General features: G+C 41.9%; 2 protein-coding genes and 1 pseudogene across 5 annotated transcripts; 2 read left to right on the forward strand and 1 right to left on the reverse strand.

Moving 5' to 3' along the window:
• The first annotated feature begins 6,317 nt into the window (after window positions 1-6,317).
• MKRN2 (makorin ring finger protein 2) lies at window positions 6,318-37,758 on the forward strand. The gene is made up of 8 exons (XM_075550054.1): window positions 6,318-6,450; window positions 17,567-17,695; window positions 19,563-19,744; window positions 21,978-22,282; window positions 23,567-23,781; window positions 25,721-25,831; window positions 31,411-31,555; window positions 31,740-37,758. The coding sequence occupies exons 1-8, from the start codon at window positions 6,425-6,427 to the stop codon at window positions 31,875-31,877; spliced, it is 1,251 nt and encodes a 416-aa protein (XP_075406169.1). The 5' UTR covers window positions 6,318-6,424; the 3' UTR covers window positions 31,878-37,758.
• On the reverse strand, window positions 33,095-118,735 carry RAF1 (Raf-1 proto-oncogene, serine/threonine kinase). Of its 4 annotated transcripts, none has more exons than XM_075550052.1 (17): window positions 118,383-118,735; window positions 69,342-69,556; window positions 57,966-58,078; window positions 55,529-55,631; window positions 54,949-55,106; window positions 53,328-53,426; window positions 51,495-51,648; window positions 48,454-48,481; window positions 48,219-48,346; window positions 47,589-47,706; window positions 39,547-39,631; window positions 38,788-38,964; window positions 36,270-36,316; window positions 35,004-35,122; window positions 34,514-34,645; window positions 34,247-34,381; window positions 33,095-34,029 (listed from the first exon to the last, which is right to left on the reverse strand). In XM_075550052.1, the coding sequence occupies exons 2-17, from the start codon at window positions 69,546-69,548 to the stop codon at window positions 33,886-33,888; spliced, it is 1,947 nt and encodes a 648-aa protein (XP_075406167.1). In that variant the 5' UTR covers window positions 69,549-69,556; window positions 118,383-118,735; the 3' UTR covers window positions 33,095-33,885. The 4 variants fall into 4 exon arrangements, with proteins under 4 accessions (XP_075406167.1, XP_075406165.1, XP_075406166.1 ...); XM_075550050.1 differs by having other exon boundaries at window positions 69,342-69,574; XM_075550051.1 differs by lacking the exon at window positions 118,383-118,735 and adding an exon at window positions 117,329-117,401 and having other exon boundaries at window positions 69,342-69,574.
• On the forward strand, window positions 70,680-75,005 carry LOC142449278 (ATP-dependent RNA helicase DDX18-like; annotated as a pseudogene).
• Window positions 118,736-144,179: the final 25,444 nt, after the last annotated feature.

Genomic DNA, 144,179 nt, shown 5'->3' on the forward strand with positions numbered 1-144,179 from the left:
CTTCTTCCTTGTGGACTTAGTTGATATCTCACTTAAATGACTGCTTGTTTGAAGACAAGCCTTTAAGACCCCAGACGCTATTTTATCTGATAGCTGGGCACCATCTAAATTCTTCTTTAAAAAATTTTTTTTAATCATTTTATTTGGGGCTCGTATAACTTTTTAACACAATCCATCCATCCATCCATTGTGTCAAGCATATTAGTACATTTGTTACCATCATCATTTTCAAAATATTTTCTTCCTACTTGAGCCCTTGGTATCAGCTCATTTTTCCTTCCCTCATGAACCCTTAATAATTTATAAATTATTATTTTTTCATGTCTTACGCTGACTGACTGATGTCTCCCTTCACCCACTTTTTTGTTGTCTGTCCCCCTGGGAGGGGGTTATATGATCATTGTGATCAGTTCCTCCTTTCTCCCCCCACCTTCCTCTCCCCTCCTGGTATCACAACCCTCATTATTGGTCCTGAGGGGTTTATCTGTCCTGGATTCCCTGTGTTTCCAACTCTTATCTGCACCCTTGTATATGCTCTGGTCTAGCCAGATTTATAAGGTAGAATTGGGGTCATGATAGTGGGGGGAGAAAGCATTAAAGAACTAGAGGAAAGTTGTATGTTTCAACAGTGCTATACCGCACCCTGACTAGCTTGTCTCTTCCTTGTGACCCTTCTGTAAGGAGATGTCCAGATGCTTACAGATGGACTTTGGCTCTGTACTGTGCACTACCCCTCATTCACAATGATAAGAATTTTTGTTCTGGGTCTTTGATGCCTGCTACCTGATCCCATCGACACCTCATGATCACACAGGCTAGTGTGCTTCTTCCATGTTCTAAATTCTTCACATGTGCTATAGCACCCATGTCTTCTGTGTTCCCTTCCTGAGGGTCAGTATTGATCAGGGCCACAAAGTAAGAACTAATTGTTCTTACGTTGGTGCTAGGATTTAGTAGGAGCACTGAACCTATTCCTGGATCTATGCTTTTTAAAAAAATTAATTTGCTGTAATATTTTAGTTAATATAGATGTCATATCATGTTAAAGTTCAATTGCATCAAACAGAATCGTACATTTGCTTCCATAATCAGTCTCCACACATGCTTTTCCTTCCTGGACTTGTTGACATCATCTCCCTCTATTTCCCAGCCCTCTCTACCCTTTCCTACCCCCACCCGGAAACCCTTGTTAGATTTGCTTTCCCTATAGGCTCAGTGTCCCTGGGTTTCACTGACTGAAAACCAGAGAAGCAACGCAGCTTCAGAGAGTGATGTCCGGTGGCAATGCTCCTCGGAAATCCACCCCATAGGAGCAAGCCTGAGCAAACACGACAGAGCTGCTGGAACAGCACACAGCTCAGCACAGCATAAAGGATGTGGACGCAGCAAGACTTTGTCTGCCCACTGACAGGACACTGCTCTTGATGCCGCTGTCTTCTGCTCGTGTAGTCTTTCATTTTCTAAAAGTTTATTTTAAATCCTTTTATTGGGGGCTCGTACAACTCTTACCACAATCCACACATACATCCATTGTGTAAAGCACATTTGTGCATTAGTTACCCTGTTCATTCTCAAAACATTTGCTCTCCACACAAGCACCTGGCATCAGCTCCTCATTTTAACCCCCTCCCTTCCGCTCCCCCTTCCCTCATGAACCTTTGATGATTTATAAATTATGATTTTGTCATATCTTACACTGACATCTCCCTTCGCCCATTTTTCTGTTGTCCATCCCCCAGGGAGGAAGTTATATGTAGATCCCTGAAATTGGTTCCCCCTGTTATTCTTTAATTTAAAAAAAATTAAGCAACTGCATAAAAATATACCAAAAAGGTAAAATGGCTGTTTTCTTCCATGTAATTTCCTCACCCACCAAAGAAGTGTATGAAGAAAAAGAAATGGAAAGATAATGGCATTTTTTTTCAGGGATTTAAAAAAAAAATCCCTCCTCTTTGACCACTAAGCTAGCATTTCCACACAATTCCTTAAGACCCCAATGCTACACTGTATACTGTTGCAAAATGTGTGTGTTTTTCTCTCTCCTCTTGGAAACTTTCCCCAAAGTACTGTTAATATAGGTCCAGCTCGTGCTTTCAGATGACTGCACGTTTAGTTATTTCACAATTTAATGAACCAATCTCCCAAATTCTGAAGATAAGCAACAGTAAAGCAGAGTGTACACATAAGGGGCCTCACAGCAGGAAACATACTTTAAAAAATGTTCAGACCTTAAGTCCTAAATGGGACAAGGACAAGATGATGGGGACTATTTGCCAGACGTCATAATGTGCAGAGGTTTTCTGAGACACGGAGCTTTAGAAAGGCCATGAGAGGTGCATTAGAGCTCACATTCTGAACCCCCTGGTTTGCAAAAGCCTCTAGATGACTGTGACAAGCCCCAGATCCCTTTGCAGAGTCCCCAGAGAGGGAACCGCCACTGAATTCTCTGTGATCCTTAACCAGGGGTGGAGATAATCTGGGCCTCGGGCAGCGTGCACTGGAAATAGATGACCTCCAGCCCTCTCCAGCCAGCCCAGGGAAGGACGAGCTCTCTAGGGGCTTTCCTGGATGTGTGCGTGATGGAGATCACCAGACAGGATAGTACGGGGGGCGGGGGGTGTATCAGTTGCACCCTGACTGAACTGGTCACAGGGCCCTGGACCAATTTTATAAGCCCTTCTCTCTACCATAATGTGTTTACCCCAATCATGGCCCTGTTCCTGCTCCTGCCATCTCACCTGTAACTCTGATGTATTGATCAGCTTCCCATATTGAATTTGTGACAATTTCCTTTGTCCCATGCCTTATTTAAATAGTGCCCTGACTTGAATCCTTGAATGTCATTTTGACCTCATGACTACTGGCCTCCCTCATCCGGATGTGTCTGTGCATTTGTCCCTTTTAAGACTTTATAAATATTCTCCTTATATTTTGAGATTGATATCTGTTGTTTTTTTAAAATCATTTTCTTAGGGGCTCATACAACTCTTATCATAATCCATACATACATCAATTGTGTCCAGCACATTCGTACATATGTTGCCATCAACATTCTCAAAACACCTGCTTTCTACTTGAGTCTTTGGTATCAGCTCATTTTTCCCCTCCCTCTCTGCTCCCCCTCCCCCCTGAACCCTTGATAATTTATAAATTATTATAGTTTTGTCATATCTTATACCATCCGACGTCTCTCACCCACTTCTCCACTGTCCCCCAGGGAGGAGGTTATATGTAGACCTTGTAATCTGTTTCCTTTCTCACTCACCTTCCCTCCACCCTCCCGGTATCGCCACTCTCAGCACTGGTCCTGAGGGGTTCATATGTCCTGGATTCCCTGTGTTTCTAGTTCCTATCTGTGCCAGTGTACATCCTCCGGTCCAGCCGGATATGTAAGGTAGAATTGGGATCATGATAGTGGGTGGGGGAGGAAGCATTCAAGAACTAGAGGAAAATTGTATATTTCATTGTTGCTACCTTGCACCCTGACTGGCTGGTCTCCTCCCCACAGCCCTTCTTCAAGGGGATGTCTAATTTCCCACAGATGAGCCCTGGGTCCCCACTCTGCACTCCCCCTCATTCACAATGCTATGAGTTTTTTGGTTTTTTTGGTCTTTGATGCCTGATCCCTAATCCCTTCGACACCTTGTGATCTCTCAGGCTGGTGTGCTTCTTCCTTCTTCCATGTGAGCGTTGTTGTTTCTCAGTTAGATGGCCCCTTGTTTATTTTCCAACCTATAGGACCCCAGATTCTATATCTTTTGACAGCGGGCACCATCAGCTTTCTTCACCACATTTGCCTATGCACCCACTTTGTCTTCAGCATTCCTGTCGGGGTAGGCTGGTGTGCTTCTTCTATGTGGGCTTTGTTTTTTCTTATCTAGATGGCAGCCTGTTTATCTTAAAGCCTTTAAGACCCCAGCCGCTATATCATTTGATAGCAGGCACTATCAGCTTTCTTGAGATTGAGATCTCTTTGGTACTCTAAAACAGGTCAGAGAAAACTGTCACACATAGTTGTCAGCAGATCAACTGCATCCTAGTTCCTGGTAGAACTCCAGAAGTGAGATTGGGGGACATGATTGGGACAAATATATTATATGAGACAGAAGATCTAATAATACTGGTCCAGGGGCTTCCTGAGGCACTCAGGGCCTGATTCAAGGACTATGCGAGATAGAAAAAGACAGTCTGAAACGTGGGTGTCAAGTAAGAGGCCTGACCGGAAAGCGCAGCATGCCGGACTGCTCCAGGATGGGAAGAGTAGCTGCAACACAAAGGAAGGCATAGACAAATATACCCTCTTGGGTGGAGACTTGAGGCTGGGGTTGGGAGAACACCGTGTAGTTCCCTGATCAGCAAGTTTGACTGAAGGTGGTGACATGGCCTTTGACACACATGGGAGGCTTTTGGCGCACACTGGATAGTGTTGAATGAAGAGAGTCTGTGGGCAAGAGCATGGGAAGGAAACACTTGGAATTGCCAGGGGCAGTTTTATCTTTATCTGAACTCATGATTCCTGCCTTTGGTTACAGGGAATAGGATGGACGGTCTCATCTTCTATAACTGCTTCCTGCTGGACAGGAGTGATCTCCGTGGGGTCCGGTGAGCGTGTTGGGGGTGGGAACCCAGCCATATCCAGCTCTGTATAGGTTGGATTGGTGAAGGCAAAAAGTTTTGAGAACCTCGGGACACACAAAGCCCAAAGCATAGAGTTACACATATTAAACTGAGAGGTCCTAGGCGTAGTAGGAACCATGGGGCCCAAGTTCCCAAGAGCCAAAGATACTTTCCCATGTTGCCTAACTCCTTTAGAGGGTGTTGGATTCGTTCTTTGGTTGTCTTACCTTTTTTTTTTTTAAAAAACATTTTATTAGGGGCTCATACAACTCTTATCACAATCAATACATATACATACATCAATTGTATAAAGCACATCTGCACATTCCCTGCCCCAATCATTCTCAAAGCATTTGCTCTCCACTTAAGCCCTTTGCATCAGGTCCTCTTTTTTTTTTTTTTCAGTTGTCTTACCTTTTATGTAACTATGGCTGATGATTCATGTTAGTCCAGGTAGACTACAGAAACAAAATCATAGACACTCATAGGTATATAAGAAAGAGACTTATATAAAGAATAATTATACATTAAGATAACATCCCAGCCCAGTCCAGATCAAGTCCATATGTCCAATACCAGTCTATAAAGTCCTTTTCAGACTCATGAAATACCAAATACCAATGAACCAAATGCTTAAAAATCACAGGCTAGTGGTGGGAAGTCTTGTGGATTCAGTGGCATTGTAAGCATCTCAGTGCTGGCAGGGGTCTCCGCTGGTTTCTCCCGCTCCAGAGGTCTGGCTCCATCAGCCTCTCTCCATGTGTCACTTCTTGGGGGGCGGATGGGGGGGGGGTGTCTGGGGGAAACAGTTGAGATAGGATCTATGAAGAACCAGATTAGGTATGGTGAGTAAACTGGGAATAAAAAGTTCCTCTTGTTTAAATTGATGCCCCATTGGACAGATAAATTCGTTACAAAAAATAGCCTCCGTATTCCCTACTACACTTCTCTAGGTAAGAAGCTGATAAATTCTCATGGAGATCTTTCTTTCAGGAGCAAGTAGCTGGTGTGCTCCATTGAGGTTTATTAGAGGTTATTTCAGAGGCAACTGTCCAGAACCTGACCTGAGACATGACCCTGTTGCCCTACCGATCCCAGAAAGGGCCCAAGGCCACACCTGCGCCCAGACTTAGCCCAGCCCCTCATGATAATGTGTAACTTCCCCCCAGATATTGCATGAGTAGGTATACTTTCTTTGTTCTCATCTTTCCTATAAAAACTCCCTTCTCAGCACTCTTGGAGAAGCAGTCTTTCTTTTCTTTTTACTCAAGACGAAATTCTCCCTGCCTCCATTTAGCACGAAATAAATCTGCCTGCGTGTGCCTTTGATAAGCTGCGGGCGGTGGCGGCGGTGAAGGCGGCAAAGGAGACCCTCCCGCCAGAGAAGCGGCGGACGGAGTGCAAACGCGGCGCGGTGGGAGTCCTGGGAATTAAAGTGCCTGGGAAGAGGCGGGCGTTGTCCCTGGAAAAAGTGTCCGGAGACTCAGGGCCAAGAGATAGCCCTAAGGACTCGCACTGGAGACGGGGGATCCAGGAAAAGCCTGGACGGAACGAGAGCACCAGCCAACCTCCGGGAAGCTACGCAGGATGGAGCGGGAGGACGGGCACGGGAGCACCAGAGCAACCCCACCCCGGGCGGAACCATTGTGACGGCGGCTAGGTTTCCGGCCGGCGCCTCCGGGGGACGCACGCAGGGGGCGGAGCGCGCCGCCGTGACGCGGCGCGCAGATGGGCAGGGCCGACGCCGAGGCGGCTGTGGTGAGAGCGAGAGGCAGTGGCGGGACGGCTGCCTTTGAACCCAGCCACCATGAGCACCAAGCAGGTCACTTGCAGGTCGGTGCGCGGGCCCGTGGCACTGGCCGCACTTTGAACCCGGGCGTGGGGTGGGGGTGACAACCAGTACATTCCCCCAGGCGCTGCCGGATCCGGGAGCGCCAGGCCCCGTCGGGCCCCTTCCCCAGGCCCTGCAAGGCTGCACTGCCGTGGTCTTGCCTCTCGGGACCGTGCGGTCGCGGCCGAGTCACCTCGTGGAAAGTTACCTCCGTTGTCCGTCGTCGAGCGTCTAGTAGCGGAGCCAGCGCCGCGGGCGGAGCGGGAACTGGGTGGGTGCGTGGCCGTGGGTCGGGGCCCAGTCGCGGAGCCGCGGGACACCCCCCCCCCCGGGCTGCACGGGAGGCAGGGATGCGGGCCGCGCCGAGTGGGCGCTGGTGGGGTCCCGGGGACCAGGCCCCTTGCAGCCTACCGTTTCGCTGGGAACGATCTGGAACATCTCAGCGATAGGCTGCTTGTTTACAAGCGAAGGTACCACGCAGCCTTAGCTTGTTAACTGGCTGAAAGTAGCCGGGCACCGAAAGCCCCGCGCTTCTCATCCGCTAGCTAAAGCGTTCGGAGAACCCGGATGTACCCTAAACCTTAGCCACCGAGTTCGTAAGAATCGTGCGGAAAATAACACAGGTAGTAGTTACCGAGAACCTGTTAAGCGCCCCGCATGGTCCCAAGCCCTTGAGACCTCACAACGAAGCGAATTTGGTCCCATGATCAGTGACTGAAACAATCCAAGAGATTTAGTGATGTACTTACCTCACTGAAACCATGTACTTGGAGAAATGCTCACAACGGCCTGTGGCTTACCAATATCGGAACCCTGCTGCATTGGAAAGTAGAAATCTGTTTCAATAATTGAGGTTAGCAAAACATTTTGAAAGTGTCTGAAAAAGAGTTGCTTAAGTTGGTTTCGTAATAGTCTATTTAAATACAATATATTATGACCTCTTCATTAATATGAATAATTGAAAGGTGACTATTTAAAAGCTTTAGTGTGTATTATTTAAATATTTATATAAGGCCCGAGTGGCTTGTGCTATGGCAATTTCAGACGTTTGATACATTTCCTGTCCGTAGAAAAGACTTTTACGAGGATGTTTTTTGGATACCTTGGTGTGTATGTAGAGAACTTTGGTGGCATACTGGTTTCACTTTCTGCTACTAGCCAGTAAGGTTCACAGTTGGAAGTCAGCAGCAGCTTTGCCAGGAGCGAGACTGGGCTTTCTATTCCTATAAACAGTTACAGTCTTGGAAACTTAGGGGCGAGTTGGGGTCGCTATGAGGCAGCATTGGCTTGAGGCAGTGAGTTTGGTTTGGTGTGTATATAATTCTTACTTCCTGCTAGAGAAAATATTTCAAGTCTTCACGAACAAAAGCAACTAACAACATAAAATTTTTATCTGTTTCTCCTTTTGCATGCACTTAAGATGCCTACATAATACTACACACTTATTTTTAGTTTAATCAAAACAACTCTTTGTAATATCTAATTTTACAGCCAAACTTTATGCCTGGAAGTATTTGAGATTTAAGATCTGTCCACAATTTTACATAAAAGTGCAGAATCATCTTGGGGTTTTTTTGTTTTCCACCTGAGTCAGGAGATGGCCTGTCTTGGAAACTTTATTTCTGTTTTTCCTAAACGGGGGCATTCTATGGAATGTAGCAGGGAATCTTATAGATGCTCTTACATAAGCTAAGACTAGGTTGGACTATTGGGAGAGGATCAGCTTCTGTTTAAGGACCAGTGATGTATGTTTGGGCTGAGTTCTATTTTAAGTGCTCTATCCAGCCATATCTCATGCAGTTCCTGGAACCCACACTATTCCACAGATTGTGGAATCACATGCAAAGTGGTAGTGGTCTGACATCAAAGTCCGTGCTCCCATGAACTATATGGCTTTCAGGTAAGTTTGAGAAACACTAAAGTGTTTTAATGGCACCACTTTTCTAAACTTTGAATATGTGAAAGGAAAACAAAGTTTTAGAAAGGAGGACGTTTACTTGCAAAGGAGTACAGGGGAAGGCAGGCTTCAGAAGCACTTTGTCAAATTAAGAAATAAGCTCCTGTGGATTTAGTCCTTGGTGAATCCCCTTTGACCATGAACCAGGGATGTGAACAGCCTTGCTTTCATGCAGAATGATTGGAATTTTCATTGTTGCAGGTGCAGTTAGGTTAAAATTTAGCACTCTTATCATTTGATCTCTCCTAAAATCCATTTATATTTTTGTAGTTTTCAATATTTTCTTTTTGTTTGGAATTTTTGTCTGTTTTACTTTGTTATTCTTGTTAGTTTTCTTGTGATTTGAAAGAAAAAATTGACTCACTCACCCTCCCACTAACTCCCTAACTCACTCACTCACTCACTCCCACTAACTCACTCACGCTCCCACTAACTCCCTATCTCACTCACTCACTCTTTCACTAAAAAAAAAAACAAAACAAAAAAAGAAAAATGTTTTTCTGTATATGAAATCTACAGTCACTGGACTGAAGGTATGGCACAAGAGATTAGGGGAAAATGGGGAGCTAATAATGATGAATATAAGAATAAAGAAAATGTTCTAAAACTGTACAGCTTGATGTGATTGAACTATGGAATTAATATGATATGTGAATTATGTGCCAATAAAACTGTTGGGAAAAAAGAAGCCTACTATTTCAAAAACAACAACAAACTTATAGGACTACCAAAACTAAGCATTGTTGTTTCTTTGTATCTTATTGTTTTAGGTGAAAATTTACATAGTAAATTAGGTTCCCATCCAACAATTTTTAGACAGATTGTCCCATAGGATTGGTTATATTTTTCTACAATGTGTCAAGAGTTCTTATTTCCATTCTTTGTTTACTAATACAGCTTCCCTGCCCCTCCTTACCTTTCCACCTTTGCATTAGGGTAAACATTGACCATTTAGTGTCATATAGTGCATTGTGGAAGTACAGTATTCACAAATGATATTGTGTATTTTATAAGCCATCTATTTCTTGGGTGAAAAAAGGTGGAGTATTTTAAAATGTGTTACTCTACATGAGCAGATGTCCCAACTGCTTCCTTTAAGTCTGTGTTGTAAGACTCTGATAAGCAAGCAAATACATGGAACGGGCACACACACAGGGGTCTTCACTCCAGTCCCAGTGCCATGCTTATTCATTGCTCTCAGCTCTGCAAGGGCAACCTGTCTGCCTCCTTCACAGATAAGGGTTTTTAATATAACCCGTAAGTGGAACTCTACAGTCATAATACTAGTTTTGGCATGATGGTAGATTTGAGTGTGATATATTCTAATGAATACAAATGGGGTGATATTAAGTAGGTAGTAAGTTAGCCTTGGGAGTTTCTTTTTTTTTTTATAATTGCAGCAATTTGTCAACAAGTGCTTGGCTTATCCTTGTCTGTCTTTTTTCTATCTATAATACCTATAAAGCTCAGCACATGTTGACTACAAAATATTTATTTCTACAACAGACAACCCTGCTTAGAAAAGTTGTCTGTGCACCGTAGTTGACATTGATGCTCTGCAGTATTTATAGCCATGTGTTCACATTGCCGATGGGCATTCTAGGACATTTACTGTGCTCGTGCAGAACCTGCACATAGACCAAAAGGCATTGGAACAAGAGGATGCTGCATGGTATAAATCCGGAAAGATGTGTGGTAGGGCTGTATCCTTTTACCATACTTCTTCCATCTGTGTGCGAAGCAAATAATCTGAGAGGCCGGACTGTGGAGGAAGAATATGGCAATAAGGCTTGGGGGAAGACTCAATCACCATTAATATGCAGATGACACAACATTGCTTGCTGAAGTGAAGAGGACTTTGAACGATCTCACAAACTAGACCAATAGTCAACTTCACAATAAAATGAGAAGAAATGGAAGTTGTCAGGGATTTCATTTACTTAGATTCACAATCCACACCCACGGAAACAGCAGCTAAATGACATCGTGCAACGGGCAAATAAGAGCAAGGGGGGAAAATGTCCACTTCTGTGTCAAAAATGTTCCAAAGCAAATGCTCTCCATAAAGAGCATAAAGGTGGTATTGCCCGAGCCATGGTATTTTTGATGGCCTTACATGCATGTGCAGCTGACGACGGAAGAGCTGATGCCTTTTAATTAGGTCCATGTGAAGAATATTGACTGTACCATGGCTGCCAGCACACTGAAGAGGTCTGTTTGATGAAGCATGCATGTTGGGAGTGCATGGTCACGAAGGACATGTTATCAGGAGGGACTAGTCCCTGGAAAACAACATGGTGCTGCTTAGGTCAGTGAAAAAGAAGCCTCCCAAGGAGGTGATTGACACAGTGGCTGCAGTGACGGCCCAAGCACAGCAATGCTTGTGAAGATGGCACAGAGCGACGGTGGTATGCTTTCTTGTATATCGAGTTTCTTTGAATTGGAACCAACCTGAAAGCACCTAATAATACCAGTAACTATAATAGTAAAACCTTAGAAACAACCCAAAACAAGGGAATCAAGTTTACATTAATGTGTTAATAGTAAAAAGCTTTTCTCATTGATTATCTTCACAGAAATCCTTTTATCTACTGATGACTCATATATCATACCTACAGGACTTGTTTAAGATATTTATTTTGGAGGACCTGATGCTGGGGCTTAAGTGGAGAGCAAATGTTTTGAGAATGTTGAGGGCAACAAATGTGTTTTACACAATTGATGTATGTGTGGATTGTGAAAAGAGTTGTATGAGCCCCAATAAAATGATTTTTTTAAAGATATTTATTTGGGGAACCAGATCTAAAATGAGGGCTTGATTATATTTCAGTTTTCTCAGCACAAAGTGCTGTTTGTGTATTCCAAATGGCAAGGTGTCAGTTTTGCTTCCATTCTAATGTACATTATATCTTTCCAATGAGTGGATGTAGAATACTCAGATTTCTAGATTTAATGGCAAAGACACACCATACAGTTATTACCTGGAATGACAAGGATGGCTGCTAACCCAGTTTTGCGAACATTCTACTTTGCCGATTCTTTTTCCTAACCATATTCTTAAAATGTATGAGCTTTATATTAGAAAGTATTTATAAATCAAGAATGCATTCGGCCCAATCCAATTCAATAAATCGAATACTATAAATCCATAAATCAGATAGGAAATGGAAACAAAGTCCATAAATCCAACACTAGTCCATAAGTCCCTCTTCAGAGTCACGTAGCTACAGGCTGGTGATGCAGAAAAGTGAAGCCGGAAGCAGAAAGATTACAGGCCAGTGGGTGCGGAGTCCTGTGGACAGTAACGTTCTACTGTAGGCTCTTGTTAGACTTAGTAATAGTCCCCCCCAACCCCACCCGCCCCCGATCCTCATGTGCTAGAAGTCTCTTTATTTCATATTCATTAGTAGAAGTTCCACAATTTCAATTTTCCAAATGCCAATTCTGGAGTATTGATTTTTTGTGTGTGTGAGAGTCACAAAACATGGCATTTTGTGGGTGACAAAATGCCAGGAAGAGCACCTGTCCCTGGAGTTGGCCTAAAGTCTCTTCTCTTGCACCACATGTGCCACATTGGGTTTGTCTAGAAGATTACGTCATGACAACAAACCATCTCTGAGCATTTACCATGTGTTAGGCGCTGAGGTAGAAGCAGTCATTCTAACCATGTTAGTGATGGGGAAACTGACACTTGGGAATTTAAGTAATTTGCTAAGGCAACATAGTAAGTAGTGTGACTTTAGAATCATAATCATTTAATTTAGATGTCTTTAATTACTACTGACCCAACCCACTGCCATCAAATTAATTCTGACTCAGAGTTTCTAAGACTGTAAATCTTCATGAGAGGAGACTCGCTGTCTTTCTCCCGAGGAACACCTGGTAGATAAACTGCCGACCTCCGGGGATCAGTCCACTACTTACCAGCACTGCCACCAGGACTCCTCTCAATCACTGTACAATCAAGTCCAATGCTGTACTTGCTTTCATCCTCATCTCAAGTCTCAAACAGTTTCTTTCACACCTACTGTGGTACGTGCTGTTGGCTCCCTCTCCCTCAAAGGACCTCTTGTCAGAGCACTGAAGCCATAGGAAGCATGCAGGGGGTATAAAGGAAGTAGCATGGATGATCCAAATTACTCATTTGATTAGAAATGATTTTCAACATGCTTTATGAGAGAGAGATAGCATTGAAAGGCCTGGCAGGAAACCAGACTGAGTCGTGTGGTTCCTCAGCTGCAGCTAGAGTGGCTGACAGTTCTGCATGGATAGTAAGGAACCGGTTTCTCTTTGGAACTTGCTGTAGCTGTACTGTCCACAGTCTGGAAGTCACCAGGAAAGCAGACCCTTTCAGCTTGTCCCTAAGAAAGAGCCTGTGTTGGGCCTCTACTCAAGCACTCCCTCAATGCATGAATACTTTCGTTTATTAAATTGGAACTCTATGATGCTCACTCTCCCGACACAACGGCTGGAGCCAAAGTGGGTGAACAAGTAAATGTGGTGAAGAAAGCTGATGGTGCCCGGCTATCAAAAGAGATAGTGACTGGGGTCTTAAAGGCTTGAAGATAAACAAGCGGCCATCTAGCTCAGAAGCAACAAAGTCCACATGGAAGAACACACCAGCCTGTGTGATTGAGTGGTCCCGAAGGGATCAGTTATCAGGCATCAAAGAACAAAAAATCATATCATTGACTGCACATCTCCATGATAGGATCGCTGAAGACAAATGGGTGCATAAGCAAATGTGGTGAAGAAAGCTGATGGTGCCCGGCTATCAAAAGAGATAGTGTCTGGGGTCTTAAAGGCTTGAAGGTGAACAAACGGTCATCTAGCTCAGAAGCAAAAAAGCCCACATGGAAGAAGCACACCGGCCAGTGCGATCACGAGGTGCCAAAGGGACCAGGTATAAAGGCATCATGCAAAAAAAAAGATATATGTGTGTATATGTATATATATGTGTGTCTATATATTTATATGTTTTTATATATATATAGACACACACCATATTGAATGAAGGGGGAAGTGCAAAGTGGAGACCCAAGGCCCAAGTGTCGGCCAATGGAGATCCCCTCACAGAGGGGTTCAGGAGAGGAGATGGGTCAGTGAGGGTGCGAGGTAGTACCGATGAAGAACACAGCTTTCCCCCGGGTCCTGGATGCTTCCTCCCCCCAGCTACCATGATCCGAATTCTACCTTGCAGGGCTGGATAGGGCAGAGGTTGTACACTGGTGCATATAGGGGCTGGAGGTACAGGGAATCCAGGGTGGATGATACCTTCAGGACCAGGGGTGAGAGGGGCGATGCTGGGAGAGTGGAAGGCGAGTGGGTTGGAAAGGGGGAACTGATTACAGGGGTCCACCTGTGACCTCCTCCCTGGGAGAGGGACGGCAGAGAAAGGGGGGAGGGAGACTCCGGATAGGGCAAGATATGACAAAATAACGATGTATAAATTACCAAGGGCACATTGGGAGGGGAGAGCGGGGAGGGAGGGGGGAAAAAAAAGACCTGATGCAAAGGGCTTAAGTGGAGAGCAAATGCTTTGAGAATGATTGGGGTGGGGAATGTACAGATGTGCTTTATACAATTGATGTATGTATATGTATGGATTGTGATAAGAGTTGTGTGAGCCCCTAATAAAATGTTTTTTTTTTAAAAGAAAGAGCCTGTGTTGCCCACTCTCTTCCATTTCATGCTTGTCTTTTCACTTGGGTGACATGAAAGGTAATTGGAGGAACGGTGGGAATGTGTCACAAGGTACAACACGAGACACGCCTGAGTGGCACATGTGTAACACAGGCAGAGAGAATTGGCTGTTAGATGCTAGAGAAGTCTCACGGGTTAGGTAGAATGTGTTCAGGGTGGTTGTGTGTTTGTCTCTGGGGAGTGGAAATGGTGACAGAAATAGGACCGGGCTATCTTTGCCTCTTGTATGACACTTGCTTCATCCTCATCTGTCTTGACTGCAGTGATGGTAGTTTGGAAGTTGGTTTTTTTTTTAATCATTGGACGCTCATACAACTCTTAGCACAATCCATATATCCAACCATTGTGTCAAGCATATTAGTACATTTGTTGCCCATCATCCTCAAAATATTTGCTTTCTACTTGAGCCCTTGGTATCAGTTCCTCATTTTTCTCCACCTACTCTCTCTCATGAACCCTTGATAATTTATAAATTATTTTGTCATGTCTGACGTCTCCCTTCACCCACTTTTCTGTTGTCCGTCCCCCAGGGAGGGGGTTATATATAGATCCTTGTAATCAGTTCCCCCTTTCTACCCCACCTTCCCTCCACCCTCCCGGTATTTCCACTCTCACCACTGGTCCTGAGGGGTTCATCTGTCCTGGATTCCCTTTGTTTCCATTTCCTATCTGTACCAGTGTATATCCTCTGGTCCAGCCGGATTTGTAAGGTAGAATTAGGATCATGATAGTGGGGGATGGGGAGGAAGCATTAAAGAACTAGAGGAAAGTTGTGTGCTACATCATTGCTACACTGCACCCTGACTGGCTCATCTCCTCCCCGAGACCCTTCTGTAAAGGTATATCCAGTTGCCTACAGATGGGCTTTGGTTCTCCACTCCGCACTCCCCCTCATTCACGATGGTAAGGTTTTTTCTGTTTGTTCTATGATACCTGATACCTCATCCCATCGATACCTCGTGATCACACAGGCTGGTGTCCTTCTTCCATGTGGGCTTTGTTGCTTCTGAGCTAGGTGGCTGCTTGTTTATCTTCAAGTCTTTAAGTCTTCAAGTCTTTTGATAGCCGGGCACCATCAGCTTTCTTCACATTTGCTTATGCACCACTTTGTCTTCAGTGATCATGTCAGGAGGGTGAATGTCATGGAATGCCAGTTTAATAGAACAAAGTGTTCTTGCATTGAGGGAGTACTTGAGTGGAGGCCCAATGTCCATCTGCTACCTTAATACTGAATCTATAAATATATGCACATAGATCTATTCCCCATCATCATATATAAATATATTTACATATGCACATGCCTGTATTTAGACCTCTATAAATGCCCTTTGCCTCCTCGTTCTTTCCTCTAGTTCCTGTTACTTTCCTCTTGTCCCACTGTCATGCTCAGCCTTCATTTGGGTTTTAGTAATTCCTCTCGGTTACATGGCCCTTGATCAAGCCCCCTACCAGGCCTCTTAACACCCTCCTCACCACCGATTTTGGATCACTTGTTGTTCCCTTGTCCCTGGGTTTGTTAAAACCACGTACTGTCCCCCACTCCCATGTCCCCCCCACAACAGTCGGTCCCGTTGTTTTCTCCTCCAGGTTTTTATCCTGCCTATCTTATCTAGTCTTGCATAAGCAAACAAGACAGAGTAAAACAAAGCAACAAAAAAAACAAAAACAAAAAGCCAATCGCCAAAAAAAGAGAAAAGCCTGTAAATAACTCAAGGTCTGTTTGTTGGCCTTTAGGAGTGTTTTCTGGTGGAGTCTGATGGGGTGTCAAGTCCTGGCCCCAAAGTCTATTTTTGGTATTTCCTCAGGACTTCCTTGGCTCTGCTCCCCATGCTGTTCTGTTGCACGCCTCTAGTGTTTTGCCCGGTATGATGGGATCAGATTGGGCGGAATTCTTGCACTGTGTCTCCAGTGTGTGTCCCCCCACGCCCCCCAACCCCTAGGGTCATGGATCAGTGAGGCATGTGTCTTGTAATGGGGCAGGCCATATGGTCCTCTCTGTGCATTGGCTGCTCTGCGCGGGGATATTGTCCTCAAGGCTTGGTGGGCCAGGAAACCCCTGGCCTTGTGATTAGCAGTTCAGTTTGTGGCCCACTCCTAACTGTTTGAGGGGCTGCTAACAGCAGTCAGCAGTGCGAACCACCAGCCAGTGTGTGGGAGAAGACGAGGCTTTCTGTTCTGGTAACTCATGACACTCTTGGAAACCCACAGGGGCAGTCCTACCCTGCCGTATAAGGCCCCTGTGAGTTGACATTGACTCAGTGGCAGTGACTATAAGCTTCATTAGAGCAGATCTCAAGTACTTTTTAATTGAGTCATGTTCTTTCTGGAGTCTGAGTCTGAAGTGTCTATTTTGGCTAGACAGAATTAGAATGTTTGCCAGTTAGTCTGTAGCAGTTAGTCCTTACGGATCAGAAGTGGAACCATCTTTCATATATATTATATGCTGTAATATCTCATTTGTTCCCACCATAAACCAGTGAAGTAGGTAGTAAAATCTGTCTTTTTAGATGTGAAGGTAATGAGGTTCATGGAGTTCGTTTATGTGACTTGCTTTTAGATAACCGGGCTGGGTTTTGAGCCAAGACTCACTTTCCATATTTAACCATAACCTTTAAAAGCACCATAAACACAGAGAAAGCCATTTTTATAGAGTATATTTTCAATTGAGGCTTATAATTTACATATTAAACAAAGTTGATCCTCATCATTATTCACAAGCTCACTTGTAACCCTGAAGTCAATACTTTAGTGGTCACGCCCAGACACCACACAGCACAGAAATTCGAGGTGCCCAACACGTGTTCCCAGCTGTGCTGGAGTAAGCTGACTGCCCGTGCCTTTCCCTGTAAAAGGTGCCCCTTTTAGCTCCTCGGTTTTTGTATGTGTGTAGCTCTGTGCTTTTTGTTGGTAGGTTTAGCGTTTTAAAATGGCCCCCATTTTTAAAACAGTGCTGAAGTGCACAAGAAAGCTTCAGTGTGCCTGACAGCGGAAATAGCACTTGTGCGGAGACTTCCTTCAGGCATGAGTTACAGTGAGTTAATGTGAGTTCACCGACTATATTAAATAAGCGATCTTTAAACAAACCCGCAAGACAAGATATGTTGATTGGTTGAAAATGTTATGACCAGAAATTAGCAGTAAACTAACGCTATGTTCTAGGAACAGTATATTCAACAATTTAATTATCTGTGGCACCTTTATAGAACAAAAATCACCACAGATAAAGAGAACATGAGAAATGGATGTTCTATCAACATTTGAAATGAGTCAGATGTAGTGAACCTAAAATTTACTGTCTTAAAATTTTATCAATCCGTATGCCTTCCATGCCTAGTAGAGCCTGTTGACACATAATGTGTACTTAATAACTATCTTGTATGCTAGGCGATTTTATGACTGATGGTTTTGTAAAACAAAGTGTGCTTATAAAAGTTTCACACCTTTGCTGGTCTCTGCAGGTATTTTATGCATGGCGTGTGTCGGGAAGGAAATCAGTGCCTGTTCTCCCACGACTTGGCCAACAGCAAGCCCTCCACCATCTGCAAGTACTACCAGAAGGGTTACTGCGCCTATGGAGCTCGCTGCAGGCAAGAACCTCAGCCCTGCCTCCCCATGCGCCCCAAGTTCCAGACCAGAAAGGATTCCTAGTCGTCGTGGGAACATGAGATTTGCTGAGGGGGATAAAAATCACTCAAAAGTAACATGAAAGTATTACCAAGAGTATGGCAAATGATTTTCTAAACCTAGTTTCAGAACCATAATAAGACTAAGCTTTATAAAATTGCAGCATGGAACATACAGAAGATTTTATGTCATGCTCTTTTCTCCCTTTAACATGTTAAAAACTGCTTCTTACTGTACTTTTTATGTTTCATAATGTTGATGTGTCATTTTTTTAACTATTGCTTGGGGAGATACTCAAATGGCTTCTAGATTCTTTTTTTTCCTAGCAAAAATCACATGTAGTGAACACTTACATGCATGTAGTCTATAAACCAAAATCCACTGGCATTGAATTTCTTCCTATCCGTAGCACTTTATTGGACAGAGTAGAACTGCCTCTTTGGGTTTCTAAGGCAGAAAGTCTCGTTTTCACCAGGGCTGAGGCTGTCGTCTGTGTTGTTGACAGGTGCTGATTAGTTAGTTCTGCCTCACAGCAACACTGTAACAACAGTGTCAGATGTGGGTAGCATGTGCCAGTCCAGCTCACTGAGGGCCTTCCTCTTGGTCGCTGCCCCTCCACTGCACCAAGCAGGCTGTCCTTCTCCAGGGGCTGCTCTCTCCTGACAACACGTCCAAAGGACATGAACTGAAATCTCACCATTCTTGCCTCTAGGGAACAGTTTGGCTGTACTTTTTCCAAGACAGGATCTGTTCTTTCTTTTGACAGTCCATGGTACTTTTCAATATTCTTCACCAGCACCATGCCTTAATTCGTATGCATTGATTCTTCTTTGGTTTTTCCTTATTCACCGTCCAACTTCCACACGACATGAGGCGATTGGAAATGCCATGTTGGGTCAGACACTTTAGTCCTCAAAGTGACATCCTTGCATTTCAACACTTGCAAGAGGTTTTGTGCAGCAGATTTACCCAATGCAATGTGTCTTTTGATCTCTTGACTGCTGTTTCCATGACTTGCCAGTGGATGCAAGCAAGATGAAATTCTTGACAATTTCATTCTTTTTTTGGGGGGGGGGTGTTATTTATTTTTATTATTTTTTTTACATTTTATTAGGGGCTCATAAAACTCATCACAATCCATACATATACATACATCAATTATATAAAGCACAGCCGTATAATTTCATTCTTTTCTCCATTTATCATGAGGTGTTAAGCACTGTTTTATTATTCTAGATAAGAAAAAATTCCAAAAGCCCATTCCAGTGTTTTTGAGATGCTATCCTAAATGAACATACAATCGATCTCATCAAATATGATTCCTCTTGAAGCCACTAGGCAGTCTGATATGAGAAGGGGCTTGTCACAGGGTGATTTAGGCCAGCATACGCCCTGTCCTTCCCTAGACTGCAGGCTCCCTTCACTTCCTCACTGTGCGTGGGGGAAACCATAGTAGTTGGATCACAGGCAAGGAGAGGCCCAGTTCCCAGCTCCACCTTTGGCCACCATAAACCCTGGCTTGGGAGTCAGGAAATGTCAGTTGAACGTCTCTCTGGAATGTCCATACTCTCTGAGGCATCCTACTTTGGCTCTCTAGGGACCAGAGATGGACCTCTTACTCTGTTGGGCTGAGAGTCTCTACCAATAGACGAACCATTTGTAGATGGAAATACTGACAGTGGGTACCTCATTGTCCCCCTCAGTAAATGGGGCAGGTGTGGTGTTTCATGTCTGGGAAAGTGTGTGTGTCAGTGTCAGTTGTGTTGCTTCCTGTCTGGGAAAGGAGGACATATGCGTGTGTTCACTAACAACTGGATGTGTTTTGTTTAGGTATGATCATACGAGGCCCTCTGCTGCAGCAGGTGGTGCCTCGGGAATTGGGCCCCACAGCACGCCCTCCCCGGCTTTCCACAGTCCTCAAGCTTCTTCGGACCTCTCTGCAGCTGTTAGGAAAACTAGCTTACATGAGCCTGGAAAGCGGGAAAAGAGGACATTGATACTTAGAGACCGAAGTGAGTAAGCAAAACCTTCCCATTGCTTGTTTTTGAAAATCAGATTTTTCCTCCCACCTGACTTATTTTCGATGCTTGTGACCTTCTCTTGTCAAGAGGACTCTTAACTGAATACCCTTCTAACTGTAGAGGCGTCAAGTCTGTTATGAGAAAGGCTCATGGGGTGGCAGTGTTTGGATGCTGCACCTGCCTCGTGTCTGAAGCTCAGCTGAGCCTCTAGTTTGTTCAAGGAAGGTATAAAAAGAGAGCCTTTGGTCAGTGTGTGGTTGACCAGTTGATGATGATGTACTATCCTGAAGCTCAAGTATTAGCAGAGAGCACATTTCACCATTTAATTTTTAAGTCAGTTCCCACTTAGTCTTTAGGGTTTTGAGACTCCACCCCAGGAAAATAGACCAACACGTTGGAATTTGGGATATGGTTTGTACTGTAGAACGGGACTTGAGGGGGAAGAAGGCTGTAAATTGGTATGGTTGTTTTTATTGGCCAGTCTTCGCCAAGTTGAAGGGGTTCCTTGTTGGAATAGTGCAGGGTAAGCATATAAACGCTGAAGACGGATGTGTGCATAAGGAAGTGTGAAGAAAGCTGATGGTGCCCAGTTATCGAGAGATATAGCGTCTTGGGTCTTAAAGGCTTGAAAGTAAAGCAGCCATCTAGCCCAGAAGCAACAAAGCCCACATGGAAGAAGCACACCAGCCTGTGTGATCACAAAGGGTCGAGGGGACCAGGTATCAAGCACCAAAGATGGGAGAGGAATCATACCATCATGAATGAGGGGAGCATGTGATGCGGACCCAGTGCCCATCTGTAGACAACTGGACATCACTAACAGAGGGGTAGTGGGGAGGAGATGAGTCACTCGGTTCAGTGTAACATTAATGAAACAACCTTCTTCTAGTTCTTAAACGCTTCCTCAACCCAACTATCATGATCCCAATTCTACCTTGCAAACCTGGTTAGACCAGAAGATTCACAGTGGTAGAGATGGGAACTGGAAACACAGAGAATCCAGGACAGTACCAGTGGTGAGAGTGGTGATACCGGGAGGGAAGGTGTGGGAGACAGGGGGAACTAATTACAAGGATCTACATATAACCTCCTCCCTGGGGGATGGGCAACAGAAAAGGGGGTGAAGGGAGAGGCCGGGCAGTGTAAGATATGATAAAACAATAATTTATAAATTATCAAGGGTTCACGAGGGAGGGGGGTAAGAAAAATGAGCTGATACCAGAAGCCCAAGCAGAAACCGAGAATTTTGAGAATGATGAGGGCAACGAATGTATAAGTGTGCTTTACACAATTGATGTATGTGTGGATTGTAATAAGAGTTGTATGAGCCCCAATAAAATGATTTTTAAAAAGGAATAGTGCAGGGTAAGATAGGCAAGTTCCATCCTCAGCGTACAAAGCTCAGTGCTGGCTCATCTGTTGCCTTCCATAAGGCTTGGGAATGTGTGTATGGGCTATGGCCTCTGGCATGCAAAGGGGGTGGCCCAGGACAATTTAACCCTGGCTTTGGAACCCAGGTTTTCATCCTAGTTCACTTAAAAAAGAAACACCAGGAATTGCTGATAGAAAGGAAACCACTGGGTTCTATCGTCCTCATTCTACATTCCCTCTTGACTTATCCTGTGCTTTTTTACTTGACCTTGCAGCGGTAGAATAGAGTGGAGAGAATTTAGGCCTTAGAAACAGGTAAACCGTCTGCGAACTTGGGTTTGTGTACTTCCTTTGTTTACTCCAGCCCTGTAGCATAAGGATAGCATCTCTACCTTACAGGATTATTAAGAGGTTGAAGTGCATTGCACTCTTGTAGTATGCTGAATGCCTAACCCAGGACCCAGCAGAGTAAACATTCTGAGATTAGTTACCTTCCTCCATTCTTTCATGCTCAGTATGCCTGGTTTGTTAACTGGTCCATGTGTTGGCATTCCTATACTTGGATTTTAAAACATCTACTTTAATTTTCTATATAAATATATTATGGCATGTTTTGCTATTTTCCTACCTGTACATGTGTGCTTTTTGTTTTTATTATTGTAAGTAATGCTATTATGAATATTTTATACTATTCCCTTTATTTTTCCTGCTTGACCTGTTTTTTTCTTAAGTTTCATTTTGTTATATAGTACCAAGAGTAACCTTCAGGGTTGGTTAAGTCTGTTTGGGCTCACTGCTTACTGTGTGAAGGTTGGGCCAGTGTTCACATGTGTATTCACTGTGTTTGCTTTAGATCTCTGTGGCCTGGCTGAAGACAGGCCTCAGGTTCGTGTGGTGAGCAACTCTGGGGTCTACAGCAACCCCCAGAACAGTCTGGAGATGAAGCCGCATTCCTACTTGGAAGCAATCAGGAGTGGCCTTGATGATTTGGAAGCCAGTAGCTCCTACGGCAGCGAGCAGCAGCTGTGTCCCTATGCGGCCGCTGGGGAGTGCCACTTTGGAGATGCTTGTGTCTACCTGCATGGGGAGATGTGTGACATCTGCAGGCTACAGGTCCTGCACCCCTTCGATCCGGAGCAAAGAAAAGCCCACGAAAAGGTGAAGGTGCAAACCTCTGGGTGGCTCTCTTCATGGCATGGCTGCTGCACTGGGTGACAGTGTGGGCCGCTCTGGGGGCGTGTGTTGGCTGACAGTGGTGTTCGCATTACCCACCTGGTGCCTTTACACCCAGGGTTTAAGTTCTCTTCTGTTGTCAGTTTGCCCAAAAAACCCTCTTGACTCTGTTACATAGACTAAAGAAAAGAGGCATCAAAAACCTCAAGCCAGTGCAGAATTCAGAGAACAAATCTAGCTCAGGCATGGGGGGGCGAGGGGGTATTGGTGGTGGTGTGTGCGCACGCGCACTCTCACACTTGAGTGCCTGTCACATGGGAACAGACATAAACACATAGGTATGACTCACATTGGTATGACTGGGAGCTTGCTGCAGAGCCAGTTTGAGGCAGAATCTTTAGAGGCAATTATTGATGAAGTGTGTGTTGAGGCTGCCCCGTGCTCAGTGGGGTGCTAGGAAATAGGCTGCAAAGTGAGAGAGAGATTTCATTTTAGGGCTAGACACAAATGAGGGGCAAGCAGTGCAGAGGGCTTGCTAGGCAGGGCCCCTCTCTAGGCATGCTTCTGATGCTGTCTCCAGAGACAGCACCCTCCTGGGTCACTGAGACTGTAAACCTGACTGGTCGTGATAGCCAGGAGCTGCTGAGGGAGGCGGAGTCTGAGTCCATCGCTCTCCATGCCTGTGGTTAGAGCAGCACTCCTCTGTGCCCAGCCTGGGTCTTCATCTTGTGTGTGTTGGCTTGTCAATCCTCTGTGCACGTAGTGCCTCAGCCCAGGGCTAAGGTCTGAGGAAGCTGGCCCACCGTGCTAGCACCCAGCAGGGATATGGGACACTTAGGGAATGAGGGAATGAATTCAGCAAGCTGGAGGTTTGCTTGAAGTGAGGTGATGCTGCTTACCTGTGACCCTGGACTGTCAGCCTACTGTCTCAGGTCAAGGACCAGTTGGCTTTGCTGCTGTTGGCCTGGCTCAGAGGGGGGAAGGGCACTTGCCAGAGCACAGGAGACCAGGGTTTTAGGCCATCTGAACATTGAACTTAGTGCAAGCCCATAGCAGTCTCCTGAGTTGGGTGGCCTTCTGTGTTTGTGGGTCTGAAATGGAGGTGACTGTCATACTAGGAAAGCAAAGGACTAGCCCCAGTGCTGATTAGAAGCCCTTTGTCTGATCCATGGAAATTCGGGGCCCCTGCCTGAAGTGGCTGCTGCCTGAGCTCACTGGACTCCTGTGGCCCAGCATCTGAGAACCCATTCCTCCCCATCTGTGCTTCAGATCTGCATGGCGACGTTTGAGCATGAGATGGAAAAGGCCTTTGCCTTCCAGGCAAGTCAGGACAAAGTGTGCAGCATCTGCATGGAGGTGATCCTGGAGAAAGCATCTGCTTCCGAGAGGCGATTCGGGATTCTCTCCAACTGCAATCATACGTACTGCTTGTCTTGTATCCGGCAGTGGAGGTGTGCCAAGCAGTTTGAGAACCCCATTATTAAGTAAGTACAGCAGGGGCCTTCCCAGAGAGGGTTGGCCTGGGACTTTCCTCGCCCTCCCTTGGCCCTCCCAAAGTCTTTTAGTTTAAAAGGTCACTGGGTGAGTCTGGACTTCACCCCAGCCAGTCTTTGTGAAGATCTTGGGCAAATGGCTTTCCCTTCGTGAATCCTGAGTGACTTTCCTGTAAAATAATGGTAACAAATCCTGCCTGCCTTCCCAGGGGGCTGGGAGGGTACTCGGTGGAGGAGTCCACGTGAAAAGGTGTGAGTGTTATGGCCTGGTCCTCATCTCACAGGCCTGAGTGAGTCCAGTGCTAACTTCTTGGTGGTATGACCATAGACAAAGTGCTTGTTAACCTTTGTGTTACTTTTCCATTTGTAAAATAGGACTATTTGAGAATTAAGTGGCATTAAGTTAATGTCAGGCATTCTACATGCAGCCTACAGAGGACTTCTGCTGACAGATGGGATGAGATAACATGTGCTGAGCACTTCCCACATGGCTGTGTGTGGGCTCTTCACATTTATCTCTCCTGTCCTCAGAGACCCTCATTTCACAGATAAGAAAAAGAGTCTTCTATCTATGTGGTAAAAGATTAGCTTTATTGTGATAAAAGTGTCCACTGCTTTTAGTATACTCATATTTTGTAACTTATTACAGTCTAACTTTGGATAATTTTTAATCACCTCCAAAAGAAACCTCCATTGTCAGTGCCCATTCCCCTCTTCTTTTTGGCCCCTGGCAACTATTCATCTACTTTGTGCCAATATAGATTTACTTTTTTGGACATTCCATATAGATGGAATTCTGCCAATATGCAGTCTTTCTACTCGCATAGTGTTTTCAAGGTTGTACACGCAGTGTACATTTTAAATTGTTCTATTTTTTTATAAGCACATGTTTTTAATAGGGGCACTGTGGGTTAGCATGTTGAGCTGCCAATCACAAGCCCTCCAGCCTCTCCTCTGGAGAACAAGAAGGCTCTCTGAATTTTGTTTAGCCCTGACTCAGGTGACACACTTTGGGTTGTTTCCACTTTTGCCTCTATCAGTCCTGCTGCTGTGGTCATTGCTCTAGGAGGTAAGTTTTCTTTTCTCTTCGGTATAGACCTAGAAGGCAGATCGTTGGATCACATGGTAATTGTTTCAGATTTTGAGGAGCCAGTGAACTGTTCCACAACGGCTGCACAATTTTAAATCCCTACCAGGTTCCAACTTTTCTGCATCCTCTCCAACATTTGTTACTGTTGGTATTTCTGATTCTAGTTAGCCCTGTGGATATGAAAGGAGCCCTGGTGGCACAGTGGTTAAGCACTAGACTGCTAACCGAAAGGTGGGCAGTTCAAACCCAGCAGTTGCTTGGTGAGAGGACAATGTGGCATAGAGATTTACCACCTTGGGAGACCCTGAGAAGTTGGTTCCTACAGTGTCGCTGTGCATCAGAATGGCAGTGGATTTGGGTTGGGCTTTAGTGGCTATGAAAGTGGTATGTTACTGGTTTTGATTTGCATTTTCTTAATCACTAATGATGGTGTGTGTGTGTGTGTGTGTGTGTGTAACCATTTAGGAGTAAGGCTTATTCAAGTCCTAGGCTCATTTTAAATTGTTCTATTTTTTATAAGCACATGTTTTTAATAGGGGCACTGTGGGTTAGCGTGTTGAGCTGCCAATCATAAGCCCTCCAGCCTCTCCTCTGGAGAACAAGAAGGCTCTCTGCTCCCATAAAGATTCTTAGCCTGGGAACCCCACGGAGTCATTCTCCTCTATCTCACAGGATCACTGTGCATACAAATGGACTTGACGGTGGTAGATTTTGGAGTTTTAAGGTTCTTAAAGTCCCATGTGTCTGAGGAATTTTTGGTTAAGATAATGGCTGTGCATTTGATCTGAGCAAGGGGTTTGTAACTTAATCTCATCCTCATTCACCTGCTGCCTGTTCCAGGTCTTGCCCAGAATGCCGTGTGATCTCAGAGTTTGTCATTCCAAGTGTGTACTGGGTAGAAGATCAGAGTAAGAAGAATGAACTGATTGAAGCTTTCAAACAGGGCATGGGGTAAGTGACCCGAGCACCTGCAGCCTTCAAACAGGGCATGGGGTAAGTGACCCGAGCACCTGCAGCTTTCAAACAGGGCATGGGGTAAGTGACCCGAGCACCTGCAGCTTTCAAACAGGGCATGGGGTAAGTGACCCGAGCACCTGCAGCCTTCAAACAGGGCATGGGGTAAGTGACCCGAGCACCTGCAGCCTTCAAACAGGGCATGGGGTAAGTGACCCGAGCACCTGCAGCTTTCAAACAGGGCATGGGGTAAGTGACCCGAGCACCTGCAGCCTTCAAACAGGGCATGGGGTAAGTGACTCGAGAACCTGCAGCTTTCAAACAGGGCATGGGGTAAGTGACCCGAGCACCTGCAGCTTTCAAACAGGGCATGGGGTAAGTGACCCGAGCACCTGCAGCTTTCAAACAGGGCATGGGGTAAGTGACCCGAGCACCTGCAGACCCTGGTTTCCGTCCTTGTCATCGCCGGCATCACTTTCATTCTTTCGGCCAGTGTCAAGGGAGGAGCTAGCTATACGACAGACTTTTCTACTTGCTCAGGAGTCAACACTGAATACAGCAGAAACCCCAGCCCTCATGCAACTTATATAATAAACCAGCTAAATTGTGAAAATGATCGGGGCAAGGAAGAGAAGTCAGGGTGGAAGATACAGGGCAAGGGCAATTATCTGAGCATGAGAGACCAGAGAGCGTCTCAGTGAGGTGACATCTGAGCAGAGACGTGGAGGAGGTGAAGCCTTCCAGATGAAGGAATAGAACAGTCAGTGCAGAGACCAGGGCAGGGATTTGGCTGGCTTGTTTGTTGCAGCAAAGAATAGCTAGAGGATCCTGCACAGAGAGGATACTGAAGATGAGGTCAGCAGTAAATGGGCAAATTGTGTAGCGCTTTGTAGTTATTGTAGGAGCTGTGGTGGGCACCTCTGAGGGGACATGGTGAGGTGGTTTTTATTGAGATATGCAGTCTTGGAATCCCTAGGGAACAGTACTCCTCTCCTCTAGGGTCACTGAGCCAGAATTGGCTTGCTAGCAGTAGGTTGGTAATCATTTTGGGGGTTAGACATTTTATTCTGAATTAGATGGGAAGCTGTCACTTATGATCAGAGGAGTACTGTGATCTGATTTATATTCTAAAAGAATTGCTCTGGCTGGTCTAAGAATATAATGAAAGAGGAGGCAGAGATGGAGAGACTGGTTAGACCGTAACAGCCACATCTTGACAGTGACTTGGACAAGGCTAGTAGGAGTCGACGAGGTAGTGAGAAGTGGTCGCATTTCTGGGTATTTTGAAAGTACAGCTAGAACTCACTGATGTGAGTAGGCTATGCTTATGAGAGCAGTGGGGGCGAAGATTCCAGTTACACTTCCATTTCTTTGCAATATGTTTTCTCTGTGTTGTTGGTTTCTACATCAATATCCCATTTTTGTAAACTGTAGTGCAGTGGTTTACAACCTTCCTAATGCCGCAACCCTTTGATACAGTTCCTCATGTTGTGGTGACTCCCCCCCCCAACCATAAAATTATTTTCGTTGCTACCTCATCACTGTAATTTTGCTATTGTTATGAATCGGGCAACCCCCATGAAAGGGTCGTCTCACACACACACACACACACACACACACACACACACACACACACACACACATATACACCCCACCCCCAAGGGTGTTGCGACCCACAGGTTGAGAACCACTGGTGTAGTGGCTCTCTCACGAGTGGACTGCACAGTTGCACACATTGCTTGCTCCTTTGTCTACTGAAGAGCAGGTGCAGTGAACAGTTACTGATACTCTGGCAGAAGTGACCTGGTCTTTCAGGATCACACAGCCATCTCTTACTTACGTGGTGACTGTGGATTGAAGAGCCAATTGCTATTTATCTGTACTTTAGGTACTGTGGTAATTGAATTTGTACTCTGTTGAGAAACAAGTGTTTAAACTGGTATCAGTTTCCTCGATGTGCCGTAACAGATAAGTAGAAACTTGGTGGTTTCACATTGCAGATATTCTCACTTGGGGAGATTAGAAGTCTGAAATCAATGTGTCAGCCTAGTTTGGCTCCTTTTGGAGGCTCTGAGGGAGAATCCATTCCATAGCTTGGCAGGTCTTGGCATTCCCCACTTGTAGCAGTAGTCAGTCACTCCGTCCTCTGGCTTCCTCACATGGCCTTTTCCCATGTGTCTTTTCACTCCCCTATCTTATTAGAGGATCCCTGGTGGCCCTGTTTATGTTAGGTAGGCATCCGACTGCTGACCACAAGGTTGGTGTTTTATACCCACGAAAAGGATAAGTTATAGCTCATAAGATGTTCTGTCTGGGAAACCCTATATAGATAGGGCTGTGACTGGACGGCAGAGCGTTCGGTTCTTGGGGTTTGGTTTGTTGTAAAGAAAAGTGTCATTAGATTTAGTACTCAGCAGTATCTTGAAATCCCTACGTAAATATACGAAGACCCATTTCCCAAATACTTTTATATAATAAGTCCGTGTGCATTAAATAGGCATCCATCATAAATCCCACAATAAGAAATTTTTGCCTTTAAGATAAACTTGTATTTGTTTTTAAGAAGGGGGGAAAGTTTGTCTGTAATTGTTTTGTTTTTTATAAAAATATCCAGATCTATTTCCAATGCTCTTTATTCCTTCCATATCACTGAATGTCCTTTCAGCCTAAAGAGCTGCCTTTAAGAGCATTATCTGCTTTACCTGTTTCAGTAGCTAGCAATGAATTCTCTTGGCTTTACTTCATCCTCAAAGATTATGTTCATTGTTTTAAATAGTCTGCTTATTGTCACTTTTCAACAAATAGAATTCTGAGTTGTTTGCTTTCTTGGAGCACTTTGCAAATGCTGTGCCATTATAATCTTGTCTCTCATTTCTTAGGACAGGCCAGTGGTATCTCAATTTTTGTCTTGGGCTGCTCTCAAATTTTTCTCTCTGTTCTGATTTTTGGCATTCTGGTATTTTGTCAGATTATACTGCTTTTCAGATTATACTGCTCGGTATTCTGAGTGTCTACATTTCTGTTCCTAAAATTTTTTTTGCCTTTTGTTTAACTTTCTGAGGTTCTAATCACATGCCGTATACTTTGATATTGCCCTACAATTCTCTAGCATTTATTTTTTCCTGATTTTCAAGATTAGATGGTTTCTATTTATACACAGGGGCTCAAAAAGCTGTGGAGTTCCTAAAATCACTAAGTCTTCTTTCATATTTAGTCTACTTTTAAGTTTATCAGTGACTTTCCCCAGATATTTTTCAAGCTTTGCCTATGGCCCTTTTTTCTCATTTCTATTTCTCCTCAGTGATTTCTTAACTTCTCATTCATTGAATATTTATCTCTCATGCCTTTGAACATATCCCTAGCAGCTGCTTTAAAATCTTGAAATTGATCTCCGGGTCGCCTTTTTATAAATGGGTCCTCTTTGGCTACTTCATGTATTTTACATTGTGCTCTAGACATTATATGGTAGGTTCTTCAGTTCAGTGTTCACATTTCCATTTTAGCAGTTGAATTGTTTGGACCCAAACTCTTGGGGAGTTGAAGTCAGCTTGGCTGAGTAGCCTAGTTGCATTGAGCCTGTCACATTCACGCGTGATCCTAGCTTAGGCGGAGAGCTGGGTAGAGTTAAGACACGGTATTTGGAGCACTCTCCTCCTGCAGGCCCATTTCTTTGGAGGATCTCTTCACTTTCCAGTGGGCGTGGTCACATCTTTCCATTCATTCAAAGACTGAATGTTCCATTCCATTTTAGCCACTGCACATAGCATGCTCTAGGCTAACAGCTATTCAGTTAAAAGCTAATTCCCCTGACAACTGTTTTTCATGTGCCCACCATTTACCGAGCACCCAATATGGACCACACACCATCAAGCTAAGCACCGATGGAGTGGTTGGGAAAAAGGAGATTAGTAAAATAATTTCCTATGAAATTACAAAGAAACAGTTAACAATATTATCTTTCTAAAGTCCCAACCACAAAAGCACTTGGATGTACCTCACAGTGTAGGGAAAGCAGTCCAAGGACCTGGTTCCCTGAAGCAAGGGTAGCTTGTCGCATGGAGAGCTAAAACATGAAGTACGTAGAAAGATGTGTTGGGAACTGTAGGGCCACAGACAGAAGACAGATTGAAGTCAAAGTCTCAAGAGGGCCTTGAATACCAGCCTGCCAGTGATTTTTTTTTTTAAGGTATTGTTTTGGGACACTCTTAATTATTTTGGGAGTAGTGTGACAGGACTAGGGTTTAAGTTTTTGGACCTAATGAGTTTATACAGCCAAGTGGCCTGGGGTATCCCAGTGTTGAAGTCTACTTGACACTGGACATGGTGCCTCCCTTTTGCTCAAAGTTTAGGGTTTTGCTCAGAATCTTGACATAAGAGGAGACCATGGCAGATGCCTGGCTCAAGTACCCGCTTGCTTGGACACACTCCCCAGCTACCTGTGCTGGAGTCAAACCTAAGGAGGAAGTGCCAGGCAAGCCCCTACTGAGTACTGCTCTGGATTTGGCCTCAGCCGACTTCACCAGTGAGCACTGCTCCTCCCATGTCTGAGCAAGCGGAAAAGGGTGCACACTGCCACCGTTGCACACCAGCTGCCTCGGCAGCAGCAGGACTTTTCCAGGTGACCTGGTTTTATCTTTGCAACATCTTCCTGCTCAGTATTCCCAGGTAGCTCTCTAGCTTTTTTCAATTTGGGATAATTTATGATTTTATGAGCTAAATTTCATTTGAACAAGAAGAAATAGGAAGTCTATATTTGGTGGTCGAGTTTCCTTTGGAGTAGGGTCCCTGGATACAATTTAGATAGGCAAATTTAAATTTACACTTTTTGACAAACCCACTCCTATCTAGTCGATGTCAGCCCATAGTGATCCTACAGGATAGGGTAGAGCTGTCCCTATGTTTCAGGGACAGTAACTTTTTAGGAGTAGAAAGCTGACCTTTCTGTTCGAAGTGAAGGCATAACCACAGCACGCCACCAGGGACAGATAGCATACACTTAATCCTGCATTATGGCTACATAATACAAAAGTTTTTAATTACCAGAGGGCTTTGAGTAACTTATTTTCTGAAAATGGGGTGGCAGGACACATACTGTTTGGGAACCTGTGAACTGGATGGTGCCCAGCTACCATTACCAGTTGTTCTGGAAGGACCTTGGAGAGACAGAAAATAATGTGGAGTAAAACTCCCCCTGGCTGCTGGAAGCCTGAAAAGCACAGTTGCCGCATGGAGAGTCCCAAGTGTCCTGGAAGGCTTAGCACTGTAGACTTGGAACATAATCTACTCGCCACGTAGGCTCAAGTTCTCAGAAGCAGCCTGTTAAGAGTGGGAATATTACCCAGCTTGGAAATTAGGATGCCAACTGATTGAGACTTCAAGATGTTCATAGAGAAATTTGATTATATGTTAATCCCACCTTCTTAGAAATCTGACTAGATAAGCCCCGCAGCCTCTCTGTGCCTCTTCCTCTGTCATGTCAAGCTTTCTTAATTGTGGCATCATAGTGGGCATGAAAGGTGTTCACATGGGCCCCAGATTCTCTCACCATCCTCTTTAGTGTCGTCTTTCTGTTGTAGGAAAAAAGCCTGTAAATACTTCGAGCAAGGCAAGGGGACCTGCCCGTTTGGAAGCAAATGCCTTTACCGCCATGCTTACCCTGATGGGAGGCTTGCAGAACCCGAGAAACCCCGGAAACAGCTCAGCTCTGAAGGCACTGTGAGGGTAAGGGCCTGGCTTTTTTGTTGTTGTTCAGGAGCACTTAGCTGTGGACATTTCCGATACCTTTCCTGGATACTCCTGATTAAGTGGCTCTGGCAGTCGGGATGGGGTAAACCAAAGAAGAGGCACCAGAGCCTTCACGTCGCTTTCGGCAATAACCAAGCGTGTTTTCTGGATGTTGTTGCAGCTCTTTAACTCCGTGCGGCTCTGGGATTTCATTGAGAACCGAGAAAGCCAGCACGTTCCCAGCACTGAAGACGTCGACATGAACGAGCTTGGGGATATCTTCATGCACCTCTCTGGAGTAGATTTTTCAGAACCCTAAGGAGTAAATGGTTGCCCCAATGCGACTTGGGACTGAGTCTCCCAAGTGAGGGCCTGTAGCTCCCTATCTGCAGCACTAGGAGGCGCGCGTGTCACTTGGGTTTGAGTGGGTTCGTCTTAGCTTCGGCCTTCTCTAGGAGTATAGCCTCGACACAGTGAAGGATATAAGATTGACCTGACGAGTGTATGGCCGACTGTCTTCCGGTCGTCGTAGATGCACTTCAAACTCCTACTGGCCAGGTTCTGACTGATAGCTTTACAACAAACCTGGTTCCTCTGCTTCTTGCTTTCCCAGAAGCAGTGAACTTGCAGTTGTCTGTAGCACAGCTGATTCCTTTTTCTTACCAAAGGATTGCTCTGTAGTGAATTGCCCTAGTGTAGGTAAATAGTGTATGGTCAAAAAAAACCCAGACTAGATGTAAAGTGGGCCCTTCACACCTATAGTGTAAGACTGTAATAGTCAAAGCTCTTCACTTTAAGTTCTGGCAGTCCAAGACCAGTTGTTAGTTTCAGGGAAAAGCCTTCCAGTCACCATGAGAGTTGTGTGTATATGGCAAAGCAGGAGAATGAGAGGCTGTGTTGTAAAATCTTCTTGCCTGTGTTCACTAAGCAGTATGCAGGTAGACATCTTTTGCCCTGTAAGGGTGGCTTTTAGAAGTGGGAGGCAGTCCTGGGAGGCAACGTGGAAGTACAGTCCCCTGGGCTTGCAGTACTTCCACCCCTTTGAGGGACTAGCCCCAACTCCTGCCTCAGCTTTTTGGATGCAGGCTGGGGAGGTGGCTTTTTTGGAGGTCTCCACACACACGTGCTCTTCTGTGGTAGGGGGTTAATACTCGAGCCATTTATTCCCACCCACACAGCCTGACTTTGATTTGAGAGTTTATATAGAACCAAAGAAGGCTTAAAACTTTTAGCTCAGCAGATCAATTGGGACTGTAATTGAACACTAGTATACACGGGATCTATTTTTCTAACAAGCCATAGATACCAATGTTTTTTAAAGTGTGGGTAGAAAAAGATCTACTTTTACCCTCGAGCTTAGTGCTTTCTATTTAGTTTGTAAGACAAAGGCTGAAGTCAAGCTGCTCCGGGTTCTCTGCTCCAGAAGGTAGCACTGATGGACAGTCCATCCCTTTCCTGCGGGAGTGGACAGTGGAGCAAGGGTGTCAAGCCATGAGTGCAGTGATACTTAACTACCTTCAAAGGAGATAGCAGCCATTAAACCTAAATTTAATTTATTTTTATTAAAATAACATAATTGAAGAACCATAGTATAGTAACTGTATTTTGTCAGGCACAATAAAAACAAAATTAAAACCCAAATCATCAAGAAAACCTGTATTCTTGGCTTCCTTGCACACATGACTACACCCCATAGGGGCAGCTCCTGGAAGACTGCTCCCTGAGAGGGTAGAGACTGCGAGGGCAGGTCAGTCATCTCACCTGGAGACTCAGGCTGGGTAAAAGAAGTGTCCCCAAAGTGAAGTTCCATCGTACCACAGCAGGCTCCTTCAGTCTCGACAGTCCTGATCTGTTTCGTGCATTATGTGCAAAACTACTTGTTTGGTGCCTTGCCTCTATCCCTTTTGAGAAGTCCTTCCTCTGTTAAGCATTCCTCATAGGAGCTTACTTCCAAAATCCACGTGTCCTCACATCAGGGCGGCTAGATTGCCTGCTACCTTCATTCACCTGCCCCCACCCCCTTTGGTGGTCTTGAGGGCCCCAGGTGATGTACTGCCAACAGCATCCACTTGTGCATCTGGGCAGGCCTGGCTCAGAGCAAGGGAGAAGGGAGCAGGACAAACCAGCATGGTGAATGGCTTTTCCCAGGGCCAGAAAGGGTAGAAAAGAAGGCAACATGAAGTTAAGGCCCTGTGAGTTGTCTAGAAGGTCCTTAGCAGCAGCTTCTCTGAAAACAAGTTTTGTCCCCATAGAAAAAGGAGATTAATGCCTGCTGACTTGACTTTCCTTCCTTCCCTGGTGGCTGGGGGTGCAGGGGCAAAATCCAACTAGAAGACAGGCAGCCGAGGGGAGGTGGTCAATGTGCAGGCATTGATATCCTCAGTGTGGGCTGCCCGGTGCAGAGATGGCTCAGAAGCGCTCCGATTGATTTTCGGGAGAGAGTGCTGGAGCAGCTCAATGGAAGACAGGATCTGAAACAATGCCACAGGCGATCTTGGTTAGGTAGGCTTGCTGTCTCAGCAACAGTTTTAAATATGGTCCAAAGACCCAGTCTATTCCTGGTCCCAAGCGTAGAACAACTTGTGACAGTTTCTTGCCACAAAACCATACCCCGCACACCTGCTCCCACTGTATTTCTGTCATGAACTGCTTTAGTGTAGTTGCCAGCCCCTTTGAGCCAAGTCTTACCTGGGGGAAGAGAGGTCTTTCCTCTTTAACTTTCTTCACACAGTCAGCTACAAGCCTTTTCATTGCTTTCGGGCAGTTCTTGTATAACTTACTAAGATCTGGGGAGGCATACCCTCTGCCCACCATGAAGATGATCTAAGGGAGAAAGAGGAGCAGAAAGGACTGCTAGATGAACACCATGGAAAGCAAGCGCCTCTTTGAGCCCTCTTGCTGCTTAAACTGGAGGAAGACCTGGGAGTTCCCACTCAGCAGGTGGCATGCACTTACCTGATCCCGGTTGTTGATATGAGAGTAAGGAAGCTCCCCTGTCATCAGTTCATACAGTACAATGCCATAGGAGTAGACATCAGACTGGAAGCTGAATGGGTTATTGTCCTGCATCCGGATCACCTCTGGGGCCTACCAGAACAAAGTATCATCATTGTCTGGGGCCCACAGTCATCCAAGGGCACTGGACTGGTCTTGTCATTAGTAAAAGTCTAGCTCTCAACCCCTCCATGGTTAGTCATTCCCCAAAGGCTCTGGCTCAAGGGGTCCCACCAGTATTTGCTGTCACCCCATCTGTGAACAATGCTGCACTCTTCAGCCTCTCCTAGTCCAAACTGGCCCCACTTGATCCAGGAAGTGAACACAATAACCTGTGGTCATGTGCACTTTGTCTTTGGAGAAAAGACAGAAACCCTCACGTTTATCGACCTCCAGGGCCTTCCTCCTAGCCTGCAGGGGAAGACAGCTAGTGAGAGCCTCGGTTCCTCACCATCCACAGGATAGAGCCGGTAGGTTGTTCAACCTGCTGAGAACCACTCCAGCGTGACTTCACTGTTGCCAAACCAAAGTCTCCAATTTTCACTGTTAGGCCTTCATGGAGAAATATATCTCAATGCTTGTTAAGGGCTCTGGCTTCAGAAATAATGGTTGACATTTCGAAAATCTTCCCAGCAATCGCTCCACCTCACATCTGCTCAGCCATACACTGCACTGAATTTGCTAAGGGGTTTGAAGTTTTAAAAACGACTTCTGAAATCCTCTTATCTTCCAGATGATGTGACCAGAAACCAGCCAAACTTTTCCCCCTTTGCTCCATGTACATCTCTAGTTGCCTCGTGACATTACCGCATAATAAGGTGTCTTTAGCCCAAGGCCAAACCACCACTTGGTTCTTTGAAGTGCCTGGCATGGGCCACTGGCTGCTGACAATTCTATCTGCCTGCACAATGCCCTCAGGAGAATGAACTGAAACTCAAGTGGATAAGGAAACAGCAAGTAAAAAAACAAGTCCTTGAAAGTTCTAAGAAACCTCATTTGGGGGTTGTTGGAGGGGGGGTGGGGTTCACTTGAACTAGGTACCAGTTGGAAACTGTGATCAAAAGCAGTCAACTTACTCTGAGAAAGTCAAGTTTAAGGCAGACTTGGAGATCTGCCCAGTGATTAAAACACCTCCAAATCAATGGTGTCTGCTTTCCTGACAATGTTGTGCCTCCCCTCCCCCTACCAAGTTGTGTCCCATGTCTCAGGCAAAACCCAAAGTAGACTGCATTCCACGATCCAACTTAACATACTACATCTGTGCATCATGCTAGCCAGGAAGTACAGTCTAGCTGTACGGCCACATTATGCCCAAATGGAAAGACAGAAGCGGCAGCTCAAAAAATTTTCCCCTGTTTTAATTGTATGCTTTACAGCATGAAAAAAATACCACTCAAGTCTTAGAAAGGGAAAAGAGCTGTCGCTAGTAGTGACCTTTTAAGGAAGTCAGTAGAAAAGGCTAGTGACAAAGCCACCTTTGCTCAGATAAGTTGTTTTGTTTTTAAAGGAAAAGGCCCATTCATACCATTCACATCACAATTTGGGTAGAAACAAGACACCAATTTTTTTTTCTTTCACAAACCTAAATTTCTGGTTTACTTATCTTTTGCTGCCTCCTAGAAAGGTTTCTTCTGGCACCAAGAAACACAACTGAGAAGTCTTCCTTCTCTTTTCCTAAATTTAGATCTAAGCAATCAATTCAACAACTAAAGGATACTGTTGGATTTCATGTCTCTGTGGATGATGTTCTTAGCATGCAAATAGCTGTGGAAGTAAAAAAAAAAATCTATTAGAACCATTTGAAAGGCATGGATAAGCAAGCAGGTTTTTTAAAAATCATTTTATTGGGGGCTCATATAACTCATCACAGTCCATACATACATCCACTGTGTCAAGCACTTTTGTACATTTGTTTCCCTCATCCTCAAAACATTTGCTTTCTACTTGAGCCCTTGGTATCAGGGAGCAAGCAGTTCTTGACTACAGTTTAAAACCCAAAATGCTGCATACATAATTTTGCAACAGCAATCACCCCCCCAAAAAATGTGGTTATATAAGAATTTATAAGAATATACATGTCAAAAAAAGAATATACATGGCACTATATGCACGTGCGTGTTTGTTCATATGGAAAATGCATGTAAGAGTAGTTATGGATACTTTTTAGAACTAAACACTGCAGGACTGCTTTTCTGAGTGTGAAGCCTTTAGGGCCATACTGAGAGTTGGGTCAGTTAGAATAATGATAAAGTTTATGTTCTACATCCCACTTTGGTGAGTAGCGTTCAATCAAAGCATGCAAGCAGTCCTCAGAGATACAGTTATTAGTCTCATCTTGTCCAGAGCAAAAGGGGAGGAAAGGGTATCAGTGATTCAATGAATAGATGAGTTTACAGGAGTAATAAATCTCTCTGGATCAGAAGAACTAGGTGGTGTCCGGCTATCACTAATGACTGTTCTGATCAAGGTTATACTAGATAAACCCCGATTTAGAATGGCAGAAAAATGTGAAACAAATTAAGAAGGCTGATGATTCCCCGTCTCCAAGAGTGAGATTATAAACTTGGAACTGAAACTATCTTCCTCCCAAGGTCACCTTTAGTTAAACACACAAAAATTTTTACCACTGCACTTTTAAAAGTTCATCTCTATGAGACCAAATGACCAGCAATCACTCTGTAATGAAGATTAAAGGGCAAACAAAGCATCCAGAAGAGCATGAGACTATTAAAGCATTGTGGAAAAATGTAACCAATTTCTGTGAACATTTTGAATAGTAATTGTTAAATGGGAAGCTAATGTGAAGTGTAAACTTTCACTGGAAATACAAAGAGGTATTTTCACCAGACACAAAGACACCTGAAGACTGCTCCCACAGATGCAATACCTGAAGGGCTTGGGCAGGAGTTCATCCAACTCAACTAAGCCACAGCATACCTAGGATGATACCTTTTCATCGGTTGCACTCAATTTATTCAAAAGCAATTCTGACAACTGATTAATGGATTAACAATTGATATATCCATGTAACTGAGCATCAGTCAACCACAGAAAGGAATAAAAAAGATCCATGATTAAATATTAAGTGAAAAATACTGTTTTTAAAAAACTACATATTGTATGATTCCATTATAGAAAATGTCTAAAGATGGATCTTCAAAAAGTTCGTGGAAAGATGGAATTAAAAGATGAAAAATATATAAACTTTATTTTGCAAATTGATGTGGATGGTGTGCTGCTGTGTGTTTCATCTTCAACACGGTCTTATCCCTTCTTAGAACAATGCTGTCCATTTGTAAACTGATTTCCTTGAGCTATTGTTCCCATAAACATTCTGCAAAGTATCAATGATTTTACTATTTTCCCACCTAAGCGTCATCATAAATGTATGCTTGCTCTTGCTTCAATTTTAGCAGAATTCATGTTTCGCTGATAAGAGCTCTTTTTCTTTTCAAACTGGTTATTTTTATCCTTCTTAGTGCTTCAAGCTAGATCCTGTTCACACATAACAAGTTAGTACAAGTTTATTTCTGATGCAAACTAATTTTGAAATCCATGCATGGTTTTTCAGTATAGGCATTTCCTATGAACTTTTGGAAGACCCATCATAGACAAATTCATAAAGCTACAAAGTAGATTGGTGCTAGCCAGGGGATGGGGAAAGGGCAATAGTGTGACTACTAAGGGTGATGAACATGTTCTGGAATTAAGATTTTTATGGCTTTATGATTTTGTGGACATGCTAAAAATCACCTAATACTATACATTTAATAGTGTAAATCCTATGCAAATTATCAAAATTCTAAAGTCATTTTGACTAGTTATTTAAGATACACAGAATACAATCACCACTCAGATATTAAAGACAGAATACACAATTGTATTTACACTCCTGAGCACTGTAGTTTTTCCCCAAGACATCTGGGGATGTGAAGTTCTATGAAAAGCTGAAGGTGGCTACCACACTCTGTTCCCTGGGTTCTGGTGGGGTCTTTCAGGTAACAGTAACAGTTGGAACTGAATTGTAGCTCAGAAGGGAAAGAGTGAGCAACCAGACTATTTCATTCTTGGTAGCTGGTCCCTCCAACCCACTTAAGCGGTTCAATTTCAGCTGTGCAAACCTACCACAGAAATCCCTAAACCCGAGGTGGTTTTCCCCCTAAGTTTGGTCCTATATTAGGGATGTCAGTGTCAATGCTTAGACACAGGAAATAGTCATAATGTCCTCTACTCACTCCATTCCCTGAGCCGTCTGCCGAGCAATATCAATCAACTGGAACATCTGGAACTTGGTCTCCTGGACATGCAGGTGTTTGTAAAGACTGCTGCCTTCACACCACTGGGTCACAATTGCCAGATTGTCCTTCGTCATGTATCCCATGAAAAGCAAGATGTTCACGTGCCGTGTTTTACTGGAGAGGGGAGGGAGAGAAAAGGCTCTAAACCTTCAGTTACTTCAGAACAGGGAGAGGGGTTCTGCTTGCCTTTGTGTTCTGGTCACCATCATGCTCAGACTTGAGGCAGCTGGCAAAGCAAACTAGAGAAATCTAATTCTGGTGTTCTGAGCAAACCAAGGGTTGTCACTAGTCCAACTGGTCTTGTTCATCAAGACGTCAGTCTTTCTTGTCAGTGTATAACTACGTCTCTCCTCACAGGCTCATAGGACCCCTTAGTTGTGCAATCCAGCACGAGTCCACTCATTCCTAAAAGTCCAAAGGAGGCAACCTGAATTTCTCTCTACTTCAAACCTGTACTGAGCCCACACAACTAAAACTATTAGAAGAGTATTTTTCTCATGAAAAAGATGCTAAAAATAAAGGTTTGCTACATAAACTGAACACTCTCTTAAGAGAGGTGCTTCTGACAATAGGAACTCCAGTCAGCCTGAACAACTACCCACCCACCCCGATAGCTGCATCATCTTCGCTGCTCCCTTCGCCTCACCCCCAACCACGTTAGGGGTTGGCCAGAACTGGCTAGATAGTTCTACTCACCGCAAGACAGCCACCTCATTCCTAAAGGCTTGGAACTGCTCAGGCGTTGGGTCAACGACCTTGAGGATCTTTACAGCAACATCTCCTGCAAATTATTTTGTAGTCAAAGCAATCAGTTAACCTTTTATTTTTCAAACACCCTAGTTTGGTGGAAGAAAAAAGTCACTTGTTCAAACTCGTACGCTTAAAACAGATGCAAATCTGAAGTAATTGAACTGCCTAAAAAGTTAAGTAGATCATACTACTGTCCTTAAAATACCATGCCAAGCCTGTTAACAGGATTGCTTATAACCATTCATTTCAACTCTGACACACCCAGAGTGATATCGGGTAATGTAGGTAGGGTCAATTGCCTCCACCTGTGTGCAAAGCGCATCCAGAGTTCTAGGAGACTTGAGATGGACCCTTGTATAAATGCAAAAGCTAAAAACCCAAACCCACTACTATCAAGTCGATTCTGACTCAGTGACCCTACTTAGGGTTTACAAGGCTGTGCTATCTTGACAGGAGTGGGCAACCTCATCTTTCTCCCTCAGAGTAGTTGGTGGGTTTGAACCCAACCACCTTATGGTTAACAGCCCAATGCTTTACCCAAGAGAGACACCAAGACTCCTAACAAACTCAAGACACAAAAAATTCAGGCTTCGGACTGGTTCATTCTGGTTCTACTGAATATCAGCTGGGGAATATGATTAAAATGTAGATTCTGATTCAGTACAATCCGAAGTGAAAATGCAAACGGAGTGGAGGCTACGCCATGAACTGGAATGAACCATGAAGCCCTGATTAAAGCTGGGCTACTCTGTCTTCAATGGCACCACAAATAGCCCTAATAGTGACTGCTCACTCCATCCTGGCACTGCGTGTGCTTTGAAAGAATGAGCTCCTTTCATCCTCAGCTGCCACGTTACGTAAACACCAGCAGAGTTTCAGCACTTGCCCATGGTCACACAGCTCAACCCCCACTCCCACTCAAAAAGTGCTGGAACCAAGATTAGAAGCCCCACAGCCTGACTTTTCTAACCACAACACTGTCAACCAATGGGAGTAAAACTAGCCTCGTTATGTAAGTTAGCAATATCTGGCTTTAAGTCCACTTTATGCAGCAGTTTTAGGAAGCACTTTCAATAGTTGTTATATGAATATATGTATAATAGCAATGAAAGCTTATCAGGACCTCAAACTTCCATGACAAATGAACTGACTAAGAAACATGGCCTTATAAATGAATTAGATGAATGGAAGCTTGCAGGTAACTAAGTTCAGCCCCTAAAGTAACAAGAATCCTGCAGCACGGCCCCTGCTGCTTTGGCGCAGTGCTCATTTCACTTTTGGGTATCACCAACTTCAAGGAGCTTTTTTTCATGATAGGTCGCAAACAGTTTACCCATGTTCTCTCCTTAACCAAGCAGCCTCCAAATTGGCTCTCTCAGTTTACCAGCACAACTTTTTGCTTAGGACCCTGGGCCGCCTATGTACCTGCTTTTGACTTTGAGCTGGAGAGATGTTAGCTACATCCTGAAATGTCCTCTAAGGAAGAAAGATCCAGTAGAATTATGTGGGACAGACAAGTACAACAGCCTTAACCTCGTTATTTACCATTGCGTAAAATGTCAGAATGTCTGCGTAATGCTCACTCCGGTGGAGTCTGAGCCATGGCAGGATCCTTAGAGGGCAGGGTTTCTAAGAGGAGAAAGTATATCTCCTTGTAGAGAAGTAGAAAAGTTTTGGGAGATACACCAAATGGGAGAGAAGATGGTTCAGAATGGGTACGAAAGTGCCAAAGCCATGGTAAGGGGGAGAAGAGAAACATGAGCGGGGCTTGTGAAACACGAGAGCGGTGGCTCTCAACTTGCTGCGACCCTTTCATACGGTTCCTCATATGGTGGTGAACCCCCAGCCATAAACTTATTTTCGTTGCTACTTCATCACAAATTTTCAAAATTTGCTACTAGTATGACTTGGGCGGCCCCTGTGAATGGGTCCTTTGACCCCCCCACAAAGGGGTCGCGACGCATAGGTTGAGAACCGCTGCCCTAGAGGGTGATTTGGGCACAAGCAGCCAGAAAAAGGGAACCTGGGAGGCGATAGCCCAGGGCAGAAGCAAGCTCAGTGGGGACTATGGAAACAGAATGGAGGTGATGAGGAAAGGAGCTCTGTAAGGTGAACTCACTCAACCCGGCAATCAGCAGTAGCAGGCCAAGAAAAGGTTGAAGGGCTGCAAAAAGGCAGTTGGAGGGGGTGCCGGGTATGACCCCCTCAGGAGAGGCTGTTGTGCAGAACTTCCCCCTCATGGCCCAGTTTTGTAATCCCCAGGGCCCTCCTTGGGCATGCTCTGATGTCACTGCACACAACCCCCAGGGCACTCGTCCCGGGCCGTTTCAAAGGGATGCCCCGCACAGGGCCGGACTCTGACCTGTCAGCTGCACATCCTCCAAATCCCCACACTATCTGCCTCGAGCTTCAACGAACATAGTTCAGCCCTGTTCTTTTCTGTTGATTCATCACAGCCACTTAGTCTTCTCACCTTCCCAAAGTCTAAGCATTACCGACGGAGGCACTCCACATCTCATTTAAGCCATCCACAATACCCAGGTCTTTATCCAAGTCAATGATGGGAAAACGGAACAGGTCCACTCCCTCAGGGACCCTTCTGCCACCCAGTTCATTTTTAATTTACAGTAACGATAAGCAATGTCTTACTGAAATCTAGCTTTATTTTATAACTACAGCATTCTCGTTGGCCTGCCCGAAGACTTTGTTACGAAAGGGCACGTTATTAGCCAGGTGCGCCACCTTTCCAGTCCATATTGGCTCTTCTTTCCAAGCAAGAGCTCACAAGCCATCTCACAACTGGCTCTCAGAATCTGGTCCAGGATCAACTTCTAATCTCTTCATTTTCTGAAAAGTATGTGTGGTTGACCTTGTAGAACTCCCCAGAGCTGTTGAGCAATCTTATCTGCAAATTCCAAGGTCCAGCTAGGTCAGGGCCCTGGCCTTTGCCCTTGCAACCATCTGGGCCACACCCATCCCATTCTCACCCATCCACATTTGCTTAGCCCTTTGCATGGACACATTCAACTACAGCAAAGATGACAAGGTGGTTGCATTTCTTCTAATAGCACAGGCATCTCCACTGAGATCCAGGCTCTCCCATCCTTCCCCTATTCCAAGGCATGGACCCTTCTCCAAGTTTCTACTGTAAGCCTCTGCCTTTTCCTACTGTCCTCACTAATCAGTGAGTACGGATGAATTCCTCCTGGGGACCCCCATTTTGTGTTTGTTTTCACTGAGGCTTCTCCCTATCACGCTAATTTGGGGTGCGGTCTGGCCAAACTTCTCCAAAACTTTTTGACAGTCTCCGACCATCTGAAACCTTGAAGTCATTAAGCTTTACTTTGAGCCCAACACCGCACCCCCCCATCTGTTCCAATTCCTTTCTTGGGGAGACTTCACTCGCTCTACGGAAGTCATTCAGAGACCTGGACTTCTGTGGACAGGCAGGGGAGTAGCCCACTTTACACCTGTTGTTGCTTTCCCCCCAGACACTTGAACCTCCCCCTCTGGCTTCTATGCAGATGTCACGTTCCCAAGGAGCTCCTCTCCCTGCAAGACGGAGAACGTACCCTATGGGCTTCTGAGTGTAGTGTATGGGTGGAGGGAGTTTGATCTTTCTGCGGACCTGGTGATTAGCAGCCCAACGTATAACCCACACCTGCTGCCACCAAGGCTCCTGACACTCAGACAAGCTTCCCTCTATTTTTCTCCTTAGTATTTATAATACACTACAGACTTTCCTTTTCTTACGGATGAGAAAAAACCTTAATCTGCTTTGGTCTAGACTTTAAGAGAATGTCTAGAATGAAAAGGATGCCTTTAAAGGACTATACAGTTGAGCCTTAAACAAACATGTCTAAATGACAGGAGTGCATTTATATGGATTTTTTTAAATGTTGTATGATGCTAATTCTCTTTCCTTCAGGAGCTCTGTAGTGCAGTGGGAGGGGATCTCATAGTTCTCAGTTATCTTTCATCATGTTTAGTGCAGTATCATACACCTTAAATGATACCATGTGCCAAAACAAAGTGCCATACCGATGCTAGAAGTGCTCCCAAGAAGCACAGAGAAGCCATGACATGACAAGAGAAAGCTGACTGGCTTATGAGGTAGGATAGACAGGTCTGTAGCTGTGCTTGCCGGCCATTTAAGATAAATGCCTAAGCATCAGGATCACCACTAGAAAAAACTCTTGACGCTCTTATTCTTGTTCTTTTGTGAAATACCTTTTTTGTTGTTTAGTTCTGTATTTTTTTAAATCATTTTATTGGGGGCCCTTACAACTCTTGTGACAAACTATACATCAATTGTATCCAACATATTTGTATGTATATTCCATCTTTCTTTTCTAGATATTTACTTTTTTACCTAAAGACATTTACTTTCCATTGAGCCCTTGAGATCAGCTCCTTGTTTTCCCTCCCTCCTCCCCCTGAAATACCTTTTTATCTGATTTTAAAATGCAGTTCTTCCAGAAGGTCATATATAATCAGCTGCTTTATATTATCATTAAGGCTCCTGGATAATACTAGTCTATTACTAAAGCTGTTGGGGAGTCAAAAGCTGTATTTGGAGTTTTGATTGCACAGGGGCAGGCACCCCTGGCCCCCGTGTTGTTTAAGGGTCAACTGGACTTCATTCATTTCGATGAGTGAGATAAATGGCAAAGGTAAATGGCCATTTTTAATGGTTAGTTCATAAAATAGTGTATCACCATCAAACCAGAACTTCGTTTCCATTAATAGAAAAGTCTTTAATAGAAAGAGGTAAATGTAGTAGGAACAAGTTAAAATACTTTCCTATTGTTATGTTTTAAGACATAAGGTTGATACCGCCAACACTGCAGAGGGGAAGAACTACTGCTACTTGGTGAATTCCATGTGTTCTTTTCATTTTTGACACCAATTCACTTTCCTACTTGACTCAGGCAAGGTTTTAAGCATCAGCCTATGCCTTGGGCTGTCGTGGAGACGCCCAGCTGTTGATTACAACAGTTTACTGGTGCCACCGTTAAGTAGTCTGAGGCGGTTTTTCCAGAATTGTGGGGGGTCCTCTTCTCATGGATGTTCTCCCTTCCTCTTTGTACCATTGCGTGTCAGCCTCTGAGGCCATCTGCATCCTTTGTAATGTGGTTACAATCAGTAGAGGGCAGGAATATCTGTCCCTAAACTTATACTCAAATGGAGGCTCTGGACACAGGTCCGACGACCTCTGTTAAGTAAAATTCATGGATCTGAGGCCTCTACCCTCTGCCTACTTCCACAGATCTGGACTGAGTTAAAAGAAAAAAAAAATCCTCAATAAAAGTTCACCAGAAAGTCATTGTTATAAATAAATTAAATACAATGTTATATCCCATATAGGAACCAGATTATCAAAATAAATTAAAGGGTGGTATAATACATAATATATAACCATCTAGAAATTATGGTTTCATCGATCCTCTTTTTCTGCTTCACTCACAAATTATAGCTCCTAAAAGGCTTTAAAAATAGCATGTATTCCAGAAAGACTCAATGTGGAAACCTCTGTGAGTGAACTGACATACTCCCTTGGACACCCTAGTGTGAAAAGCAGAGGACTTCAATCCCAAGATTATGGAATTGGGATTACTGAACTTTGGTCCAGATCTCTTACTTTGAGGGTGCCCAATGAATGGTGGCCTAGGACCACCATATATTTACTGTTTGACAGCCTACCTTGCTTTTGTATGTATGACATGTATCACTCTGGGGTGTGGTTCTGTCTTTGTGAATGAATATTGAAATTTTTGTCCTATCACTGACCCCCATTGTTTGTGTAAACAGTGTCCAATCACTTCAAAGTTTAATCTGTATAAGTCACTAATTCATGTGCTGTGATCTGAAGTCAGTCTATACTTGTATATTTTCCTTTTCTTAACAGTATTTTAAATTCTATACACTGGCTAAACGAATAACACTATCAAGATAATTACCTTTGCCCCAGGGGGATGATTTACAATGTTCTTCATCATAAAGGATAATGATGTTTCTAAACTGAACCACAGAGCTAAATAGACCATATAGGTATATGAGAATGGACTTGGAGCTCACAATTATGGCCCCAATCTAACATGTTTGCGCTTATGAAGGGATCACAAAGATATGCATATTATAGTGTAGGGAAGAAACCAATTGGTGTCTAGCAATCAGAAAGAATTGTGGCTGGTGTCTTAAAAGCTTCCCTTAAAACAAGCAGCCATGTAAGGGAGGTGTCAAGTAAGTACATATGGAAGAAGCACACCAGGCTGTGTGAGCCAAGGATTGTAAATAATAAAATTCAAATTCAAAGGAGGGAATGGTATTAGAGCTTAAATTGTGAACATGAAGTTTGCAGAAGAAAACAAAACTCTACTGCCATCAAGTAGCAATTTTAGCTAGATGTAGCTAGTCAAAACGTAATGCCTTATCATTTGATCTCCCTTTTGACACTCTTTAAAGTTGCTTCCCCTTTTAATGTTTTCTACTTTCAACTGAGGTGTTTTCCGGTTTTATCTAGTCATTGTTGGTTTTGTTATTTTTTTGCTTCCTGTTTGTGCTCTGTATGATTTTCTGTATATGAAATCCAGGCTAGGTAGATCTACAGAGAGTAAATGGACTGATAATGGCCTAGGGGCATGACAGGGAGGATGGAAGAAAATGGGGAGCTAACAAGTAGTACAAGAAGAAACGGACTGCGGGGATGACTGCACAAATCTCAGTGTGAAGTTTAAATAAATAAACAAAAGGGGGGGGAAGCAAAGAACAACCTGTATTAACCTTCCCCCTATAATAAAAGCAGTCTTATTATTTCAGATACAAGCCACCACCAAATCCTTACCTTCCCCACGGGTTCATCTACTTGGGAGATGTTCTTTCTCAAGACCTGGGAGGCAGGCCAGTAATACAGATAGTGATTTTCAAAAGATCATTCTATATATAACTTACAAATGTTTGATCCCGTTCCTGTCTCCTCAAAGAGCCTGAAATTTGTCAGGTATTACTTACAGGTGGAAACCATATATTAATGAGCATAAAAGCTTTCGAAATTTGGAGGTGCTTCTGTTCTGAATTTGCAAGGTCCTTTCATTTTTTAACTTTTCTTGGGGTTTTTTTTCGGGGGGGCTGTTTATCTAGAAAAGTAAATCTAATGGCATTTAAGTGCAAATACTAGCAATTAGGCTCTTTGTCATTTTGTTTTAAGTATACTCTGAATTTAGAAGAGATGATTTGGGGGGAAAATACTTCATTTTCAAGAAAACACTGCCCTTACTTGCTAACATGGTAAACTTAGGCATCAAAAACCTGACCGAGAAATGTTGACCATATTGAGAATATGTACAAACTGTAGCTACATTGAGTTAAAATATCTTTTTCCAAGTGGCAGAGGTGTGTAAATTAAAGTAAAAACACTGACACGGCTCCTACACTTGAAAATAAGTTTATTCCATCGAGAAACCCAAAATCAATCCCAAGTAAAAGCCTCAGGGAACCTGGTTCAGGAAGCTCCCACCTCTCTCTCCTTTGCCCAATGTTTGACCATGGGGATGTCAGTTCCCCCCTTTCTCGAACACAGAATCTCTAAGGGCCTTTCTACCTCCAAGTCCTTTCTAGGATTCATGCATTCCTCACAGCAACAAGTGTTACATGTATTTAAAGTGCTTCAAAGCATGCCCGCTATGTGCTTGCAAGAGGGCCCCAACAAATGACTATAGGCTATAAAGTATACCATGTATACTCCACAGTATACAACAACAACCATTTCAAATTTTGTTCACTACTTTCTACTGACGCTGAAAACTTGAAGACACCAATTTAAAGCATTGTGAGTCCAAGGTGAACACTGGAATTACATGGAGATATAATAAAGTTTAATACTTTGGGGGGAGTAATATCTGTTAAGTTAAGAAACACAGTTGGCCTTATTCCCTCTGGTCTTCCCTGGGCTGACATCTAATAGGACTCACACAGACCCCCATACTTACCATGCCATTTACCCTTATAAACAGTCCCAAACGATCCTGACCCAATTCGGTTGGAGAGCATCACTTCACTGGCTTCTATTTCCCAGTAATAGCTTGAATCTCTCTGTCCACGAGGTCTCTGGAATGGTAAAAGGTTATTTAATGAGGTCATCAAAGAAAAGATCTAGCTCACCCCACTCTCACATTCTTTAAAGACAGAGAAAACAAAGCCCTACTGCCGTCAAGCAGCAAGCCGAAGGAGAGCAGAAGTGACCCCATAGTTTCCAAGGCTGCCAACCTTGACAGATGCTGACGGTCACATCTTTCTCCCATATGGTGGCTGGTGGGTTTGAACTGCCAATTCCTTGGTATGCAAGTGGGTGCTTTAACCACTGTGCCACTGTGGCCCCAAAGATAGCCAGCCATATGAACTATAATTACAATTTTTGTCATTTAAGAAAATGCTTCCGACTCACAATGTGCCACATTAAATGTGCCCCGCCGTACATAATAGCAAACGAGCAAGCTGTCGCTAACATTTTAGAGTGCATTTAGGGTAAACTCCCAAAATAATGTGAAAGCAATCTAATTTCCAACTAGGATTTCTCTTATTACCCCTAACCCACAAGAGGCACTATGGGTCATACTCACAATTTTGTTTTTCTCCTGGGTCCCAGATCCTGGTGCCCGCTCTCTCTGTGCCGGCACAGGGGTTTTGGGCTGTGACCAGCCTGTTGGGCTCAGGTTGTTGGGACTGCTAGACAAGGCTGAAGGTGAGGCTGGACAGACAAGACAAACAAAATCGACATGTGGGTAAGCCCAAAAAGGTACACAGACTAAAGACAAAAAGCCCATTTCTATTTGCTGCGTGGATATGAATAAGTACCTGATTCACTGTGGCTTCGAATTGCATCCTGAAAAGAAAAGGAAGGCTGGTCAGCTTCTATACCAGAAACTTTGTATTGGGGGACGGAGAGGGGATTGTCAGCATCCAAGTAGATTATAAAACCTCTACACTATAGACACTTTAATTATATACTCTACATTCACCAAATCTCAGTGGCCAAAGTCTCCAAAAGTTTTTATCAAGCATCACTATTTACATTAATTTTTCACTTACAGTGCAAAACACATTCATTTTTTTCCCATAGGAACACATAGTTAGCAAACTAATAGTTTTTAAAGGAGATTAGCAAAGTTATTATCAGTTGAGATACTTCAGAGATTGGAAATTTTGCTCTGTTACAGCTCCAAAATACCCAAAATAAGAAACAAAATGCGGGTTGGGTGGGAGCTCACTCATACTCTACTAAAAGAAGCTTAGCGCACCATCAGGTAGATGTGGGATTTGACAAAAAGAAGCACACCATGACTACCTATTTCATCCAAATCTAAAATCATGCAAAGTTCAAAGGATCACAAATCCTCTACTCTGAAATCTTCATTTTACATATACAAAAACATCTGAATGGGCAAAGAACTTGACGTAGGCAGTGGAGGAAAGGACAAGGAGAATTCCATGGATCTCAGGCCAGGATAGTTTCACCACAAAGTGCTGCCTCCTATCATCCACATAAAACTCTGAAATTACATTCCACTTAAGCAATAAGTCAAAGAGCACCTGTACAATTTGAGAAATTGTTCAGGGAATAATTCAAATCCCGCGCCTACACAAAACTCAATCTTAATTTTTAAAATCCTCAATAGAATGGAGAATACACTCCCATAAAACAACTTGGGCCCCCTAGCCACAAAAGAGATGGTTTTCCTTCTTCTGGAAATTCCTCTTGTGTGTGTGTGTGTGTGTGTGTGTGTGTGTGTGTGTAACTGCAGTCAAGGTGGAATTGTCTAACACAACTCTTCTGAAAATGCCCTCACTCAGAGATGAGTAATCAACCAAGCTGCTCTAGTTCCTTCTTGGACAACTTCACCCAAACATCCTACGAGTTTAGCCATAAAGACTGGTTCTGGGGGTCCCAACAGATTTCCAACTACCTTCTGCTTCACTAGGTTGATGACGTCTGAGGAGAGAAATATAGGAAGTCCAGAAATCTGTATTTTGGTGCAGGGCGGAAAACATGGGTCAAAAGTCATCTCGATTTCAAATACTTCATTATCTAACTAATCTATAGTTTCATTTTTTTAAAAAGTCACACTGAATTTTTACTAGCCAACATTATATGTTCATGTATAAGGATATTTTTAATACCACAGTATTTTACTTTCCTGTATCGCTTATATACGTCACATTTTAGTTTGTGCTAGGTTCAACAACTAGATTGATTATCCTAATAGAAATTTTCCTATCATCCTGTAATCAAAATTTCAGTCCAACAATTACACTGGGTTTAAATAAAAGCAACATGGACTTTAAAATGCTGAGTCATCGCGTGATAAAATTTAGGCATGTGGTTAAATATATATATTGCATCTAAACTACAGGGAAGATTAGAAAAAGGTAAGATAGTTACTTAATAAAAATTCAATAATTTTCACTTTTAATTTCTTCTCTATTAGCATCCTCACATAGGAGGAGGTCATGTAATAGCAGTAACCAGAATATTATTTTATTACTGTAAGGGCTAATCAAAGCAAACAGTAATAATTCATACATGGTTTGCTCATAATCACTGTATTATATACAAACTACCCTCACAAGAATTGGATACATTCCGAAGCCCACATTTTTGCCGAGTTCCGGCCACCTCTCATTAGTAGGACAAGTAAAGTACTGTGCAACCTGTGAAGGCTGGAATCTGTGTAAAGCAGAGAACAGGGAAAAAGGAAAACTCAGTATTTCCCACTAAACCAATTTTGAAAATTGTGAGACCAAAGAAAACAAAGCAGTCCTGTCGAGTTCCAGCTTCACAAGATTTACTGTATACTGGAAGTGGCCCGAGGTAAGAAAGAGAAACCATGCCTATGTTTACAAATGCCCCCTGGGTTTTATAAAGAAGCCATTTATGATGTAGAGTGTACAGTTATCTCTGCTAAACTTTCAATAACATATATTCCAACCAAACTGATGTGAGCAATTAAATAAGTCTTTGGTTGGAACTTGTAATGTCATTGGCCTCAAAATCCCACTTGAGAAATTTATCTATCAGCAATACCACACACTCCCATGTTGAATATGTTAAATATACTTCATTGCCAAAAATGAAAACATGGAAACAAGTCTGACAAGAAATATAAAATCTAAATGAACAACTGTGTCATTTTTGACAGTCAATTGTCTACTGTCTGAATCTTAGCAATCCTGTTAATGACAAGAAAGCAAAGGCATGAAGAATAATACCTACTCTTCCCCTCAAACAAAATCGTCTGGACCACGCCCTGGGAGAAGCATTCAGGCTGTTATTCTAGTCCAAAGCAATGAGAAATAAAGAAAGAACAAAGGAAGTATTTTAAGTGTCTTAAGTTGTTATTAAAGATGAACCAGAAAGCAAACCAAACAAATAGAACATATCAAAAAGTAGAGAAAAGGAAAAGCAGGTTGAAAATACTCACTTTGAGAACTTTTATAACCTCCCTAAATACTAAATTATTAAAATGCTAGCATTCCATTCTTTTATTTCTATATATAATCACTTAAAAGTCTTTCAGAGATTTGTAGTTCTTCATCACTATTTTAGTAAAACTGCGTTTTGTCTTATTCTAACTCACTAAAACCCTCCTCAAACTGACATGGAAATAAATTAACATGTTAGCAGTTTTTTTAAAAAAAGTTCTTCACTTGAATGATGTAACAATTGAATTATTTAATATCAGTATATAAGATGTTATGAATTAAAAAGAAAATTTTTAAAAGTTCAGGGGCCTCAGAAAGTGCCACACATTCCTTATCAGGGCTGAAACTATACAGTCAACCCCACCTATAACTAATCCATCACCACTCAAAACAGTTTACCCAAGGGGCCCTATTACCTCTATCACCCTGCTGTCCACAGGCAGAGTGGTGCTGACCATGTGGACATTGGGTGTGGATGTTGACCTCTGCCTCTGGGAGAGTGACCCCTCAGAGGAGGAGCTGGAAGTGTTGAAGGTGAAGGCGTGGGGTGTAGAGTATCTGTGCTGGGAACTGGGCAAAGAGGAGAAAGAAAATCCCATTAGTGGCACGCAAACTGCCCACTCATTAATAAGTCTTTCTACTGCTACTGCTACTTCATTAGAAACCCAGGAGCAGATGCTACCCGTGCCATATTCTCTGACAGTTTGCAATCTATCAATATACACAACTTATAAACTCTTAAGTGCTCTTGCAGGCAAACTTTTGCACCCCCAAAAAAATACCGTATATACTCGAGTATAAGCCGACTCGAATATCAGCCTAGGCACCTAATTTTACCACAAAAACTGCATTAAAAATGTACTTAAAAACTCAGCTTATACTCAAGTACATACGGTATGTGTTCTTTGTTGTCATATGAAAAGCAGAATAATACATCTTCTTAATAAACCACCTCCACAGAATACTCCAAATTTTTACAGCATCCTTAGGAAGGAATGGCTTAGCATTTGCAAACTACTCCATCACTTAATTAGCAAGGTGGAACTTTCCCCATTCAATATGGAGGCTAAATGAGCAAACTAAGGGAGAATTTTACAGATCTGCCGTATATGTCCACAAAATAGGATGGATTTTACCCACTATCCTTCCTCTCTCCCTCCCCCTCCCCTTGTTAACTAGCTCACTAAGTACACATTAATGTGAATTCCACTGTTAGGTTACACATCTAACTGTAAAACTCATCACTGGTCTCTTGCAGTCAATGCTACTGCCCAACCTGGGAGCATGCACTAATGAGTACAGCCATTTTTACTAGTTACTCTAAAGATTAGTTAGAACTTTGTTCAGGTTCAAATAACAATATGACATGACTTCAAGGGATAAAGGGCTAGTTTTTCTAAGGGAAATTATTCTGTGTTTAAAAAACTGCCTTGCTACGCACTTCTATTCTTCCTTCAAAGGCTTAATTTCTTTTCTGAAATTCCCAGAGGTTTCATGTGTCTAGTATCTTCAGGGGAAAGTTCTGTTTTTTGGTTAGACTTGCTTTTCAATTTTTTTAAATCATGTACAAGTACACATCCAATATCACTTCAATACAAACTCCTTGTTCTGAGCTTTAGTTCCTATAAAAATCTCCATGGTAGTTTTACAATGGCCATCAATATGATTTCACATATACGGCAGATAAAATTTGAAACAAAAACAAATTTTATTTTAGGTTTTAAATCGATGCGTTATATGGAGTGAATCATAAATTTAACAAAATTCTAATTTTAAAGCTGGAAAAAATAGTGAAGGCATGAGTAAAATCATTGGCTCATTAAAGAGGATACCTACTATGAGTAGCAGTATATTAAATACCATAGTTTCAGCAATGTCAGACTATACGAAGCCCTTCAATGTTGAAGATTTTATTTTTATTATAACTCTGTATAGTTTCCAAATCCTTTCCACTGAGATTCAAATCACTACTTACTGAGGAATGCCATATCTTAGGTTCTTTAAGCTGTTATGAGATATTATATGGATGTGCTATTATTACAGCAGAAGCTGCAACAGCCACTTTCCAGAACAGAAAAACAATTGGACCACCACCCAAAAGTTCCACGTTCTAAACACAACACACAATCCAAATCTCTGGACACCAAAGACTTAGCAAAAAGCAGAGGGAATAATGGCAACCTCTGTTTTTTGTAGCAGTTTTCTATTCTTTCTCCCCCATAAAAGAAAACTTTTAGGTTAAAAATTACCTGACAGGCATCCTGGAAACAGATTCTCGCATCCGACGCATGGTCAAGGAAGGTAGTGCTGGGACCCCACTATCACCAAGAGTGGAATTTGGAAACAATCTAAATAAAATCATGAAAAGACTGGTTCATAAAACTACAGTAATTTTGCCAAACAATGCAAGGTCAAGCCTGCCTTCATCTTACAAATTCACAGCACCTCAAACTAAACTTTTCAGTTACATTTTCCTCTGCCATTTAAGCTACCCAAAATAAAGCCTAGTGGGTTGAGCTGATAATTACACAAGGTCAGCAGTTAGAAACCACCTGCTGCTCTGTAGGAGAAAGATGAGGTTTCCTACTCCCATGGGCAGTTTTTCACTGTGTGTTATAGGGTCACAATGAGTCCAAAATAACTCAACAACGGTGATTTAAACACTTGGTTGGTAACCAAAATATGAGAGGTTCGAACTCCCCATAGCTCCTTGGGAGAAGGATCAGGCACTCAGTTTCCATTAGGATTTACAATCTTAGAAACACTATAGAGCAGGTTCAACGCTGGCCTAAAATTGGGCCACAAACAATTTTGTTTCTGGTTCAGAGCAAAGGGACTACCAATCTCAATGACTGGGTTTGATTTGAAATTTCATCCACAATTCTATAGACTGAAAGCTGTGACTAAGTCTCTGCCTGTGCTTTTAAAAAAGCAGAATTGTAAGATAACAAACATTTCCTGCAACTTATTGAAGCTCCCTCATAGACAGCCATCTAGATAACTGGTTTGTTTCAAGAAAAATGCAAGCAATTTCTAATTTTTTTACATTCAAATCATTTGAAGTCCAAACAATGCTTTCTGCAGTTTGAAGTGAAGAAACTGCACCAACTCAGCTTGCTGCTCCTTCTTGATGCCAATGACTTATTCACTGAAGTTAACAAACTGCAGAACAATGCATACCACCAACCTAGAAGCTGATAGTGTTAACAGGCAAAAGCAAAGTCTCTCCTCTTTCCATGTCCTTTTCTTCTTCCCATTCTTTTCCTGACTGATTCACAGCATGTCAAGCTCTCTGTGAGAAATGAAAGCTTCCACCTGCTCCTTGTGGAGGAGGACAACTGCTGGTTCAACTTACCAGCTTTGGGGCTACGTTTCTGAAGCTGAAGGTCACAACAACTCATTTCACTGTCAGTCAAAATGTACAAACCCCAACCCATCGCCACCAAACTGATTCCAATTCATGATGAACGTACAGGACACAGTAGAACCAATCTATAGGGGTCCCAAGACTGCAAATCTTTACCAAAGTAGCATTTACAGAAGCCATATCTTTCTTGCTCAGAGTGGCTATTGTTGTTAGGTGGCATTAAGTCAGACTGTAGCATTGCTAGGTCCTGAACTATCATCACATTATTATGTTTGAGTTTATTGTTGCAGCCACTGTGTCAATCATTTACTGAGAATCTCTGCCCCCTGCTGACTCTCTACTTTAACATAAAGCAAGCTGTCCTTTTCCAGGGACTGGAGTAGCTACTGGGTTCAAGCATTTATCCACTGTACCACAACTACCCTCAAAAGGGTTTGTACGAACTCCCCCCACTGATGATGTTTCTTTTCTGTTTTGGGGGCAGTGGGGGAATGATGCCTTACAAGAGCTGTCTTATATTACTCCAGTCCACACACATAGTAGGTACTTTGGTGCTACAGTGTTCGTGAAATTTGTAGCCACAAGTCTGACATCGAAACCCATTTAGCAGAAACTTCTGACAGATATCACAGAAGGCAAGCTTCAGGAACGTTTTCCGAGCCTAGAACAAAAACACAGGTGTAAATCATGCTGAATAAATGAAAGGTCACAGAAGACAAAATTATTTGCTCTTTGGCCAATAAATAAGCTTTAACTGCAGGAAAAAATACACAGCCAGTATTTACAAAATTTCTAACTGGAAACTAAAGTACCATATATATTCGTATATCAGCCAAGTTTTTGGACACATTTTTTAATGCAGTGTTTATGGTAAAATTAGGTGCCTTGGCTGATATTTGGGTTGGCTTATACTCGAGAATATACGGTATATTGATAATTAAATCTAAATTGCCTTACTACAATAAGCAAAGGCGTACAGAACTTTAAACTGTCCAATAATGTGTTATTCTTACTAAGAAATTCCTATTAAGCCACACTAGACACCTAGATATGGCACAAAAAGGGAACAGATGCAGAACTTACAAAATTGTGTGTTGTGAGGGGAACATGATCCAGGAAATCTACTTGAAGTTCTTCTCCAATCAAAGAGGCAGCATCAGTATTCCAATCTAGACGTGCCTTTTTACTAAGGGAAGTAATTAAACAAAGTATAAGAGTTCAATACCAATAATAAGTAGTCAAATAAACCCCAAACACATGGTCATCGAGTCGAGTTTAACTCACATTAACCCATGGGACTCGGGTTTGTGAGACTGGGAACTTTTACAGGAGCAGACCTTCTCATTTCTCTCCCTTGAAGCAACTGGTGGTTAGAGCTGCTGACCTTGCAGTTAGCAGCCCAACTCAGCTCACTGCACCACCAGGTGTAACCATCACCTACTGCGTCTTTCTATACACACACATATTTGTATTATTTTACTCCACACAGGAAAGCCTTGCAATATTACTATCCTTCCTTAATAGTGAAACAACTGGGACTCGTATTAAGGTAATTTAATCAAAGCCATACAGTGAGTGCCGGGCCTGCAGTCGAATCCCAGTCTGTCGGAATCCAATGCTTATCTTCTACCCAAAGATGTTTTCTTCTTCAAACAATGAAAATCATAACTACTCCTGATAAACTAAGCATATAATAAACTAAATGAAAAAATAAACTAAATGTTGTAACACATCAATCCCATACTGCTATAAAATGGGCTATAATATTGCTATGGTATCAAAATTTAGTCTTTACTATCTAGAAGACAACAAATAAAGAACACACCATCCCACAGATCTGGCTCAAATCGGCACGTTGTTTGTAGGACCCATAAATACTAAGTGGACGGGAAAATGAAACTAATCAAACTACTTCCAAACTCTCTTAAATTGTCCTGAGACCTCTCTCTGTGTAAACAATACAGAGAGATAAAGTCTAATGCTCAGATCTTTTCCAGGTAATCTGGCTTATTTCCTAAAGCAAGCATTTTCTCAGGTCTAGAGATATTATTTTTTTGGCCTAGATATTTTAACACATAGCTGTTACAAGCTATAGTAAGTCGGTTTTAGCTCAGAAGAACCCTATATACAACAGAAGGAAACACTGTCGAGTCCTATACCAGCCTCACAGTCACTGCTCTGTTGGAGACCACAGTTGCTGCTACTGTGTCAATCCATCTTGAGAACCTTTCTCTTTACTGCTGACTTTACCAAACTGGGTGCCTCTTTTCAGGGACTGTTTGTTCCTGATAACATGTCCACATCTATTCTTCTAAGAAGCATTTCAGCTATATTTCTCCCATGGTAGATTTGTTCGTTCTTCTGGCAGACCACAGCATATGTCATATTCTTCATACATAGCCCCAAATAAACCTCTCTGCCTGCCAGAAGCCTAACCCACACATTGGTTTTTCCTGGTTACCCAATAGCAAATTATTCACTGCTTAGTATAATTCCTTATACAAGGTCAGGGATACCCTACAAGACACACAACAAGTTTTGTTTTAGGGTAATGGGGGGGGGGGTTGGGTGGGGTGGTTCCCCATCAGTGTTCAGGGACAGTTTGTTTTGGTAAAAATCCAGCATCATCGCAATATAGCCTTGGGCTCTACTACATCAAACCCCTGTCTATCTCAGAATCTCAATAGTTCTTAAGGAGTTTTATAGAATGGCCTGGGTACCAACCAGAGCCCCTAACCAACTAGTTTTGCCATCTGCTTAAAAGTTTTGTAATATGAAAAACTGCCTCCCAAACTGACAGGAATAGCAATATTTATGTCCACTCTTTTCAGAAGATTCATTCAGGATTATTCTCTCAAACTGGAGAACTCCTAGAACCATGAAAGACTTGAATGTCAACAGTGAAAATGCCACTTTCCAAAAAGAGAGTTAAAAGAACCTCCGTAAGGGTTTCCCTATAGTTTAGGGGAATAGTAGAAGATACTTACAAGCAATTCTGTAGCTTTAGAGTATTACTCTAAGTCTTTGAGGGGATACCTCTAACTTGCCATCATTATCGGAAAGATAAACTATAGATTTTTCCCGAAGTAGCAATTTTAACTGTCTGTTAAACAGCAAGAATGCAGTAAATATTAAGCTGAATAAAAATGTGTGACTAAATATAAGATAATAAAATCTCCTAAGGACAGGATTCTTAAATTATAAAATAATGTAACACTTTAATAGCTACTCTATGCAATGCATTAGAGTAAATACAAAGGAAAATATTGTCTCTCAAGAAAATATATGATTTGACATTATTGCTTCCATGAACAGAAATATTGCCCAATACCTATTATGTATTTTATTTTTGAACAGAATGCTCAAGCAATAATTTTTCTGAATGATCTCTTTATAAAGGGTATATAAAATACAAATACATAGTACTCTATAGAAAGCTATATAATTTTTCTTTAAAAAGAAAATATTATTTTAAGCTAGTAGGGTGTTCTCAGTATTAAGAATGTGCTGTCTTTCTTACCCTTTGTGTTCATGGAGAAGACGGAACACTGCACAACACTCTGGCTGCAAGCCCCTCACCTTAAGGGCTTTCATAAGGCAGTCATGCAAGGTCATCCCATTCCGCACATTGACCTACAAACAAAAGATCATCTTTAGGACTAAAAAGATTACAGCTCTTCTTGGAAAACTGAACAGAAAAATAAATGCAATTATCTATAGTGTTCATACAAAAGAGTATTTACGACAGTATCCTTATAATGCTATGAACACACACACACACCATCTGAATGCCCATACAAGTGAGTATTTAAAGTGTGGAACAGTCACATTATGTAACATAATAAAATTATAATGTAGCTACTGTATCATTATAATGAACTATTATAAAAACCCATGATATCGTATTTGGAAAGTGAAAGAATGTGCACAAATTAAAAAGAGGAGCAGGGGAAGCCTACACATTATATGTGTACATATTCTCTTATGAAAGTGGAAAGTTAATACAACAAACTGTATGACAGTGGTTGGGAAAGAGAAAAAAATTAATTTCCTTTATATTTCTAATAGAGAAGAAAACATGAACATCCCCTAAAAATAAGCCTATTAGATCTCTAAGTAAACAGGCATTTTTCTGATAAAAAAGTATCTCCATCTTGATTTTGAACAAAACATTCCTAACAAAAATGCTATCTTACATGCACTCTACCATAATGAAGGCAAGCAGGAAGTGGAGGAACTAGAGCTTCTGTCCTGTTGTGAGGAACAAATGTCGATGCTAGTTTAAACAACTGTATACCACAGATGAGCATGACACACCCTACGCCCAATCATCGAAAGGTAGGCAGGCAATTGGAGGGCCAGTGGGAAGAGTGTGTCTCCATGGTGTGATTTTTGGCTAAACACTCTACGTTTTGCTTTTTAAAACAAAGCCAGTAAAGTCCATAAAGCAAGACTACTAAAGCCAGTGTGCACAGTAAGGAGAGCACAGGGTATGTAGATGCTTGTGAACTGACTACAGTGGAATTCTCCCAACTGGAAGTGTGACAGCTGACAATAGCCAAGTGTTCTTTATCCTGCCATCTCAATACCCGTCCAAGTGACTCTTTCTCAGGTTGGCTTCGTGCTGCTGTGGGTTGATGTTGAGTCAACTCCACTCATGGTGTCATGCACAACTATGACTGACAGGGTTTTCAAGGCTGTGCCATTTCATAAGCAGACTGCCAGGCTTATCTTCCAAAGCACCTCTGGGTGGGGTAAAGTGAGTATCCTTTGGTCTTTAAAAACAAGTCTGTGATCCAGCCCCTTGCTAGCTTGAAAAAGGGCACATTACCTAAAAACGCATTCAGGAATAATAAACAAAACCATCTGCGGGAAGGGAATCAAAGTGCACCTAAGGGATTTGAAAAACAGCAGTTGGGCAATGTAAGAAGCTTTTCACAGGGTATGTTGTTATGATTAGCAACTAAAATGGGCAAACTCGCTGCCATCAAGTTGATTCTGACTCAATAGGAACCCTATAGGACAGGGTAGAATTGCCCCTGTGGGTTTCTGAGATTGTAACTATTTACAGGAGTAGAAAGCCTTGCCTTTCTACCAAGGAGTGGATGGTGGTTTTAAACTACTCACCTTATGGTTAGCAACCCAATGTGTAAATACTAATGCTCATAGAGCAGCAGTCAAGAGATAAGTGACAAATTGCAATAGGTAAATAGGCTGTACAACTTCTTTAAAGTGTTGAAAAACAAGGAGGCTACTCTGAGGACTAAGATGTGCCCTGACTCAAGCCATGGTATTTTCAATTGTCTCATATACATGTGAAAATTGGGCACTGAATAAAGAAAGAATTGATATGCATTTGAATTACGGTACTGGTGAAGAATACTGAAAGTACCATAGACTACCAGAAGAACAACCAAATCAAACCAAAAGTAAACCCAGAATGATCCTTAGAGGCAACGGTTTTGTCAAGAAAGGCACAAGTTCCTGGAAAAGGACATCTATTTGGTAGAGGGGCAGTGAGAAAGAGGAAGGCCCTGGACAAGAATGGACTGACACAATGGGTGCAACATGGGCTCAAACACAGAAACAACTGTGAGGATGACGCAACACCAGGCAGTATTTCTGCTCTGTTGTACATAGGGTCACTATAATTGTAACCGACTTGATGGCAACTAAGAAGGGTAAAAAAAGGCCTAGTCAATAATCTGTGAAATGTTTTAAGAGCTTTACTAAGAAGTAGAAAATTGTTTAATAGCAAAGAGATCGGTGCCCCGTTTGACATAATGATGCAGTGTGGCACAATGATTTAAGTCTTTGCATGTCCCCTTTGTGACAAAGACATTTGTTAACCATAAACTAGCTCAGAGTTTCTTTAACGTGAAGAGTATAATTAGGTATTTCCCTTGTTTCCTAAGAAACTGAAATTTCCTGAATTGAGGTACCTTTTATTACTTTAACCCTTATACCTAAGGAACTCAAGTGCTGTCAGTTCAAAACCAACAGCCACTCTATGGGAGAAAGATGGGGCTTTCTACTCATACAGAGATTTATAGTCTTGGAAACCCACAGGCACAGTTCTACTCTACCCTACAGGAGCTCTATGAATTAGAATTGATTCAATAGCAGTGAATCTGATTCTTTGGAATGAGACTATAACTAAAGATTTTGGCAAATGAAGCCCCCTCCTCCCTCCACCTCCAGAGACCACCTAATAACATGACACCATCTGATTTCAGTAAGGGGTGAGGGCATGGTTCAATTAATTCAATCACGTTAAAATTAACCAATGGTTCCTCTTTCTGTTCTGAATCTTCTCTTTAAAAGCCTCGTTGTAATTTGGCTATATTGAGACATTTGATTTTTTTTAATCATTTTATTAGGGGCTCATACAATTCTTATCACAATCCATACATACATCAATTGTGTAAAGCACATTTGTACATTTGTTGCCCTCATCATTCTCAAAAAATTTGCTCTCCGCCTAAGCCTGTGGCATCAGGTCCTCATTTTTTCCTCTCCCTTCCCACTTCCTCATGAACCCTTGATAATTTATAAATTTTTATTTTGTCATGTCTTGCTCTGTCCCACGTCTCCCTTCCCCCACTTTTCTGTTGTATGTTCCCCAGGGAGGAGGTCACATGTAGATCCTTGAAATCGGTTCCCCCTTTCCAACCCACCCTCTCTATGCCCTCCCAGTATAGCCACTCACACCATTGGTCCTGAGGGGATCATCCACCTTGGATTCCCTGTGTTTCCAATTCCAATCTGTAGCAGTGTATATCCTCTGGTCTAGTCAGACTTGCAAGGTAGGATTTGGATCATGACAGGGGGAAGGGGGGAGGAAGCATTTAGGAACTAGAGCAAAGTTGTATTTTTCATCATTGCTACATCACACCCTCACTGTCTCATCTCCTCCCCAAGACCGTTTTGTATGGGATGTCCAGTGGCCTACAAATGGGCTTTGGGTCGCCACTCCATACTCCCCAGCTCATTCACTATAGTAAGATTTTTTTTGTTCTGATGATGCCTGATACCTGATCCCTTGACACCTTGTGATCGCACAGGCTGGTGTGCGTCTTCCATAAGGGCTTTGTTGCTTCTGAGTTAGATGGCTGCTTGTTTACCTTCAAGACCCCAGATGCTATATCTTTTGATAGACAGGCACCATCAGCTTTCTTCGTCACATTTGCTTATGCACCCATTTGTCTTCAGTGGTCATATCAGGGAGGTGAGCACACAATGATATGATGTTTTTGTTCTTTGATGCCTGATAACTGATCCTTTCAGCACCTTGTGATCACACAGGCTGGTGTGCTTCTTCCATGTTGGCTTTGTTGTTTCTGAGCCAGATGGCCACTTGTTTACCTTCAAGCCTTTAAGACCCAAGATGCTATATCTTTTGATAGCCGGGCACCATCAGCTTTCTTCACCACATTTGATTGTTCGCCCTTTGTCTTCAGTGGTTGTGTCGGGAAGGTGAGCATCATAGAATGCCAATTTAATAGAAAAAAGTATTCTTGCATTGAGGAAGTACTTGAGTGGAGGTCCAATGTCCCTCTGCTACCTTAATACTAACCCTATAAATATATGCACATAGATCTATTTCCCCATCCTCATGTATAAATATATTTGTGTATGTAGAGAGACATTTGGTTTTTTAGAAACAAAATTATCTCCTTATACATTGATATTATTTTACTTAATTCATATGCATGTAAATAAACTGCTGGAATGAATTTTGCTTTTAACACTTTGAAGCATAAAGTTGGGGTTCATGTTTATTACGGCATGAAACAGTGAATTAACAGAGCGGTCTGTCGTGTCAGCCCCAATCCCGGCTACGTTGAGCGCCCCCCTCCCCAGAAGATTGCACTACAGAGGACAGAACTGAAGAAGAATACAGCCCAGGGAGATTGGCAGGTCTTCCCAGACCACAGGGGGGCAAACTCAGAGGGAGAGAGAGATAAATGCATCCTAGCCCACCAAGCCCTGAGAACGACACTCCTTCTCAGAGTAGCCAAGGCAGAGGACCAGGAGACAATACATCCCCTCACTGACCCACAGCACTGTAGGGCACAGTACAGGAGACACATTGCAGGAATTAATTGTACCCAGTCTGACTCCCCTACACCAGGGAAAAACACAAAGGGAGCATAACAGAGCACCAAGGGGAGCAAAGCAATTATGTCCCGAGAAATCCTGAAAATAGACTTCAGACTTGGAGGGCAGGGTTTCCTTGGTACCTCATCAGACTCGATCTGAAAACATACACAAGGATCAGCAGACAGGCCTGGAACTATTTATAGCCCCCCCTCCCTTTCTTCTTCTTCGTTTTACAAGTCTATCTATAAAAGAAAGGCAAGATAAACAATCCCAAGGAGGTAGAGGGAGTGAGGGAAATGGAGGGGTGGCCAACAAACCCAGGGACAAGGGAATAAGAGATCTAAAATAGATGGCAAGGAGGGTGTAGGATGCCTGGTGGGGTTTTATCAAGTGCAATGTGGACAAGAGCCGAATGAAGGTCAAACGTGATAGCAGGGCAGGAAGAGCGTAAAAGGAAATAGAGGAAAGAACTATAAGGCAAAAGACAGTTATAGAGGCATAAATACAGGCATTGGACCTCTACGCAAATACACTTTGTTCTGTATGGATTGTGATGAGTTGTACGAGCCCCAGTAAAATTATTTAATAAGATAAAAAAAATCAAATACACTTTGTTCTAATAACCTGGCATCCTGTGATACTCCCCTTCCCGACAAGATCACTGAAGTCACAATGGGTGCATAAGCAACTGCGGTAAAGAAAGCTGATGGTGCCCAGCTATTAGAAGATATAGCACCTGGAGTCTTAAAAGGCTTGAAGTTAAACAAAAAGCCATCTAGCAGGAAAGCAACAAACCCCACATGGAAGAAGCACACCAGCCTGTGTGATCACAAGGTCTCGACGGGATCAGGTATCAGAAGACCCAAAACAATCATATCAATGAGAACAAGGGGGGGTTAAAGAGACCCAATGCCCATCTGTAGACAATTGGACATCCCTCACAGGAAGGGAGGAGCCAGACAGGGTGTGTATAGCACCAATGAAACACACAATATTCTTCTAGTTCTTTAAAGCTTCCTCCTCCCCACTATCATGACCCCAGTTCTATTTTACAAATCTGGCTAGACAGGAGCATGTACACTGGTACAGATAAAAGCTCTGGAGACATGGAATCCAGGATAGATAAAGCCCTGTGACAGATATATAATCGTTTAACAATTTGAGGATTAGGAGTGTAGGGGTGGAGTCTAGCCTGTCAATCAGATCATAGCCAATGAGGCCTATGTGTGGACAAGGCCTTCTCCTGAGAATTCTGGGAAATCCTGAATTTCCTCCTTCGAGGTGGGAGACTCTGCTCACTTCCCTGGGAGACATAGCAGCTGACAAGACACATGGACCCACCCTGATATAGCCCTGGGTGCTGGAGAAGGCATGCAGAGACCCCTGCCAGCGCTGAGATGTTTCCAATGCCACTGGATCCAAAGATTTCTTTATCCACTGGCCTGTGATCTTCTACATTCGGCATCATTGCATGTGTTCTGTGAGCCTGAAAAGGGCTTTATAGATTGGTATCAGACTTATGGACTTGATCTGGACTGGGCTGGGATGTTTTCTCAATGTTCAATTGTTCTTGTATATAAATCTCTTTCTTATACACATATGTGTGTTTCTCTAGTCTACCCAGACTAACACAACCCCTCAGGAACAATGGGATAGTGATACCATGAAGGCCAGGGGAAAATGGGGGGCAAAGGCTGAGACAAGGAAACCTATCAGGATGATCAACATATAACACACTCCCACCCCACACTGGGGGACGAACAACAGAAATGTGGGTTATGGGAGACAGCTGATGGTGTAATATATGAAAATAATAGCAACTTATAATTTATCAAGGGATCATGAAGATGGGAGGTTAGGGGAGGGAAGGGAAAAAGAGGAGCTATACCAAGGGCTCAAGTGGAAAGAAAATGTTTTGAAAATGATGATCGCAACATGTGTACAAATGTGCTTGACACAACTGATGTATGGGTTGTTATAAGAGCTGTAAATGATCTTTTAATAAATAATTAAAATATCGGGATTTTTAAAAAGTACAATATATGAATATACTTTTTTAACTTGTAAACAGATACATTCGGATGGTGATAGCAATGAAGGGGGTACATCCTTTGGAAGAACCACCTGAGAGAAAAAACATTTTTAAAACTATAACATTTCCTCCAAAGAACATGATAGTTACCAATTTAAACTCACTGCCATCAAGTCAATGCCAATTCAGAGGCCATCCAGAGCAGACAGGAACTGCTGTCAATCTTCATATAGCAGAAAGCCTCATTTTCTCCCATCGAGTGGCTATTGTTTTCGAACAGCTGACCTTTTGGTTAGCAGCCTAACGCCTAGCCACTATGCCACAAGGGGTCCTTATGGTCACTCAAGATTACCAGTAATATTAATAATGGTCTTCTCCTTAAAAAAGATTGTGCTCCCTTCCCAGGTGGATGAACAACAGAAAAGTGTGTGAAGGGCGATATGAAAATAATAATCTATAACTTATCAAGGGTTCATGAGGGAGAAAAGGGAAAAAATGAGTTGATATCAAGGGCTCAAGTAGAAAAAAATGCTTTGAAAATGATGATGGCAGCATATGGGCAAATGTGCTTGACACATGAATGAATGTATGGATTGTGATAAAGAGATGTAAGAGCCCCCAATAAAAGCATTTAATAATTCATAAAAAGTTTCTCATATATAATATCTCCAATAAAATGGTATCTTAGATTTGTGCCAAAATAACTAGAAAGGAGTAAATAGAAAAACAGTTTAAACACCATTGGCATGATTGACTAATTCTAATATCTACTTTTGCACCAATTTCCAATTCTCAAAAAAAGTTTATTTAAAAAGGTGGTGGTTTTTGTTTTGGAAGCAAGGATACCCTTAGTCTGATTTCACTAACCCAACTTTTCAGAAACCAAAAAACTAAATGTGATACACGCTTTCACAGATTTGAACTACGAAAACACCAAGAATTTTTAAATGAAAAGGAATAAACATTTACACATTAGCAAACTCATGACCTGCATCAAAACTGTCACAGTGTTGCCCCATTCACTGCCACAGAGTCAGTCCTTTGTGATGCACAATGACGCCATGCATGGTTTCCGAGCCTGTAAATCTTTGGGGGAGCAATGAGTCCCATCATTCTCCTTCAGAACAATTGGTGGGTGTGAAGTGCTGATGTTGTGGTTAACAATCCAGTACTTACCAGACTACCACCAGGGCTCAGAGAGTATTATCTGTATTATATCATCAATCTTTATTATAAACCCCAGGCTTCAAATGCTACATAGCTATTGAAATAGCCTCTAAGCACATGGCTCCTCCATGTGGCTGGTATTAGAATTATCCAAGAAGCTTGTGAAAATATGAATTCCTAGGAACCCCAATTCAACATACTCAAGGATTCTGATCCCGCCGATTTGAATGAAGCCCAGGAATCTGTAGTTCAACCTGCATGCCAGGTGATGACAATGTTAGCGGTTCTTAGCTCTAGCCACTTATCCAATAATAATGTTAGCCAAAGATGCACATATGTTTAGAAAATAAAGTAACATTTAAAATACGTATATGGCTAATGATTATACACTTCTAATTAAAAGTACTTAAATAAGATACACCTCCTCTTTACTCTTTACCTCTCAAGGATACAAGGTTGCAAATCAGCTAAGTTTAAATAATTTCTGGAGCCCAGGACTTGATTATGAAACCTACCATGGAAGTGGAACAGCCTGAACATGGGAAAAGGAAGCTGACTAATAGTGCTGACCTAGTAAATGATTCCTCCCCTAAAGCTGGGTGTCAGGTTCTTTGAGATCGATGATCCATCTTTGGCCAAAGAAATAGGAGAAACTAACCTCACCTGCTAGAACTTCCTTGTACCCAGTGGGAGAAGTGATTTCATACCAATCCTTCCCAACAATAGTTGAGCAAGTGCAACACAGTTACCGCTGTACTTATGAATAGTAACTACAGTAGAACAAGCCTCATTTTATAAATGTCAAGAAAAAGAGGAACGAACAAAAAACCTTACCATTGTGAATGAGGGGGGAGTAAGGAGTGGGGACTCAAAGCCCATGTGTAGGTAACTGGACATCCCTTTATAGAAAGGTCACGAGGAGGAGAGGAACCAGTCAGGGTGCAGTGTAGTAACGATGAAACATACAACTTTCCTCTAGTTCCTAAATGCTTCCTCCCCCCACTATCATGATCCCAATTCTACCTTACAAATCTGGCTAGACCAGAGGATGTACACTGGTACAGATAAGAACTGGAAACACAGGGAATCCAGGACAGATGATCCCTTCAGGACCAGTGGTGAGAGTTGCGATACTGGGAGGGTAGAGTAGAAAAGGAAAATCGATTATAAGGATCTACATATAACCTCCTCCTTAAGGAACAGACAACAGAGAAGTGGGTGAAGGGAGACATCAGAGAGAGTAAGATATGACAAAATAATGATTTATAAATTACCAAGGGCTGATGAGGGAGGGGGGAGCAGGGAGGAAGGGGGGAAAATGAGGAGCTGATGCCAGAGGCTTAGGTGGAGAGCAAATGTTTTGAGAATGATGAGCGTAACGAATGTACAAATGTGCTTTATACAATGGATATATGTATGGATTGTGATAAGAGTTGTTGGAGCCCCCAATAAAATGATTTTTTTAAAAGAAACAGAGGATCAAATATTATGCAACTTGTCTAGATGATACAGTAAATAGGCACTGCAAGGATTTAAATTTGGGTCATGATGTCTTAAAAATTCAAAAACTTAATCATTATACCAAACCAAGTTCCGCACCCTCCAGGAAAAGGGAGATGGGGAGGAACTTTTGTACAGGGAAACCAGCCTTTCCCTAATCTTAGAAATAGTCATTATAATAGCTACAGTAAAAAAAATATATAGCTATAGTAATACTCAAACATCAGATGGTCTTCAGCCTCCCATCACATTCCCAATTCTTAACTGCTCATTTTATAAACTACAGGCCACTATTCAAATACAGGAGATAACTGCTAATTATTTTGCCAGCTACAACTTTCATTTTAAGGAAGAAGAAAAAGAAATTTGTTGCCATAAAGTCAATTCCAACTAATGGTGACTTCTAGCTATACAAAGCAGAAGAGGTTCATGGGTTTTCCAGTTTGGCCTTTTGTAAGCAGATCACCAGGCCATTGTGTGGGTTTTGAACCACCAACCTTTTGGCTAGCAGTTGAATGTTAAATAGTTTGTAGTTGGTGCCAGCCATCTAGGGACTCTTACAAAGAGACTTACTCAAACTTTATGGCCTTTAGGCCAATGTAAACCTGCCACTAGCACAACAAAGACTATTCAAAAAAAAAAAAGGTGGTTGGCAGTATCTTGGAAAAGAGAAAGAAAATGTGCCTCCTTAGCTACTTCCAGCTATTCCCTGGATCCCTGGCCTATGAAATATACCAAAATAATCTTCAAAAGAATATAACAAATATAAACAAGCGGCCATCTAACTGAGAAGCAACAAAGTCCACCTGGAAGAAGCGCACCAGCCTGTGTGATCATGAGGTGCTGATGGGATCAGGTATCAGATCAAAGGCCCAGAACAAAAAAATTATATCAATGTGAATGAGTGGGAGTGGGGTGCACACACAGTGGAGACCTAAAGCCCATTTGCAGACAATAGGACATTCCCTTACAGAAGGATCACAAGGAAGAGATTAGTCAGGGTGCAGTATAGCACAGATGAAACATACAACTTTCCTCTAGTTCAATGGTTCTCAACATTCCTAATGCGATGACCCTTTAATACAGTTCCTCATGTTGTGGTGACCACCCTAACCATAAAATTATTTTCGTTGCTACTTCATAACTGTCATTTTGCTACTATTATGAATTGGGTGACCCTTCTGAAAGGGTCGTTTGACCCACAAAGGGGTCGTGACCCACAGGTTGAGAACCACGCTGTTCTAGTTCTTTAAAGCTTCCTCCCCACCATGATCATGACCTAAATTCTATCTTACAAACCTGACTAAACCAGAGCATGTACACTGGTACAGATAAGAGCCTGCAACACAGGGAATCCAGAACAGATAACCCCTCAGGACCAATGAGAACAGAGATACCAAGAGGGTAGGGGGAAGGTGGGGGGAGAAGGGAGGAACCAATCACAATGACCTACATATAACCCCTTCCTAGGGGGATAGACGACAGAAAAGTGGGTGAAGGAAGACAACAGTTGGTATAAGACATGGGGGTATTATAAATTAGCAAGGGTTCCTGAGGGAGGGAGGGTGAGGGAAGGGGAAAAATGAGGAGCTGATATCAACGGTTCAAGTAGAAAGAAAATGTTTTGAAAATGATGATGGCAACATATGTACAAATGTGAACACAATGGATGGATGGATGGATGGATAGATGGATGGGTGGGTGGATGGTGATTAAGAGCTGTAAGAGTCCCCAATAAAATGATTTTTTAATTAAAAAGAATCAAGGGCTTAATAAAAAAGAAAAAAGGGAAATATCTTTTTTAAGGTAGAATGGGGCTTTGATATATACCCCCTGCTCCCTGAAAGAAGGAAGTGTATATGTGAATAAAGTGGCAGAGAGGAAAATATTCTGGGCAAAAGTAATAACAGAAAGCCAAGATGTGGGAAAAAAGTAGAAAGTGTGGATGGAACAAAATATATAAAGCAATGAGATTTGTAATTGGAAAGTTAATTATAATTTTGCTTGTCTCGAAGTTGAGCAACATGGTCCATGATGTTCTGTATAGGTAGGTAGACAGATAAATTTTCTAATATTTTACAAGAGTTTACGTACCACTGTTCTTTGCTTGTTTGGCAAGAAAACTCGGATAGTGTTGCTTGTCTTAGAAGAATCTGTGAGTTTGCCATCATCTGACGCTCGGCGCTGATAGCCAAACTGCTGAACTATGGTAGGGGAGATACAGCTGGAGCCGTCAAACACGGCGTCTTTTAATCCAAAACCATTGCTGATTGTCTTCCAGGCCCCCTGTATGTGCTCCATTGATGCAGCTTAAACAAAAATTAAATCTGGTAAGGAAGACAAAGAGTTGCAATTTTAACACAAAAGCAATCCAGAACACAATATAACAAATTACAAGAATATGTAAATATTTTCACTCAGCAACACAGAAAATAATTCCTACTGAACTTCATAGATATTGATTCACACAATGATTATAAATAAATATCCTGCCTCCACAGAGAGGAGCCACATTGTCCTGGCACTGGCTGGGGAAATCAATAACCATGTAGGACTGACAGACTGGCCTCCTTTAGAAACATGTTTTATCCTATTATATTAATAATAGCTACCATTTACTAGATGCCTACAAATGACTCAAAGGTACCTAAAAAACTATGTAAGAGGAAGTGAATCCAGCATACATCCTCTCATACCACCCCACATAATCCTTACAGTTATACTTTGGGTAAGAATTATATCCCTATTTTACAGTTGAAAACAATTCTCAGGCTCAGCTTGAATGTATTCGAGCTAGAATTGTGAGCTGGGCCTATTTGACACCAGCCCTTAAACTTCTCAAGTGCTCATTTGAATAGACTTAAAGAACACTGCATCTAAATCTCTTGATTTCAATCAAAAGTTTCTTCCTGAATACTTACTATGTTCAAGCAATAGCTCACATCATGTGCCTAAATCAAAATGGGAAGAGAGTTACTAACTGATCTCAGTTAGGAAACAAAAAGCCAGAGGTTTAGAAACGTACTCAAGACCCAAGATGGCCTTCTCTTTATATTCTCTTATTGAAGACTTACATTGGAACAACCTTTTTGGAAGGGAATATAATATCAACTATTAAAATGTTAATATTTTCTAAAAATAAAACTCTGAGAATTTACCCTAAAGAAAAGTGTATGAAGAGATACGCATTGAACCTCAACCAAGAACCGAGGATGCATGCTGCAGTTCAGGAGTGAAGGAGTTTCTCCAACATCATGACTCACCTACTAATGAAAACTCCAGTAGAAGATCGAGAAGCGGAAGCTGAAATGTGGTAACAAAACTTAAAGCTACAGAGGGCATCAAGTATGTGCATTATCAGAAGCACAAAATGGAGATGTGCATCAACCAACAGTGGGAGATGAAAAAGATTAAAAAGCCCTAAAACCGTCTATGAAGGCAGGATTCTCAAGAACCCAAAATGGAGACATGTCTGAAGAAACAGTAGAAAATGTAAAAGTTAAAAAGTCTCCCAAGGAATCTGTCATTTTACCCAATTGGGAAGCAACAACACAGCTTCCCAATTCCTAACTAAAAAAGAAGAAAAATGGAGGATGCTGCAGGACCTAATTTTAAAAAGCAAAAATAAAAGACACAGAAGAGCCTAAAGAATGCTGGGTCAAGCAAGGTTCCAGCAGACGCAGAAACAAGAGTGTAAAAGCCAGATGAGGAGGAGGAAGGTAATCATGAAGTACCTAGACTGCCCCTGGAACATACCCAGCCTGCATGTGGACATACTTCATTTACTTCTGTAGAACAACTTGTCCATGAAAACACTGAGGGTGACTAAAGAAAAGGGCCTAACAAATATGGCTGAAATTCAACATAAAAATATTAGACCAGGGAACCAGTGGAGAGGTCTGGGAGGCTGGCCCCAGCACCAAAAATTAAGTAGATTCCTGCCCTTCCCCCGAGAAGAATTTGTTTCAAAGGACGACACTGATTCTGCAGCTTCAGGAAATGGACATATCTGATCAGAGCAGATAAGCGGGAGGAGGAAAGAGTGGAACACAGCCTGGCCCACCAGGCCGTGAGGATGATGTTCCTGAGTAGAGCAGCCAGTCCACAGAGAGAACAACATGGTTGGGCCCACTATGACACATGATGCTCCTCAGTGACCAAGGGCGATACAGGGGACTTCACCGGAGACACAGTGTGGGAATTGCACCTGACCTGATCCCACCACACCGAGGCAAAGCACTGGGAGAGTGCAGCGGAACAGCAAGGGAATGGAGTGGCAAGGTCCCCAGGGAATGCTGAAAGTGGACTTTGGGGCCAGGGCGTGGTGCCCCAACAGACTGGACTGGAAAACACTCCTAAGGGCCAACAAACAACCCTTGAACTAACTACAAACTCTTCTTTCGTGATGTGTTTTGTTTTGTTCTTTGTCAGTGGTTTGTTGTTGTTTTGTTGTCTGGTTGTATACTGTTGCTTTGTTTTCCTCTGTCTTGTTTTCGTGCATGTTAGTGTCTCCACAGGTCTGTCTGAATAGGACCGGCTGGATGAACTATCTGGAGGAAAAACAATGGGACAGACAGTTCCGGGGGGACTTAGGGTAAGGGGAGGTGGGGGGGTAAGGAAATGGTGTTAACAAACACAGGGACAAGGGAAAAACATGGAACCCAAAATGGTAGTGAGGGGGGAGTGGCAGGCCTGGTGGGAAATGATCAAGGGTAAGGTTGCTTAGAGAAGAGGTATACTCTAGCCCAGGTGGTGATGAAGCATGGTAGTAGGGCAGGAGGAAAGTCAAGGGAGATGGAGGAAAGAGCTAGGAGTCAAGGGGCATTTATGGAGGTATAGACAAAGACATGTACATGCAAATATATATATGAGGATGGGGAAATAGATCTATGTCTATATTTATAGGTTTAGTATTAAGGTGGCGGAAGGAGCTTGGGCTTCTACTCAAGCACTCCCTCAATGCATGAATACTTTCTTTTATTAAATTGGCACTCTACGATGCTCACCCTCCTGACACAACTGCTGAAGCCAAAGCGGGTGAACAAGTAAATGTGGTAAAGAAAGCTGATGGTGCCCGGCTATCAAAAGAGATAGTGTCTGGGGTCTTAAAGGCTCAAAGATAAACAAGCGGCCATCTAGCTCAGAAGCAACAAAGCCCACATGGAAGAAGCACACCAGCCTGTGTGATCTCATGGTCCCAAAGGGATCAGTTATCAGGCATCAAAGAACAAAAAATCATTTCATTGGCTGCACAACTCCATGATACAATCGCCGAAGGCAAATGGGTGCATAAGCAAATGTGGTGAAGAAAGCTGATGGTGCCCGGCTATCGAAAGAGATAGTGTCTGGGGTCTTAAAGGCTTGAAGATGAACAAGCGGCCATCTAGCTCAGAAGCAATAAAGCCCACATGGAAGAAGCACACCGGGCCTGGCGATCACGAGGTGCCAAAGGGACCAGGTATAAGGCATCATGCAAAAATAAATAAATAAATAAGGACATATATGTGTGTGTGTGTGTGTGTGTGTGTGTATACCAACCACAGTGAATGAAAGGGGAAGTGCAGAGTGGAGACCCAAGACACATTTGTCAGCCACTGGAGATCCCCTCATAGAGGGGTTTAGGAGAGGAGATGGGTCAGTCAGGGTGCGATGTAGTACCAATGAAGAACACAGCTTTCCCCCGATCCTGGGTGCTTCCTCCTACCAACTACCATGATCCGAATTCTACCTTGCAGGACTGGATAGGGCAGAGGTTGTACACTGGTGCATATGGGAGCTGTAGGCACAGGGAATCCAGGGTGGACAATACCTTCAGGACCAGGGGTGTGAGGGGCAATGCTGGGAGAGTGGAGGGTGAGTGGGTTGAAAAGGGGGAACTGATTATAAGGATCCACATGTGACCTCCTCCCTGGGAGATGGACGGCCGAGAAGGGGGGGAAGGGAGACTCTGGACAGGGAAAGATATGACAAAATAAGATTCTATAAATTATCAAGGGCTCATGAGGGAGGGGGGAGCGGGGAGTGAGGGGGGAAAATAGGGGACCTGATACAAAGGGCTTAAGAGGAGAGCAAATGCTTTGAAAATGATTAGGGCAAAGAATGTGCGGGTGTGCTTTATACAATTGATGTATGTATATGTATGGATTGTGATAAGAGTTGTATGCGCCCCTAATAAAATGTAAAAAAAATCTTTTTAATTAGACCACTTCTGGAAGGTAAGGATCTCCTAGCAGCTGTAAAAACAGGCAGCAGTAAAACCCTTGCATTTCTCATCCCTATAGTTGAACTCACTGTTAAGTTAAAATTCATTCCCAGGAATGAAACAGTTGTTCTTATTCTCTTACCTACTAGGGAAATGGACATGCAGACTTTTGGTGTGTTGAAGGAGCTAATAATGGCCTACCACTTTCACAAGTATGGGCTGATCACGGGGTGGGGGCAACTAATGGAATCAACATCGTTGTAGCCATATCGGGAGGCTTCCTGAACCATATGCAGAACATCCCAGGGTTGATGTAAAAAATATATATAGTGCATGGTTATTGATGAAACTGGTTGTATTTGGGATGTTGGATTTGAAGAGGAATTAAAGCAAAGTATTAATCTTCTACCAGAATGCTGACAGATCATGCTTTCTTCTGCTACTCAAACTCGTGCCGAGTAGTTCTCTGAAAAAGAAGCCTTGGTGTTGATGATGATAAAGCCAATGCAATCATGGATGGTCTTGAGCAGGGAAACACGGTAAAAAATATTTGAAAAAAGATCCCTCTGAAAAGAGATTCTTTCTGTTCTTTACATACCTTAACAAAAAACAAAAGAAGGACCTAACGGTGTTCTTTTCATCCTGCCAGTCTGGTAAGTCCCACCATGAACTGCTGAATTACATTAATTTGCATGTTTTGACTTTTTATGGAAAACAGAGCAAAATAAGTGAAAAACCACCATGGTTTTTCAATTCTGCAAAGCAGATTCAGGGATATGGTGTCCAAATGTGGCAGCTTGAGGGCTGGGCATTGCTGAAGTCAACTGGATTGTTCAGTATCACCCTTCAGATGACCCTACAGCAGTGGTTCTCAACCTTCCTAATGCCACGACCCTTTAGTCGTTCCTCATGTTGTGGTGACCCCATAACCATAAAATGATTTTCATTGCTACTTCATAACAGTAATTTTGCTTCTGTTAAGAATCGGGCAACCCCTGTGAAAGGGTCGTTCGCTCCCAAAGGGGTCACAACACACAGCCCTAAGGAGTACATTCATCACGTGGGTAAAAAACCATTTAGGGGCTTAAACTGAAGAGGACATTTGCCACCTTGCTCATTTTGCACCTGAAGAAATGGGTTTCCTTCATCACTTGAAGCAAATCAAGGTTCAACTAAGTGAAGTTTGAGTTTTCCCAATCCAAATTTTCCGAAATTCAGTCTTAGCTTGGAAAAATTATTTAAAATAACTACTTCCTTCATAAGTCAGCCCAGTAAGTCATACATTTGAGCATATGATCCCTACTCTCTGAAGCAAATTTGTAACGTTAATCATTTAAATTTGCCTCAAGTGGCTCTGCATGGGTGGGTGTCAAAGTACCTCTTTGTTGATCTGAACATGAACAGCAATGAAGGCAAACAAAAGTGAGGAAGTGGTGGATTTGCCCATGTGAAAACCAAAGAGGTTGAAAAGTCCCAAGATCTTTAAGAATATTAACAAGAAATTATCTGACAGCAGGTAGTTCTCTCTGAAGACACACCTTCCTTCACCTGAATAAATGTCCTGAAATGGATTTGTGAGGTAGTGAGCCTAGGGACTGGGGTATCCATTATGCATGCTCAGAGGTCTGAGCTTTGGGCAAGGGAAGGTACACCTACCTGGGTGGGTGCTGTACCTGGACTGGCCCACCTAAGCTAGGTGAATTCAAGTCAACCAATGGGGTCAACCAGGGTTATCCACCACGTTTCCCCACCGAATAACTAAAAAAGGCAGGACCCCGGAACCGACCATATGACTTTCCAAGCAGCTTCTAGGCAGGCTGCATAGGGTAAGGGCACCCGGTGGGTGCCTGTTTAAACCGGAAACTACGTCTACTCTCATAAAACTCACTTGGATGACAAAACAGGCTGTGGTGTGAATTCTTTCTCATGCGGAGCCAAGGACCAAGAGATCTAACAGATTTTCTTCATCTTGGCCTAAACTGTGAAGTTTTGTCGCCTTAAGGATCTGGACTGATTTATCAAGAATTTAAACTGGAAGCCCTGAGGACTGACTGTTTCAGCAAACACCACCCTCTTTTCAGGGGAGGGGCATGGAAAACAATTAAACCGTGGTCAAAGAAAAGGAATATTTTAAATCTTTGTTATGATATTTTCTTTTGAACAAAAATATACATTTAAAATATTCATTGCAGTATTGTTCATATTCTTGAAAAAATGCAGGGAAACCAAATACTTAATAGAAAATTATGTTAATATCCATGGGATGAAATGATGGTCTATATGTACAAAAATGTACAAGATACTCAAAACAAAAATTTTTTAAAGCACAACTTGAACCTTTTCTATGTTAACCTAGAAAGATGGAGAGAAAACAAGAATTGTAAAGATGTGGGGGGAAATATAGAATTATAAACTATAAATGAAGTATAATTAACTCAATAGAATTATGAAGGCATTTTATTTTCACACTATAAACTTAGATTAAAACCTACATTAAATTTGTCAGGGGGAGGAGAAGGACGAGATTCCACAGTCCGTACTTTGCAGTGATGTGGTCTCCTCCTCTGGCATCTATCTATAATTGGGTCCTGACTTCTAGGTTCTATATCCAGGTTACTGTTAGTTTGACACATTCAGTTTTTCCACCCTTAGACCATTTCCCCAGCCAAATAGGAAGGGGAAAAGTTGTTTTGAATCAGATGAGAGAGAAGTAGACAAGAAAAGAGAGTCGATTCTACTAGTAAGCATCTCACTAGCCTGAAATGACTCTACTAGTAAGAATCTATATACACAATTTAAGAAACGCAATTCATTTGTCACTCCTGTTTAAACTCTCTACTCCCTTATACCTTCACTTTAAAAACGTCGATGGCACTGTGGGTTAGGTGGGGTGCTGCTAACTACAACATCGGCAATTTAAACCCACCAGCTGCTCAGACTGGAAGAGAAGCTTGTCTGCTCATGTAAAGATTTGCAGGAAACACTATGAGGCTGCTATAAGTTGGAATCAATTCTAGTTCAATGCCCTTTAAGATTTCTTGACTGTTGCTTTCATCCACGTTGACTGTGGAACCAAGTAAAACTAAATCCTTAACAACTTCAATCTTTCCTTCAATCGCGATGTTCTTTATTGGTCTAGTTGTGAGGATTTTCGTTTCTTCGTGTTTCAGTGGAATCCGTACTGAAGGTTGGGCAGCTCTGATTTTCCACAAGTTCTCCTTGCTTTCCTCAAGCAAGGTTTTAGCATCTGCAAAGCAAGGGTTGCTACTGAGCCTTTCTCATTAGGGTTTCCCAGTAACTACTGAAGATTGCTGCTGTATGGTTTTCAGAAGTCACTTTTTTTGTTTGTTTTCAGATGTTTATTCTTTAAGGACTTTAAAGGAATGTAAAGGAATTTAATTAAGGAATGTAAAGCAATGTACATTAAGGAATACCTTAGCACAGCTGTTCTCAACCTGTGAGTCATGACCTCTTTGGGGGTCGAATGGCCATTTCATATAATAGTAGCAAAATGACAGTTATGAAGTAACAACGAAAATAATGTTATGGTTGGGGGGTCACCACAACATGAAGAACTGTATTAACTGTATTAACTGTATTAAAAGGTCACGGCATGAGGAAAGTTGAGAACCACTGCTTTAGTGGTTACCATTCATATTATACTTAGTGTTTTACATTTATAACATCCTAATAGTAAATTAAGGAGCCCTGGCAACACAGGGCTGTTAACTGAAATGGTGGTTTGAACCCACTAGCAACTCCACATCAGAAACATGTAGCAGCCTGCTTCAATAAAAGATCACAGCCCTTGAAACCCTATTGAGCAGTTGGTTTATTTTGTTGTTTTGATTTGTTTTAGAGGTTGATATCAACTTACTTCTATACTTAACAGCATTCTTTCCCTATTTGCACTTTGTTGTCAAAGATTTGAATTCATTAACCATTTGATCATCAAAACTCAAAGGGAAAAAAGAGAAACGGGGGAATTGGGTAAACAGTATTACACAGGCACTGGAAATAAATACTGCAACATTGACTGTAGTATCAATAAACTGCAAACTACCTCAGAAAACAAGGTAAAACAATTCAAACAACATTGGGTTAAGTATATGCTTATCAATCTCACAGGAAAGGGCTAAATAAATTTATCTAAGACAGTTTTATCCAGGAAAAATATAATCTAAAAGTTATTTTTAGAATCTTACTTGGTTTTCCTGAGTAAATGTTTTGAAAAGAAAACTTTCAAACTTTAAATTGAAAGGGAGTATGTTTTACTTTACATTGAATTAGGGAGACTATTAGACTTTACTACCAAAATTATATTCTCCATAATGTAAGAATGTAGTCAACACACTTTCTTAACACATTTTCAAATCGTTAAGTATCTACATGCTGTCTAGTATTAAAAGTAAACCAAATATCAAAAAATCAATGCAATCCTCCCATAAAGGTGTATTCTTTAAGAGGATTTTAAAGTATGCCATTTGAAGATAACTTTGATAACAGAAAACCTATATGGGAACTTTAAATTTTCACCTCTATCCAATGGAGAAAATATTTTTTAAATAACCTTCTTCATATATACAAAAGGTTTTTTTAATTATAAAAGGCCCCAACCTTAAATATTTAGAGAATTTGTATTCTGCACACCAAAATGAACTTTATTTACTTTTCATGTGCCAAAAAAGAAAATGTTATTATGATAAACTTTATAAATTATTTAAGAAGTCTACAATTTACTTAACATGAATTCTTCCAGCCTATTCTAGAATTCAGGTTCAACTGGTTTCCTTCAGCATTCCTGATCCACCTGGTCTCTGCCTCCCACACCCAAACACACAGAATGCCTCAGAAATCAAAAAGCCCAGATCCTACCTTACAATCTGCTTCCTCCATTTTTTTCTACTATTGTATTGAACTGACACAATGGCCAGGATATGGGAGCATTCTCAATTTACTGGCAGGAATGCAAAATAGTAAATAAAGCTATTGTGGAAAACAGTGTGGCAGTTTCAAAAAACTAAAAATAGAATTACCATATGACCCAGCAATTCCATTCTTTTTTTTTAATCGTTTTATTAGGGGCTCATACAACTCTTATCACAATCCATACATACATCAATTGTATAATGCACATTAAGCATATGCCCAAAAGACTTGAAAGCAGAAACGCAAATGCTACTTATACACCAATGTTCACTGCTGCAGCAATATTCATAATAGTCAAAAGGTAGAAATAAACTAAATTCCCATAAACAGATAAATTTGGTACAGTGAATTACTTAATGTGGCCCTTCTAGCCATCCATGGTTTTGTGACTCCTACAAAATAACTGGTGGGTCTATGCAAATAAGATGCCTGTGGCCAACCACGGAGATGAGCTGAACATCACTGCTAATAATAATTTAAGTCATATGGAACTCCTGTAGGAGTGAGATAAAAGTTATACAGAACCCTATTGTGGGGATTGGTTAACTTTGTTATCCTGCTAGGGTTAGGCTTAAAATGAGGCATTCCAGAGGCAAAAAAAAAAGGGGGGGACCTCATTAATATCAAGAAGAAAAGCTGGGACAGAATGTGTCCTTTGAACCCAGGATCTCTGCATGAATAACCGCTTAGGCATAAGAGAAAAAGAGTTTTAACACTGGAGATGGAAACAAGATGGTGAGAAGTGCAGCAAGTAAGAGAACTGTGCAAGTTCAAGCAGCAGGCTACCCAGCCTAGCTAAGTAGCTCTCGTGGGCTTGCCAACCCACAAAGAGAGAGCCTGTGTCTTCAGGCAGGAGGCCCAGTGGCAGAGTAGCATACCTCTGGGCACTTACTGGTGCAACTAAGGAGCTCCAACACTTGACCACGCTGTGCAGATGCTTAGTCCAAGCTTGGATGGAACAGAAGAGAAGGCTTGTCCTGAGGAGGTCAAAATTAGATCTGTCCAGAGGGGGCTGAGAGGAAGATGTCCTCAGGGGACCAAGAGGAACCCTACACTGTAGAAGGGAGATTTTATCTACTTGGCTTTCTGACCCTGATCCAACTTGCAGCCTGTTAATAACATATTCCACAACTCTAAGCATTTTCAGTTAGCTTCCTGTGGTTTTTGCAACAAATTCCCAAACTTGGAGAGGTGAACTGATAATACTGTTGGAAAGGGAAGGTACGTTTGACCTTCACTTCACAGAAATTGGCCTTGGGTTGCTGCTGCTGTTCTTGATTCTCCTTCCACTCCCTTGTGAAGTTAGTTACAAAGGTCAGGCAGTGCTACATCTTTTTTTTCCATAATGAAAATATATGGTACATACATAAAATGGAATACTACTCAACCAGCAAGAGAAATGAAATCCTGATTTGTTTTACAAGATCGGTAGAATATGAAGACATTATGTTGAGTCAAAGCCAATTAAAAATGGACAAATACAGTAAGACCACACTTAAATATAAAGAATAGTCAAAAACCAGCGTTTATCAGTGTTTACCAGGGAGAAAAGGGAGAGGCACTGGGAAAGTTATTGCTTAGGGAGCACTCAGTTTCAGATTATGAGGATGGAAAAACTGCACTGATTAAGGTTAGGGCTGCACAGTTCACTAATGTAAATGTTATAAATATTTGTAAATCATTTTATTGGGGGCTCATACAAGTCTTCTCACAATCCATACATCCATCCATTGTGTCAGGCACTTTGTACATTTGTTGCCAACATCATTCTCAAAACATTTGCTTCCTACTTGAGCCTTTGATATCAGCTCATTTTCCCCTCCCTCCCCGCTCCCTCCTCCCCCATGAACCCTTGATAATTTATAAATTATTATTTTGTCATATCTTACACCGTCAAACGTCTCCCTTCACCCACTTCTCCACTATCTCTCCCCCAGGGAGGAGGTTATATGTAGATTTCTCCCTAAGCTGTATATCTGTATAAAGTTGAATTGGCAAAAGTTGTGTGATATACTTAGAATCAATAAAGCATGGACTAGGGGAATAGTTACTGAGGTTGCTATGTACAACAAAAACCTCATGAGATTTGGGTTCCCTGAGATTTGGAGGCTGAGGGCCATAGTTTCATGGGACATCTCAGTAACTGGTCTAACAACATATTCAACCTTCTGTCCTAGCTCACTGCATAGGGTCATGGGTTTCAGAACTTTGCAAGTGGCCATTCTCAGTAGAAGTGATACCTACTAGCGACAAAGGAAAATACGAGCAGTACATGAAATGTGTAGCTAATGGCCTCCATGAACAAATGCCTCGTTGCCAGGAGAGCAAAAGAACTGGATGGTGCCTGGCTACCATTAGTTAACATTTGGATTAAAGATTCTATAGAAAAGTCTTGATAAAAAAAATGAGAAAAATATAGAACAGAATATCAAATCTCCATGGAATACAGACTTTCTGGAGCCATAGAAGTTTGATGAACTCCTAGAACTATTACTCTGAAATAATCTTTAAACTCAAAATAGCTCCTGGCATAATTTTGAAACCAAACAGTTTAGTTTAACCAGTAAAAAATTTCTGCTTTGAGCTTTAATACCTATCTAAATGGGATCAATGACAACAGTAACCCAAAAGATTAGGTAGGAAACTTAAAAGATAGCTAATGGGAGATGAACTACTCAGAAAAAAAAAGGTGAGGATGGTTGCACGACTCCAAGAATGTAATCAATGTTAAATTGATTGACTGACTCATGGCAACATTGTGTTCTACATTAAAGTTTTCAACAACTTATTTTTCAGAAGTAGATCAGTGGGCTAGATCTTCCAATGAGCTTCTGGATAGAATTCAAGCTTCAAGTTTCAACCTTTCCGCTGGCAGCATCCAGAATTTGTTTCCCACACAACTGGGGTTGTTTTGAGCCGACTAGATGATACCTAACAACAACAATGTATGTGCACCCTGAACCCCAAATTTCTCAAAATAGTACTTAAACCTATCATCTAAGTTATTTTGTGCTGATATAACAGAAATACCACCAAGTGGTGGCTTTAGCAAACAGAAATGTATTCTCACAGTTCAGGAGGCTGGAAGTCTGATTCCAGGGTGTCAGCTATAGAGGGCAGAAAATGTCTTTCTGTGCTGGCTCTAGCAGAAGGTTCATCAGTGAGCCGCTGTTACAGAGCGCTTGAGTTTCAATAGAGACATAAAATTCTGAGGAGTTGCCCTCAATGGTAGCCTCCAGAAACTTGCTTTTGCACATTTTCAGGTTTTAATACTGTACAAAGACTTTATCTCATGCCATCTATAAGGTTAAAAAGAAAAATGTTGTAAGAATGCAGATGAGGACAACATGGTGTGTTCAGTTTGGAGAAAGACGAATAGGGGAGGGAATCTACATGAAGTTCAGTAAACAAGAGTTCCACCACAACACTACCATAGCTGAGGGAAACATTTTCTTTGGAAGCTGAAAAATAACACTTTCAATGGGTAGGAAACAGAAGAGCCCACAGTGGCAAAGGTAGTAAAAGAAGTGATAGAAATGAGAAAGCAGAGGCAAGCCTCTTTGAGGAGGGGAAAAAAATCCAACAAGGGCAAAATAATTCAGGAAATGAAACTTTACAGTATAAGCACTATAGGAAACAATAGTTCTTTCTTGTAAAAAGGTAAAGTTCACGAATATTGATCAGTATAAATTATTAATAATGATAATAATTTATCATTATATAATATATACTATATATAATATATAATTATATAAACCATGTAACCTAATCACAGTTGGAAGGAAGATGGTCTCGTGTTAATCATGTTTAAATTAAGAGGTTAAAGGACCCCTGGTGGTACAGTGAGTGAAAACAACACAAAACCCCTCAGTTTATTACACTTTGATTCTGTTCTCCAGTGCTGCTTATAATTTTAGAAGCCCTGGTGGTGTAGTGGTTACAAGTTAAACGGCTAACTGTAAGTCAGCAGGTGGAAACCAGCAATAGCTCTGTGGGAGAAAGTGAGGCTTTCTACTCCTGAAAAGATTTAGTCTCAGAAATCCACTGGGGGAGTTCTACCTTGCCCTATAGCAGGGGTGCTCAGACTTTTTCAGTATGCAAGCTACTTATAAAATGACCAAGTCAAAATTATCTACCAACTGCAAAAATGCAAAACATATTTATTTTTAGTTATTCATAAATTCATTGAGAAATCTTTATGTGTACAATGTGTTTATGTACCTTTCAAAACTGCATGAGTCCATATTGCACAACACAACACAATTAACTATGTACATTTTTTGTCATTACCTGAGTTTACTCTGATGACTTGCACAGAATGGGATGACCCAGGGATGCATAGTCCGGACAGTAGCTGCTGACAGCCATCCTCAAGCACACTTCCAAATGATCATCAGTCATGGTAGAACGGTACTTGGACTTAATGATCTTTATGTGAGAAAAGGCTGACTCATATAAGTAGACCCAAATAATGCAGTCCAGGAGGTAGCACATGTTTGTGTACTTTCCCTCTGTGGGTAAATTCCAGAACTGTTCGTGCGCTTTGGAATGTCGGCTTGTAGTGTCAAAATCTCCCATTCCATATGAAAGTGATACGTTTCTGTCTTCTTAATTGGTCCAGCTCCCCCACTCATTTTAATAGCCTTTCTTACTTTTAAGAGGGAAAAAAACAAGGTCTAAGATAATTAGCGATAACTTAGCTTGTCAGTTTTGCTGCACTTAGCGCAGTTGTTTGAACATGCGTTTGACACATAAGATTGCATCTGATTCGCTGTGCTGTATATCAATTAAATGATCTACCCACACTACATCTGCGATCGACTAGTAGATTGCGATCTACATATTGGGAACCCCTGCCTTATAGGGTTACCCTGAGTCGGTTGACTGGGTGGTAGTGAGTTTTGAGTTTTCGTTATTTTGGGACCTTATTTATCATTCAAATTTGCTGAAAAGATAGTTATGTTTAATTCTGTGCTAACTAGGAAAAGACACTTAATTTAAACTTTATAATAAGCAGCAGCAATAATGATATTTGCTTATTAAGTATCATTATTTATATATATCCTGATATGGGAAGATAATGAAACTGAGGACCATAAAGGCTAAGTGTAATTACTCAAGGTAACACTGTAAGATACAGAGCCAAGGACTCGGATAGAGTAATCTAGAGTTAAAAGTATTCAAAGGTTTTAATCACAGTTTCAACAAACTGCCAATTTTGAGAAGCAGCATCTATGAGACAGGCTGCTCCTCATATGAAGTGCCAGATTTCAATCTTATAGGGTTGCTTGCTTAGTACCATTACGGTAATTTATTTCGGTATACATTTATTTAAAATATTATAAAACCAGAAACAAATTTAGGGAGGCGGTGAAGGAAAAAAGTCACCTATAATTGTATTCATCCTAAACATTTTTAATATCACAAGGATAATACATAGATCTGAATTCAAATTTACTTCCAGAAAAGTCACCTATAATTGTATTCATCCTAAACATTTTTTAATATCACAAGGATAATACATAGATCTGAATTCAAATTTACTTCCAGCTTTTAGTCACTCACTGGCCTCTGGTCAAATCATTTAACTTCCCTCCCATATGAATACATATTAGTACTAGTTGGACACTGAATAAGGAAGACTAAGAATGGTGTAGGGCTAGGCAGTGTTTCATTCTGTTTAAGGGTTGCTGATTCAGAACTGCCTCAATGACACCTAACAACAACACTGTACTAATGCTTGGGCTACCTCATGAAAAAGAGAAAAGACCCCTGACCCAGAGCTTGCCTGATAGTGGAGGACACCAATAAAGTAAATTATATGTTAGTAAATTTTTGTTGTTGAATAAGTGCTCCAGGACACAGGTTTCAATTTATACAATGAAGCCAAGATAGTTGGAATCAGAAAGTTTAATTTGAATATAGCATGGAGAACATTCCAAGTAGAAAGAGCAGCCAGTGAGTGAAAACTCTAAGGCAGCTGTGTCTCATGTATTGAGTAAGAGACTGAATTTTGAGGAATCTTACATCAAAAAAGGCTGCTCCAACTGACACATTACAAATACACTACATAAGCAGTTAGATCAGTTTCCTAAAGTGGGTGATATTGCGGAATGGTGGGGAGGGGGTGGCCTGCGAAAGCAGATACCTATACTTTATCCTGGGTTATGAACTATTGAATCAAAGTTTTTGATTGCCAGATGTGAACTGAGAAATTTCATTTCTCTTCCCCAAAAGGGGTAGGAGGCCAAATACATTTGGGAATCTATGGGTTAGAGAAATAATTATGGAGTTCAGATGTATGGGCTGAAAAATGAACTGCCCTGGCACATAGTAAATGATATCATTGTTACAGCTGGTGCCTTCTCAAGGGAATCCAGCATAGAAGGTGAAAGGACATGGAAGTTCAACCCATGCTTCACATTATTAAGTGAATTAGACTGGAAAAAGGGATCATCCTAATTCACTTGAAGGGGCTGCTTTACTTGCTGAGTTACAACTCTACAGGGCTGCTTATGTCCTTTCCAGACTTCACAATGGTGGTTTTAGAGTTCGTTGTGACTCCTGATCCTTGCCCATGGGCATAGCTACTTTTACACAATTGCATTTTAAGTCCAAATTCTACACTGAATTACTCCCCATCCAATTTAATTTTAAATATTTGATAATTATTTGTCTAATTCATTATACTGGTATCATTTATTTTTGCCTTTCTTCAATAGAGGTGCCTTCCTTGGTAGCCTAGTGGGTTCGAAGTTGGGCTGCTAACCTCAAGTTCAATAGTTTGAAATGGGCATCCACTCTGCAGGAGAAAGATGAGGTTTTATACTCTGGTAAAGAGTTACAGTCTCAGGAACCCATGGGGGCATCTCATTGAGTTGGAATTAACTTGATAGCAATGAGTGTGAGTTTCTCTTAATCATCCCCTGCCCCCAAATTTAAAAATTCTAAAATCAAATTACATCTTACAATGGTGTGCCTTATTTGTCCTAATACTCAAAACCAAACTCACTGCCACTGAGTCTATTTCAACTCATAGCAACCTTATAGGACAGAGTAAAACTGCACCCTGTGAATTTCTGAGACTGTAATTCTTTATGGGAGTAAATTAATTTCTTCTCGTAGGGAGCAGCTGATGGTTTCAAACTGCTGGCCTTGCAGTTAGCAGTCCAACGTGTAATGTCACCAGGGTTCCTATTCATCCTAACAGAGGATGTGAAATAAACATTTTCAAGCATATGGGGTTTTAAGCCAAAACCAAACTCAACTGCTAAAAAGTTGATTCCAACTCAATGAGATGCTATAAGACAGGATAGATATGCCCTTTTGGGTTTCCAAGACTGTAAAGCTGTACAGGAATTGATAGCCTAATCTTTCTCCTGTGGACTGGCTGGTAGGTCTATAGTTAAAAAAAATTGAGAACTAGAATCAGGTTTTTGTTGTTATTGTTGCTTATATTTTAATTTTAATACAGGTTTATTTTACAAAGCAACTGGTTGCTATCTATTTTTTCCCCCTGATCTTTAATTTGGGTGCGGGTGGGGACTGCAGGGGAGGTTTAACCAGAAAAGGATGGTTGTGCTACTACTTCATTTTCTTAGAAGTGACAAGGGCTTCTCAAAGTTGAGAAGGTAAAGGACTGATTTAAGCCAAAACCTGTGGATGTAACTTTTCTAAGAATTTCACATTAAAGAATTCTAAGAATTTCACCTATCAACAAGTTAATTGTTAAATAAGATTTTGGGTTTTCAATCCTCCTTCAAAGAAAAATAAAGTTCAAAAGCCTAATTTCCAAACAGCTCCCTGAAAACCTCCTAATATGAAGGCCCAATCTTTACTCTCTCCAAAAAACCAAACTCAGCCATCGAGTTGATGCTGACTCATACCAGAGAGGGTAAAACTCGCCCTATGTATTTCTGACACTGTAAATCTTTGGGGAGAATTAGAAAGTTTCACCTTTCTCCAGTGGAGTAGCTAGTAGTCTCAAATTACTCACCTTGAGGTTAGCAGCCTAATGCATGGCCCACTAGGCCACCAGGACTAGTAAAGGGTATCTACACTAAGATATTCCAGGCACAGTCGAGAGCATGGATGCCACGAAAACTACATGTTTAACTAAAGAACACAATACAGAAACCAGAAGCTCTTCCCTAGCTGGACAACTTGTCCCAAAGAAAGATAAAAATTCATAACGAAGCTCAAAAACAAGTCCACCTAGGCACTAAAAGACTTCAACTATTTTTATAATCCCATCCTTTAAAAAAATAACCAGACTGACAAAGATTATAAGACATTGTAACACTTTTCACAATAGCCAAAAGGAGGAAACAACCAAAATGTTTATTGATACATGAATGGATAAACAAAATGTGTTTTATTAACTACATATATTAGAATATTACTCAGCTGTAAAGATAAACTAAATCCTGATGCAATGCCACAACATAGTTGCTGAACAAATACAAAAAGTTACAAAAAGATAAATACTGTATGACATCACAGAAACCACAGATTTATAGTATTTACCAGGAATAGGTAGATGATATAAAGGCAAAAGGGAAAGTTTTGCCTGACCCAAGCAATAGCATTTTCAATTACCTCCTACACATGTGAAAGTCGGACACTGAACAAGGACAATGGAAGAAAAATTAATGAATTTGAATGACGGTGCTAGTAAAGATTATTGCAAGTATCATGGACTGACAAAAGAAAAAACAAATCTGTCTTGGAAAGTCAAAATGCTCTTTAGAAGCAAGGATGGCGAGACTTCATCTCATGTACATTGGACATGCCATCATGTCTCTGGAAAAGGACATCATGCTTGGTTAAGCAGAGGGGCAGCGAAAAAGAGAAAGACCCTTGCCAAGGGAGACTGACACAGTGACTCCAACAACAGAATCAAATATAACAATTGTGAAGACCGTGCAGGACCAAGCAGTGTTTTCTTTCTGTAGTACATATGATCACTGAGAGTTAAAATTGACAGCACCGCAAAAACAGGACCCCTGATGTCATAGTTGGTTACTTGTTGCGCTGCAAATCACAAAGTCAACAGTTGTAAACCACTACCGTCAGAGGCAGAAAGAAGAGGCTGTTTACATTTGTAAAGAGTTACAGTCTCAGAAACCCACAGGGGCAGTTCCAACCTTTCCTATAGGGTTGCTGCTATGAGTCAGAATTAACTTGGTACCCCTACTTTGGTTTTCTTGCTTTCTATAACACAGTTTTTAAAAAGTGTAACAATCCAAGATTAATCCATGAAGCTTTTCAGAGTTTATCTGCACAAGAACTAAAGATCCATAACATGCTAACCCAGTGGTTCTCAATCTGTAGGTTGTGACCCCTTTGGGTCAAATGACCCTTACACAGGGATCCCCTAAGACCATCAGAAAACACATATTTCCAACGGTCTCAGGAATGGACACACCGCTCCTCTGTCTCCAGGCAGACCCGCCCACATGCAGATACACCCACATACAAGTACCCGGCATGATGACATCACTGCACCAACCCCATCACATACACCACGTCCAAATATGTGACAGGGTTGGCACCATAATGTACTTATGTGGACCAGTCACACATGTGTAGAGAGCAGCTACTGTGTTGAAAGCAGCCGTATTGGAGGTAAAATGACACTTCATGAATTATGATTATGGATAACTGTAAAATCATCAATTACTGCAAAAAAATCTGTACCTTGGGAAATTAATCTGAATGCTGATCTTTTTATATTCGGCTGTGGTTGATGTGAATACTGCCCCCTTGTGATAGTAACAGGTATGTAAAGAAAACCAAAACCAAAGAATGGGAAATCATAGGAAACTTAAATGAACTACATTGACTAAACTATGCCATGTACCACCTTTTGTATTATTAAAGCTATTGTTATAAATTGTTTTCAAAAAGAGGACCTGATGCAGAGGGCTTAAGTGGAGAGCAAATGCTTTGAGAGTGATTAGGGCAAAGAATGTACGGATTGTGATAAGAGTTGTATGAGCCCTTAATAAAATGTAAAAAAAGAAAATGATTAGGGCAAAGAATGTACAGATGTGCTTTATACAATTGATGTATGTATATGTATGGATTGTCATAAGAGTTGTATGAGCCTCTAATTAAATGTTTTTAAAAATTGTTTTCATTAGCAAACCATCCCATGACAATGGATCATGTAGAGAACATTAAGAACAGAAAACATAGTGAGAATTTTTTTAATTAATAAATCTTTTTATTGGGGCTCATACAACTCTTATCACAATCCATACATATATCAATTGAGCAAAGCACCCTTATACATTCGTTGCCCTCGTCATTCTCAAAATTCGCCTTCCACTTGGGTTCCTGGAATAAGCTCATTTTCCTTTTTTTCCCTTCCCCTCCCCCCTTTCCACTGCACCCTTAAAAGTTTATAAATAATTATTTTATCTTATCTTACACTGCCCGGCGTCTCCCCTCACCCACCTTCCCATTGCCCATTTCCCAGAGAGGAGGTTACACATAGATCTCCAAGATCGGTTCTCCCTTTCTACACCCCGTTCCCTCTCGGTGTCGCCACTCCCACCGCTGGTCCTGAGGGGTTCATCCGTCCTAGATTCCCTGTGTTTCCAGATCCCTACTGCACTGCTGTACATCCTCTGATCTAACCAGGTCTGCAAGGTAGAATTGGGGTCCTTATAATTGGGAGGGGAGGAAGCGTTCAAGAACTAGAAGGTTTTGAGTTTCATTGTTGCTACACTGAACCCTGAGTGACTCATCTTCTCCCCACTACCCCTCTACAAGGGATGTCCAGCTGTCTACAGATGGGCATTGGGTCCCTATTACGCACCCCCCCTCATTCACGGTGATGTGATTTCTTCTCCCCTCCTCCCCCCGCCTTTGTTGTTTGAGACCTGGTCTCCTCTGCCCTTCACAATCATCCATGTTGGTGTGCTGCTTCCATGTGGGCTTTGTTGCTTCTGGGCTAGATGGCCGCTTGCTTGCTTGCTTTCAAGCCTTTAAGTCCCCAGACGCTATATCTCTCAGTAGCCAGGCACCATTAGCCTTCTTCACCACACTTGCTTCTGCACACATTCGTCTTCAGCGTTTATGGGAGGAAGGTGATCACACGATGATTGTTTTTGTTCCTTGGTGTCTGCTACCTGGTCCATTCAACACCTTGTAATCGCTTAAGCTGTGTGCTTCTTCTCTGTGGGCTTTGTTGCTTCTGAGCTAGATGGCCGCTTGTTTACCTTCAAGCCTTTAAGACCCCAGACGCTATAACTTTTTGATAGCTGGGCACCATCAGTTTTCTTCACCACATTTGCTTACACACACGTCTGTCTTCAGTGATCAGGTCGGGAAGGTGGGTATCAAGGGATGACCGTTTAGCTGGGCGAGGTGCTATTGTATTGAGGAAGTGTGCGTGAGGAGGCCCAATGTCCACCTGCTACCCTACTACTGAACCTATAAATATATGCACATAGGTCTATTTCCCCCATAATCATAAATATATTTACATATGCATATGTCTGTAGTTAGGCTTCTCTGTATGCACTTTGCCTCCTACTACTTTCCTCTATTTCCTTACGCCTCCTCCCGTCCCATATAGTAAGAATTTTTTGCAGGATTGTTATACCTCTATAATTACAGCAGGAATTGAGAAACCGCAATGTGTTATTTGTTGTGAAGTTCTATCAGCCATTGAATCTATGAAGCTGAACAAACTAAAATGCCCTTTTGATAGCAAGCATCCGAGTTTTGCCGGCAAGGATACCAACTCTTTTCAAAGCAAAGCAGATGGACTCAAGAAAGCCAGACTCGACACTGGTAGCAAGCACCACAAACAAAACGTAGCAGTTGTAGAAGCTTCATATTTGGTGGCACTCAGAATCGCCAGGGCTATGAAAACTCACACCATTGCTGAGGATTTACTGTTGCAACTGGCCAAAGACATTGTTCGAGTTATGATCAGAGATGAATTTGTTAGGAAATTGAGTGCAATTTCCAATTTCCTTATCTAAGAACACTGTCCACAGAATAAAAGATGACATGTCTACGGACATTCTTGATCAGGTAATCCAGGAAATTAAATCTGCTCCACTTCCAATATTTAGCATCCAGCTGGATGAATCTACAGATGTTGCAAGCAGTTCACAGTGACTGTTTTACGTGAGGTATATTCATGTGACGACTTTAAAGAGGAGTTTCTTTTTTGCAAACCTCTTGAAACGACAACTACTGCACGTGATGTATTTGACACAGTTGGTTCCTTTCTGAAAGAGCATAAGATCTCCTGGGAAAAGGTTTGTGATCTTTACACAGATGGTGCTCCAGCTATGCTAGGATGTCGATCTGGATTTCAACATTTGGTACTGAATGAGTCACCAATAGTCATTGGAACTCACTGTATGATTCATCGACAAATATGAGCAACGAACACATTGCCCCAAGAGTTAAAAGAAACAATGAAAAGCTTCATAAGTTCTGTCAATTTTGTAAGGTGAGCAATTTAAAAAGTCGACTTTTCACAACTGTGCAATGAGTTGGATGCGCCAAATAATGCTCTGCTATTTCACACTGAAGTGAGATGGCTGTTGAGAAGAAAAGTTTTAAAACATGTTTTTGAACTCAAAATATTTTTTAATCAGAAAGCAAGACCGCAGTTCGAATCACCTTTCAGCAATAAAACTGAACTGCGGAAAAAGAGCTTGCTTGGTTGACATCTTTGCCATCTTCAATGAGTTAAATGTATCACTGCAAGAACCAAATGCAACATGCCACGATTTACCTGAAAAGATCCGATCATTCCAAATGAAACTTCAGCTTTGTTAAAAAAAAAAAAAAAAAAGGATCTGCTTTCTTTGAGGAGCATGACAATGAACCAGACAAAAGGATTACAATAATAATTCCTGTGAAAGAACGCTTACAGACGAAATTTCATTGTACTTTTCCAAAGCTACCTGACCAACCCCATTTGCACTTGCCAGAAGCCCATTCACAGTCAAAGTTGAAGATGCTCCTGAGACAGCAGAAGAGGAGTTCAATGAACTTATTAACAGCGATGCAAGCGAGAACTGATTTCTCTACAATGCTAGTTACAAAATTCTGGATAAGTTTGCAGTCACATGAGACTATGTTGAGCCTTCTTCTTCCATTTCCAACATAGCTTTGTGAAACAGGGTTTGCCCCCTTGTTGGTTATCAAGTCTAAATACAACAAAGTCTAAATGATCTTTGTTGTGCTCTTGCAAAGACTTCCCCGAGAATTTCTGATCTGGTGAAAAAGAAGCTATCTCAACCTTCACACTGCTCTTGGCTTTTTACGTCAACTTAATATAATATTCTTGTATTCATGTTATGTCATATTCAAGACAAAATTTCATTTATTTGTAATTAGAAATAAGTATTTCACAATATATAATTACATATTATCTTTGTGATTAATCACTATGCTTTAATTATGTTCAATTTGTAACAATGAAAATATATCCTGCAAGGAACCCTGGTGGGATTTTTGGTTATGAGTTAGGCTACTAACTGAAAATACATCCTGCATATCAGATATTTACATTACAATTCCTAACAGTAGCAAAATCACAGTGATGAAGTAGTAACAAAAATAATTTTTTGGTTGGGGGGTCACCACACATGAGGAACTGTATTAAGGAAGGTTGAGAACCACTGCTCTAACCAAACCTGGGGTAAAATCACCTTGTTTTATCCTCTTCTACCTGACCCAAACTAAAACTGCTAAAAAGTGACAATGTAAGAAAACAAATATTCAGGTCCTAACACTCTAAATTACAACTTTTTCTATTTCAATAGACTAACTTATTAAATTTGACTTGAAAAAATTATTTCTTGTATTATTATACTATTTCTATTGTAGTAAATGTACGAGGGGGAACTCCCCCCAAAATGGAGTTTTTTTCTCCCAAAGTTATGTATTCAAGTATTTTCACAAAACAACCATAACACTTTCTTTTTTATTTTTCAACCTTAACACTTTCAAAGTACTCTCCATTGCATATATAGATTTATCAAATCTGCGATTCTATTCTTGGAAACATGTTTCAAACTTATGTTTGGATGGCTGACAGCACATCCTTTGTTTTATTTTCTTTGCCTCTTCTACATTGTCAAATTGCTATCCTTTCATGTCCCTCATCATTTCACTCTTCATTCACAGAAACAAAAGAGAAGTTGCATACAGCAAGGTCAGGTGAGTGGGTCAGAGAAGCATGCTGTTCTTTGCAAAACTGGCACACTGAGATGACTACATGAGCAGGTGCACTGCCATGGTAAAAAACCAGTACCCCGTCTGCCATAAATCAAGTCTTTTTTGTTGAGATCTTTTCAGAATCTCTAAATCAGCGGTTCTCAACCTGTGGGTGGCAACCTCTTTTGGAGTCAAACAACCCTTTCACAGGGTCACCCAATTCATAACAGTAGCAAAATTAGAGTTATGAAGTAGCAATGAAAATAATTTTATGGTTGCGGGGGAGTCACCACAACATGAGGAACTATATTAAAGGGTTGCATTAGGAAAGTTGAGAACCATTGCTTTAAATAGAAAGCTTGATTAACAGTCTGACCTGGTAGAAAGCACTATCCCCCTCACATAAGAAAAACAAATGAGCATCATCTTGATCTTTGATTTCACTTGGCCAGCTTTTGGGGGGCAAGGTGGTGATGGCATCTTCCACTGACTTGATTGATGTTTGGTTTCAGGATAAGAAGAGCACCATGTCTCATTACCAGTAATAACCTTAGAGGGAAAAAAGTCTGGGATACTTTGGAGCTGTTCTTTCAAACATTGCCTGTTTCCACTCAACTCTCTTTTTCCTGGTGAGTCAGAACCCAAGGCACAAATTTCACAGTGTCCCATCTCGTTCTGTTAAAATTCAGTGAGCCAAGCTTCAAGATAGTCCAGATAACTTCCTCATCTCTTCAAGGTTATGTTGTCAGTCTTCGAGCACAAGTGCATGAATTTTGTGGACATTTTCTTCCATTTGGGGAGTTGATGGATGTCCAGAATGAGGTTTGTCATCAATTGACATTTTACCTTTTTAAAACAAGAAAACTTGAGTTGTTCCCATAGCACTGTCTTTGTAAGCTGTGTTCAACATAACAACAGTTTCTGTGGCATTTTTCCCGAGCAGGAAACAAAATTTCACAGCCGCATAATGTTCTCTTAAATCAGTCATCCCAAAAAAACAAGGTGTGGGTGAAAGTGCTTTTACAGAAAATTAACTGTGACCAGAGAGAACCTTCCAGGTGACGCAACTGGGTGTACTAACTCAGAGCGAGTTGTAGGATAAATGTACACTACGAAAGCTCCACCCGGTGGAGTTTTCTGTTCTGTTTTGTTTGGGGGGGAGGGCACCCCTCATTTTATATATATACCATATATACTCGAATATGTCGACCCGGGTATAAGCCAAGGTACTTAATTATTACATAGGAAACCAGAAAAACTGATTGACTCGAGTATAAGCCTAGGGTGGGAAATGCAGGATGTGAATTAACAGAGACCAGAGGGGAGAGACTGAGCACAGCCACAGCCACACCCTTATCAGTTCGGCTGCTGGGGTAAGTGAATCACTATGGGAATTGGCGCCGTCCACGTCATAGATGGCTCTGATTGGTTAGATGTGAGTAAACAACATTCAAAGCCCTGCAGTGTCAGCGGGGCTTTGCATAAACAGCGGAGGAACGGCAATCACCTGCGAGATGTTACACCTTGCTGGGGTACCCCCGACACGTGTATAAGCCAAACCCCAGTTTTTCAGCACATTTTTTGTATATACGAGTATATACGAGTACATGTGTGTGTAAAACAAATCATTTGCCAATTCAACAATTTTTACATGTATGATTCAGCAACATTGATTACATTCCTCATAGTGTAGCCAATACCACTATCTTTTCCCAAATTACTCCACTGCCATTCATAGCAATGGCTCTCTTTATTCCTTCCTTTTCACATCTGATAACTAAGAAGCTTTGGTCTCTACATATTTGCCTATTTCATATAAATGGGGTCATGAAATACTTGTCCAATGGAGCAGTTGTACTCTGAACTCTTGGGGTGGTCATGAATAAGAAGTGGTTCAAAGCCAATTATCAACATTACAATCTGCAAGTGGATAAAGACTTGAGGCAAACAGCAATGTCATGAAAATTCCATAAATTGTTTCAACCATTTTTCACCTTCATTCCAAAAATTTTCTTCCCAGAGTTGGTGTACATATGGGTTAAAATATCTGTGTATTTAAAAAAACCAGACAATTCTTTGCTGCCTATGGGATATGCACTCTTAAAATAAAAATGTTATACTAATTCAAAAATATATATCTGTGTAATTAGAACACTACTGAACTACAAACCATGAGTCACTAATTCCAAATATTAGTAAAAACAAAAGAACTTCTATTCATTAAAATACCTGGGCACTGCCCCAAAGTAGAATTCTGTCGTAATATCACCAGGCTGCTCTGAGTTTCTCCTTGGATTGGAGGAGGAAGAGGAACTTAAAAAGTCTACATTTGGCATGAATGACCTAAATATACTAAGGTGTCTGTATTTTTAAACAGCCTTGTACTGATATCTAAATTTAAGATGTACTTGTATGCCTTTCTACTCCATACAACATGTCACTTGTCATGTAAGGATTAAATAAGTACCTAGTATTAACCTAATAAATGTTACCTACTTTATCACTGTTATAGGTAGAACAATAAGGTTCTACTAATTAGAAATGTTTTATGACAACAATAATCTGAAATTCCTTCATACAATTCTTCTTCATCTACAGAGTTAAGGCAAAATAAGTCTCTTAACCTCACCCTGAGGATTCCTGTGTGAATCACTCTTTTAAAAGCTTACTTCCCTGAGTGAGCACCTTGTTTTCCTGTCTCAGAATGCTGCATGCATGACTATATATTTTAGAAGCAGAGAACTGACTCCATATAGCTCTGTACTACAGACACAGAGAAGGAGAGAGAATAAAAACATATGGCTGGAAATTAAAGGCTCTGCCTAGGCAACTATTTCTTGAGAGAAAATGATTTTATTTTTTTGAGGGGAGAAACCTGTCCAGAAGATGGATTTTTAAAGCAACCCTTAGGTGGGAAACCATAGAATTCATCACCAAATAGCGTAGTTCTGAGGAATGAAAAGACCCAAACCCAAGCCCAATTCTTGAGTCAATTCAAACTCACAGCAACCTTACAGGACTGGAAACCTGCCTTTTCAGGTTTCCAAGGGGCTAGGAGTAGCTCTTTTTTTAGGAGTATCTTTTTAACTGGTTGCTTTAAAACCTTTTATTTTAACAAAGTAGTATATGTTCATATTTTAAAGCTTATGTTTGTTTTGTTGCTAATTATCTTATTATTTATATGTATATGCTGTTTTTATAGCTTGTGTCTTTGTTTCACACATATTCTCCTCCACTACTTTTAAAAATTTGTTTTTACTCATGTGCACAAACAACCCTTTTTTCTGGATTTCTCAATTTTGGGGATCTATTAGCACCCATCAAGGTGCCCGGGTGGTATAGTGGTTATACGTTGGTTGAGCTGCAAACTATATGATCAGCAGTTCGAAACCACCAACAGCTCTGTGGGAGATGGGGCTTTCTACTCCTGTATACAGTTACAGTCTCAGAAAACATCTGAGGATGGCTATGAGTCAGTATTGGCTCCATGGCAATGAGTATTATTGTCCTCCTGTGGAAGACTAAATTCCATTTCCCTATACTGAAACCGCCCCCCTCCACACATACAATAGCCACACACACCACTCGCTACCATAGAGTTGATTCCAACTCATAACCTTAGTCCTCATTTTCCAAAAATTCACATTTTTAAAATAAAATTCTAATTGCTTACAATAAGTGGCATTTTATTTCTTTGACAGATTTCGGTTTCCTTCTTTTACACCTTTCACCTTTCTTTAACCTATTAAATTTAGTTTAAAAACACATCAAATGCATGATTTTACATCTCCAGTATTTTCTTAGAGAACTCTATGGTACTCAGTGGTGCATGTGTGTACGCCCGTCTGAGTCTTAAGACTATTTCCAGGAGCTCCTCTCATCCTACTCCATTTGAGACTCTGTAACCTAATGTATACTATACTTTATCCTAAACCACGGGATACAGCACAAAAGTTTTTAACAGTAGGCTTACAGGAGGCATGATTTTGACGCATTTAGATTCCCTTAATGAAAGTTACAGAAACCATTTACATTTACCTCCTATCATCTATGCATTTGTCCATTTAATGAGACAAACATATATCAAAATTCATTTTCTTCTAAGCCTTTTAATCTCAAAACTGTGTGGCATACCTATTCCAACAGATAAGCATCAATTTGACACAAACGTAAATTGAGTATTAATCCCAGTAAATGAGTTTTATTTATGAAAGCATTACTTCAGTAATAAATATAAACATAGTCAAAAATTTAAAATATAAAGATAATGTAGCGGAGATTGTCATACTGACCAACCCAAGCAACCCTTATAATATGCTGAACCCAGTACCTCAACTGCTTATAAACTATACAAGGGAGATAGCCCCCACCCCACAAAGTAACAAAACAGAAAAACAGAAAAAGCTCCACTGGGCAGAGCTTTCAGTTTGCATTTTTTTTCCCACTAGGCAAACATCAAGCAAATTTGCCATGAGTTAGTACATCCAGCGGCATCATCTGGGCAGGTTCTCTTTGATCACAGTGAATTTTGGTTTTTTGTAAAAACCGTTTCGCTTGAGTCTAGTTTTTTGTAATGGCTGATTTAAGAGAACAATGTGAGGCTGTAAAATTTTGTTTCCTGCTTGGGAAAAATGCCACCGAAACTGCTGTGATGTTGAGCATAGCTTAGAAGGATAGTGCTATGGGAAAAATTCAAGTGTAAAAGTGGTTTTCTCTTTTGAAAAAAGGTGAAATGTCGATTGATGACAAACCTTCTTCTGGAGGTCCGTCAACTTCCCAAAGGGACGAATATATTGACTCCTGGTACATTTGGATGTCGTTCCACCAGGTCAAACTGTTAAGCTTTCTATTCAGAGAGTCTGAAAATATTACATAACAGGGAACACAAAAATGCTTACATTGTGACAAACAGGGGACAAGTTTTGCCACAACAATGCACCTGCTCACACAGCCATCTCAGTGTGTCAGTTTTTAGCACACAAAAAAACAAAACAAAACAGCATGCCTTTCTTGCCCCAGCACACCTTACTCACCTGACCTTGCTGCGTGCAACTTCTTTTTGTTTCTGCAAATTCAGAGTGAAATGAAGAGGGACATCAAAGAACAGCAATTTGACAACATAAAAGAGGTGAAGAAAAAAAACGAGGGAGGTGTTGTCAGCCATTGAAACAGGTGTTGTCAGCCATTGAAACAGATGAGTTTGAAAATTGTATCCAAGAAAGGAATTGAGATCTGACAAATGTATTAAGTGTACTGGAGAATATTTTGAAGGTGATAAGGTTTTATAAAAAAATTGAAATACACAGCTCTGAAAAAAATTCCTGTTTTGGTAGGTACCCCTTTGTATAGTATACGTTTTATTTATAAGTTAATAATACATAATTGTTGTTTATAAATAAAATGAGTTGTTTAAAGAAAATGTGCCATTTCATTGTTAACTTGATACATGCCTGTAGGGACAGGTATATAAGAAAGGTCCATAATCCTAGTATTAATTGCCAGGGAAGAAAAGAGTAATTTTTTCTGAAAAGGGGCAATAGACCAAATAGGTTTGGGAACCTATGATCTAGAGCAGTGGTTCCCAACCTTCCTAATGACGCAACGCTTTTACAGTTCCTCATGTGGTAGTGACCCTCCCAGGCATAAAATTATTTTCACTGCTACTTCATAACTGTAATTTTGCTACTGTTATGAATCGGGCAACCCCTGTGAAAGGGTTGTTCAACCCCCAAAGGGGTCGTGACCCACAGATTGAGAACCACTGCTACAGAGCAGGAGTGATAAAATTGGCGGGGCGGACCAGATGCGCCCCATGCCCTCCCCACCCCCACCCCCGCCGTGGTAATTTTTTGTGGCCCACAATGCTCTGAAATAAAATGAAAATAGAAAAAATTGTTATGTAGAAAATTGTGCTTAGGAGAAATCAAGGCAATACCGTACATACAAATCCCTCACTAACCCTTTGCGTATACACTGGCCAAATGCCTTTCCTGGGGGCCTGTGGATGTGTATAAACGCGCTGACTCAGTTCCAGCGACATTTGGACACAATGTCTGCCACTCTCAGTGTCACCTAATGTAAACAGATCCCAATAGTGAAAAGGTTAAAAAGAGCACTCTGGGTTGTGCTGTTATGAATCATATCTAGCGGCAGCACTAGATAACATTTTTAGAGGGAAGCCATTACGAATGTGCATTATGTTTGTCACCTGTTCAACATTTTGTGTTTTTTATTAGTGACTTTGTTATATTTTCTGGTCACAACATAAGAGGTAAGTGAAAACTAGTAGGAGGAAAGCGCTGGTAAGTTTCAGGTAAAAAAGAATAATTTTAGTTTTATAAATACATTAAACAAAATAAATGTTTAAATAAAAGAAATTATATCATGTTTTAATTATCTTATCTATGTTCCTGAATCCTCATTTCAAAATATAAATTTAACAAAATTTGTAAATGTGATGTAGCCCATGTGTATCTAGCCTGTTGCACCAAATGGCCAGCGTTTTGAGTTTGACGACCCTGCTCTAAAATCTAAACTCTTCATAAGAACTGACAAAATTAAGATAAAATAATAATTTATAAACTATTAAGGTTTCATGAGGAAGAAAGGAGCGGGGAGGGATGGGAAGGGTAAAAAAGGAAAATGAGCTGATTCCAGGAACCCAAGTGGAAGGCGAATTTTGAGAATGACAAGGGCAACGAATGTATAAGGGTGCTTTACTCAACTGATGTATATATGGATTGTGATAAGAGTTGTATGAGCCGCAATAAAATGAAAAAAGAACTGACAAAATGAATACAGAAAAACTTTTGAAAAAAGGAAATCTCGGGAGGGGGGAGCAGGAAGGGAGGGGGAAAATGAGGAGCTGATATCAAGGGCTCAAACAGAAAGTAAATGTTTTGAGAATGATGACAACAAATGTACAAATGTGCTTGACACAGTGGATGGATGTATGGATTATGATAAGAGTTGTACGAGCCACCAATAAAATGATTTTAAAAATAAAATTTTTAAAAAAGGAAAGCTCTTCAATAAATATTTAAGAAAAAGTATTACGTAGATACCCCTAAACATTCTAACATTTTAAGACAAAACTTCAATCTAATAAAAAATGCTTGTATAGACTAGGTACATTTAATACCTATATACAGACATGCTAGGTTGTTTCCTAGAAGTTTTATGCATTCACTCACTGCCATCGAGTCAACTGTGACTTACAGTGACCCTATAGGACAGAGTAGAACTGCCCCATGAGTTTAGAAGGCTGTAAATCTTTACATGAACACAAAGCCTCATCTTTCTCACAAGGAGAGACTGGCGGATTTGAATCAACATTTTTGTGTTTTTCAGAACACATAACCCACTATGCTACGAGCTCTTTTAAGTATTAATAGGTGGAAAAATTAATGCTTTGGGGGGTAGGGGAGGAATCTTTCCAAAAGTGCTATTTAAACTAGTGGCACAACAGCAAGCACTTGGCTGATAACTGAAAGGTCAGCGTAAACAGGGCAAAAAGGTGGCAGGCTCTGTGAAAGATGAGAAACTGACTCAAAGTCAACAGGCTAAGTTGGTTTTGTTAACTGATATTTTAAACTATAACTGAGTATACTATGGGAAAAAATTAAGTCTATGAGTACTTTGAAAGGCAAATTCACTTAAGACTTAATCTTGCCCTCAATAATCTTATAATTTAGTTAAAAGAGAATACTGGGATTAGGAGGGTTAGAGGGAAATAGAACTACTACAGGTTATAAAGAAAATTATAAAGGAAAAAGCATTAAGCAGAAACCTAATGAAAACACCAAGACAGCAAATTTGCATCATACTTGTAAACTCTAAAGTGAAGATAGGATAAGTCTATATCACCTCAGAAAATCTCTTTATTCTCTCATTAAGCAAACAGATTGTATTTGGTGTATATGTTCTTTATCTTTCATAATTTTACCCCCTCTAAAATAAAGATTATCACTAAGTTGGTTGGAAAAATTAAACAAAGTAAACTTTTCATCTAATTCAATAGTTACTTCAATCATATTAAGAAGTGTTGGGCAATCATCACAATCAATTTCTTCTTTCTCATACTCATTGTTAGCTGTCCATTCCTCCCCCAACCTCCCTTGCCATACTCCTAAGTAAATATTAATCCAGTTACTGTCTCTACAGATTTACCTATCTTAGATGTCATATACAGAAAATTCTACAAAACAAAAACAAAAGAATGACACAGCTTTCTCCCCTAGAGAGGCTGTTGGGTTTGAACTACCAACCCAATAGCTTCTTTCCATGTCCAAATTAGTTCTGTGACTAATCCACTGTGCCATCTGGGCTCCCTTTCCAGTCAATAAACAAAACAAAAAAATCCAAACTTATAGCAACACTATGGAGCAGGGTTTCTGAGACTACCACTCTTTTTTTCTTTTTTTAAAATCATTTTACTAGGGGTTCATACAATTTTTATCACAATCCATACATATATCCATTGTGTAAAGCACATTTGTACATTTATTAACTTCATGATTCTCAAAACATTTGCTCTCCACCTAAGCCCCTGACATCAGCTCTGCATTTTCCCCCTCCCTCCCCGCTCCCCCTTCCCTCATGAACCCTTGATAATTCATAAATTATTATCTTGTCATATTAACACCGTCTGACGTCTCCCTTCACCCATTTTTCTGTTGTCTGTCCCCCAGGGAGAAGGTTATATATGAACCTTGTAATCAATTCCCTTTCCACCCTACCTTCCCTCCACCCTGCCAGCATCGTCACTCTCACTACTGGTCCTGAAGGGATCATCCGCCCTGGATTCCCTGTGTTTCCAGTTTCTATCTGTACCAGTATACATCCTCTGGTCTAGCCAGATTTGTAAGGTAGAATTGGGATCATGATAGTTGAGGGGGGGAGGGTCTTTAGGAACTAGAGGAAACACTGCACCCTGACTGGCTTTGTTTCCTCCCCATGACCCTTCCTCCCCATGACCCTTCTGTAAGGGTATGTCCAATTGCCTACAGATGGACTTTGGGTCTCCCTCTGCAGTCCCCCTCATTCACAATCATGATTATTTGTTCTGATGATCCCTTCGACACCTCGTGATCGCACAGGCTGGTGTGCTCCTTCTATGTGGGCTTTGTTGCTTCTCAGCTAGATGGCCGCTGGTTTACCTTCAAGCCTTTAAGACCCCAGACGCTGTATCTTTTGATAGCCGGGCACCATCAGCTTTCTTCACCACATTTGCTTATGCACCAGCTTTGTCTTCAGCAATTGTGTCGGGAAGGTGAGCATCATGAAATGCCAGTTTAATAGAACACAGTATTGTTGCATTGAGGGAATACTTGAGTGGAGGCTCAATGTCCATCTGCTACCTTAATACTAAACCTATACATATATGCACATAGATCTATTTCCCCATCTTCATATATAAATATATTAACATATATACATGTAATTTATTTAGACCTCTATACATGCTCTTTGTCTCCTAACTCTTTCCACTATTTCCTTTTATATTCCTCTTATCCCACTATATGTTCAGACTTCCTGTGGGTTTCAGTAATTCCTCACGGTTACATTACCCTTGGTTACGCCCTACCAGACCTCCTACACCCTCCTCACCACCGATTTGGATCACTTGTTCCCTTGTAGAGATTACCACTCTTTACAGGAGTAGAAAGCCTCATCTTTCTCCCTCAGTATAGCTAATGGTTTTGAACTGCTGACCTTGTGGTTAGCAGCCCAATCAATGTGCAACCCATTATGCCACCAGAGTGAACTATTATCATTAGAGATCAGGGTTTTCAAAAAAATTTTATCTTCAGATAAAAGAATCACCCCTAACTGTAAGATAATCAATCACACTATAAGGTTTGCAAGAACTGAAAATGACCGAAAGAACAGATTTACTTTATTCAAGTGCAATCAAAACCTCTCCTCAGATTGTTAGACTCAGTTTAAGGAATGGTGGCTAAAAGTGCCCACATTATTTAAAATGTGGAACTCTGGTGGCATAGTAGGTCACATACTGGGCTGCTAACCACAAGGTAAGCAATCTAAAACCGCCAACCACTCCTTCCTTAGGAGACAACTGAAGCTTCCTACTCTACTAAAGAGTTACAGCCTCAGAAGCCCGTAGGGGGCAGTTCTACCCTATCTTATAGGGTTGCTATGAGTCAACTCAATAATTCTGGATTGTTGTTATTGTTTGTTTGTTTTTTAATTTAGGGAATACAGGGAGGGAAGAGCAAAGACAGTTGAATACTCATGTTTTAATGTTTTTATAATCTGACTTTATTATATTAATTTCTTCTTTATGTTCATTCCTTTCTTCAGTCCAGCCCTGGTACATCTGATAAATTGGGTAACTAATCTTCCTTCAGGGAATAAGTGTTTTTGGTTTTAAAATTTTTTTTAATTGGTCATAAATCACTAGAAGAAGAAAAAAAATCACCTTTACACATTAAAGGTTTCTGCTGAAAACAAACATGCTAAAATTTATTTAATGTAATCTCATCTATGAGATCTATGATAGGAAACATGTCTAGTTTGGAAATCATTTAGACTAGTTTCCCAAGCAGTTCAAAAGGGCATTCCGATGTACCATAAGGTAATCTGTGTCAATATTTTGAGTTTACACACTCCTCTTTCTCAATTTCTGACCAGAAACTAGTAACCTTATCGGATGACTGACCAGCATAAATACATATGAAGAAAACTGTCATTCTAAAAATTAGCAAGCAGGGGCAAGCCAAGTTTCAAAAACAGATTCTAGCTTTTTAAAGGGGTAAAGTACAAGTTAAAAATCAGGTAATTAAAACCAATGTTGCTCAGGAAATGTTTCAGAGTAAAAATGTCTTAAACCCATTTAATTTTTAACTCTCATCATAAGTGAGTTTTTCAATATTTTCATTCTAAATCACTTTGTCTAAACTTTTTTGTCCAAGTGTTTTTTTCAGCCCCTAATTAGTCAAACAGAAAACCCGCTAATTTTAAAATTAACATCCATTTACAAAACATATCATAACAGAAGTACCAAAATAAGAGAATGTTTCAAAAAGTTCATGAAAAAGTTCAATTATCCTTTAATTTCATATTTGCACAAACTATGGGGTCCCCCTGTATACAATGTAAGCATATAATACAAAGTATATGCAATATTTAGCCGTGATAATTCTGATGGTCACGTAACAACAGGACAAAAAATTGCTTCACAATGAAAACTGGCTTCAAAACAAAACCAAAATACCACTCAGGTCATCTTATTCTGCTAAATTAATACCTGCACGATTAACACTCTTCTAACCTTTATCCAATCCCTGGACCACTCATTTCTGTTCTACAGAAAAGACATGAATTTTCACAGCAAGTCTCGTATATTCAACAAGTGCTCAAAACAAGTGGTGCCCTAGTGGTTATACAATGGGCTGCGATCCACATGTTCTACCCTACTAGCAGCTCCACAGAAGACTGGGCTTTCTACTCTGGTAAACAGTCTAGAAAACCCATAGGGGAGTCTTTATGAGTCAGCACTGATTCAATGGTAGTGAGTTTGGTTTGGGAGCTCAAAACAATAAATGCCAGTCTTCTTCAAAATATAAATATGAAAGATATTAATCTTACCATTCTGCATCCACTTAAGCAGATAATGGATTTGTCCTCAAGACAGAAAGCATTCTCCCAGTTTTAAATCTTACTAAAGCAATTTCAGGAAGTAGCCTTCAGATTCATGGAGCCCTGGTGACATAGCAGTTACGAATTCAGCTGCTAACCACAAGGTCAGCAGTTTGAAACCACCAGCCACTCCTATGGAGAAAGTTAAGGCTTTCTACTCCGGTAAAGTTACAATCTTGGAATCCAACAGAGACCATTCTACCCTGTTATTTGGGGTTGCTAAAATTTGCAACTGTGGCAGTGAGTTTGAGTCATCAGATTCATTCATTTCCCTTACATTTCCTTCTGAAGTCAGTGGTTTTCATATACAAAGAATCCCTATTCTACAGATATTCCCAAAGGGAAACACCTTACTTGCTTTAAGAACTGAATTTCTGAGAATTGCAGGAACACACACCTATAATATTGATAGCATTATTTTTTCAGAAATTATCTCTAATAATCTTTTCGAGATTAACATTTAAAAACAAGGAGATGCACAGAAGTTTTCCTTGTAAGACCATTAATTCATGAAAGCTCTAAATTATACCCAGGTACCTAGCCTCCAAGGAACTCTACAGATGCAGTATGCAACCACAAGGTCAGTGGTTCACACCCACCATCAGCTGCTCCATGGAGAAAGAAGAGGCTGCCTACTCCAACAAAGGTTTAGAGTCTATGGAACAGTTCTACTCTGTCCTATAGTCTCAATGATTCAGCACTGACTTGAAGGCAGTGGGTAGTAGCAGTACTTTGCCTCAAAGGAGTCTTAGTGGCGCAGTGGTTTAAGTGCTCAGCTGCTAAGTGAAAGGTCCAGTAATCAAACTCACCAGCTGTTCCATGGGAGAAAGATGTGATCATCGGCTCCTAATAAGATTTCAGCATAGGAAATCTTAGGAGGCAGTTCTACTCTGATCTAAAGGATTACAGAGCATTAAGATTGACTCCATGACAGTGGGCTACTTTACCACATCTTTTTAAAAAAGATTATACCAAATTAACCCATGTTTATAGTCTCACATTATTTATTTAAGGAACCCTGGCGGCACAGTAGTTAAGTGCTTGGCTACTAACCAAAAAGTCGGAGTTCAAACTCACCAGACATTCTGCAGGGAAAAGATGAGGCAGTCTATTTGTGTAAAAGATTTACAGCCTTTAAAAGTATGAAAACGAGTGTGCATACACTACAGAAGCCCTGGTTATGCCACAGCTGCTATTCCTATGGGGCAATTCCTTTAGGATCATTGTGGGTGCGAATCAACACAATGGCTCCGAGTAAAGCAGTTTGAAACCAGCAGCAGCTTCTGGGGAGAAAGATGAGGCATTCTACTCCTGTAAAGACCAGAAACCCACAGGGGCAGTTCTACCGCATCTTATAGGGTCACCATGAGTGGGAATCAACTCTATGGCACTGAATTTTGAGTGAGTAAGAAGCACAGTGGTTAAGTGTATGTCTATTAACAGAAAGGTTGGAAGATCAAACCTACTGGCTACAAAAGTAGAGAAAATCGGACAGTTGTTTAGGTAAAGATTATGTCTAAGAAACCATTCAGGGCAGTGGGTTCTACAATGTCTGTCCTAAGGGTCATTATGGGTCAGAGTGATTAAGACAGCTCACAACACCACCACCAACTTTGTCACAGGATTTTTTTTAAATATAATCTTTATAACTATACTTCAAATTATTAATGCCTTAAGGAAAAGAACTATATATATTTTCCATATCTAATTATACCGTCAACCAATACAGTACTTGCACAAAATTAGGTGTTGAAATATCTGCTAAATTAAATACTAATGGAGAAGGATGAAATTACAGTACTCTAACCTTTCTCATAGACACTGAATCACTGAAAAACAGTGACATGTAATCTAAAAACTAAAGTAACTTTACATATACTACAGGAGACCCTGGCCGTGCAATGGTTAAATACTTAGCTACTAACCCAAAGGTTGGTGGTTAAACCCAACCAATAGCTCTGCAGGAGAAAGACCAGAACCTGTGCCTGTAAAAATGACCAAACTCGTCACCACAGAGTCTATTCTGACTCATAACAACCCTTTAAAACAGGGTAGAACGGCCCTATGGGTTTCTAAAACTGTGACTCTTTATGGGAGTAGAAAATCTCATCTTTCTCCCATAGAGCAGCTGGTGGTTTCAAACTGCTGCAGCTTCTAGCTTGAGTGGAACAAGAAATGGTCAATAAAGGATGGTTTCATAACATTTGAGCTTGAAGGAGCAGTTCATCAAAAGATAGACAGCCAAAGCATATCCAGGGAATGAGAACAGAGGACAAAAAAGTCTGGAAAGAAAGAAAGCTGATCGTGAAGAGTACAGCTATTTTGCTTATCAATCTTATTTGCCTTTGTGTTTGGTTTCCAATCTTTATTTGTCTTTAGAAATTCATGAGGTTTAGATTTTGTTTTGTTTTTAAAATACACCCATTATAAAGAATAGTCCCTCCCTTATTCTCAGGCCTCTCTAAATCTTTTATTCTGAGTATGTTTTTTCCTCTAACATTTAAACAATATATAGATTCTTTACCCTTCTTTCCACCTCAATATCCAAGTAATATTAACTAGTACAAAGAGGGTTCAAAAAGTTCATGGAAAAATTCTCAGATTTTTAATTTCATTTTCCACAAACTTTGGATGCCTCCTTATTATTCTTCTGTGGTTTTCTCTATTCACAAGTTTTTTTGCAACAATCTATATTTCTTTTACTTTTTATCACAGTGAATGCAGAATAAGTGTTCAAACAGAAGAAAACTGGATGATAGAGCAAAATACAAAACTAAACTAAAACTGTCCTATAGGCAGCCCTACTCAACATTTATGAACATGTATATCCAGTCTTTTCTATGTCTACGCGAGGAAGTACCCCCCAAAAAACCAGAATTGCATTGGGCAGGGCAGAGCAGAGCTTTTGTAGTACGCATTTTTCCTGCTATGTGAGCACATAGAATAATTTGCTCTGAGTTAGTGCACCCAGTGGTGTTGTTTTCTCATTTCAAAACAGGTAAAATGCCAACTGATGGCTAACCTCATTCTGGAGGTCTGTATACTCATAGTGCATTTGGAGTTCATTCCACCAGGTCAGACTGTTAATCAAGTTTTCTATCTAGGGGTTCTGAAAAGATTACGTCACAGTATGCGACAAAAATGGCTTGACTTGTGGCAGACGGGACCAGTTGTGCCACCACAACAATGTACCTGCTCACGTAGCCATCTCAGTGTGCCAGTTTTGATTAAACTATAGCATACCTCTCTTGCCCCACGCACCTGACTCACCTGAACTTGCTGTATGCAACTTCATTTTGTTTCTGCGAATGAAGAGGACATGAACGACAGCAATTGATGACGTAGAAGAGGTGAAGAAAAAATGAGGGAAGTGCTGTCAGCCATCCAGATGAGTTTGAAAAAATGTTTCCAAGAATGAAATCATCACATATTTGACAAATGTATTAAGTGTAATAGAGAACACTTTGAAGGTGATAAGGTTGTTGTCTTGTAAACAAATTTAAATACATAGCTTTGAAAAAATTCCTGTTTGGGGGAGTACTCCTTGTGTTTTCTTATAAAAATAAAACAGGTGTTCATATCCTTTATTACTTAACATATCTTATTACCTGAACTAATTAAAATAATCTTTTACTGGTAGACAAAATATATTTTAGATGAAAAGATGAGAGTGTAAAGAAAGTAATTATATGTACCAGTTTATCGAAGATATTTCACCTTTTCAAAAAAGATGAATCACTAATTATGTAACTAATTTTTCTCTTTGAAGAACATTGTATATAAAAACATTCATATAGGAGAAAAAATCCATCAGGGCCAAATAGAGTCAACTTCTTATTGCCCATTCTAATTACCAATAACCAATTCAATGGTAGTGGGTTTGGGTTTTGGGGGGAACTGCCACACAACCACATAAAACTAGTAACGATGGTCAACATCATTTCCACCGTGATACTCATATTCTCCCCACTCCCGTCTATCAGGTCATGGAAGGTAGAAGAGTTTCACATTTATCCTCCTTCATTCTCCTTGGTGAAAACATTCTTCCATGTCTAAAAACCTTTGAAGGTAGAAGGAAATATAGCCAGCACAGCCCAAGAATCGTGAGCTGAAGAGTACAGCATGTCTGTAAAGCAGGCAAAAATCCTCAAGGAACTAAAAGTGAGACCCCAGAGCACTCTGATAAGGCCCAATCACAAGTGAAGCTTAAGGTAACTTAACTGGTATAACAAGATGTTCTAAGTTATAGAGTTCTGGGTTAAAGTTCAGTAAATACATCCTCTTTACTGGAAGCATATTTTTGAAGGGGATAGAGGTGACATGCCAGTACAAAGCAACTAAACCAACAGATAATTAACCCCTGAAAAGCCATTCAACTAATAAAAGCGGACTTCAAATGTTAGTGCAAAAATTCCATTTTGTTTTTACTCCATTTTACCACGAACTTTTGTTGTATAAGCAAAACAAGGTTTTAAGAACTAAAAATAAAGTATGTCCCACTTTTAATGGGCTTAAGTCTAACCAGAGACATGAGACTGAACTCTTGGCCTTTCTTAAATTGAATTTTTTTCCACAAAAAAATTACTAAGAAATTAAACACGGAGTTGTCATAAGGTGCTAATAAGTCCAACCCAGAGTGGCCCTATAAACCGCAAACCAAATCCACTAAGTCAATTCTGACTAATCACGTTTCCGAGGCTGTAATTCTTTACAGGAGAAGAGCAGTGATAGGTTTGAATCACCAACATTGTGGCTAGCAGTCAACGCTTACCCGGCAGTGCCACCAGTGCTCCTGAATGGTGCTCCTGGAACTACTCCGAAGTTTCCCAGGCTGTAATTTTTATTGCCAGATAGAGTGTTAGCTCATTTCTCCTCATAAGCAATTGGTGATTTTAAACCACCGAAGTTTTGGTTAGCAGACACTCACTTAATCTTTGTGCCACCAGAGCGCCTAAAACATTGAGCAAATCAAAACCAACCTCACTGCCATTGATTGAGTCCATTGGTATTCAGTGACCTTATAGGACAAGACAGAACTGCTCCTGTGGTTTCTGAGACTGTAACTCTTTATGGAAGTAGAAAGCCTCATCTTTCTCCCATGACTCAGCTGGTGGTTTCAAACTGCTGACCTTGATATTCACAGCCTAACACATAACTGGTATGCCACCAGGGCTACAAAACATTGAACAGGAAACATTAATATAAGTTTATATCCTAATGGGGTGATAAATTCACAAATGACTATTGTGATAAAGGCCACAGGAAAAACAAATGCACAAAATAATAATTTATAAATTATCAAGGGTTTGTGAGGGAAGGTAAACAATGAGGAGCTGATACCATGGGCTCAAGTAGAAAATGTTTTGAGAATGATAATAGCAACAAATGTACAAATGTGCTTGACACGTGGATGGATGGATGGATGGATGGATGGATGGATTGTGATAAGAGTTATACGAGCCCCCAATAAAATGATTTTAAAAAGAAAAAAAGAAATGCCAAGGTTTTTAAGGAGATGAGGCTGGAGGAAGGTACAAAACCGTAATAAGTAGGAAAAGAGAAAGATCAGGAAATGATTTCGAGATGATGCCATCTAACATGGCTCTTAGAAGAGGAACACACAAAAGTAAGGAAATCGTGTCAGTTTCTCCTCACTATATAAAATTCTTTTAGGCATAAGGTGCTATATTCACACTCTTTCAAACACAGTTGTAAGCACTGATGAAGAGCTAAAAACTAAACATGTATATACATACACACATATATAACATGTATGTTGAATTCCACTAAACATAGTCTGAGAGAGCCAATTTTCACAGACACAAAACAGTACACTTTGTTAAGTAATACAGACTCTTGGAAGATCTGAGTAGAAAAATAAGATTAGCACATCTGCACTTGAATATTCTTGCTTGTCTCCAATACAATTCTATACAAAGAACATAATTAGATACATAGAATCTCAACATATTTGCTTCTGTGAAAGCTGGTATGTGTAGAATGAAGAGAAAGTGGAATTACTCTCCATAGCATAATTTCCATAGTTTTTAAATCTTTTTGATATTCTATTATCTTTTTAAATGATAAATAGAATTTTAAAGGAGCCCTAGTGGTGTGGTGGGTTACACATTGGACTGCTAACCACGGGTCAGCAGCTTGAAACCATCAGCAGCTCTGAGGGACAAAGATGAGGCTTTCTATTCCTGTAAAGAGCTACAATCTTGGAAACCCCAAGGGGCTGGTCTATCCCAGTCTCATAGGGTTGCAAGAGTCAGAACTTACTTGATGGCAGTGAGTTTTCTTTTCTTTTTCCTTTTTTTTTTTAAGAATCTGCCTTTCATAGAAGTTAAGTTGGCAGTGGAGAACAGACAGAAAATTTCGTTGGTTCTTTGGATGCATGAAAGCCTAGATAACCCTTCAGAAATAGTAATGGGAGTAATGATTCTCTGAGAGTATAGGAAGGCAGGAAGTGGGTAGGGACCAACAGAGATGAACAGAATTACAGGTGAACAGATATATTGGTTGATGTAAGATATAGCAAAAATAACAATAATATAAGGGTTCCTGCAGGGTAGGGTCGGGGGAGGATAAAGGGAAGGTAATATCAAGGAGTCAAGTAGTTCAAGAAGAAATAAAAGTATAGACAGGAGCATGTGCACTGGTACAAATAAGAGCTCAGGACACATGGAATCCAGGACAGAAAAACCCCTCAGGAACAGAAATGGGAGTAGCAATACCAAGAGGGTAGGGGGAAAGTGGAGAGAGGTGGGGAGGTAGGAGGAACTGATTGCAATGATCAACACATAACAATACAACACACCCCAGGGGGACAAACAACAGAAACTTGGGCAAAGGGAGACAGTGGTCAGTGTAAAATATGAAAATAAGGATGTATCAAGGGGTTATAAGGTGGGTAGGGAGGGAAAGAAGAGGAGCTAATACCAAGGTCTCACATAGAAAGCAAATGTTTAGCAAATAATGATGGCAACATATGTGCAAATATGCTTGATACAATTGATGTATGGATTGTTACAAAAGCTGGAAGAGCTCCCAATAGAATGATCTTTAAAAAAAAAAAAAAGAGGCCGATATTAAGGGCTCAAGTAGAAGGCAAATGTTTTAAGAATGATGATGGCAACAAATGTACATAGGTGCTTGCCACAATGGATGTATGTATGGATTGTGATAAGAGTTGTGGGAGCCCCTAATAAAGTGCTTTTTTTTTTTAAAGTAAAGGGAGACATCGAACAGTGTAAGATATGAAAAAATACCCTGGGGGACGGACAACAGAAAAGGGGTGAAGGGAGACGCCGTTCAGGGAAAGACATGACAAAATAATAATTTATAAATTATCAAGGGCTCATGAGGGAGGGGGGAGCAGGGAGGGAGGGAAAAAAAGAGGACTTGATGCAAAGGGCTTAAGTGGAGAGCAAATGCTTTGAAAATGATCAGGGCAAAGAATATACAGATATGCTTTATTCAATTGATGTAGTACATGTATGGATTGTGATAAGAGTTGTATGAGTCCCTAATAAAATGTTTTAAAAAAAGATATGACAAAATAATAATTTATAAATTATCAAGGGTTCATGAAGGAGGGGGAAGCAGGAGGGAGGGGGGGAAATGAGCTGATGCCAGGAGCTTACGTGCAGCAAATGCTTTGAGACTGATGAGGGTAACAAATGCACAAACGTGCTTTATACAATTGATGTAGGTATGGATTGTGATAAGAGTTGTATGAGCCCCCAATAAAATGATTTAAAAAAATAACAAAGATGTCTCTAAGGTGAACCAGAGAACGGCAACAAATGTACAAATGTTCTTGACACAATGTATGTATGTATGGATTGTGATAAGAAGTGTATGAGTCCTCAATAAAATAATTATTTTAAAAGGAAAATAGTTTTGAAACCGATGGCAGCAATTGTACAATTATGCTCGATCTAATTGAAATATGAATTGTTAAAATATCGTACGAGCTCCCAATAAAATGATCTAAAAAATAACTAAATAAATTTAAAACTTTTAAAAATTGATTGAAATGAGCCTTGTCAGTGCTTCCTAATAGTAATAAAAAAATAAAAAAACAACCAAGCCCATTGTCAACCACTCACAGTGACCCTATAGGAGTGAGTCCCATAAGATTTCCAGGAATGTAAAATCTTTATGGAAGCAGACTGCTACCCCTCCCTTTCATCAGCTCCTGGTTTCACATTGCCAACCTTACTCAAACATTTAACCATTGTGCCATCAGGGAGACTTCCTTAGAACTGCCACCATGGGCTTCCGAGACTGCAACTTTTTACAGGTGTAGAAAGCCCTGTCTTTTCCTGTTGAGCAACTGGTGGTTTCAAACCAATGACCTAATTACCACCACACCACCAGGGCTCCTGTTTACATCAGTACCCTAGGCAAATAATAAAGGTCTGAACCAATCAAAGACAGTCAAAAGGAGTTGAAAGTAGCTCGAAAATGTAGTCAATCTAATCTGGTAAGTAGCTGACTATATGGGGTGATAAGAGCCCATGCAAAGTATAGAATTAATTTATTCATTTTAACTTTACTAAATATATTTCCTGTTATAATGTATTTAGATAATTTGGAAACACAAAAAGAGGAAATTTATCCGTATTCCTACTACTTTACAATCATTAACTTCTGCATGTTATTTTTTCTAGTTGCTCATGTGGATGTTTTGTTGTTTTAAAATAGCTTTATTAAAATATAACTCACATGTTAAACAATTCACCCAATTAAAGTGTAAAATTTAGTGGGTGTTTTTTTGGTATGTTCACAGAATTGTGCACTCGTTTTCAAAATCAATTTTACAACATTTTCATCACCCCCCAAAAAAACCTGTATTCCTAGTCACTGCCCTCTCTGCCCCTACTTCCTCCACCTCTTGCCAACTAATATTTCTGTCTCTATGGATATGCTTACTCTGAATATTTTATATAAATGGGACCATATAGTATGTGGTCTTTTCACTTAGAATGTTTTCAAGGTCTACCCATGTTGTAACATGTACATCATTTCGTTTTATTGCTGATATTATCTATTGTATTGCAATTTTTAAAGAATTGTAATCATTCCAGATATACAATTTTGCATCCAGCATTTTCCATATCATATGTGCTTCATTATGCCATATTTACTGAAAAACTGTGTCTCGAGTGGCTATACCACTGCTGACTTAATGATTTTATTATTGCTGGATGTTTGAACGGTTTCATTTTTTCTATTGTAAATATATATTTTAATCCAAGTGCCAACACCTTTTTGAATGATATATCTGGATCCATGAAATGGGCTGGCCCAACAAGCTTTCTAAAAAGATTTGCCAGAGGGCAAAACCCAAAGTCTCCTAAGGGGGGAAAAAAAGCAGGATTTTATTCAACCAAAATTTAAAAGAGAAATTGTTGAAAAAACTTTCCAAAACATCAGAAAGAATCATGATTCTTAACTATAGAGATGCATTAACCAATAATTAGTCTGACTCTCAAGGAGCTCTGGTTGTATAGTGGGTTAGGGGTTGGGCTGCTCTCAGAAAGGCCGGCAATTCAATACCAACAGCTGCTCTGTGGAAGAAATGAGGTTTTCTATCCTATAAAGATTTATAGTCTCAAACAGCCACAGACAATTCTATCCTGTCCAGTAGGGTCGCCATGGTTCATATTGACTCAATGGCAGCGAGTTTTGTTTGGGTTGCCTAACTGTCCAATCAGAAATCTCAAGATGAAGAGAAATCAGAGTATTTTTTACTTTCCATAGCAGGTTTAAAGAATTAAAAATGAGAGCATTTAAACTAAAACTGTACAAATGTCACCACTATTGGATGACATGTTAACTCCAACAAGTAGAGAAAGGAGGAAGGCCATCCACAAGGGTCCTCTGAAACAATCAGGTTTACTGAATTATCCTAAAAAATTATATGACCTTCTGTGTCCCATTCTTTAACCAAAAACATAAACAACCTCTAAATCAAAAAGGTTTTGAAATTCTGAGCTAGTTTTAGGATTATTAATCCTCATCCAGTAAATCTCCAGAATCTGTTCTAAAAATAAAACTACAGATCAAATGTATCTTAAGAAATATGTATACTGATTGGAATTTGATTTGCCAAAGAATTTCAGATAACCTGCGTCAAACTAATAACAAAGAACACCCACTTAACATTTTCCTTGGTGAAGCTGAGATTCTAGGTATAATTTTAGAAGAAAGCAAATATATCTGAGGTTAACTAAGGTCACCAAAAGTTACTCAAGTAAGAGAAAAACAAATACTAAATGACTGTAAAAATTAAATGGGGGGGGGATTTTAAGATGAAAAAACACGCAAAATATGTAATTAGGAACTTTATTCACAACTTTAAAGCAAAATTAAACTCCTAGATTTGACTATCATAAAGATTATGGGCAAGGTAGTCAAGCCCTATACCAGTTTATTTGAACCTAGTCAGATGAGTAATATGAACCTCTTATCCATCCATAAAGCACACAGTAAAAATCTAAATTCTAAACCAACTCATCCAAAATGAATAGTGTTCTTTCATTTCTCAATTAACGTAGTCAAGGTGAGCTTTTTTTTCAACGTTTTTTGTTTTCTGTTTTTGTTTGAGCTGCACAAATTTTAAAAAGAAAAACCTTTCAAGTCATGCATCATTTCTGTGATTTCATAGCACCCCCACTATCATGTTAGCCCACTGCCTTTCAAAGGCAGTATTTAAAATTTTCTTTGCAAGTCAACATTAAGGCATGCTGTTGGGCCAACAAATGCCTCACAAAATGCTTCTCTATGTTAACCTGCAAACAAAAGTATTCCTTCATGCAGTATTTCTATTTTTAGGCAACTAGTTACATATAGGTATTTAAAATGTTGAAGCATATATCTATTCATAGTAATTCAAATATATTAATTGTATTTTCCATTTAATAAATAAGCTAGTGCTCTGAAAAAGCAAAAATTCACATCAAAGAGAAATGACACTGTTGCTACTGCTTAATCTTCTGAGCAAATCACCTACTTTGGAACTCACAAATGACATGTTTTATCCTAAAAGCAACTAGTTTCAGAGTAATTCTAAGATATTTGAGATTCACCATAATCTTTTAGATACTTCTTGTAATTAATGACCAGCTTAATCAGCTTCTCACTGAAGTCTTTCAATTAAGACAAACCCCATAAAATATGTTGAAATGTATTTCACTCAAGCCTTCTACTTTGAAAAACATAACTTTTTTTCAACTCTGACAAAAGTATAAAGACTAAGCAATTTCACTACAAATTTACAATCATTAGCATACGTAAGCGATAAGCTTTTAAAATATAAACAGTAACAGGCTTATTTCCCCAAGTATCTAGTGTTCAACTAGGTCAAATGTTTCTGTTGCATTTTAAACAGCTTATCCCTTAAAGCGATAAGAGTGAAAACCAGCCAAAAGAATCTTAATATTCTTCAGTGGTACATAGCCATGGCAACCCAAGATTTAGAAAATGTCAATTGAAGTCTGTTAATAGTTTAATAATCATTTTTGCATTATCATTGATCAAAACATATAGCTATTTCAGGTAACATGCACATAGAGTTAAAGACTTCCTATAATAATTGGGATCTGGGAATCTACCCAAGGAAACATTTTATTACATAAAATATTTACTAATCTGAAGTCATTAGCTTGCTACATTCTCAGGTATTTTAAAAAATTGTCCATTTCTATGTGGTTGGGGAATATAGTTTATATTACCAAGTTATTTAACACTGAGAATTAGCAAAATGCACTCCGATGAAGTCAACATTTTGTCAGCAAGCATAACTTCACAAGAATCTTTTGCAAGCAGCCTTAGAAATTTGAGTTCAGTTCAGTCACCACTTTTAATCTATAATACTTTTTAAATGTTCCTAACTGAGTTTACCAAAGTAAATCTTTTCTATTACTATCATCTTAACAAGAATAAAGACAACTACAGTTAATGATATCACATATAGGTATAGTGGTTATTTGTATAGAAGTATTGGTGCATACAGAGAGAGAGGGCGAGCATAGGGACATATTATGGAAAAACCTCTTAGGCATATCCAAGCACACTATGGGGCTGAGATTCTGGCTTGAAGGTAAAGGGTCAAAATGTCATGGAACACATACAGATCAATTAGGATAAAAACAATTCAAAAAGATAGTGTTCGTCATCCTAGTTTGGTGAATAGCCTCTGAGTTCTTAAATTTTTGCAAGACAACTATTGGTCTCTTCCCAAACAAAGCAGAGGAGACTGAGGGAAGCAAAGACTCGAGTCCACAGGCCTAAAGGCTCACAAGTCTCCTCTAGCCTGAAACCAGAAGAACTAGAATCACTTTGACCAGCTACACAACAGAAGGTCCCACTTAGAATGGTGGGGGCGGGGAAGGGGGGGGGGAGAACGCAGAACAAAGCTCAAATTCATTTAAAAAAAAGACCAGACTTGAGACTGGAGGAACCCCTGACACTGACACTATCACTCTTTTAACTGGAACTGAAGCCTTTCCCAGAGGTCACCTCTTAGACAAATAATAGATTGGCCTATAAAATGAACAGTAAAATCCAGGAGAAATATGCTCCTTAGAATAAGCAACTATGCTAGATCAAACTGGCAACACTTTCACAAAAGCAAAAGTGAGGCAGCAAGGAGGACAAGGAAACTGGACCCATGGAACAGTAGGCGGGATGGAAAATGGTGAGAGTCACCTAACCGGCTGTGTATGAAATATTCAAACAGAAAATTAATTTGCCATGTAAACATTCACGTAAAACGCAGCAAAATGGGGAGGGGATGATTAGGTATCAGCAAGAGTGAAAAATCAACAACACTACTTCAGAAGAACCCAAATCAGATCAACTAATTAATTCACTGTCTAAAACCAAAGCAAACCATGGAGCAGATCCTATGGAATATAGTCCCATGGGACTAACTGACCACTATCCTCAAAGATAGAAAAGGCAACTTTTCTTTTGGGCTCTCTCACTGTTTCTCTTCGCCCCCCGACTTTGTGGCTCCCCGACCTCCTCTCAACTCCTGCAAGCCTCCAACCAGTGAGTGCTCCTTCCCCTCCCTCCTCACCTGCAAGCACTTACTCCTCAGTTCTTCCAGGCCCGGCGCAAACGTCCCGTCTAGAGGACCTGGCCCCATAAGTCTGCTAGGCAAAAACGAGGTGCTCGCTCAGTTCCCCCCAGCACTTCGCGAGCCAATCTTTAGCAGACGGCCTGGTTTCCCTGTCTCCGCCGAGCTGGCGGGGCCACTGTCTCCCCCGCAGGCGAGACAGGCCGACAGGCTCAGTGAACGTGAGAATCCATCCCCCTATTTGGATTAACCCCTAGGACGCGGTCACGTCTCAAGGAGACGTACGCGATCCTATCATTCCTGCCACTAGAGAAGGATAGCCGTGGGCATACCCTGCCCTGGAAAATGAACAATGAATGAACACCACCGCCTCCCCTCTCTGCGCAGTGACCAGCTCTGCAGAGCCCCCGCCACGGCGGAGCTGCAGCAGCGTTCCAGCGGCTCGCCCTTCACCCCAGACAGCCCTGCATCTTCACCCCAAAGCATCCCGGGGCCCTGCTCGGCCTAAGCGCCCTCCACCTTTAATTAGGAAGCCCCAGCGCCCCGAAACCCAAGGCCGGGCCCCCTGTGCCTTTGTGATGGGGCGCTGACCCATTTCCTCCACTGCCTTCCCTAAAAGGGTCTCGCTCAGGTGAAGGTGCAGGCCTGGGTACCCCACCTCGCGGCCAAAGGGGGAAAACATTTTTAAAAAGGAATTCGCTCATCCGAATGACAACACCGATACGGGGCATTTCTGGGCGGGTTCTCCCATCGCCAAAATATGAGGAGTGTCCACTGGGCACTGGGGCGGCGCTGGCACGTTCCCCCGAAACGCAAGGAAATTTGCGTGGGGATGAGGGATGTGGGACCTTGGCTCACCGGCCATGACACTGGGCCCCGGGTCCTTCGGCAGCCTAATGCCACCCCGAGTGACAGCGGACTGCCCAGGGCCCTTCGCCCCGCAGCCCCCGGGGCCGCTCCGACAGCGTCGCCCAGGCCGGGCCACCAGGGAGCCCGGCCCTCCAGCCCCGCCACCCGGTTCCCCCGGCTTCCAGGACCCGGCCCCGCCGCCTACCTGAAGGAGCCGGGCCGACCCAGTGTCCGGTCCAGCGGCGGCGGCGGCGGCGGCGTCTAGTCCGCTCCTCCTCCCCGCGGCGGGTGAGGGAGCGGGAGGCGGTCACATTCGACGCGTCCCCAGCCCGGGAGACGGAGTCCCGGGCAGCCACCGCATCGTCCCACTCGCGCCTCAAGATACACACCCCAAAGCCAACTGGCCCGCTGCGGGGCCCAAGGAGAAGCGCAAGACGCCCTCCCGCCTCACGCTCGTTCGCGTCTTACTCCCTCCATCTAAAATGGCGGCCCCAGCGCCCGCGATGAAGAGACTCTCGGGCGGCCCCGGCAAGCGAGCCCTCCGCTCGGTGCTCTTCCTCCCGACCTGCGGCGCCAGCGGCTCGCGGCCTCTGCGAGCCCTCCAGGCAGGCGACGTCGAGCTTGATTCGGGCATCTATCACTCTGGCCTGGACTCAGGCCCGCCTCCTAGGGGCGGGCCGTGGCCTCGCGCTCCCTGCGGACGCCATTTCGAAGCTGCTGAGACTGCAGAGCTGGGACGCGGTGGGCGACTGGCGACCTGATGGGGCTGGGTCAGCCTCGCGATGGTCTGACGTGACCAGACGACCGCAAGGATGCACCGAGCAGAGTACATTGTCCATCTTGGGCTTGTCCTTTCCGGAGTCTGACACATTGGTTGTGGAAAAGCCACCGAGTCTTTCTCAGCCTCAGTTTGCTCATCTGCAAATTGGGGGTGTATGCATCGATTCCCATCAGATGGACAAAAAGTTAAGTTCAAAGACTTGCAGCCAATTTAGTCTAAGACATCTGAAAACCTGTCTTGCTATCAGAGGGCAGTTTGGCATTGTCTCGTAACGTGTACACAACTGTCTTGAGTATTGAGAAATCAATCAAATGGCATTATGATTAGTGACTGGGGCTCACGCGCAGTGTAAATAAATATCCAGAAAGTAATAAATGCCCTTTAAAGGAGAATAAAGCAAAGAGAAGGGAGGATGGCAGAAGTATATGGACTTACGGGAAAGCAGGGGAAAGAGGCAGGAGCTTAAGGGGAGGCAGCGGCTTCCTTCTGTTAAAGTGATTATCACATTAACACCTCAGGATTCAATGGGATAAAGCAGGGAACACAGAGCCTGCGCTTTGAGACTTCAGTATGGGGCACCAGTCAAAGGTGACCTTGGCCACTTACTAATCTGTAACCTAAGCAATTCACTTCAGTGTCTTCATCTGTAAAGAAACAGTCAGAGCTGTGAAAATGTAGTGCGTTTAGATGAAAAGCACTTGGGGCAGCCTGGCAGACTGTTAGTCGTAGAGAAGTGTTCGCTGTGATGGCAGCTATCTCATCCGGCATCATCGTCAGCAGCAGCATTACTTCAGGGAGCCAGGTGGCACTCTCCACCCTGGACTATTCCTTCAGTCAGTGGGCCCCAGCTGGCATTTGCCCGGCGCTTTACAATTTAGAAAGTTTGAAGACCCGTGCCTCTTATTTAGACCTCACAGCTGACCTTCATGTTTTAAGTGAGGAAGTAGACACCAAAAACTCAGTGGGTTCATGCCAGGTCACCTAGCATGCTGACACGGATCGCTTCGTCTGACTCCTAGCTCAGCCCTTCCTGCCACTCTGATTTAAAGGTCTGTAAGGAAATGAAAGTTGAATTAGATTTCTGTGGGCCCTCAAGGATCTCCCAACCAGAGAAGAGTGGATCTCTCTCCCTGGCTACCACCCCTAGCTCCCTACCCTCTGGCCCTCTGCTCCCTGATACTGATTCCCCAAGCAAGCTGGAGAGTGGACCCTTACCCCAGCTGTCTGCAGGTTGCCAAGGACTCTTGAATAATCCCTGTGCTCTGGTGAGAGAGAGGTTAACTCTAGAGCCAGGCAGCAAAGTAAATAAATGTGATTGGTGTGGGGAGACTCAAAAGAGGAATGGGGGGAAGGAAGGAAGGAGTCGGTAATAGTTTGAAAGAAGAATGGATGTATGGTATCTCTGATAAACAGAAGGAAAAAATGGGAGGGGTAACGGGGCGGGGGAAGGGGAACATGGGAACTTTTGTGTTGGAATGTACTACTTGATCTGGTTACATGGTGTAGATACATGTGAAATCAGCATACATCAAAAAAGTGTCTACACATTGTCACCCCTCCGTAAGAAAGCATTGAAAGACAGGCAGTAAACTCTTTAAGCCCAACCAAAAAGGTTGCATTTGTCCTTGAAGGAGAGAACATTTTAACATGCAATGGATGCATTTGTGGGGCCTCTTCACATGGCAGTGATTTTACATAGTCCTGATACAGACCACAGCCCTGAAAGGCCTGGTGTTCAGAGAAGGAAGCCTTCGTCAGGAGAACGCAGGTGGTGGCATGGGGGAGCTGGGATTGAGGCTTGTTTGTTCGTTTGCTCCTCATTTTGTGTGTGGGATGTGCCGGGCCCCATGTGAACCCTGGGCCCATAGCAGTGAAGGAACCAGAGTTTCTGCCCTGAAGGAAGCTCGGGCCCCACCAAGGGACAATTGGCAAAGAAGTAAACCAATCAATGAGCGTGATCATCAGGACTGGGAGCAGCTAAGAAGGGAATAATAACTAGAGAGGAAGAGGACGGAGAGTCCTGATATGCTGGGCTGCTCACCAGGGATGGGGCTGTCTGCTCCCTCCCACAGAAAGACGGACAGGCTCAGAAGCTCCGCACAGGTCATTATGAGTCATAATCATCTTGGTGGCAGGGGATTTGGTCGGGTAATCAGGTGGGAAGGGGTCAAGAAAGGCTTCTCAGAGGCAGGGACAATTAAGCTGAGCACTGGAAAATGAGAACGAGCTAGAGCAGCGGTTCTCAACCTGTGGGTTGCGACCCCTTTGGGGGCCGAACGACCCTTTCACAGGGGCCGCCTGCTTCATAACAGTAGCAGAATTGCAGTGATGAAGTAGCAACGAAAATAATTTTCTGGTTGGGGGGGTCACTACCACATGAGGAACTGTATGAAAGGGTCACGGTAGAGGAAGAGCCTTCCAGGTGGCTGGAACCACGCAGGCCCAGGAGCAGGAACAAACAGGCCGACGTGTTGAAAGCACTGGGAAAAGGGAGGCGAAAAGGCGGGCAGGTGGGAAGGGGTCAGAGATGGAATCCAGTCCAGCCTGACCTCCCACGCCTATGGCCTTGCCATACCATCCCGCGCCTCTCAGGCAAGTTTAATTTTAGCCCCAGATGAGTTTGAGGTGTGGGCCTGGGCTGGGCCAGTCCTGGGTGAGGTAAAAACAAACAGTCACCCTGCCAGGTGAGACTGAGGTTTCCTAGCAGAGGGCACCCAGAGAGCGAGCGAGGGGTTGGCTCTGCCAGGGAGGGAAAAGGAAGCTTCCACAGAGGCAACATTTATGCTGAGAATTGAAATCCATGCTGGAATTTTCCAGACTGAGAAGGGAGAACAGGAGCTGGGCACAGGGTGGGCTGTGACACACTCGATAGGTCTGAGAAGCACCAAGGAATTCTGCTAGGGTGGAGAGCAGGGCAGGGAGAGAATGGTGACAAGGAGCTGCCTGGCTCAGGGTCAACCCTTGACCCTCCGCACAACCATTACCGGGACAGCTAGTAATGGGGTGATCGGCACCTACTAGGTGACAACCGCAACACTGTACATGCTATTAAATTAGATGTAGGAACACCAAGTGTAGATATCTTGGGGAAGAGTCCCAAAATGAGGGGGGGCAGGATTAAGATCTAGGCTCTCATAAATGACTTATGAGCATTTAAATCAGAAGTCAATTTGATAATATCAAAACTTCAAATGTGTATAGCTTTCATCCCAGTAGTTCTTCTGGGAGTTTATTGTACAGATACATTGTATACATAAGCAATGATGTACAAAATTGTTGGGCTTGTGGCTGTACTGCTTCTAATCTAAACACAGGAACAGCATGCATCTTTGAAAACCTCTGTACATCCTGATACTAAAAGACGCCCAAGAAATACTGTTGGACAAACGGGGAAAAAATAGGAGGCAAAACAGAGGGAACAGAATGCTACTTTTGTGCAAAGGGAGACAAATAGTGCTTTTAAGGCTAAAAGCAAATCTAGAGAATACCAAAAATGTTACTAACAGGGGTCACAGGCTGGAGGAGGACGGGGACTGGGTAGATGAGGGAACGGGAGTGGAAAAAGTGGCATTTGCTGACTAACATTATCATTTGAAGTGTTTGAACCACACGTGCTACCCATTCGAAATGTTAAAAAAAACAATCCCGAAGTCAAATTTAGAGGTCGAAACAAGATACAGGGAATAAAGTGGAGGTGTGGGGTCAGGAGCTTCGTTCTGTGCCTCACCTCTGTCTCCAGGCACTCCCTGTCCACACGCCCCTCAGCCACAACCCCCAGGTGACTTTCCTGGGTCACGAGCCACCCAGGATTCCAAAGTCAAGGCCATACTCTCTGGCTTTCTGGGTCCTGGGTTGCCAGGCCAGCCTCTCCACAGTTCACAATGCCACACCCTCTTCCCCAGAGCAGGTGCCCTAACCAGGTAGCGCCCCCACCTAGGTGGATGCTGTCCCCTGCTTCTTGACATACATAGGCTCCCCCTGCCCAGCCTGCCAGGGCCTGCCCCACCCCATCCCTGGCTCACCTCTACAGGAAGGTTCTCAGAACTCTCCTGAAAGCCCCCTTCTTTTCTTCCTAGATCACACTGTGAGGCTGACAACTCATGAGCTGGGCCCTTGCTCAACGGCTCCCTTCCACCATTTTCCTACTCGGGCAGCGACTGCAAAGACCATGTATTTCCTTCTTGATAAACCAGGCTCTGTTCTTCTCTCAGCACAAAGGCAGGTAAGGGCTCTGGAGTCAAATCGACGTAAAATCAGGGGCAGCCCTGCCCCGTAACCACCATGATTGTTGGCCTATCTCTCATGCTTGAACTCTTGCCTTCGTTGGTTGTTGGGGTGGGAAGGTGGGGGTAGGGGTGTAAAGAAATAAGAAACATCGTGGAATCCTAGCTCCTAGTCCTGCCAATTTTGTTCTATCCTTCTGAAACTGAGTCCATACCTGAAAACAGGCTGCCCGAGGCCCTCGGTCAGGCCAGGAAGCGCGGAGTCTGATCCCTCGCTCAGTGTGTATGGGAGCTGCAGGCATGTGTCGGGCGTTGTTTCATCCAGATGTCAGCTGAGAAAGAAAGAACCACCCAGAAGGATGGAATAAACTGGGGCCCCATGAGCACTAACTAGTAGGACTTCACAGTGAATACGGATTACGACACACTGAAGACAGAAGGCTCTGCCTTCTACATGCAATGTCTTCCCATAAAGCTGCTTAAAATGAAGGTCTTCCGCAAGTTACCTGCACATGGTCTGCTTAACCAGGAGATGGTTATCCTCTCGATGCACAAAATCATGTGGGTGTGTCATGTTGGGGTTTACACTGAATAGTAAGCATCGGAAACTTGAAAGAAAGAAGAATGCACTGGTTCTAGTCAAAAGGTGGACAGACAGAGACCACACAGAGGTGCCTGGGAAAACAGACCTTCCAAATGGTCACAGCCTTGAAAACTGTGGCACAGCTCTGCTCTGCTCACGTGGGGAACCAGGAGTCGGAACCGACTCGTGGCAACTAAGAGCATGGACGAGAGCACCCAGTAGGTGCTCAGTGAGTGCTTCTCCCCTTCCCCTTCCTCTCCAGCGCCTCTCCTGCATGTACACAGCTTTCTGCCCTAGATGAGCAAGTCTGCTAGGCTTTGAATGGAAGTCTACCAGCACACAAACTTCCGCCACCCTAAGACCAGGAGAACTACTGTCTGGCTACCACTCTCAACCACTCGGAAAGGAGAGAGTGGGAGAAACATATGGAACAAAATCCAAAATCATAAAAAAGACCAGACCTACTAGTCTGATAGAGACCTGTGGAACATGCACTATGGCCCTTGGATCCCTTTTAAGATTGAAACCAAACTCACCTTTGTGGCTCCATTTTCAGCCAGACAACAGACAGGCCTGTAGGATGACTGTTGACAACAGGCATGCACACACCCCTCTGAACAACCACCCAATACAAGATGAAGAGAGCAGGAATTAGAGAGTGGAAAACCCATTTGTCCTGTAGACTGACACCCAACTCACAGCTAAAAGTGTTTGAGACCAACCTTTATGCTGAGGCACGAGTTTAACTTCATAACGTGCTCCCACCACAGGGTCATTATGGTACCACGGTCATCCATGATGCTCTGCATCGCGTGGTTTCAATATGCACATGCTACAGGCACAGCCTACTGTTGCTGCTGCTGCTGGTGTCGTCATCGTCGCTGATTTTGTCAAACTCGCTGGCGCTTTAGCTGCAGCAGTGTGCTAATTACTACTCGTAAACCGATATCAATGTTTTTGAAGAATGAAGTAAAAATCAATGAAAGAAAAATCCCAAAAGGCTTCCACTCAGTTACTAGTATGGTTATAACTAAAAATGCTTTCATTCAGGACATAAAGATTTTATCAAATAACTTTGTTGTTAGTAGTCATATCATCTAGAGAAATAGTACCTTTAAGCAATATATTGCTATATCACATATTATTCTATGATTAAAATTCATAGTAAACTTATATATATAACAATGGCCCTCTAACTCTTAATAACTAAATAGACAAATTGACAGATTATAACATGAAGTGGGAGAAATGCTATCTTTCTTCAAACACTTTTAGAAATAGATACTAAAGTCTATTTTTAAGAAATGTTAGTCTCTTAAAAATTGTGTTTAGAAACATCACTGCCTCACTATACTTTTAAGGACATTTTCTGGCTTTCAGGAACCCTCGTGATGCAGTGGTTACACATTAGACTGTTAACCATAAGGTCTGCAGTTCAAAACCACCAGCTACTCCTTGGGAGAAAGATGAGGATTTCTACTCCCATGAAGAGTTTCAGTCTCAGAAGCCCACAGGGCCATTCTACCTGTCCCATGGGGTCACTAGGAGTCAGCATCGACTCCATGGCACTGAGTTTGGTTCTTGGTTTGGTTCATGCTCTAAAAGTTTGAATTGCGGTTTTTAAAATGACACATTAAATTTTACACTTGATAGAACTACCATATCCAAAAGATTGACATCTTACATTCCACCCCCCCACCAAATACTGATAACTTGTCTTGGGGACTGGGGCGTGGTGGTTACATAATCTGTTGTCAATGCGCGATTTAAGAGAGAAGGGGTGGAGTTTAGCCTGTTAATCAGATTACAGCTTGATTACCTCATTTGAAGGCACTAAGGAGATAAACAGCTTGCTAGAGGTGGGACACATGCTCACTCCCAGCAAGACATTCCTGTAGACAAGACACATGGAGCTATGCCCTAGAGCTGAAGGAGCCACCTGGAGACCCCTGCCAGCAATGAGATGCTTATAATGCCACTGTATCCACAAGACTTCCCACCCACTGGCCCATGATCTTTCTGCATTTGGCATCATTGCATATGTTCTGTGAGTCTGAAGATAACTTTATAGATTGGTATCAGATCTATGGGCTAATATCAGACTTATGGACTTGACCTGGACTGGGCTGGGATGTTTTCTTAATGTACAATTAATTTTTATATAAATATAAAGCTCTTTCTTATACACATATGAGTGTCTATGAATGTTTCTCTAGTCTACCCAGACTAACACGGGCGGGGGGTGTGGTGTACAAGGATATTCTATGATACCACTTGGAGTGCATAAATCAGAGGCCAATTGGGTGCCAGCAAAGGAAGCAATAATTAAATCATTTGGAACATTTGCTGGATCCTTGCTTCAATATATCAAAAGACAGAATGATGACCAGGGTTCATCAAAAATCACTGAAGAGCAAAGGACGAAAATGACAGAATCTGAAGCAGAAGAGAGTGTTGAAAGTGGATCTAGCCAAGATCCTGGGGGAGTGATGAACGGTAAGGTTTGCAAGTTCTGTGTGATGTTTCTTTCCAAGAGATACCAGTTCCACATCATTTTGGGGATTGAGATGTTCAAAGGGGGTAGTGTTTCTTTTCAGTGAAGCAGCAAAGTAAGACGAAAAAGCAAAGGGAAATGGTGCCCCAGTTTTCAAAAGAGTAGCTGTACAAGGTGATGTCAAATGGCAAGAAAAGTTTGTGGTCGTGGATGGTTGGCTCCCTACACAGTGAGAAGTGATACTGTTTTTGCTGCTGGCTGTTGGCAGTGTTACAGATGCAACACCCAAATCTGTGATGAGGACTCAGAAGTGGTGGAAACTGAGCCTCAAGGGATACCACCAATTGACATCCAAAGTGTGCCTCTGTTGCCCTGAAAACTGGGACACACTGGGGCTAGGCTGAAGCTGCAGGAAACCCTTAATGCTGAGACGAGTGCTGGAACTAGAGAAGAAAAAGTAGAGGACCATCTTGGTCAGATTGCATGGTATCCTATTGTGGTTATTTTCTATAGAGACCCCTTTATTAAGCCTGAGATGGGGCAAAGACAAGGCAAAGACCAGTTATCCGGATGTGGCCACCATGGGGTCCACATCCCATTGCTTAGTCTGGCATCCTGTGGCCACAAGGAAGGTGAACATTCATCAAAGGGGATCTATTGATATAGTTAAGGTGCTTTGCTTTCCAAATGTGATCCAGTGCTGACAAAGCACCTAATGAGATGACCGTGGGACGCAGGTGAACTTTAGCTCTTTATCTTTCACCAGAGAACTCAAAATGAGTTGATAAATGCCCTGGAAAATCATGTGGAAGAGAAACTTGTTAGGCACAAAAAGTCTGTGAAGTATTTGGGGATCATGTTTGACAGTTCACCTGACATACCACATACTAACTAGATGTCTGAAATGGCCAGTAATCAAAAAATCAACAATAGGAAAGTTGAAGTGAAAGAGAGAGGTCCTTCTAGGGTTTTTCTTTCTTTGTATTTTTAAAAAGCAAAAAAGTTGCTGACCTCAGTCTTGACATTCTTTTATTTTTTAATCATTTTATTGGGGCTCATACAACTCTTATCACATCCATCCATCCATTGTGTCATGGACATTTATACATTTGTGTTTTTTTATTTTTAAAGAGCATCTTTATTTATTACTTTCTGTTATTTTCTTTTTCTTTCTTTTTTTAAAATACTTTTATTGGGGGCTCTTACATCTCTTATCACAATCCATACATTCCGCCAGTGTGTCAAGCCTCTTTGCACATATGCCGCCATCATCATTTTCAAAGCATTCTCTTCCCAGCAGAGGGTGTACACTGGTGCAGATAGGAGCTGGAGGCACAGGGAATCCAGGGCGGATGATACCTTCAGGACCAGGAATGTGAGGGGCGATACTGGGAGGGTAGAGGGTGAGTGGGTTGGAAAGGGGGAACCGATTACAAGGATCTACATGTGACCTCCTCCCTGGGGGACGGACAACAGAAAAGGGGGAGAAGGGAGACGCCGGACAGGGCAAGATATGACAAAATAAGAATTTATAAATTATCAAGGGTTCACGAGGGAGGGGAGAGCGGAGAGGGAAGGGAAAACAAGAGGACCTGATGCAAAGGGCTTAAGTGGAGAGCAAATGCTTTGAAAATGATGAGGGCAAAGAATGTACAGATGTGCTTTACACAATTGATGTATGTATGGATTGTGATAAGAGTTGTATGAGCCCCTAATAAAACGTTTTTTTTAAAAGGTGGGGGGGAAGCATTCTCTTCCCACTTGAATTTATACATTTGTTGCCATCATCATTTTTAAAACATTTTCTCTCTACCTGAGCCCTTGGTATCAGCTTCTCATTTTTTGTCCTCTCTCCCTCATGAGCCCTTGATAATTTATAAATTATTATTTTTTCATGTCCTACCCTGACATCCGATGGCTCCTTCTTAAAACCTGGCATGTGACTGGGTGGACATAAAGAGGTGCTGCACTCACTCCAGGTGGTGGCCATGCTGCTCTGTGGCTGGGGTCCATGGAGGAGGACAACCATTCAGAAGGGAACGTATTAGAAAAGATGTTTAATGTATGTGCGGCCCATTCGCTTAACATGTGCAGTCAGCACACTTTTGCTGAAAATGAATCTCGTGTGACACTCTTTGGAAGGTTGTGATAATGTTTTCTTTTCTGCTTCCACTCACTGGTGGGATGTGTTAATTGGCCAGGTTGGCGTGTCTGCAGTGCTCTTCCTGCAGCAGGTAAGCCAGTTACATAAAAGTTTGATACCTGTTCCCTAGCAAGTGCAACTCTCTGGGATCCACGTGAAAATTCAGAAACAAGAGGAGGGAGGCCCTTTGCTTGCTGTCTGTGATTCCCCTTCTCTGTGCGACCTGTTTTTCCTGATGTACTTCAGGAAGTTAATCTTGGGCAACAGTACCTACAGGCTAGGAGCTTACCTCTCAACCATGTAGTGACAGAGCTAGAGGCGCTAAGATTTTTTTTTTTCCTGCACAAACAGCACAGTGGAATTTGCCATTAAACATTTAATTTCCAACTAACATAGAATTGCAGTGGAGAGGAGAGTTGGGCTCCGGAAGAGGATGGCAGGGGCTGGGGCGCAGGCAAACCATGCCAGGCTCACTCTGCAAGAAACAGCAATAAACGAGTGCTGCTTGAGTGCATGGATTGCTCTTATTCTGAACTCCAGAGCAGGTCATGAACCATTGAGGAGGCAGCGACCATGCTTGAGGCTGTTCAAGTCAGGAGTCTCATATCTGCCGTTGAAGAAGCGTTAAAGATATCCAGCCCAGCATCGACCGCTTACTATGATGAGGGATCTACCAGAAAGTGAGCTTTTAATAGAAATCCCGAAGGCTGAGAATGTGCCTGAGAGCAGCAGAGAGTGGTCTGAAAGAAGCCAAAGATTGGACAGCGTTAGACATTTCCACCTTGATAGCTGAATGGGATTTCAATTCTCTCCCAACCCTTCCACTAAGCCTGGAATTGTTTCTGACACTGTATGTCTGTGGCTTTCTGTGAGAGGAGATTTTTCAAGGCTGAAACTTATAAAGACTGTTTGCAATCTACCATGAGATGGACAAGGCTTTCTAATCTTGAGATGGCATCAATTGAGAGTGAGTTGTTGAAAAGCATTGACTTTGATGAAGTGATTCACAAGTTTGCAGCTTTGAGGCCAGGAAAGGAAAATTCTGATTTGGTCAATATGTTCACTAAGTGCTGAAATGCTTATATACCTGATCCTGTTTGCTTTTTATGCTAGTGTTTAATTTATGAATACATTTCCATATGCCTTTGTCTACAACTTCTACCTTACTCGGACTGTTATTGATTATGCAAATCCAATCTATGAATGAATCTCATGGAACGGTAAAATTTGATGTTAAAATGAACATAATTTGTGGATGATCTGAAATGTGGCTCCCCACCTAATTCACAATAAGAAACATTAAAAAAACAGTAATATGAACATAACTTTGATGTAGTCCTTAAATAAATTTAATTAGAATTCTATTGTTTTCTTTTTTAAATCATTTTATTGGGGGCTCATACAACTCTTATCACAATCCATACATCCATCCATTGTGTCAAGAACATTTATACATTTGTCGCCATCATCATTCTCAAAACATTTGCTCTCTACCTGAATCCTTGGTATCAGCTTCTCATTTTTCCCCTCCCTCCCCACCCACCTATTGTTTTCTTAACTAAATCTTCACTTTAACCATATGAAATTGTGTAAATGCAAATACAGTTAGGCTGTGCATTTGATATTGTAATTTATATTTTGCTATTTTGTTCACATCACAACAATTACCATCACACTGGATAGTATTTGAGAATTAGGACTTAGGAGTCGTATTAGCACAGAAAACATGACTAAGAATTGTGTCTGGTCAGCTGCAGGAGGAGGACAATGGGTGTATATGTGACACCAGGAGCTACCTCACTGGGTGACACTAACCCTAATGACCCCAGTGTCCCTGCTCCACAGCACTGGTGGCCTGTGCTGGGTGACTCAAATGGCTGGGAGCAACTTGAATGGCTGGGGGTTGGAACTGCAGGCCCTGGAGGATCATGTCTGAGATGATTTCTTCACTTGAGCCTCTGCCACTTCAGTGGGTGGATGGAAGGTTTGGCTCAGCTGAGACTACCTGCCAGAGCACCTCTGCGTGGCCTTTCCAGCCCAGCAGCACAAGGCAGTCAACTTCCTACCTGGTTGCTCAGAGCTCAATGCAGCAGCCTCCGTCCTTTAGGACCCAGTCACTTGGCACCACTCCTACAGTCACAAACTTGCCAGCTTCAAGAAGAGGGAACAGCTCTTCGGGGAGGGCAAGGCCTCATTGCAGAAATTCACATGTGATAGGAAATATTACTGTAAGTATTTTTAAAAAGCACAATCAGCCACCCAAAACAACTCCCAAACCAGCTGCCATCCAATTTCCCTAACCATGGCAGCCTATGTGTATCAGAGCAGAAGCGTGCTCCACGGAGTTTTCATGGCTTTTGTTTAGACTAGCTTGTGGGGCCTATCTTCCAAGTCACCTCTGAGTGGACTTGAATCACCAACCTTTCAGCTAGCAGCTGAGTATGTTAGCTATTTGCATCAGCCAGGGTTTCCCCAGTCAGCAAAAAACAAAAAACCCAGTGCATTAAATTCTAAAATAAATCCTGTAAAGATCTTGTAAATAATAGCATTAACTTGCATTTTATTTATAAAGGGGGTATGGATATTAAAAACTTAAATTTCTTGGATATAAGCATTTAAACTACAATCATTTTAAATATCTGTTTTTGGCATTTCTACATTTTAAAAATATTCCAGGACTCCAATAAAATGGAAATGACTCAGCCCTCTCTCGATCCCTGGCATGAGAGCCTCATTATCTATTATTTCTGTTACATTTGCCACCTTGCTTCTTGAGTATGTGGACTGAACATGCATTTCTTTCCCTGTTACTTAAGCTGTAAGACAAACTATGAGCCCAGACTTGAGAAAAATCCTAAAGAATCGAAGGCTTATTAGTTAACTGAAAATCTGGTCGGAATCTATAATTTCGGATTTTTTTCAAGATTATCACTAGCTAGAGCCTAAAGTTTCTTTTATTGACTTGGGTTAAAGTTTCTTTTATTGACTTGGGTTGACAGATGCCTAGAGGAGAATGGAAGGCATAAAGCCGACTGCAGGAGAGGCCAAGATACCGTGTGTTGTTTTGTTTTACTTGAATCAGATGGGCAATCATTAAGTTCTCAAGTCCACATGATGCTGTCTATAATTGTTTACTCCGATCAATGCTTACTGAGAACCGACAGTGTACTCAGCGCCATGCACAAATTTAGACACTGGGGAGGTCAAGATACCCAGCATGGGTCCTGCCCGCAAAGAACTCACTGGACATTCTGAGAGAGAGCAAATGAATAACAGCCTTGCAAGGAACTAAACATCGTAGTCAATACAGAGCAGTGGTCCACAGAGAGGGCGTGGTGGAGGAGTGGGCAAGGAAAATCTTTCAGAGGGATTAAACTCCAACACATTGGGTGGAAGGAGACGGGTCAGGAGAGGCAGAGGAAGGGCACGTAAAGCAAATACAGAGGCAGGGAGCAGTCTGGTGCATGTGCTAGCTATCCTCGGTGTTGTCAGTCGCTGTGGCGTTGACCCCTGACTGAAGCCGGCCCCATGCACCAGACAAAATGCTGCTCATTCCTGAGTTATTCCCATTATTTGTTTCAGACCCGACCATGGCGTCCCTAGGATTTTCCTTAGCTGATGTTCTGAAGTAGGCTTCTGGGCCTTTCAATTTAGCATGTCAGTCTATAACTGTACTGGCTAGGCATAGTGGTGGTTATCTATGTATGAGGTGGGTGCTTTGGCCAAGAGTCCAATCTGGCCTATTGTGTAGAAGGCGTGCATTCTACCACTGAACCATCACTGCCCCCGAGCCATGCTCCAAAATGACCTCCAGTGATCCTGTTCTCCTGGTATCCATATCCTTGTATCATTCTCTGCCACGTTGTGCCCTGGTTGGTCTGCCTGGACAATGGAAGAAGTGAAAGCGTATAATTTCTGCCGTGAGGCCATGAAATCTAATGTATAAAAACTATTAAGTTAGAAAGGGAGAAGGGAGGCAGAGTCAGAACATGGAAAGGAAGAAGAAAGAAAGAATTTCACTTTTTCTTTTTAATTGGAAACGCAAAACCATAATCCATCTCTCTATCCTCCCCCCACCCCCACCACTTACTCCAGAAGAAGTGATCATGAGTAGTCCTACAGGGATGTCTGCATGATGAGAAACTTAGTCCTCTTGTCAAAAGTGAGGAACCGACTGTCTTCTGTCAGCACCCACATGAATGAGTTGAAGCACATCCTCCAGTCCAGTCTAGTTTTCAGATGGCGCAGGCCCCACTGACAGATTTATTGCAACTTCGTGAGAGATCCGAGTCAAAGCTCCCCATTAAGCAAGCCACTCCTGGATTCCTGAGTCTCAGAAATGATGAGATAATGCATCTTTGTTGTTTTAAGCTGTTACATTTGGGGGTAACTTGTTACATAACAGTAGCAGATATGATGTGTGTGCTCAAAGAAACATCAGTAGTGTGGTTTTGTTAAAGGCTAATGTTTGGTGAAGGGTTGGTTCCTTCAGAGACTTGGAAATAGTTGAGCTGCCCTTCACCCCAGGCCGGATGCCATGTTTAGAAGTAGTTGGGTACAGAGAACTTCATGGCTTGCCTTGCCTTGCCTTCTCAGAACAAAAGGTTGCGGTCTACCCTTCCCCCACTCAGCCCACTTTTTTGGTACCAGGAGTGGATCCTGTGACACAGACCTGGGCAATCAAAATAGCCTATGACTATGGGCGGCCCTGTGATTGGCTGAAGGATGAACACATGACCCATCCAGTTCCAAACAAGGTGAGCTTCAGGATTTTTTTAGAAGAGCTCCCAAATAAGTGTCTGGGGTTGATACTAGACGTGAACCTGATGGAGGGGAGACAGAAGCTGCCTCCGTTAGTGTGATACATTCAGAGCTGAACCTGAAGTTCACAGAGTCCATAGTACTAATCTGCCCAGCAGTCGCAGACCTCCATGTACTACTCAGTACCCTCGATGGCTTGCTTCATCCCATGAGTCTCTGAGGTTCATGGAGCTTGGTGTTGGTGAAACCAGTTAGTCTTCTTCACCAGACTAGTTTCAACACATTATGAGAACTTTGATATTATTATTATTAACATCCCTAACAAGTAGACATTAGCCTATAGCTTTGAGCAGAACTGAGGAATTTATTTTCTCAGCATCTGGAAGCTTACTTCATGTCCCTTCTCTTGCCTCCCAAGAGGGGAAAAAGTCTTTGAGACGATAAGAGAAAATGCTAGATGCTTCTGACACCAGATTAAAAGCGCTTGAGCTATGCCTGCAGCCCTTTTCTCCATCTTAAATGCTGTTTCACACATGTGAAATCCTGGAAGTTGTCTCCTACCAGTTCACTTCTTCACAACGGTTCTGAGCATCTGGGTCTTAGCTTCCTTCTAGTCTGCCAGGGCCTCGTCAGCAGCTGTGCTATCAAGAAACTCAATTTTCCTCCTTCCTTCCTTCCTTCCTTCCTTCCTTCCTTCCTTCCTTCCTTCCTTCCTTCCTTCCTTCCTTCCTTCTTTCTTTTTTGAAACTCAGTTTTCCTTTGGAACAATTTCAGAAGTCAAATAACTCCAAAGCTGTTGGTTGATTACCTAAAATAGAACGGAAGTTATTAATAACAACTCTGGCTGATGGTGTTTGAGTGAAAACTGCGTGTCAGGTGTAGCACTAAGTCTTTAGTGTAAATCATATGCTTAATTCTCATATAACCCTTTATGGATGGAATTATGTTTGCCAAAAATCTATGTTGAATTTATGACCTTTGGGCCTGTGGGTATGAGACTGTTTAGAAATAAAGCATTTCTTTTGTTATCCTCATGAGGCGATACCAGGGGAGGGGAGATCCTAAAACTAGTGACTTCTGAGTTATCAAAGGCCTGAATTTCCTCTCCCTGCCTGAGGAAGACAGACTCTGTGCGTGAGGATCATCCATGAATCAAGGGCGGCCAATGAACCGAAGGAAAGCCTAGGGCTCCCACCAAAGGCTGAGGCTGCTTTGGGCTTTTAGCCTCCACGAGTGGAGAAAAGAAACTTCTGTCCTTTAAGCCAATCGCGCGTGGTATTATGCAGCACAAGGAAACCCAGATCAACCCTCCACCTGATCATCCCGTTTATCAAATGAGGGAACTGAAGCGCAGGCATGCCGCTAACCAGCAGCGGACCTCTGGATCCCAGTCAAGCAGGCCAACTCCGAACCCGGCATCGCCCCTTAAAACAAGCCCTTACTTTAAACGAGAAAATTATAACACGTATACAAGGAATTCCTGTGTTTTGAACTTGCACTTAAAGTACCCATAGTCAAATATGCATCAATTTCGTCGTTTCTGCACGTATAATTTAGTTAAAACACTCACATTCTTCCAGCTGCGCGACCGTCCTCATCCTCCTTTGTATACGCGGTTCCTCCCTGGCTAACGTGAATGCCCTGCCCGTTAAGTTTCTAGCTAATCTCTTGAGTTGCTGTTGGCATTTTGGGCCCAAATACATAGTTCTTAAAAGAGCATAATGCTTTCGGCGGACATGCTTATTTGTTAAAGTTAACTGCTGTTTGGTTCTAAGAAGACTTAAGGGAATATGTCTGGTCTTATAAGTTTTCAAAATTACCTCAAGGCGATAGTTTCCAAGATTCATCCAGTCCAAGAGAGTCTGGAGTTTGTGAGAATTTTCATTCCTGTTCTATATTTTGCTCTTTTCATCAAGAATCATTGATCAAAATAGAACCTGTTCTTTTAAGCATGACAATGTATTTGTTCAAATATATTGCTAACCTCAATTAAGAAAACGCTAAAATACTCAAAATGAAAATCTGAAACTAAGGTAATTCTTGGCCAAATGTTCCAAAGATGGAGGAGGGTAATAAAGTGTGTCTAATATTGTCTACATGATTCGTATTTATTTCCACACTTGTTTTTTTTCAGAGGTTTACTTAGAGTAATAAATAGATTCACAAAACCAAGAGAACAAGCTCACAACTGAAAGTAAAAAAAAAAAAAAAAAGCTCATGGCTGACAGATCTCACAGACCATTTAGTGCAAATAAATGCCTACTACCCCCATTTGGCAGGTGGGGAAACTGGCTTGAAAGAGGCAGAGTGCTTTGCCTCCTGAGCAGCCTTGGGGAATTGAAACCCCTCAGCTATAGAACTGGGTCATCTTTGATGGAAACCCAGTTCTGTCACCAATGGGGTGACCTTGAGCAAGGCCCTAACCTCACAGAACCATATCCATTGTTTATAAGTGAAGCAAAGAATACGCATTTCATAAGGTTTTTGAAAGAGTTAAAGGAGATAGCATGTGTAAGAAGGCTGTCATCGGGTAGTGAGCCAGCAAATGGTCTCTTTTCCTTTTCAAAGTCTTTTCCAGACTTCAGATTATTTCTCTAGACTGGAGGCTCAGAAGTGGAATTACTGGATCAGCTGGCCTAGATATTTTTATGACCCTTGATATATATTTGCCAAATTGCTTTCCAAAAGGGTACTAAGTGAATTACCACAGGCAGCTCTACCCTGTCCTATCGGGTTGTTGTGAGTCGGAATCAACTGGATGGCAGTGTGCTTGGTTGTTTGAGGGACATGTAAGATGGCCAATTACATCACCCCCTTGCCAGCACAGAGTATTATGTTACTTCTTTTAGTATTGATTATTAGAAAAAGGGAAGTACAGTGTTTATCACTGTTTCATATTGTATCTCTGAATGCTTACTGAGGAAGAGAGTGAATATTTTCATTTCCTGGTTTCTTACTTACCTCGTTATATAATTTGGTTACTTGGATAATGATTTATTATTAATATGTATGAATTACTTTTTATGATAAAGAAATAAGCCTCTTCTTTATTTTGGCCAAAATGTTTATTCTCATTTTTGTTTGTTTGTTCATTGGTTTGTTTGCCTTATTTCCAGGCTACTTGGTTGTATTTTTAGTGATTTTGTTTTTGTAGTTGTTGTGGTTCTGGAGGCTTTTAAGGGAGAGAAATCTTTTTTTTTTTTTTTGAGCAAAACCAAGCAACTAAATTTTTAAAAAGTCAATGATAAAACAAAGCAAAAAACAACAACAACACAACAACAAAAATGAAAAGATTGTAGTTAGTTCAGAGACTGGTTGTTGGCCTTTAGGAGTGTTGTCTGGTCAAGTCTGATGGGGTGCCAAGACCTGGCCCAGAAGGGAGAGAAATCTTCCATTTATATTTTGATGTTTTTCCTCATAGTTGTTTGTATGCCTCTCCAGATGTCAGATACTTTTGCAGAGCCAAATGAAGGTCAAGTTTGCCTTATACTTGGACCCAGAGGCCAGAACTGAGCAGAAATAATTCCATGGTGAACGCAACAGAATCAGGCACAGAGAAGAGTGAACTCCAAAGCACTGATTTCCTAGCACCTGGAAATTAAAGGAAAAAAATCTTGATTTCTACCTTCCACATTAAACAAAAACAACATCCAAATGACTGAAAGATGTACACAGCAAAAATGAAGTCAAAGAAGTGGTAGAGAAAACTAGGTGAATGCTAAAATTTTCAGTGTAGGGGAAGCATTTCTAAACATGATGTAAATGCCAGGAGCTTTAAAGAAGAAGAGTGATGAATTCAACTACAGAAAGTCCATTTTTTGTAGGGTAATCAACACCCGCATGCAAATATTCATTTAGAAGGATCAGTACAAAGCTGGTTCCTACGAAGCAGAGGTTAAAGATGTCCTGAATGTCCTTCTTTTTTTTTCCAAACTGCTGTACCACTCACTCCATCGTCTCGTCTCTAACATCGACCACTCCTTTTCCCTCCTTCTGACATCGGACTTCGTAATCCTTGCAATGTCTCAGAGAATTCACAGATAGACAGGAACATGGTTCCCACAATTGTGGAGGCTAGCAAGTATCAAATCTGTGCTCAAGCATCAGTCTGGAAGCCTCTACCGACCACCTGCTCTGGAATTCCCATTCTTCACAGTGTTATCCACAAATGTTTATGGTCCACATACTTGGATGCCTTTGCACAATCAATAGAACACAAGATCTTTCTGGTAGTCTCTGGCTTCAGCCAAGATCCATCTGATATCAGTAATAACATCCCTCTATCTATGTCTTTTTCTGAATTGAATTGAAATCTCTTCTCCATTTATCGTGATGTTGTCTATTGGTCCAGTTGTGAGGATTTTGGTCTTCCTTACACTGAATTGTAATCCATACAGAAGGTTGCAATCCTTGATCTTCATCAGCAAGTGCTTCAAGTCCTCCTCATTTTTAAGCAAGCAAGGTTGTGCCACCTGCATAAGCCTTCCTCTAATCCTGATGCCACATATAATCCAAGTTCTCTGATCATCTGCTCAGCATACAGATTAAATAAGTATGGTAAAAGGATGCAACCCTGACAAACACCTTTGCTGATTTTAAACCATGCAGAATTCCTTTGTTCTGTTCCCACAGCTGCCTCTTGATCCATGTGCCAGTTCCACATGAGCACAATGGAATGTTCTGGAACTCCCTTTTTTCTCATGGCTATCTACACAGTCCAATGTCTTGGCCTAGTCAATAAAACACAAGCAAACATCGTTCTGGTATTCCTTGCTTGGATCTAAGATGCATCTGACATCAGCAATGATATCCTTGTTCCATGCCCTCTTCGGAATCTGGCCTGAACCTTTGGCAGTTCCATGTTAGTGAACTACTTCAATTGTTGTTGGATGACCTTTTATTGTAGGGAAATAAATATTATTGTATCATTAACAGCATTGTGCTTCAGCATAGGTTTTGAAATGCTGTTTTTTATTATGAACATGTTGTCATTTCTCCTTAATTTGTCATTCCTGAGATAGTAGACCCTATGGTTGTTCAATTCAAAGTGGCCAATATCTGCCCATTTCAACTCACTAATGGCTAAGGTATCAATCTTTGTGTGCTCTATTCAATTTTCATCAACTTCCAAATTTCTTAGATTCATACATCATACATTCCTTCCTCCTAAATGAAATCTAATACCAAAAGGAGAACTAATTGCAATTCAATTCACAGATAAAGGGTAGTTCTTCAAAATATTAAAAAATAAAAACCCAATTATGAAAAACCTATATAGGAAGACAAAGAACTTAAGAGAAAAATAGCCAAAAGATATGAACAGATAATTCACAGAAAGAACATGCAAATAAAGGAAGCTTCTACAAAAGACAGTCAGCTGCCCTTCTAGAGAGACTACACCAAGAGCCCGAGGAGCCCTAGAGGCCTAGTGGGCTAGCCTGATAACCCCAAAGTCAGCAGCTAAAAACCCCCAGCAACTCCAAGGGAGGAAGATGTGGTTTTCTACTCCTGAAAAGATTTACAGTCTCAGAAGGCCACAGGGGCAGTTCTACCTGTCCTATAGGGTTGCTATGAGTCAGAATCCACTCAATGGCAGTGAATTTGGGCTTGACACCAAGAAGCCATTTACCACATAGGAGAGTAAGCAAGGTCAAAACATGTGCTAAACTAACTCATTTCAAGCGTTTTCAGTGTGCGCATGACTAGAAACGCAGAAGCTGAAGACCACGGTCACTAAGTGGGCTTTTAGCCATGCTGGGGCCCACTCTGTGGTGACTATAGGTGTCCTTGTTATGATTTTCACCTATTGGCATTGTCTGAGTGTCAAGATATCGTTGTATTAGAAAAATGAACTACAGTGTAATGGTTAAAGATAATGTTAGGGTTGACTGTCTGAGTCTGTGCTATAGTTTATTGTGCCAGCCTGGCCGATAAACACAAGTAGGATTAACTGAAGGGCAGAGGGATAAATGGCTCGGTGAGCCTCACCTTGGTTGTTCTGTGCCTCAGTTTAAAGGGGTACACTACCTGTGGGATGCCTAGCTTGTGGACTGTGTCGCTGTAAGTTGAGGCCCCTTTAAACCCACATGATTGGAATGTTCATCTCTGGAGCTGGGGACTGACAGTTGATGACAGTTGGGGACCTGCCTTGCTGTTTGCTGCCTGGGTATATATAGCCCAGCTCTCTCTACAGAAGGGGACTGGCACCTGGCAGCTCTCAAAACTTGAAGGACTGCTAGTGTCTCACTGCTTTATAATTTAACTGTTAATTTAGTGTATTATCTATCTGTATATTATTTAACGATTTATTTCTTGAATTATATATCTATCTTTATAAATATATTTATATATAATTACTAGCAATCTGGTTTGTCTCTCTAGAGAACCCTGTCCAATACAGTCTGATTCCTGGCTTTGTCACTTACCAGTCATGTGACCTTGGTTGGTGAGATAGTAAAGGTTTATTGTACCAACCTGGCGGATAAACACATGTGGGATTAATTGAAGGGCAGAGAGATAAATGGCTCAGTGAGCCTCACCTTTCTAGTTCTTGAGTCTTGCTATCTGATAGTTGGATCAGGGTGCAGCTGCTTTAGCCAGTTTCCTGCTTCAGCTGGCAAGGCTCACTACCTACTAGACATCCTTGAGGAGAAGCCACATGGACCTACCCTGATACAGCCCTGGGTGCTGGAGCAGCCGGGTGGAGATCCCTGCCAGCTCTGAGGTGTTTAAACGCTCACTGATCCGGCTTTCCTTCTGCAGTCGGCGTCATTGCCCGTGTTTTGTGAGATTGAGGAGGACTTTATAGACAGTTGCGGGGCATATGGGCTAATGTTGGACTTATGGGCTTGGGCAGTACTGAGTTGGGATGCTTTCTTAATGTACACTTACCCTTCATATAAAACTCTCTTATATACATATGAGTTTCTGTGGACTTGTTTCACAGTTCGGCAAGTCATTTAACCTCTGTGCCTCAGTTTCCTCATCTGTAAAGTATGAATAATGATAGTGCCTATCAAGGTTGTGAGGAAGCAATGAGTTGATGTATGTACACATTTAAAATAGGGCCTGGTGCATGGTAAATGTTACCTAGCTGCTAGAAAGTATTATCACAGGGTGGCTTAAGAATCTGGAAATATCATTATTATTTTAATATGTTTATTCTGTATTTCCAAACTTGATTATCACTTGTATGTGCTAATCCAGTGTCATCAAATTAATTCTGACTTATTGGGATGCTGTCTATATCGAGTTTCTGAGACAATAAATCATTATGGGAACAGACAACCTCATCTTTCTCCCTTGTGGTGACTGGTAGAATTGAACCACTGACCTTGTAGTTGGCAACCCACAGTGCTACCAGGGTTCTTTTGTATGTGCTCACTGCCAACTTATGCGATGCCGTAGGTTAGCAGTCAAACCACTATAGCACCAAGGCTCATATTGTATGTGCTAGGTGTTTTAAATAGTTATCTTTGAAAAATCTTCCCTATGAGGTAGTCCTGTAAAGTTGGTTTTATTATCTCCCAATTACTAATAAGCAAGGGCTCAGGGAGGTGAAGCTACATGCCCATGATCACATAGCTAGGAAGAATCAGGGTCAGGATTCAGAGATAAGTCTGTTCAGGATCTTTCTGCTCCAGCTGCCATGCCATCTCAGGTTGTTCCCAAGTGTCTTTTCTTCTCAGCCCTCTTTGGCCTACTGAGAACAGAAAATGCCAGCCCAGTTCCAGATGGTTACCCCAACCAGGCCCCCCGCCCGCTCCAATGTTGCCATATGTCAGGTTGATTTGGAGAGAACATTGGGAGTATTCCCCAACCTCCGGCTCATGCTGGGCCAGCGTTCCTAAGGTGGGGAGACAGATAGGCAGGTGGCCCAACCACCTGAGAATTCCTGTGAACGGCTTGAGACTAGGGCTGCCATTTACATCCAGGCATTACCCTGTCCCTCACAATTCCTGCAGCCCCAATCTGTGGGTCAGGTCTCTGAGGTGCATCCACCTAGGCCTGTTCTATGGACAGCCAACCTGTGCAGAGCATGCAGCAACCTGTTTCTAAATAGATCTCATTGTTACTCTGAAAGCGGGCCAAAGGCCCCAACCTAAAATAGACAGCCTACTGCCCTGTTATTTTCACAGTTAAAAAAAAAATCCCTCACAGCAAGGCAAGTATTTTTATCCCAGTCCTTGCTTAGAATAGCAACACCTATTTACTTGGAGGGAGGAGACAGTGGGGTGAATTTCAGGGCTGGGTGCTTATTCTGGACCCGGGAGGATGAACAAGTCCAGCAGACAGGCGCAAGCCCTCCCATCAGAGTACCCTGCTGGCCTCAGGCCTGAGAGCCAGGGCCCAGCTTCTACTCTGTTCCTTTGCTCAGGAGATCCTTCACAATCATACCCTTATACATAGGCACAGATGCACAAACACACACACACATACACACATACATGGGGTTAGCAACCATCAAGGCAACTCTGAATCACGGTGGCGTCATGTACAACAGATTAAAGCATGGTGTGGTTCTGCGTCACCTTCACAATCATCAGCAGGGCCAAGGTCATCATTCCAGTCAGCTATTGTGCCAATCGCTCTCATCAAGGGTCTCCTTCATCCTCACTGACCTTCTGCTTCACCAAGAATGATGTCCTTCTGTAGTGACTGAGCCCTCCCGATGACAGGTCCAAAATACTCATGTTTTGTTCACGTGAGATTCTTAAGGTTCTCATTGGCTAATGTTTAGCAGTAGATTGCCAGTCCTTTCTTCCTCGTCTGTCTTAGTCTGGAAGCTCTGCTTAAACCTGCCCTGGTGAGTGACCTATTTGATATTTGAAATACCAGAGGCATAGCTTCCAGCAACACAGCAGCTTGCTAGCTACCACAGTATGACATATTAACAGATGTCTGGTGGCTATAGCCTCTAACAAGCAGAGGGTCCATAGGCACAACTGTATGGCGATAATATATAAAGGTTATAGGAAAGTTATAGTATAGTATAGTAAAATCATGCATGCTCACCTCCAGGATGGAGGTCCATGCAGAGAGAGAGAGAGAGAGAGAGAGAGAGGGAGACTATATTTCCAATCACGGTTTATATACATTTAGGGGACGTGCAAGCGCCCCTGATTACAGGTAACTACAGACGTAACAGGAAGGGGCTGTACAATAGGCATATGCACACCAGGAAGGGAATGAGCCAGGATTGCACACGCAATAGGAAGGGGAAGGACTAGGGACACTCATGTGACAGAATGGGCGGATCCTAGATTCAAGAGGGCAGACTAAACGTGGTTGTCCTTGAGGTGACTTGACCTAGTCTCTGGGCTCTCCTTTAGGGAAACAATCCACTATCCTTACCAGCAGAGGGTGGGCCCCACCAAGGGTGGGGCAGACAATAGGGTCTGATGGCTCTTGATGGCTGACACCCTCAGGGACATAACCATGCCTAGCAAGCAGCCATACTGGGCCTGGCAGACAATATGGGGGACAACCTGGGGAAAACCCCATTGCACCTCACAGCCCACCATGGGCCTCATATCCTAAACTGCTTCTGGCCTTCCTGGTTTCTGCTGCAAGCCTGGCTGTCATGCTTCGTGCGCATCCTCGATCTTCGGCTCTTCTGCAGCTTGGATCCGTTTCCCTCCATGGTCAGTTTTTAGGTCTGGGCTGACCTTTTTTTTTTTTTTAATCATTTTATTAGGGGCTCATACCACTCTTATCATAATCCATACATCCATCCATTGTGTGGAGTACATTAGTACATTCATCATTCTCAAAACATTTACTATCTACTTGAGCACTAGGTGTCAGCTCCTCATTTCCCCCCTCCCTCCTCCATCCCCCTTCCCTCATGAACCCAGTTCGGCCAGCGGAGAAGGGACACCGGTGGTGTCCGGCAGGCTTCTGTGGACTTTCTGCTGCAGTTGGAGGTGACACGACTAGGATCCCCGATGCAGTGACTGGTTACTGCCTAAAGCGTGCGGGCTCTGAGGCCTCGCATAATTCGCCTCATCTCCCTAGCTGCCCAGAAATTCATCTCAGATACGGCCAAAGAGGCCTGCGGCACCGCAAAATGAAGGGCAAGGACGGCAAGTACGCTCTAACCTTGGGGAACTTGACCCCTGCCCTCAGCGAGGGCGGCATCAATATCAAGAAGCCCCTACTTCACCTGAGCCACCTGGCGTCTGTGTATTTGTTTGTCCCCATGTCCCCACACCAGCCTGTTTTCATAATAAACTTTATTGTGACAGGCAAAAAGAAAGAAACTGTAACCATACGTGTACAGTACACTGTCACAAGTTCAAGTTGGATTCAGAAGAGGTAGAAGAATGGAATATCATTGGGTGTTAGATTTTCCAGTAGGAAATGCCTCGGTCCTTGGCTTTGAATGAGAAATTCACGCCAAAGCCTGGTTGGTGATCCAGGTGGGTTTTTAGAAAGGACAATAGAAGTTTCAGGTTTTACAGTTAACTGAACAAGAGTCTGCACCCCCACACACGAGGCTACGTGAGGCCAGTGAGTGAAGGCAGAGGAGCAGCTTAGTAAAGAGGGTGGTCTCTTGGTTCCTGCCTTTTGGGGCCTTTGGGCTGGGAGGGATGTTGGATGGTACTGGCTGACCCCATTTGCTGAATTAACCCGACTGGGCCTAGATTGGGCCAATCCAGATGTACGGCTCCACCCCTCCACCCCACCCCTCTAGGTTACTGGCCTGAATTGACACGTGCCCTTTAGCTTTCATCAGCATCCTACTTCCTGTTGGGGCCCTAGGCATGGAAAGGAGCAACCCCCTATCTTGCTACCTAACAATTGCTAATGTCAAATGAATTTTTGCCCAAAGCAGAGAGCACCAGGAATACAGTTCACTGTGTTGTATTGACAACAAAACGGCATTTGCCTGTCTAGATCATTTTTAGGGGAAAAAGAGACCCCAAATTCAATATAATTTACAGAGACTCATTTACTCAGTCTTCAACAGGACAAAGACATGACTCACCACCATCAAGTCAATTGCAGCTCACAG

The sequence above is a fragment of the Tenrec ecaudatus genome, chromosome 5 (assembly GCF_050624435.1).
Source record: "Tenrec ecaudatus isolate mTenEca1 chromosome 5, mTenEca1.hap1, whole genome shotgun sequence".
NCBI classification, from domain to species: Eukaryota; Metazoa; Chordata; class Mammalia; order Afrosoricida; family Tenrecidae; genus Tenrec; species Tenrec ecaudatus.

Excerpts from the sequence above, each read along its gene's own strand:
- MKRN2 (XM_075550054.1), top strand. The coding sequence starts at position 6,425 with ATGAGCACCAAGCAGGTCACTTGCAG. Across the intron at positions 19,745-21,977 it reads ATTGATACTTAGAGACCGAA|ATCTCTGTGGCCTGGCTGAA; the intron begins GTGAGTAAGCAA and ends TGTTTGCTTTAG. Across the intron at positions 23,782-25,720 it reads TTTGAGAACCCCATTATTAA|GTCTTGCCCAGAATGCCGTG; the intron begins GTAAGTACAGCA and ends TGCCTGTTCCAG.
- RAF1 (XM_075550052.1), bottom strand. The coding sequence starts at position 69,548 with ATGGAGCACATACAGGGGGCCTGGAAGACAATCAGCAATGGTTTTGGA. Across the intron at positions 48,482-51,494 it reads TGGACAGCAGGGTGATAGAG|GATGCAATTCGAAGCCACAG; the intron begins GTAATAGGGCCC and ends TTTTCTTTTCAG. Across the intron at positions 36,317-38,787 it reads CAGACGGCTCAGGGAATGGA|CTATTTGCATGCTAAGAACA; the intron begins GTGAGTAGAGGA and ends TTACTTCCACAG.